Here is a 144,179-nt window from a genome sequence, read left to right on the forward strand (position 1 = left end):
AGATTGTGAAAGAAACACACAAAACACTTTTATTGAATGTTAAATTGGCCGAATTTTATTCCAAATCTCATTATTATTATTTCTTTCAGTGTCTGAAATTTAGAATCAGCCAATTACTATGAAAGAGACACTGAAAATGGCACAACCTCCGACTCATGAAGAATCGTCCTTCAGCACTCAGGAGAGGAAAAACCCCATGGTGGAAACCTCTAGGGAACGATGGCTGGAGGACTGCCCTTCCCTTGGGCTTAGAAGGTTAATGCCGACACATAACAGCAAATTGTACCAGAATTTGTACATTGTGTAATATTTGGTATGGAGAAGCCTAATGCGACCTCTCCAGGCCGTACACATAAAGGTGAGGGTGGCGAGTACCGGACGTGAGGGAGATCTGGCTGCAACATCTGTCACCCCATTGATCGCTAGGGTTAGTTTGATCTGGCTGGCTAGGCCGTAATGGCTGATCTGGCTGGGTAGGCGGTATGGCTGATCTGGCTGGGTAGGCAGTATGGCTGATCTGGCTGGCTAGGCGGTATGGCTGATCTGGCTGGCTAGGCGGTATTGCTGATCTGGCTGGCTAGGCGGTATGGCTGATCTGGCTGGCCAGGCGGTGTCCCCTTCCTCCCATTGTGGAGTGATGAAGCTCCAGGTCTCCAGACACATCAAGTACGGCTCCTCATACGGCTGAATGACTGGTGGTTCCAGAATCTTCTCCTGTATCACAGATGTATGTGTTTATGACATCAGCACAGTTGCCATAGTTACCACGTGTTTATTACTGATGCTTCATTGGCTAAAAAGTCCCTCTCAGTGTTCCAAATAATTAACCCTTGAATACCTGGCATTGTGCCTTTCTCCAGAAGTCTATAAAATAAACTTATCAGTAGTCAGGACCATTAGAATTATTATATTTTAAAGTTGCTCCAACCAAAGTCTGATTAGTGAGCTCTTCTACAGATTTGATGTGTAACGATCACAATAATTCCCTTAAAGGGGTGGCCCAAAGGCAAAGCATTTTTCCATATTTAGTCCCATAATTTAAGCTATTTTCTAATGTACTTGTTTTGAACACTTCTTACTGTTCCCTATCTACAATATTTAACTGCTTTTGTATTTTTTTCTCTACTTCCTGTCTGATGACGATTGGTTTGAGTAACCCAAGTGCATGCTGGGAGGCTCAAACAAAGCGTCATCAGAGCAGGGGGCAGAGACTGCGGTCATTGTCACAGCCCCTCCCTGAAAAAAAAGTGTCATCAGTGCTGCTCGTTTCGGTGGTTGGTCCCTGAGCGTCTCCCTTTTGCAGTGTCTTCCCCAGTGCCTGTGCGATGTATATGAACTTCTATTTACCTCCTGCTACACTTTCTTGTGGGGTTTAGTGTCATCTTGTGGTTTCCCACTTTTTTACTAGTTTTAATGGTTTGTACTTTGCATTGAAATAATAAACTTTCACTCTTTTCTTATACAGTATATGGTTCTCATGTACATTTTTTGTACGATCTTATATCTTGTGCTGAAACAAGGGACAGACTGGTACTGAAATTCAGCCCTGGCATTTGAAATCACTCAAGGTGTCTTCACTCCCAGGCATCAGATAGGGAAAGCCCTCCATACCGCATAATGGCCCTTAAGTCCCTCCACACAGTAGGATGTCGCCCACACACAGTATGATGGCCTGGGCACAGCCTTCCATATAGACTAACGGCCCTTATAAATAATCCTTATTTTTATATAGCGCCAACATATTCCGCAGCGCTTTACAGTTTGCACACATTATCATCACTGTCCCCGATGGGGCTCACAATCTAAATTCCCTATCAGTATGTCTTTGGAATGTGGGAGGAAACCGGAGTACCCAGAGGAAACCCACGCAAACACAGAGAGAACACACAAACTCTTTGCAGATGTTGTACTGGGTGGGATTAGAACCCAGGACTCCAGCGCTGCAAGGCTGCAGTGCTAACCACGGAGCCACCGTGCTGCCCTGTGTGGAGGCCCTTACGTCCCTCCACACAGTGGATGTCACCCACACACAGTATGATGGCCCCGGAACAGCCCTCCATATAGACTAATGGCCTTTACACCCCTCCACACAGTAGGATGTTGCCAACACACAGTATGATGGCCCCAGCACAGCCCTCCATATAGACTAATGGCCCTTACGCCCCTCCACACAGTAGGATGTCGCCCACACACAGTATGATGGCCCTGAGACAGCCTTCCATATAGACTAATGGCCCTTACGCCCCTCCACACAGTAGGATGTTGCCCACAGAAGGTATGATGGCCCCGGCACAGCCCTCCATATAGACTAATGGCCCTTACGCTCCTCCACACAGTAGGATGTCGCCCACACACAGTATTATGGCCCCGGCACAGCCCTCTATATAGACTAATGGCCCTTACGCCCCTCCACACAGTAGGATGTTGCCCACAGAAGGTATGATGGCCCCGGCACAGCCCTCCATATAGACTAATGGCCCTTACGCCCCTCCACACAGTAGGATGTTGCCCACAGAAGGTATGATGGCCCCGGCACAGCCCTCCATATAGACTAATGGCCCTTACGCTCCTCCACACAGTAGGATGTCGCCCACACACAGTATTATGGCCCCGGCACAGCCCTCTATATAGACTAATGGCCCTTACGCCCCTCCACACAGTAGGATGTCGCCCACACACAGTATGATGGTCCCATCACAGCCCTCCATATAGACTAATGGCCCTTATGCCCCTCCACACAGTAGGATGTCGCCCACACACAGTATGATGGCCCCGGCACAACCCTCCTTATAGACTAATGGCCCCTACGCCCCTCCACACAGTATGATGGCCCCGTCACAGCCCTCCATATAGACTAATAGACCTTACTCCCCTCCACACAGTAGGATGTCGCTCACACACAGTATGATGGCCCTGGCACAGCCCTCCATATAGACTAATGGCCCTTACGTCCCTCCACACAGTAGGATGTCGCCCACACACAGTATGATGGTCCCGTCACAGCCCTCCATATAGACTAATGGACCTTATGCCCCTCCACACAGTAGGATGTCGCCCACACACAGTATTGATGGCCCCGGCACAGCCCTCCATATAGACTAATGGACCTTATGCCCCTCCACACAGTAGGATGTCGCCCACACACAGTATTGATGGCCCCGGCACAGCCCTCCATATAGACTAATGGCCCCTACGCCCCTCCACACAGTATGATGGCCCTGTCACAGCCCTCCATATAGACTAATGGACCTTACTCCCCTCCACACAGTAGGATGTTGCCCACACACAGTATGATGGCCCTGGCACAGCCCTCCATATAGACTAATAGACCTTATGCCCCTCCACACAGTATAATGGCCCTGTCACAGCCCTCCATATAGACTAATAGACCTTATGCCCCTCCACACAGTAGGATGTCGCCCACACACAGCATGATAGCAGTGTGTGTATACTGGACCCCACAAAGCCTGCAGTCTAATGGCACACGCATAGCCCTGCACACAGTATAATGGACCCCACTACCCCGCCTAATAGTACAACGTAATTACGTAACCCTGGATGAAAAAAATGAAAATGCAAAGATAACTAAAAGGTTAAAAATGTAATAATCGGCCTTCTTTGCAATAGTTTTCCGCCAGTGTGAGCCTGCTGCACCTTCTCACTGCAGTGCACGGCCCGTCCGTACACAGGCAGCACTGCCCGCTCACTGGTGGCTATCCTCAGCACCGGGAGGAGAGATCACATGTCCTCCCCATGCGTCTGCGCAGTACAATGAATTCCCTGTTGTGTCCTAGGATCTCCCTATCGCTGCTTCCTGGGCCGGGCTGCGCCTGCGCAGTGCTGTGGCATTAGTGATGGTGGTAGTGTGACGAGCTTGGCGCTCGTAGTGCGCAGACAGCCGGAATTATTTGTGCCACGTTGTGGAGGAGCGGACGGAGGCTCTAGGCGCAGAGCGGCGGGGACGGCTCGGTGCTGCGCAGCTGTGTGGTGAGTGTGGCGCCGCTGTGTGCATGCTGTGTGGGAGGCGTGTTCTCCTTGTGTAACACTTGTGCTGCTGGCTAGGACACACCCCCTGATGTATAGACAACTTTCCTGCTGCCACTGGTCGTGCCCACATGTAAGCTGGGCAGGGGTGTTATCCATATGGTAGGCCTGGGCGTGTATGACACATGGTCTGTGTGACCCCCATATGCAGCAGTGGGACGCGCCGGCCCCAGGGTGCACTATACAGGGTGAGGTGTGTGCTGTGGAGAACAGCTGTCTGCAGGGGTGCTGTGTACTGCACCTGCCGGGCCTGCATGTATTATACAGGTTCACGGGTTCTGCTGTTATTACATAGTCATGTTGTGTAATCTCCTGGCATGGTGCAGGCTGTGCCCATCATGGCCGTAGGGGGCAGTCATGTAGCCCTGTGTGGGTTGTTTGCTGCTGGCCCTGCAGATGTAATATGACTTCTATCCTCTGAAGTGGGGGGCTACACACAGTCCACATGACCCATATGCTGTTCTGGGACTCCCCAGTGTGTCTGCCCCCGCTAGGGACTTATCCCAGGGGGCGATGACAACCCGCCTGCTTTCTGTTCTGTAAGGGTAAATGCACACGACTGCGAGAAAAACAGTCCAGTTATCCTGATTAGAGTTTGATCAGTTTTTCTTGGAAGTGGAAAAAAGTTTCCCACCTTCTCAATTCTGTCATCTGTGAAAATCACACTGCACTCGGATGTAATCTGAGTGCGCTCTGATGCTTGTCACAGACTCGTAGATTAGCATTGCCGATTTTGATCTGACACTTGGATATGTCGCCGATTTTTATTACTGGGACCACATGTATGGAAATAGATCAGACGTGCACAGCCCCATGGAATATCGTAGGTGCCAGGGCTATCCCTGAAAAGCACAGATCGCATTTATAGTGATGTACCTGAGCCCTAACTCTGAATAGTACTGATGATGGGGGTTATTGTTATAGTGACATATATAGTGAGTTGTCTGCAGGATGCGTTTTTTCCCCATAGACTAACATTACCGACGTATTGCCACACGTCGCATCCGTCGTGCGACGGTTGCGTCGTGTTTTGGCGACCGCCGCCACAAAAAATGTTACATGTAATGTTTTTTTGTGCGTGGAGTCTGCCATTTTCGACCGCGCATGCTTGGCCGAAACACTGCCCCCTCCTCCCCGGACCTTGCAATGGGGCAGCGGAAGCGTCGTAAGACGGCTTCCGCTGCCCACATCGGGCATTTATTTCACAGCATGCTTCGGGCTGGCGCACTGCGACGGGCCCGTACCGACGCTAGTGTGAAAGCAGCCTTAATCCGCAGCGTGTGCACGTAGCCTAAATCTCCGAACACTAACAAATGCTCGGAGGTTACCTGAGCAATAAGTATACTCGCTCATCACTAGTGCTAATATGTGTACAATCTAAGGCTTCATCCAGACAAAAGCAGAATTTCCTTCAGTGTTTTTTGTTACGATTTTCATCAGTGCTTCAGATTTTAGAATAAGTGATTTTTCTGGTGTAAAAAAAAAAATTGCTAAAACTCTCCTTCATGTTGCAATATTATAACTGGACAGGGCACATAGATGACGATGTGTTCTGTAAGTGCTTCTACACAGACCCATCGACTTGTATGGGTAATGGCGAGCTGTGATTCAGGGAAAAAAAACACACGTTTTTTTTTTTTTTTTTTTACAGACTACTATAATGGGTTAAAGTTCCATCCGTGAAACATGTGCATGATCCATGGACCTTTGAGTGAGGCCTTGGGTCACATCCAGGAGTTATCATTTGTGTTCCTATGTAGAGGTTGGAAGCTTTCAGGATGTGACATGTTACATAAGTGTTGGTGTATTAGCATTTGTGACACAACTCTAATCCATGCAGAGGCAAATTGAAAGAAAATGTGAATATTAGAACATTTCATCCTGTCCTTATCACATCCTCATGGGCAGTGTTGTGTAGGTGCTCATTAAAATTAAGAGGAAGAATCCATGCCATCTCTGGACGCGACTCTTGACTTTAGAGGGCTCCTGATAAAGGTTTGACGTGTTGGAGTTACTGAATCTTGGTGAGGTGCTTATGGTTTACATTAAAGGGACTCTGTCAGCACAGAAAGATTGTTCCAATCAAGCACAGGCGCTCGGTGCACCATGGCGGGGCCAATCATTTATATACGCCTTCCCTCCTGCTTGTTTCCCATCTATCTCCTCCCTCCTCTGCTCTATGAAGTCAGAACTGTCAATCAGAGGGGAAACAAGCAGGTGGGAAGGTGTATATAAATGATTGGCCCCACCATGGTGCACTGAGCGTCGGGACTTAGTTTGAACAGTCTTTCTGTGCCAACAGAGTCCCTTTAAGAACAATGGTGCTGAACCCACTAATATCAATGGGTTCGGACAATGGTCTAATGTGTATGGGGGCACCAGCGACTGATGATCGGGAGAGATGTCAATCACACATGTTTGATTCTGGACTGCTGATGGTATTGTTCTCCAGGAGATAAGTCACCGGGCAACATGTCAGTCGGCGGCCTTACTATGTACCTGTGTATGGGACAGTTGGCTGAGATAGTTGTCAACCAAATGATCAGCTGAAGCATTGCCTGGCCGACAGCTATTGTGTAAGAAGGACCTTACTGTTTCGCCATTTTGGCTTCATCATGTGTCTGAAAAAAGTCTAGTACGGTCTCTTCTAATGGGTATTGTGGATGTTACTTTTTTCTACCTTTTTTTTTTTTCATTTTGTAGGCATCAACAATAAAGATTATGGGGCTGATTCATCACACAGTTTTTTCCAATTTTCTGTAGTAAAACTGTGTAAAATTTCTATTGCACCCAAATGTTGAAGCTTTTAGTGTTTTTATGCCAGTCTTTAACACCAACCCCCACTTTTTGAAACACATGAATATATATAATCGTTTACTCCACTGGCGTGAATTACAACCCAGTGTATTCCAATCCCTGACTGGAGTACATTTCTCCCTGTGACGCATGGCCGCTGAAAGATGCATCAAATTAATTCAAGGATGCCTCTTCGATGGCTTCCAAGATATCAGTCTCAATGAGAAGGACCTCTATATGTTAAGAGGATACGTCATTCTATTCATCCTACTTGTTAGTGCTCTTGCTTACACATTCTAGATTTGTTCAATACTTTACATTTGTATTTTGAGACCAACATAAGTTTGCAAGAAAGAGAAAATAACATTTTCTATTATATTTACCCTGTGCTCTGAATCCAGTCCTAAGTTTGGCATTACCAATACAGAGGCAAAATAATGGTTTAAATCAAGAGTATGACCGAGACCAGGCGGTGCCAGCCACAATCCCATGCAGAGACCAATGGACGCATGATTTGGCATGTAAATGGGGCGGCCACTCACTTCCGAATGTGGGTATTTATTATTCACCCCTTTTGTTCAATGTCTAGGAGGCAAAAACAAGGAAACTTATCTGATTTTGTTCCTAGTCTGAGATCAGACTCGGTTATTCAAGTCCGAATCTAGAAAAACTCATCCTAGTATTGTCCATTCTTCATTATGAGAAGACCTGAAAAGATCAGAAGTTAATAATGGACAAACTGGAAAAACACATTATGTTTAAAAATGGTTATAGGGGTTTTCTGGCTCAACAAAGGAGGGGGGGGAGTGAATTAACTTTAGAGGCAATATTGCTAGAAGTGCGCTAATCACATTTTTGCAAACACTGTTTATTTACTCATTTTTGTGTCTTCTCTTCCTACTGTGAGGTGTGTGGCAATTTCTTCAGTTCACTGGAAAACTACATTTCCCCCCTGATGTTCTAGGTCTTCCTCTTCTCAGTACAATCTTGGCTCCCAACTCCGTCCCTCTAGATCCCCCTTGTTTCCCCGACATTTCAACTGTAGACGAGCAGTTTACGAAGTTGGGACACCTTATTCATGTATGTGACGTCATAAAAACCGGCACCCCTGAAGGTGGATATGTTCAAAAGTGCCTTTATTTTCTGCCAAAAGAGTAGGAGAGAAAAATGAAAAATTACGGTGCGTTCACACATGGCAGACGTGCTGTTGGAACTTGAGTGTTCTATCCTCAGCATATTACAGGAGCAGCAAAGTGGAGGATGTTTTGCCAAATGTATCTACGAGCAGCGGTAACGATCTGTAGCAGGAATTGACCTGCGGCGCTCATGTTATATCCGTGGCGGGTAATTTATGCTGCGGATTTCTCTCTTTGCATGGTGTAAACTTGTACATGTGGAGGTACAGGAGAAGTGCAGGAATAGCAAACTCAGCTGAACTCAGAAGTATAATGTTGGCAGATGATAAGTTTAATATTTTACTATCCGCTTTGAAAGGAGAAAGACCTGTTATGGCAGAGGCGTGCACCCAGTGTTTACCGAGAAGTAGGAACCGGTGTAAGAGCAGTGGCGGCATACAGTGATGAAGGCTTTGTCAGTCATTTGGGCTAATGGCATTCTGAATTGTCGGGCTGTTTTAGTCCCTAATATATTAGATATACATGGAATCAAGTGATCTTATACTTAGGGCTTATTAGACAGTGATATATGTTTGTTAAGCATGGATGATTGAGCGCGGGCTGCTCCTGAAGCAGTGTCTACTATGTTTGGAAGTCGCAGGATAATTTTTCATTTTAGCTTTTGATTGACAGCAGCGGTCATGTTAAAAAGAGTATGTCTTCGTAAAAACATTTGCACTCTTTTAGTCTCCTGACCGCTGCTGCCAATCACAGGCTACAGGCGGTCCTGGGACTTCTTAATACGGCACAGACCTCCAGAGTAGCTTGTGCTGGATCTGCAACGGCTCTGGAAGGTGAGAGCCATCGCCGATGGTTTAAAATAAATAATAAAATGAGACAATTGTAGCATATGTTGCAGCTTTGAATTGGGACATGGCTTATTTTTTTTCCTTTGTGGAAAGACGATCAGCAGGATGAAGAGTATGATCTATCTATCATCCCTCCTGGATGGAATGATTTTTGCTACACACATTGGCATTATTGTAATTAACTTTGTCAACTGGATGGACCATGTGCAGGACCAGATCCACAGCAGATATTGATCAGACACTTACTTGCAATGCTTTTCTCATGTTTTAGATTCTGCAGTAATTACTAATTGCAGTATAGCCCTAATAGCTACATCTGCATCTTTTAGCTCCTCTTTTTGAGTTTTGAGCATGTGAAAATTCAGGTAGAGGAAGAATGGCAGCTAAATTGCCGAGGTGGAAGTGCACTCGCCAGCAGAAACAGCTGTCAGTTTCTTTTTAATTACTTATGAATTAGCCTGTATTGTAGGGTATCCTCCTTTGCCTCAGGGAACTCTATGTAGTTATGAGGAGTAGTTAAGAAGATTTATAGGTAAAATAAGGAACTACACTGAAGAAAAGATCATCTCACCCTTGTTGACCTTGAATAGGAATTCCTGTACCAGAACTGCTCTTGTTATAAGCAGCGCTAGTCTAATGGTGCGTAAACTGCAGAGTAACCTCTAGATTGGCTCTTTAGCAGTAACAAGGTCTTTTCTTAAACACTGCCTACCTTTTTTTTTGGAGTAAAATATAAAATTACTAGCTATGTCTCTCCTTGCTCTATAACGTACGGGCACGTCCTCTGAAGTGAATTACACTACTAATCTGGGTTGGCTCCTGACCGGTTAATAATTAAGAAATCGGAGCTGGTGGCAGCGGATTTGTCCTGTGCGCTTGAGAGGCTTTGTAGCGACTGGCGGCATTGATAATTATTGTTCCCGCCTGAGTGGGAGTAGTTATATCGCCCTCGCTGCAGCGTGCCCATTAGCCAGTACAAAGTAAGGTAGTCTTTCTGGCGACTAATTATCCTAGGTGCAGTGCCCTGTCTAACCTAAGGGTAAGGGGGGCGACAGAGAGCTGCAAGTTCCAAACCGGAACTGGGAAGTGGGATATATATAAATCCCCTTCAGAAAGACCCAGGGGCAACCAAGCAACCACAGTACATGACAAATTGGTGTGAGTGGTGGGGATGATAAAGGTATCCTCCTCGTGAACCGTGACTTATTATGCTTGTGCATGACTTGTCCACGTTTAGGAATCTGCGAGCTTCTAACACTGACTGGCGAGCACAATTTGAGAGCAGATCGGTTACCTTAAATTGATAATTGCTTGTTTACACACGCAGACCAAAGTAAGTGATGTGTGCTGAGCGACCACTTAGTGCACATAGGCTGCCATTGTTGTCAGCAGTGCGAGTCCTGATTACACAGGATGATGCACCACTGTAAAGGTTGATCTTCACACTGCATAAAAGATATTTCCAACCGATACACAAGCAAAGCGCTCATTCATTGTTTAATCAGTAGCCTGCTTACATGACAAGATAATCATACATTTTTTTATTTTTTTTTAAAACAATGCTCATTCACACTTATAAAGTGTAAATGCTTCTTAAGGGGTTATCTAGGACATTTAAAAAAGCAAAAAAAAGCAAAAATGTGCCTAAGCACTAACAGGCATGTAATTGCAACTTACCTGCCTGTTGTGCCGGCGCCGTTCATCCCCAGCACAGAGCGATTACAGACCACTCCTGCTGGGGATTCAGCTGTCTCTTCTGACACGACGGTGCGGGACTTCTGCCGTCAATTTGATTGACAGCCAGATTCCCACTGCGCAACTGGGGGATCCGGTTGTCAATCAGAATGACACCAGAAGTTCCACCCTGTCTACGGAGCAGAAAAGAAGCCTCCGCTCTGTAGATGTGACAACAGCAGAGGCAGCTGAATCCTTGGAAGGAGCGGTCTGTAACAGCTTTTGCCTGATTAAGAACATCGCAGTGCACAACAGGCAGGGTAGGTTGCAATTACGTGTTTTTTGTTTTTAATAATGTCCCGGATTATCCCTTTTAAGGTCCAGTAATCATCCTTTAGAAAGGATCCAGCAGTCGTCCATTGACAAAAGAAACAGGGCTTTGGAGTTGGTAAGCCTAACCTTTGACTCCTCAATTTCCCTGAGTCCTAACTCCACAACCCGGCCTCACTACTGAACATGTACATAAAGTGGAGCACAGATTCATCTCAGCTAAAAGCCGAGATCCTTAGATCAGGAACAGACATTTATAGGACATTTCATAACTTTCCCAAATTCTTATGAAAACATTGACAGCTCATCCTGCATTGTACTACTGGACCCAATGTATTATATATTTTAGGAGTGCGAGTCGGCCTATTTTATTCCCAAAAAAGTTGTGCAGACAACTTTTTTTTATTCTGTCCATCTGAAAAAATTTGATTTCAACTGGATTTCCTTTAAAAGGCCTTGCGCAGGCGTGTACTCCGGAGGACAGAGAATTAACTTCAATCCAATATTGCGGCCAGCATGCAGCCAGCGGGTAAAGAAAGGGTGAATCAAACACCCGAAAACCCCGCCTATATGACCCAAAACTGGTCCCGCCAAATTCAGGTGACAGGTTCCCTTTAACATTGAAGTCTATGGAAAACTGATCCATTACTGAGCCATCAGTTTTTCTCCCATTTGAAAAGGATGTTTTGTTTTTTTTGCTTACTGGAGTTGGAAAAATGAAAATTTAATGGACATGTGAACTTTCAAGTAATTATCTTTTTGAAACTCATCCAGTAAGTAAAAACCAGATCCATATGAAATGGGAGAACAATGTTTGGCTAATTAACAGATCTGTTTTCTGTAGACTTTAATGTTAAAACAATTGATCCAGTTGAAATCTGTTTTTTTGAAGCGGACAAAAATGTTGTCTGCAAAACTTTGTCAACGAAATGCTGCTGGATCCGTTCTATCTGATGATTACTGGACATGTGAACATAGCCTAAGGTTAGGTTACCACAATGAGCTTTTGGTTTTACAGTTCCAGCAAAGTGGATGGGATTTAAAGAAATCTCATGCCCTTTGTTTCATTTTACCGCATCATAAAGTCACCTGCTATGCATGTTTCAGATCCACAACGTCAATTTCTTTTGTGGGTACACTGAGTTTTCCGTGCTGAATTTCCCCATAAACTTGCATTAGGTGCAGAATTTCCACAGGTAAAATATGTACTTACGTTTTTAGTGTTTCCTGCAGCTGAAATGCATCAAAATGTATGTAATCCCCAACTAAGTATATCAATAAATGTTATCAAAGCCAAATACCGGGAAGTATAAAAAAACAAAGCAACTTTATTTATCGCATGACACACCAAAAAGAAACAAAAACCACATTGTCAAAAATATGATAAAAAAAAGCAATAAAAAATGCAAGTAACCTAATTTTAAATAATAGATGCAGAAATTCTGCAACAACAGAAACGCACCAAAACATCGTCATGGGAACATGGCCTTAGCCTTCACTGAGTCGGTCACACTTGGTGGTAAATGGAGGGAGGTGGCACCAAATCCACGACACTCGAAAGAGAAAATGTGCCATCTTTCCTCCTATGGAGACTTCACAGAAATGTTTCTGCACTCCGCTGCCACTGATTACATGACTGAATTATTTTCTGATGTTTAGCAGCAGGCTTTTTTTTATAAAGTGATACCTGACTATTTTCTGCCTTAATATTATTTGCTGCTCCATTTCCTTTTGTGCTTGACAGATCAGCTTTATTTCTGTTCCGATCATGACACATATGGCTGTGAAGGGGTAGAAGGGTCCTGGAGGAAGAGGTGAGGTGGTGAATATCCGAAGGGTTTACTTCTGTAGATCGGTGCTGCTCCTTTACATCAGGTTACTGCCCTTTTTATAGGAACCATTAGGCAGATGTTTGCTCCCCAATAGTAGGCATGGAATAAATCTGGCGCCCAATAGTCACAATTATGCCATATATTAAAAATTCATCCCAACATAACCAGTGCTTCTGATGCTGCTGTAATTGACCGACTTTTATCTAATGTGTATGGCCAGTTTTGAATTTGACCTCAGTGTATTTTTTTCGTGTCAAGGTTACTCCAGTGGAGGATTTTGCCGCCTGGTTCTGGTTACACCCAGGCCTGTTTTATTTACGAAATTTTTTTTCTTCTTTTCTTTTTTTTTTTTTAAAGGTCATAAAATAATTGGTCAATACCAGGCAATGTGATACTAAAATAAAGTACCGTATTTACTCTTTTTATCTCCTGCTGCATTATTGATGTGACCAACTGGTAACCTCACCACTGCAGTCAATCACTGGCCTCCGCCGTGAGTCTTTGGTTATGTTATCACTTTTCGGTGAACTAGACACCTGTCTTGGAAGGCTGGGATCTAGGTTACCCGAGGTATGCAGGTCAGATGTAACCAAATTTAGAAGGAAATAGTTTTGTGTTTGGCTATTTTTCAAGTATTCATGTGAGTGAAGTGTCGTATAAGAATTGTCAGGCCCGTCACCAGTTCTTGCAGTAAAAAGCGTATACCGTACATTAAATAGACCTAGTGAGCCTGTTGTGCTTACTCTGCAAATCATGGAAGAATGGTGGCATAATCCTGCTATTAAATCAGCATATTATGAATACAGCTAAACAATGAGTCAGTATATTCAGTCTTGACAACCTCACCTAGTGATTAACGCCCTCTGTAGCTCAGGCGTCCTGGGTTCAAACCCCACCAAGGAACAACATCTGCATTGAAACTGTTCTTCACATTTTTGTGTGGGTTTCCGCTTGGTGCTCCAGGTTCCTCCCATATTTACCTCCTAGCAGTCCTCCCAATCTGGCGCATGTTCTGCAACGGCGCCATTTTTTTAAGGCCGCCAGGAGATCAATTTGGGCATGTGCTGCCCGCAGGAGGCATGTCACTCACACAGCAGTGATCTGTCATACAGACACCAGAGGCCGGCAGAGGGGCCGGGGCAGAACCTAAGACCCCGCACTTAAAGCTTATTACACCAAATTTTAAATGTGGATTAAAGAACAACCGCAACGTGGATTTCTTCATTAAAGGGAACTGGTCGTGTCCTTTGTAGCATGTGAATTGTCCCCAGTGCGTGGTCAGTGATGCGATGTGCATAACATGTTTGTTTCTTTAAAAACGGTGCTGTAATCATGTGCAAAAAGCACTTTATATAGTTAGATCGTACCTCCTCATATAGTCACAGGAGTTTGCTTAATTCTATTCAAGTAGAAAGGTAGAAATTTGGCACATCCAAACAGCGATGTCTAAGGCTACTTTCACACTAGCGTTAACTGCAATCCGTCACAATGCGTCATTTTGCAGAAAAAACGCATCCTTCAAAAGTGCTTGCAGGATGCGTTTTTTCCCCATAGACTAACATTAAGCGACGTATTGCGACGGATTGACACACGTCGCAACCGTCGTGCGACGGTTGCGCCGTGCTGTGGCGGACCGTCGGCACAAAAAAAGCTACATGTAACGTTTTTTGCCGCCGACAGTCCGCTTTTTCCGACCGCGCATGCGCGGCCAGAACTCCGCCCCCACCTCCCCGCACTTCCCCGCACCTCACAATGGAGCAGCGGATGCGCTGGAAAAATGCATCCGCTGCCCCCGTTGTGCGGCGCAGAGAACGCTAGCGTCGGTAACCTCGGCCCGACGCACTGCGACGGGCCGAGCCCGACGCTAGTGTGAAAGTAGCCTTAGAGTACCGTCTCACAGTGGCACTTTGGTCGCTACGATGGCTCCGTGACGTTCCAGCGATATACTTACGATCTCGCTGTGTCTGACACGCTACTGCGATCAGGGACCCTGCTGAGAATCGTACGTCGTAGCAGATCGTTTGAAACTTTATTTCGTTGCTGGATCACCTGCTGTCAGCGCTGGATCGGTGTGTGTGTGACACCGATCCAGCGATGTGTTCGCTTGTAACCAGGGTAAACATCGGGTTACTAAGCGCAGGGCCGCGCTTAGTAACCCGATGTTTACCCTGGTTACCATTGTAAATGTAAAAAAACCAAACCACTACATACTCACCTTCTGATGTCTGTCACGTCCCTCGCCGTCAGCTTCCCGCACTGACTGTTAGCGCCGGCCGTAAAGTAAAAGCAGAGCACAGCGGTGACGTCACCACTGTGCTGTGCTTTACGGCCGGCACTGACAGTCAGTGCGGGAAGCTGACGGCGAGGGACGTGACAGACATCAGAAGGTGAGTATGTAGTGGTTTTTTTTTTTTTTTTTTACATTTACAATGGTAACCAGGGTAAACATCGGGTTACTAAGAGCGACCCTGCGCTAAGTAACCCGATGTTTACCCTGGTTACCCGGGGACTTCGGCATCGTTGGTCGCTGGAGAGCTGTCTGTGTGACAGCTCTCCAGCGACCACACAACGACTTACCAACGATCACGGCCAGGTCGTATCGCTGGTCGTGATCGTTGGTAAATCGTTTAGTGTAACGGTACCCTTAGTCTTTATTAGGATTATTAGGAGTCCCTAAAAACACGAACCAGAGCAGGTGACATGTTAAAGGGAACCTGTCACCCCCCCAGGCGTTTGTAACTAAAAGAGCCACCTTGTGCAGCACTAATGCTGCATTTGGACAAGGTGGCTCTTTTAGTTATGCTCCTTGCACACGCCGAAATAAACACTTATAAAATGTGCCCCCTCATACCGTGAAACCGCCGGGAGGCGGGTCTTTCCCCTCTAATTAGACACCGCACAGCCATCATTTATACCCCCTTGGCGCTGGGCGCCGCCTCCTCAGCGTTGTTTGAATCTGTCCCGGAGCCTGCGCTGTTATCCCTTGGGCATGCGCTGTCAGCGCTGCCCGTCTTCTGACATCATTTGATGTCAGGCTGACTGCGCCTGTGCGGCCGCGCTGCCCGAGATTCCGCCCTGCAGTGTCTTCTGATTTATTCACACTGCGGGGCTGTATGCGCAGTGCATATCTTTGCCTCTCACTCATCTCCCTCCGCCTTCTTCAGACTTTGCGGCGTCACGGCCGTGGCATGCGATTAGGGATCAGCTGACGGCGCACAGTCTGAAGAAGGCGGAGGGAGATGAGTGAGAGGCGAGGATATGCACTGCACATGCCCAGGAATCCCAGCCCCGCAGTGTGAATAAATCAGAAGACACTGCGGGGCGGGATCTCGGGCAGCGCGGCCGCACAGGTGCAGTCAGCCTGACATCAAATGATGTCAGAAGACGGGCAGCGCTGACTGCGCATGCCCAAGGGATAACATAACAGCGCAGGCTCCGGGACAGATTCAAACAACGCTGAGGAGGCGGCGCCCAGCGCCAAGGGGGTAGGAATGAAGGCTGTGCTGCGTCTGATTAGGAGGGAAAGTCCTACCACCCGGACGGTTTCACGGTATGAGGGGGCACATTTTCTAAGCGTTTATTTCGGTGTGTGCAAGGAGCATAACTGCTGCATTAGTGCTGCACAAGGTGGCTCTTTTAGTTACAAACGCCAGGGGGGGGGCTGACAGGTTCCCTTTAAAATCTGAAGCGTTTCTGGCTATGACTAAGGGCCCAGCTTCACTGATTATGCGGCTGGAGCCACTCGTCATGATGCATGTGAAAGCACGGCTTTATGATACACTGCGCAAGCGCAGGATTTTTCACAGCAGATTTGAGGGCTGTGGAGTCGGTAAGCCAAACCTCCAACGCCTCAATTTCCTTGACTCCGACTCCACCAAAATGGGCTCCGACTCCACAACCCTTGGCGCTACCTCAGGAACATCATTCAAATTGCATGGGCGGCAACAACCATGACAGAATAAAATGAAGCCCACCCCTGTGACTAAATGAGCAGGTACGATCTAACTAGTTAAAGTGCTTTTTTTCCCACACAATTCCACCACCATTTTTAATGAAAAAAGCTTGTTGGTGATGCACATTGCATCACTGACGAGGCACTGGGGACAGTTTGTTAAAAAGGACATGACAAGTCCCCTTTAAAGGTTTGGATTACCGTAATATTTATAACAGAGCCATTATGGCCGAGCCTCTTATTTCTGTTGCTAGATCATGCTGACAGATTCTTTCTAAGCGATGGCATATTCATGTCATCACTGTATAAGGCCAAAATACCTCATTAATGACCGAGCCCCATACAGCGTAATTTGCTATTAAAATGATGGATGTGTAACTATGCCCCAGCTGCAGGTGCAGTGACAATTTGAGCGCGTGTGTACATATTATCCAGGATAAGGTCTTTAAAACAAAGCAAAATATCTTAGTTTTTATTGCCTTCTTGGTGACTAGCTCTGTGACACCTGACCCATCATGGTTGTCAGGGATGGGCAGTGTTAGCGCTCCGAACAATTGTCTGCATTCATATAATGTATAAGGAATCTGAAACTATCTGAGGTTTGCCAGTCATATGATAGTATCTTATGAGCTGCTGTCTGTAAGGCCGGATTTATGAGTTATTGTTTTGTGACTTTCCAAATTGCTTATTATGAGAAGCGTTTACTCATCATGTGCACATACCCTAAAACGGAAACCGAACATCTCAATTTGCAATGGACTCTGAGCTGTTGGGGGAGAGACCACCTGCTGTGATGTTGCCCATACACATCTCAGCTACACCAAGATGGACTCCTGCTCTTCACTTCTTAGTTATCACAGAGTAGAACTATGGAGGAAATTATTGAGCTGTGTGTATGTGAATCCGTCTCTGTTGAGGGCAGATTAAAGTACAGCAGTGTGCAGGTTCAGTGTCTCTCTGACCTTTCCGGGCACCTGCGTACTGCAGTACTTGGGTTTGCCCTCAACAGGGCAAAGAAGTACGCCTGCACAGGAGCACGATGCCGGGGAGTGATGAAGCAACAGGAGGGCGGCGTCGCAAGAAGATAGGAGGCACTGTACCCGGACGTGCGATACCCATCGGACCAGACCGCCCCTGGGTGAGTATAATAAAACTTATTTTTCTTCTCTTTCAGGTCGGACTGGGGGCTTATATACAGCATTATAGAATACTGTAGATAAGCCCTGAAAGGCAGTGGCCGCATCTTATATTGGCCAAAACTGCTGACTGGTTCACTTTAATTTGTCTGGAGTGATTAGTTCATTTGAGCCCCATAGAGTTCCATCCTAATGTTGAAAATGTTTAGGATTAATCTATCTCTGGTGTGTACAACCTAAGTTTTTTGCTCTTATAATATTAATGATTTTCCCTTATAAACAAAAAAAAGTGTGCATTAATGCATATGGTCCATTGCTATGTAAAATGAATCCAGGAGACAAGTAAAGAATGCTTTGGGTGCTTTACGCTGCAGTTTTGGTTGTTTCTTCCAATCCTAATAAATGAGGGGGTTGTGGGTTTGCCAGGATGACTCACTAGTAAAGTGTTCTCCTGATACCACATCAGTCCATGCTTCATGCTCTGGCATGCTGACATACCCACCTTCGTGACTAGGTGGTTAAAGACAATTTATTTTTTTTATTTATTTTATTACGTTTTATATTTGCTGTTGTGCTTTTATTCTGGGAAGAAAAATAGAGAAATGTTTAAACTAATAAAGAAATCCGACTGTCAAATACAGACCGTTTATCTGCTACTATGGTTTATTCTGATATTTAATATTGACTAGTTATAAAAATGTTCCTGCTGCATTTTATTTTTTCTTCAATGTCCCAAAAAATGTTAAGACCATAAATTATTTTTCTTTATATATTTTACCTGTAAATGCAGCAGAAATGGCATCCTTAAAGGGCATCTGTCAGTAGGATCAACAGTCAGCTGTCTATATGGGCATATAGGTCATAGGATAAATTTATACCTTGATATGTCATCCGATGTGTTATTACAGAAAAATCGACATTTTTCTTAATATGTAAATGAGCTGTTCAGATCTATGAACAGAACATAGATGTCCCTGAGAATCTGCCTCCAGAACTTAATTTACATGAAAAGAGTGCTTTCCAGTGTGAGACACACAGATCAGGAGAGCAGACTGTCAGTCATTGCTTGTCTCACATTGGTAATGCCCCTTTTCTTTTCAAATAAGCCCTGGAGGCAGATTCTCAGGGTCTCAGATCTATGTCCAGCCCATAGATCTTAACAGCTCATTTATATGTTAAGAAAAACATGTATTACTCTGGAATAAAACATCAGATCACAGATATCAAGGTATAATTTTATTCAGCTTCCTATGATCTATATGCCCAGACTGTATAGTCTGCTTAAGAAGGGTGATCCTACTGACAAATTCCCTATAATACAGAAATAACAAGCCCTGATAAAGTGACCGTTATAATCAGTTGATGGTTCTGTCACGTGACCGCTGTCCTAACAATCAAGAGCTCCACGACCATCTACAAGTGATTCTCACTAATTTAGAATATCATCAAAAAGTTAATTTCTTTCAGTTCTTCAATACAAAGTTAAACCCATATATTATAGTCATTACAAACAGTGATCTATTTCAAGTGTTTATTTCTGTTAATGTTGATGATAATTTGGCTACAGCCAATGAAAATCCAAAAGTCATTATCTCAGTAAATTAGAATAATTAACAAAAAAAAAACACCTGCAAAGGCTTCCTAAGTGTTTAAAAAGGTTCCTCATTATGTTTCAGTAGGCTCCACAATCATGGGGAAGACTGCTGAGTTGACAGATGTCCAGAAGGCAGTCACTGACACACTCCTCAAGGAGGTCAAAAGGTCATTAATAAAGAGGCCGTCTTTTCAGACTGCTGTATCCAAGCATATTAATGGAATGTTGAGTGAGGAAAAAGTGTGGTAGAAAAAGGTGCACAAGCAAAAGTGGTAACCGCACCAATTATTGGTGTTGGTGATGGTTTTCTCTGTTAGGTCCTCCCTCTAGGGTCATTAGGGAGAGCCGACATTGAGTGGGGGTGCTATGTCGAACTTAGGGTGCCAACCTCTGCGGTAAGGCAGGGTGAGAAAGGGAGAGTTCACCCCCTCACCTAGTTTCTCGATCCTTTTTAGTATTGTTAAGATTGTGTTATTCTCCTGACCCTACTATATGGGTAATTTTACCTGAAGAACATTAAGGCTGTGTGCACACGTTCAGGATTTTTCGTGTTTTTTTTTTGCGGTTTTTCGCTTTAAAAACATGATAAAACCACGAAAAAAGCATCCTATTATTATTATTATTATTTATATAGCACTATTAATTCCATGGTGCTGTACGTGAGAAAGGCGTTACATACAGGGTTATAGATAACGTTTACTTTAAACAAGTTTACAGTGACAGACTGGTACAGAGGAGAGAACACCCTGTCCTTGTGGACTTACATTCTATTATTAAGCATCCTATTATTAGAATGCATTCCGCAATTTTTGTGCACATGTTACGTTTTTTTTCACGGCGGAATCGCATTCTGGAAAAAAGCACAGCATTTTCATTCTTTGTGTGGAATCGCGGGGATTCTGCACACAGGAATGCATTGATTCACTTACTTTCCACATGTGGCTATGCTCACCATGCGGGATGTAAGCCGATCATGTGCGGTTGGTACCCAGGGTGGAAGAGAGGAGACTCTCCTCCGGGCCCTGGGAACCATATAATTGTTAAAAAAGAATTAAAATAAAAAAATCATAATATTCTCACCCTCCGGCGTCCCTGCTCCTCGAGATGCTTCTGTTCCCAATAATGCATTGCGAAAATGACCTGTGATGACGTAGCGGGATCGGAGCATCGCGAGGAGCAGGAAGACTGCCGGGGACGCGGGAAGGTGAGAATATCACGATTTTTATTTTTTTTAAATCATTTTTAACGTTCTATCATTTTATTATTGATGCTGCATAGCATAGCATAGTTTTCCAAGCGATGCTACAAATCGCTTGGAAAATGCTAGCATTCTGCAAGCTAAAAACGCTAGTGTTTAGCGGGAATACGCATGCCAATTCTGCATGCAATATACGCGCGGCAGGAGTTGTGGAATTGCCGTGGAAATTTCCGCTGCAATTCTGCAACGTGTGCACTTAGCCTAAAAGTTATATTTTAGGAGTATTATTTTTATGTTGGTATAAATATTTGATACATGCTCCCCGGGTTTATAACATTTGGTTTAATCCATTTATATAGCGCCCAGTACCCCATAATAATTTGCCTGTTCCAGTGCCTGCACGGCTCTTGTGACTAAAGCCCCCATGCACAATTAGATAGCTGTTGGCTGAATGGTCATTCAGCTGATGGCTGTATCTCCTAAGTCCTCCATGTACACTAGCGCTTAGCTTTCACTTCCTCAATTGATCTTTCTCTCTTGTTTCACTGGTGAAATGTAAGGCCTCTTTCAGATCTCAGTGTGTCCACTACGTGTGGTAAGTTTTCACGTGTACCAGAGACACTTACACACGTAGACCCATTCAAGGTGTCTGTGTACATGTCAGTGCGTCTCCGAGGACTGTGTGACCGTTGTCAAAATACGCTGACAATTTTGCCTGGCTGGATATCAAAAATACAGGGGAAACCACGCTGTTTTTTAAAATTTATTGTGCAGGAGGCTGCTGATGAATACTCCCATCAGCCGCCGCCTGCTCTCACCGTTATTAGCGGCAGCAGGTGTAGGCTGATGGGGAGTAGTAGTCTTTTTTTTTTTTTTTTTTTTTTAATAAGGGTAATCTGTATCTGCTCACTTGTGCGTTGGGAGGTGAGAGGGGCCAGTTATGCCACGTTTATGGATATCTGCTGACTTGTGAGTGTCGGGTATCGGGTACCTATCCGGAGGCGCATTACCCCTTTAAGGACTTTTATGTCTCAGCCTGAATCTAATCCAATTGCTCTGGAGTGCTGATTATGACAGGAAGCACATTGTTTTTATTTTTTTTATTTTTTTTATTTTCTTCTCTTCTCTGCAGCAGAGCTTTGAAGGTAATTTTAGCTATAGTTGCTAGGAGAGATCTTTATCTACCTCATTTGTGAGATGGCACACTTTTTTTTTCTTAATGAGAACTTTGCCTTAGAGAAGGATGTAAAACTGACTATGCTTCTTAATACATCCAGTCAATACATACACTGCTACACTGCAACTTCTCAAGTTGTTTTATTCTGTGTGTGTGTGGGGCATTTGTTTCAGAATTTGTCTGTGAATCCATATGAATATTATTGTCTATTTAGCTTAATGTTTCTTTATTGCTGAAATGAACTGGTACTCAATGTTCTGCACAAACTGGAGTGTTCTCTTGTCAACTTTTATAGCTTCAGTTAAGGTACCTTCACACGAAGCGTCGCTGCAGCGTCGCTGTTTGATCGCTGGGGAGCTGTCACACAGACCGCTCTCCAGCGACCAACGATGCCGAGGTCCCCGGGTAACCAGGGTAAACATCGGGTTGCTAAGCGCAGGGCCGTGCTTAGTAACCCGATGTTTACCCTGGTTACCAGCGTAAAAGTAAAAAAAAACCAAACAGTACATACTCACCTGCGCGTCCCCCGGCGTCCGCTTCCTGACACTGACTGAGCTCCGGCCCTAACAGCACAGCGGTGACGTCACCACTGTGCTTTCACTTTCACTTTAGGGCCGGCGCTCAGTAAGTGTCAGGAAGCAGATGCTGGGGGACGCGCAGGTGAGTATGTACTATTTGTTTTTTTTACTTTTACGCTGGTAACCAGGGTAAACATCGGGTTACTAAGCGCGGCCCTGCGCTTGGTAACCCGATGTTTACCCTGGTTACCAGTGTAAAACATCGCTGGTATCGTTGCTTTTGCTTTCAAACACAACGATACACGCCGATCGAACGACCAAATAAAGTTCTGGACTTTATTCAGCGACCAGCGACATCACAGCAGGATCCTGATCGCTGCTGCATGTCAAACTAAACGATATCGCTAGCGAGGACACTGCAACGTCACGGATCGCTAGCGATATCGTTACAAAGTCGTTTCGTGTGAAGGTACCTTAAGTCAGTCTGTCTATTTGGGAATCTAGAGAACACCCACACAGATAAGATAAGGGAATGTCTACAATAATGGCTATTCTGACCACTGTCTTTATTAGGCCGGTTCCAAGTGTGTGACCAACAGTTGAATCCAGAAGTTTTCATACACTATATAAAAAGACTCATGCATGTTTTTGTCAATATCTGACGTAAAATCAGAATAAACCTTTCCTGTTTTAGGCCAATTAGGATTACCATAATTATTAATATTTTCCAAATGCCAGAATAATGAGAGCGAGGATGTTTTAAGGCATTTGCATTACTTATTGTAAAGTCAAAAGTTTACATACATCTCATTAGTATTTGGTACCATTTCCCTTAAACTGAATTACTTGGGTCAAACATTTTGGATATCCTTCCGCAAGCTTCTCACAATAGTTGGTCGGAATTTGGGCCCATTGCTTCTGTCAAAACTGGTGTAACTGATCCAGGTTTGTAGGTCGCCTTGCTCGCACTTGACTTTTCAGCTTTCCCATACATTTTCAATATAAATGACAAAAGACTGACTGGCACTTCCAATCTAGTGTGAACAGGTGCATAATAGGAGCAGCCATCTCCATATACAATAAACAAAAAAAGTTGCACTCTGTTGTGCTAAAGCATTTCAATATGAAATATGAATAGCATTACTGCTTCTGGATACTAGGAAAAAACTGAGACGCTTAGCACATAATTTGGCCAATTCATGCATGCCCAGCAGCTAATGACAGCACAGTCTCAGAACTGCTGGGAACCTACGTGTCTACTGTGAATACCTCTCTAAAACTGAACAGGATTGAGATCAGGACTTTGTTATTGCCATGCCCAAACATTGACATTGTTATCCTTAAGCCACTTTACTATTTTGGCAGCATGCTTCAGGTCATTGTGAAATTGGAAAACCCCTTTGCTCCCAAGCTTTAACTTCTTGGCTGATGTCTTGAGATGTTGCTTCAGTATTGCCACATAATCTTATTTTCTCATGATGCCATCTACTTTGTGAAGTGCACCAGTCCCTCCTGCAGCAAATCAACCTCACAACATGATGCTGCCACCCCGTGTTTCACAGTTGGGATGGTGTTCTTAGGCTTCCAAGCTTCTCCCTTTTTCCTCCAAATAGGACGATGGTCATTATGCCCAAAAAGTGCAATTTTAGTTTCATCAGACCACAGGACATGTCTCCAAAAATTAAAGTCTTTGTTTCTGTGTATTTGCAAACATTAATCTGGCTTTTTTATGTTTCTTTTGGAGTAATAGCTTCTTCCTGGCACAGTGGCCTTTCAGCCCATGTTGATACAGTACTCGTTTCACTGTGGATATTGACACAATCTTACCAGCTTCCGCCATCATCTTCACAAGGTCTCTTGCTTTTGTCCTTGGGTTGATATGCACATGTCGGACCAACGCACATTAATGTCTGGGACACAGAACCCGTCTCCTTCCTGAGCGGTATGATGGCTGGACATTGCCATCTTGTTTGTACTTGTATAATTGTTTGTACAGATGAACAAGGCACCTTCAGGTATCTTGAAATTGTACTCAAGGATGAACCAGACTTGGGCAAGTCCACAGTTCTCTTCTTGGCTGATTTCTTTAGACTTTCCCATGATGCTACACAAAGAAGCAGTGTGTTTCAGGTTTGCATTGAAATACATCCACAGGTGTGTCTCTAATTAATTAACTCAGATGTTACCAAAAAACAGAAGCTTCCAAACACATGACATCATCATATGGGCAGCCCAGAATAGTTTAAAGGCATAGTAATCTTCATGTATGTAAACTTTTGACTTTGCAGTAAGTAATAAAAATGCGCTAAACATTCTCTCTCATTATTCTGGCATTTGGTAAATATTAATAATTATGGTAATCCTAATTGCCCTAAAGCTGGAAAGGTTTATTCTGATTTCATGTCAGATATTGAGAAAAACATGCAGATGTGTCTTTTTATATAGTGTATGTAAAATTCTAGTTTCAACTGTAGGCATATGTGAGGTTGTTGAGTTTGGATCAGAAGACCTGTGTCAAGTCTGGACATCATGGTCCATACTCTGATTGTGAAACCAACTTTAAAGAGTACACCAAAAAAAATACGCATAGACCGCACCTCCAAAAATTCATATGTTGATCTAATACCGCTAGGCAAAAATATATATAACTAAACATGAAGTCCATAGTTTAAAGGGCACCTGTCACCCCGTTTTTTGAAGATGAGCTAAAAATAGCGTTAAATAGGGGCAGAGCTGGGCGTTACATTAGTGTCTTTTGTGTGCCTTTATAACCTACCTAAGCTGCCGAAATACCTTTGTAAAGTCGCCGTTTTCTGCTGTCACTCACGCTGGTCATATGGGCGTGGTGACAGCGCTGTTTCTCCCCCAGAATCCTGCTCATCATTACGTTGGTGGCGTAGTGGTGTGCGCATGTCCACTGCCCAGGAGATTCAAAACAGCGCGGTCTTTGCTATTCGACGTTTACCGGTGGGCGCGGCCATCTTTCCTGTGGCCGCGCGTGCGCAGATGGAGCGCTCTGCTGCCTGGGGCTTCAGGAAAATGGCCGCGGGATTCCACGTGTGCGCAGATGGAGATCGCGGCGGCCATTTTCCTGAAGCCCCAGGCAGCAGAGCGCTCCATCTGCGCACACGCGGCCACAGGAAAGATGGCCGCGCCCACCGGTAAACTGCGAATAGCGAAGACCGCGCTGTTTTGAATCTCCTGGGCAGTGGATCTTCGCTTTGGACATGCGCACACCACTACGCCACCAACGTAATGATGAGCAGGTTTCTGGGGGAGAAACAGCGCTGTCACCACGCCCATATGACCAGACCAGCGTGAGTGACAGCAGAAAACGGCGACTTTACAAAGGTATTTCGGCAGCTTAGGTAGGTTATAAAGGCACACAAAAGACACTAATGTAACGCCCAGCTCTGCCCCTATTTAACGCTATTTTTAGCTCATCTTCAAAAAACGGGGTGACAGGTTCCCTTAAACATTCTGATCAGACTGTATGAAGCCCAGTGCCACGTCACCGCAAACCTCTGTGTGTCACCATCCCCTTAAAGGTGTGGTTTTGTGCGCTAAACACCGCTGCAGCGACATTACACCAGCAGTACCCGCGGGCTGCTTCCTCACAGCGCCCATGCTGCAAGACTGAGTCACCATGACTCCAGACCGCACCGCCCCACCAGCACAAAACCACAGCAACAATGGCCACCACACAGCACCAATATCAAATGAAAAGATCCATGAAACTCGCCTTCCTCAAACTCTCAAGTAAGAGCAAAAATAGGCAAGACCCCTTTCTTTGCAGTCTCCTACTAATTTAAAATCACCTGTGCCAAGTGGGAGCAGTGCTGGTCCAAGAAAGGGGAAACCTGCAATACACCAAAAAAAAGAGCATGGACAGCAGCCTATTGTTTACTCTCACTGGAGAGCTTGAGGAAGGCGAGTTTCAATGCTCCCTTCTTTTGATGTTGGTGCTGTGTGACGGCCATTGTTGCTGTGGTTTTGTGCTGGTGGGGTGATGCGGTCTGGAGTCATGGGGATTGTCTTGCAGCATGGGCGCTGTGAGGCACCAGGCCGTCTGCCTGCTGGTACGTTGTTGCTGCCATGGTGGCTAGCGCACGACGCTGCTCCTTTTAAGGCGATAAGGACCCACTGAGAGGTTCGCCATGACGTGGCAGTGGGCTTCGTACAGTCTGATCAGAATGTGGGCGCTGAACCCACATCTTTCCCTGCACGCCAGCTGTTTTGAACAGCTGACGTGCCTCTAACAGCAGCGGGTGGAGTCTCTGTTAACCTGTTAAATGCCACTGTCAATCTCTTTCCAGAAGCGTGCTTGAAATGCCCCCCATCGGTGACCCCGTCACGTGATTGTGGGTCACCGATGGGTTGGCATGACAAGCAGAGGTCTCCAGCAGACCTCTGGTTGCCATAGCCGGATTGCTATGAACGCTGCCCGGTGGTCGGCACTCATGTCAAGTGAGCATTTCTGCTACTTACAGGCGATCTGATCATCGCCTATATGTAGCAGAGGCGATCAAAGTACTGCAGCTGCTAGCCTCCCATGGAGACTATTGAAGCATGCAAAAAGTTAAAAAAAAAAAAAAAAAAAAAAGTTTTTTAAATATTAAAAAATAGAAAAATCTAAAAGTTCAAATCACACCCATTTCGCCCCATTCAAAATAATAAAAAAATCAAATATACACCTGTGGTATCGCCGCGTTTCCACAAAAAACAAGCCCTCACATGGCCATTTTGACCAAAAAGTAAAAAAGTTATGGCTCTGGGAAGAAGGCGAGCAAAAAAATGAAAACGCAAAAACGAAAATACCTCTGGTCGTTAAGGGGTTAAAGCGTAACTGTCATTTTCAGTTTTATTTCATAAATCAGTAGTAGACTTGAAAGAAACTTAGATTAAAGAAATCTGCTTCTTCCTTCTCTTGGAATGATCATTCGTACTCAAAATTCTCATTTCACTGGTAAAATCTGTCTTCAGTGAATACTATACAGACCTGAGCAATATCTTGATCCCAGGCCCCAGTAGAAATAGGTTGGAGAAACCCCAATATAGAGGATACCGCCTTTTTATGAAGAAGGTTCAAAAGCCTTCTTCTCTAGTAACTGGTAGGGTGGGCATTTCAGTAAGCCAGGGGCCAGCATCATGGCGTCCCAACAATGAGGAGAACGCAGACAAGTTACAGGAGGCAAAAAGTGACGCAGTAGACTTATAAGGAATTCACTGAGAAAGTGAGAAACCTTGCTTGCAAGTTACACGTGTAGTGAAGCTCGAACAGTCAGTCACCAGGGATCCAAATATCAATATCCAAGGTCAAGTCAAGGTGACAACTGTTAGTGAGCCAGGCATACCATAAGTGCAGTAGAGAACGCTGAGCCGAAAAGTAATAATTAGATTAGTGTATTCCATCTCCGCCATGATCGGCACCATATTGGCATTCATGGAACAAGGCAGCATAATGTGGATGAGAAGATTGAATGCCAGTACAAAAGCAAGTGATGATCGACCAGCTCTGCTCACTGTGATTGACTCAGATGATGAAGTGTTGCCCAGAGAAAGGAGCTGAGGCACCATTTGTACAACCGATGTATGGCAGCAGTGCGTGGCAACCATGGGAAAGGTACACATAATGAAACGCGTCCTGGTGACTGCCACCTATAGGGAGAACTAAGAGGATGTTGCTAGGAAGCCTTATTGTTTCATGTTCACACCACATTTTTGCCTTATAGTTCAGACATACATTTTCTTTTATATTAGGATCCTGCTGCCATTGACTTTTATTGTTAAAAATAAAAATGATTATACTCCTGGATACTGTTTTTTATGAAATGACTCACACTGAGAAACCTGCTCTAAGCTTTAGTGGGGGGGTGTTCTCCCCCTCCCCCTGTGTGTTGTTGCCTGCCTATGATTGGTCAACCTCATGTAGGGGAAGAAGTACACACCCCAAGAAACAAATCTTTGCTCCCTTCATATTGGAGTGTTGAGGACCAGGAGCGCAACACTTGGCTATTTCCAGTGGCTCCATCAAAAATAAATGGATCATTAGTGAGCATGAGCGCGCTCCCCAGTGAAGGGAGCAGTGGTTAATCATGTACATTGCTGTTCCTTTCTTCTTATGGGAGTGCAGATAGCCAAGCACTATCTCTGGTATCCAATAGAGAATTACCCCCCTTCACGACCTTGGACGTACCCAGCACGTCCTGGTTGGGAATGACTTGCCAACCTTGGACATAGTAGGTACGTCCTGGTGATTTTGTGCATACATGAGCTGTGCGTGCACGATCGCTGCCGGGTATTCGGCTAATATCATAGCTGACACTCTGCTCTCGCTGCCAGGAGTGATGCCTGCACCTCTTCCGGCAGTTTAACCTCCTAAATGCTACAATCGATATCTGACCTCTGAATGTCACCCCCCCCCCCCCCCCCCCCGCCACATTGTGCCATGGTGACCCGGTGTTGCCATGGTGACCCGATGTTATGACTACATCTGAAACACCAGGCTCTAGCAAGCTTGCTAGGCTATTCTAAGAGCATGGTATTGCATGGCGCCTTTTAATAGAATTGAACTGTTAAATTGACTAGAGCTACAGCATCACATTAGATACTTAATGTTCGGACAACAAAGTTTTGCACCAGTCCGACGAAAGAATCTTCTGAAGAATTGTGCCGGTAGTTACCGTAATTGTAAATTATAATCGTTAAAATGTAGAGTACAGTGTGTTTTTTTTTATTTTGAGAAACTGTGCCAATCTCATCCATTTGCTCTACTTCATATTCTAGCACATCCCAATTCCAGCTGTTCATTGGTATACAGTGCTTTTAGGGCTAATGCCCACGAGCTCTCGCCCATACCCTGCTGGCTGATGCCTCTGATTTTATGCATGTTGCAGTGAACATGAACACATACCAACCATGTTGCAGATTTTCGGAACAGCTGACCCAAAAATCCTTTTTTCATCCTATTTTAATGTTTTTTATCTTGTTTTCTAGCATTGACCTACATTTTTTTTTTTTTTTTTTTAACTGAAGTGATGTCATATTGCTGGGATTCCCCTTCATGTTAATGGAGTTGTGCTGTATTTACCCTGGGAAAGCTTATGACAGAGCCTGCAGGATCAGCAGTGTCATACCTGTCCGTACTTGTCCGTCAGACACCCCAGGCGCACAACTTACTTTCCCTTTTAATGTTGAATGTTACCTTCGTCCTTGTCCTCAGGCAAACTCCATGACCTCATTGACCTGCATGTTTAGTAATGTTCTATTACTGCTGATAACAATTGATATTCTTCAGCACATTTTACAAGATAACCAAAATCACCGCAAAAGCTGTAATGTTAGGGCCCCTTCACACTGTGCAATCAAAGTCTGAACGAGCGTTCGATTTGTGACGTTTATCCGTCCTCGTTCCGAGGTTGCAAAGTGTGACATGGCGTTACGATTTGCCACGCAGCCCAGCATCGTACGATGTGAAAGAAAGAGCAGAACTTTCTTTCGTCGTAAATGTCCCGCTGTGGCGGTCGAAATCGTAGTATGTGACGGCGGTCATACGAGCTCGTAATGCGACTACGTGGGTTGGGCTTCCGCATACCTGTCTCCTGATTGGGCGTGACGTTTTAGCACGCCCATGCTGGTAATACGTCACGCTCGGAGTCGTAGGACTATGGCGGTGTGAAGGGTAGCGTACGATTGCGACGCGTGACGTTCACATCGCAACTACGTCAGAAAAAGCGTTAACATCGTAGAGTGTGACCGCTGGCTACGAGCTCGTACTGCGATGTCGAATATGACGCAAATGCGTCGTAATCGTAGCAGAATCGACCAGTGTGAAGGTACCCTTAGAACTGAAATGTAGCATTACAATATTGTTACATTGTGTACATATATAATACCGCACTCTGCAATTAATGAATACCGGGCTACATACCGTAGTTTACACTTTTGATTGTATGAGCCAACTGTCAGCGACAGGGTGACCATGTCAGATGGACCCTGAATTCGGCAGACACCCCTCTCCTTGTGCTTAGTAAATAATGCTTTGTTAGGTTTTTGAATAAAAAGAAAAAAATAACATTACACGTGTAAAACGTTTTTGAGCAAAAAAAGTAAATTGACTTTTAAACTTGCAAGTACTAAAAAAAAAGTAAAACTGTCTGATCATTAACAGTGAAGAGCGGCCGGGTCTGGTTAAACATTTTTTCTTTCTTTCTGTTCATAAATAAAACCTGAAGCTATGTGAGCATGTGTAGAGGAAAGTAGGTAACTGGGCCAGCAGGTTACTAGGACACTGGAGAATAAGTGAGTTCATTGACTGCTCTTTTACAGCCTGCGCCAGATAAATCCCTTCAGGTCTGTTTACACAGCGCAGTGTTACGATGATATTCCCACAGTATCTAGTAAAGGAGGCTTTCTTCGCTTGTGTCAATGAGATCAGCACTTTTTTATAGAATGGCTGTCGCTTCCTCAGTCTCCATTACTGCCATCTTTAATCATGCCATTAAAGGAGAGGAGGTTAGTGTGTTTAATCTCGACTGTAGCACGAGTTTTGCAAAGGTCCATCAGCACCCGAACGATCACTTGTATAACAGTCATTCACATCGCTGTTACTGTATGAAAGTGAGAAAAAGAATGTGATTTCCACAAACAACTATGGTATATGCCCCAATACACATTACAGTAAAGTTGGCCATACCTGTTGATGATGTTTATTGATTTTGTGTACAGCTAATGTCAGGGAAAAAAAAGGTAGACACGTTGGATTTGCGACAGCTGATTCTTTCGTTCTCTGGGAGAAATGTTGCTGCCGAGTATGACGGTGATTTTATCATAAGACACTCGGCTTAGCTGAGCCTTCCCGTTTGCTCTGTGCATGTCCGAATGTTCAACTGGCAATGATCTAATGTGTATGGGGGAGGTTTTTTTTTGTGCAGCATATAAATTTACTTGCTATATCATTTTTTTTTTTTTATCTGTATTCCTCTTACCGGATTTTATCCAGTCCATCCTAAATGCAGCAGTCAAGGATGAATTTCTGTCCAACTGCTACACCGATGCCTCCACCCTGTGCCAGTCATTGCACTGGTTACCCATTTGCTACTGATTACAATGTAATTCTTCTCTCACTCGCTAAACTATCCTCAGTTCTGCACCACCGTACATCTCTTCCCTTATCTCTATCACCCTACCCGTACTCTCCGTTCTGCATCTGATGTAAGACATCATTCACAATCCAAACCTTGTACTTCCATCTCCAAAACTTCTCTCGTGCTATGACAGTTAAGTGGAATTCACTACCCTAGATAAATACCCAGTCCTCTCATTTTTAAGCATGTTTTAAAGACACATCTCTTTAGACAGAATTATCCCCTCACTTCAGTAATCTAACTCTTCCCTGTTCCAACTTTCTAAATTTTCCCCACAATCTGCTCCCTCCTGTTCATCTGTCTCCACGTCCTACATGTACCCAATAGCACTTGGCAACTGTACTGATACTGGCTGATGACCTGATCATGGCCCGTGTTTATTATGATGGATGGACCACACACACACACACACACACACACACACACACACACACACACACACACACACACACACACACACACACACACACACACACACACACACACACACGTAATTTGTACCTATTATGTCTCCTATTTGTACCTATTATGTCCTATTATTGCGAGCAGGGCCCTCACTCCTCTGGTAACTGTTGAACTATGTGTTACTTTGAAATGTCTGGTGTCTGTACATGTCTCCGCTTAATTATATAGTACTGCAAAATATGGCTCTATAGAAATAAAATTATATTTATATTTTTCTCGCTTATACAGCTCCATCATATTCCACTGCACTTTGCAGACATCGTCATTACTGTCCCCATTAGGGCTCACAATTTAACCCCTCTTAATGACCGCAGATATGCCTTTTAACTGCGGCAGTTAAGGATACTTATTCCTCAGTGCCGCTTTTTAACAGCACTGAAAAATAAGGGTATAGCGCCCCCCAGATTCGGAATTTCTCCGGGGTCTCGGCTAACGGGGGTAGCTGAGATCCCAAAGAACATGATTCACGTCGGTTTTTACTGACCCCATTGTTGCGATTGCTATTATTAACGGAATAAGGCGACCGCAAAAAACAAAAAAAGTCCGATTTCCCATGTAATTTCTCTCCACTGATGTGATTGCACATCAGAGAAGAGAGAAATGGGGTACCCTGATTTCCCCACCCTTCAGTACCTCCGGTGTCCCTGCATCCCCCCTGTGAAGTCCCCCAGCCGGCAGCGTCTTCTACCCGGACGGCACCTGGCAACAATAGGACATTTTTCCTATTGGTTAATTAATTACGATAATTAATAGACCCTATCACAGTGGTAAAAAAAAAGGTAAATCAAACCCCCCTTTATCACCCCCTTAGGTAGGTAAAAATAATTAAAAAAAAATGTATTTATTTCCATTTTTCCGTTAGGGTTGGGCTAGAGTTAGGGTTGCGATTATGGTTGGGCTAAAGGTAGGGTTAGGGGTGTGTTGGGGTTAGGGGGGTTTGAGGATAGGAGTGTGTTTGGATTAGGGTTGGAGTTAGGCTGGGTTCACATTGCGTTAATGTGTGCACGCTAACGGACAGCGTTGCACGGCGAAAATGTCGCAATTAACGCCGTGCAACGGGTCCGTTAGCGTGCCCATTGACAGCAATGTAAATGTCTCCTGCAGCGCATCACTAGCGCGTGCCTTTTTCGGCTCGCGCTAGTGATGTGCCGTTCTTCTGTGACGCGCCTCGGACGCTGCTTGCAGCGTCCGCGGCGCGCCCGAGGTCCGTTCCCCGCTCTCGCAGATCGGGGATCTGCGAGAGTGGGGACGTTAACGCGACCCCAAACACGGCCCCTAAATAAACATTGCGTTAGCGCAATCCGCTAGCGCTAGCGCTAAACGGATTGCCCTAACGCAATGTGAACCCAGCCTTAGAATTGGGAGGTTCCACTGTTTAGGTAGATCGGGGGCTCTCCAAACGCAACATGGCGCCACCATTAATTCCAGCCAATTTTGAGTTCAAAAAGTCAACTGGTGCTTCCTCCCTTCTGAGCCCTGTCATGCGCACAAACAGTGGCTTTCACCCACATACGGGGTATCGGCATACTTAGGAGAAATTGCAAAACAAATTTTGTAGTCCATTTTCTCCTGATACCCCTGTGAAAATAAAAAAAATTGGTTCCAAAGTAAATTTTCAAAATTTTTCCCAAATTTCCGTTTTTTTTTTTTTTCATAAACGCAAGTTATATCAAATAAATTTTACCACTAACATGAAGTTGGCATGGTCATTAAGTATCAATTGGCTCTGTCACTAAGGAGTTAAATTCCCTGTCAGAGCGTCTTTGCAGTGTGTGAGGAAAACCGTTATCAAGAGGAAAACAAGCAAACATGGGAAGAATATACAAACTCATTACTGATGTCCTTTGTGGGGTTTTGAACCCAGGACCCCAGTGCTGCAAAGCAACAGTGTTAATCACCGAGTCATTGTGCTGCCATCAATATGTGCTCACTTTAGTCAGTATAGCTGCCCGCCGAAAGGGTCCTAATGGGAAGCTGACAGCTGGTGTGTCCTGCCTGATCCAGAGCCGGCATGTATCAGACGCTGGCTGTATGATTGAAGCCATGTATGCCTAACTCTAAAATGCTGTATTGTTTCAGAGAAAAGCAGAGTTTAAAAGCTGCTCAGCATCGAGCCGTACAAGTGCCTAGTATGCTTCTCCCCGCCCTTTGCAAGTGACTGACAGGTCTGACTGTGCGCTTGTAGGGAGAGACCTGTCACTCCAAGGCAGTGGGCAGGGAAAAGGCAGCGGAGGACGCACCTGTCCGACTAGTCTGCCGTGCAGCTCGGTCCCCAGCAGTTTAAATAGTTTTTCTCTGAAACACTGTAGCGTTCCAGAGTTGACCATACATAGAGTTAATTATACAGCCAGTGTCTGAGACATGCTGCATGATCCACGAGCACCATGTATCAGCTGGCCGGTTATTTTTAAGGCTCTGAGTTCATACTTGTGTGCTTTTTACATCACGTATTCTGGATGACAATAATGGCAGTCTTTGGCACTAATATTTGTATCTGATATTGAGAACATGCAATCCCAATCCAGAGCTTCCTCTCAAGACTGTATAGCGTAAAAACAATTATTCTAAAAGTCATGGAACTGTCCTGTCATGTCTCCGGTACAATCCGACACATACATATAATTGTAATGGCCTGCTCTGTTAATGAGGCTGCATTTGTATTTCTGTAGATCCATGTGTCCTGCTTTGCTCTGCGGGCTGCATGACTATCCAACCACACACCAGATCCTTCTATGCTACAAAAAATGTCTTAACATCTGTTGATTTTGCAGACTTGTTGATGTTAAGAATATTGTGGAATAAGTACAAATGGCTAGTAGGTGAGAAGGATGCTGAGCTTCTGTAAGAAGGCTTGTAGCCAGAGTTACAGCATTAGTATGTTCAGGAAGTTTTCTGTGATCAGGTGAATTTTGTCCAAGGCAAGAAAATGGGGAAAAATAATAGAAGACCGAGCTCTTACCTAGTAAATCCCCTTACATTTGGGGTTAGTGCAGATGACCTTTTTCTCCGCATTTGAGATAATAGGTCCGATTCTAATCGCATTCTATTCAGTTTGATCCGATCTCAAGGCCATGAAAATTAGACTTCACTTGGATGTCATCCGAGTGTGGTCCGACGTTTTTCCGCAGACCCATGGAGTTGAATGGGTGAGCTCTATCCCAATTCTCAGATGCAAATTGTGCATGCTGCAATTTTTTTTTCCCTTAATATTATCTGCCATTTTCACCCTGCCCTCCTTATCTTTTTCTTTTTTATTTTCGTTATTGACCTTGTGGTATCTTATCCTTACCACAAAATGAAGTCCAAAGGCTTTTACTTTTTGGCCCCTGGACGGGGCCAGCTCCAGGTTTTTATGGATCCCGGGCAAAACAGTCTCAGTGGGCCCAGCCTGCCCTCCTCATCCTTCACATACAGTGCCTTGCGAAAGTATTCGGCCCCCTGGAACTTTTCAACCTTTTCCCATATCATGCTTCAAACCTAAAGATACCAAACGTAAATTTTTGGTGAAGAATCAACAACAAATGGAACACAATTGTGAAGTTGAACAAAATTTATTGGTTGTTTTAAAAAAAAAAATTTGGAAATTCAAAACCTGAAAAGTGGGGCGTGCAATATTATTCGGCCCCTTTACTTTCAGAGTAGCAAACTCACTCCAGAAGTTCATTGTGGATCTCTGAATGATCCAATGTTGTCCTAAATGCCTAATGATGATAAATATAATCCACCTGTGTGTAATCAAGTCTCCATATAAATGCACCTGCTCTGTGATAGTCTCAGGGTTCTGTTTGACACACAGAGAGCATCATGAAGACCAAGGAACAAAACAGGCAGGTCCGTGATACTGTTGTGGAGAAGTTTAAAGTCGGATTTGGATACAAAATAATTTCCAAAACGTTAAACATCCCAAGGAGCACTGTGCAAGCGATCATATTGAAATGGAAGGCGTATCATACCACTGCAAATCTACCAAGACCCGGCCATCCCTTTAAACTTTCATCTCAAACAAGGAGAAGACTGATTAGAGATGCACTCAAGAGGCCCATGATTACTCTGGATGAACTGCAGACATCTACAGCTGAGGTGGGACAGTTTGTGCATAGGACAACAATCAGTTGTACACTGCACAAATCTGGTCTTTATGGAAGACCGGCAAGAAGAAAGCCATTTCTCAAAGTTATCCATAAAAAGTGTTGTTTAAAGTTTGCAACAAGCCACCTGGGAGACACACCAAATATGTGGAAGAAGGTGCTCTGGTCAGATGAAACCAAAATCGAACTTTTCCAGGTCACCACCTGACAGCATCATGGAGGACGTCCTTCTTATCCACAGTGGGACAGGAAACCACGAGAGTTTAAAAGGACCCTACTCAAGCCTCTTCTCGATGAAACAAACGTGGGGAATCCAGAACGATAATAAACCTCAAACCCTTAAACAGATGGTTAAAATACAAAAGGTTCAAGATGGAATCTATAACATCCACGTTTCCCCTCTTAGGAAAAGGGGTGGTAATGTGCACTCTAGACCTAAAGAGTGCATATTACCACGTACCAATTTACTCAGGCCACCAAAAGTACCTCAGATTTGCAGGAGGGCAGGATCTAACACTATCAGTTTCGCTGCCTCCCCTTTAGCCTAGCATCAGCCCCCAGAGTTTTCACAAAGCTAATGGTGGAAGTGGTTGCCTATCTAAGAAATCAGAGCATATCAGTTGTCCCTTACCTAGATGATTTTTTGGTAGTGGCAGACTCTGTGGGTTAGCTCAGGATTGACTGTCATTCATTGATCTCCACACTGCAGAAATTGGGGTGGATTGTGAAGTGGACAAAGTCAGATCTAGTACCCAAACCAAGAATAAAGTTTTTGGGAGTTATGCTAGACTCGTGGGTAAGATTGTCCTATTTACCAGAAGAAAAACTAACTGGCATGGTGAAGAGGATTCGTCAATTTGCAAGGAGCCGGGTCTCCATCAGGGATGCAGTGAAGATCCTGTGACTAATGACTGCCTGTGTGAACTGGAGCCAGTTTCATTCTCAATGGTTACAGCATGCAGTCCTCGCATCCTGGGACAGGAAGCAGAGCTCGCTGGACAGAGAGATACAGCTATCCCCTCGAGTCAAAAGATCCCTGTATTGGTGGACCATACCCAGGAAACTCCGGGCCAGTGTTTCATGGATTCAATCTCTGGAAGTCACAGTCGTCACGGATGCAAGCCAGCAAGGATGGAGAGGACATGTCCAAGGAAGATATTACCAGGGACAGTGGATCTTCAGGTGGGCAGAGAAGTCAGTTCTCTCGATCTTGGCAGTACACCTGTAGGGTACCAGATACCAGGTTGCAGGAACAGGAAGAAGGTAATCGCAACAGAATGGGAATTGAACACCGAAGTGTTCAACGAGCTATGCCAGCGCTGGGGAAGACCAGATGTAGACCTATTTGCGGTCAGACAGAACGCAAAGGTCAGAATCTTCTACTCCCTGAACTCTCTGGGAGGCCCAGCGTGGATCGACGCCCTTTCACAGTCATGGAGCAGGGGTCTGTTGTGTTGTACGCATTCCCTCCTCTCGCTCTGATACCAAGGACTCTCAGAAAGATATATGAAGACAGAGCCTGGGTCATTCTCGTGGTACCTTTTGGCCGAAGTGGAGTTGGTTCCCCTTACTGAAGAAGTTGTCAGAAGAAGAACCCATCCATTCGTCTACTAAGAAGAAAAGACTGCTCCACCAGGGACCGGTTCTGCACCGGAACCCAGAAACCTTCCAGTTATCAGCCTGGATCCTGACCATCAGGTCCTAAAAGCTAAGGGTCTGTCAGACGAGGTTATCTCTACCCTACAAGCAAGTAGGAAGCCAGTGACTTCTGCAATTTATAGGAAAATATGGAAGAGATTCTGCAGTTACTGTTACAGGTGGCAGCCCTCGGTGTATTCTATGACTGTCCCCTATCGTCACACCATTGGACAGGCCGATTCTCCAGGGCGGTTCAGAGGTTAATACCCTTAATAAGGAAAACTGTCCTGCCTTGGGACCTTAATCTAGTCTTAACGAGCTATGCAGTCATCCGTACGATCTAGCGGAGGACCTGGAGATTAGTAGACTTTCGCACAAAACTGCATTTCTAGTGGCCATTACATCAGCAAAGAGGCTAGGAGAGCTTCAAGCCCTATCTATTCAGAACCCTTATTTGCAAGTGTTCGACGACAGGCTGGTCTTGAGACTTGATCCAGCTTTTCTCCCAAAGGTTGTCTCGGATGCAGATATGAATCAGGAGGTGGTACTTCCCTCATTTTGCCAGCTCCCTAAAAACCAAAAGGATGTTAGGGAGACAGTACTCGGATACTTAGAGGCAACTAGGGCCTGGAGACAGGATAATAACTTATTTGTTCAGTACAGGGGTCCAAATAAGGGTAGAAAAGCATCAAGGTCAACTATTGCGAGATGGATCAGATCCACAATTAGCTTGGCCTAATGAGGAACAGGGAAAGAGTCCTCCAGAGAGTCTTAAAGCACATTCATCTAGGGCCATGGCTGCTTCATGGGCAGAGAAAGGGGGGCTTCGGCAGAACAGATCTGCAGGGCCGCATCCTGGTCCAGTCTCAGTACATTCTCTAGGCATTATAAACTAGATGTGGTGTCGACACATTTAACATTCGGCAGGAAGGTACTTCAGGTAGTAGTCCCACCCTAGGACCAATTTCCTTTGGTACTTCTCCATGGTGCTGTCAGGTGGTGACCTGGAAAATGGTAATTGGGCCTACCGGTAATTGTATTTCCAGGAATCCATCCTGACAGCACTATCAGCTCCCTCCCTATTGTAATCACTCCATATTAATGTGATGCAACATTTGTATGACGAATTCTTGTTAGAATAAAATTCTCTTTTTTGCATCCATCCAGATGTGTTACTTTGGAAAATCACTGAAGGGTGGTAGGGGGAGGGTCCTTTTAAACTCTCGTGGTTTCCTGTCCCACTGTGGATAAGAAGGACGTCCTACATGGTGCTGTCAGGATGGATTCCTGGAAATACAATTACCGGTAGGTCTAATTACTGTTTTTGGCAACAATGCTAAACGATATGTTTGGCGTAAAGGCAACACAGCTCATCACCCTGAAGACACCATCCCCACTGTCAAACATGGTGGTAGCAGCATCATGGTTTTGGCCTGCTTTTCTTCAGCAGGGACAGGGAAGATGGTTAAAATTGATTGGAAGATGGATGGAGCCAAATACAGGACCATTCTTGAAGAAAACCTGTTGGAGTCTGCAAAACAGCTGAGACTGGGACGGAGATTTGTTTTCCAACAAGACAAGGATTCCAAACATAAAGCAAAATCTACAATGGAATGGTTCACAAATAAACGTTTCCAGGTGTTAGAATGGCCAAACTAAAGTCCAGACCTCAATCCAATCTAGAATCTGTGGAAAGAGCTGAAAACTGCTGTTCAAAAACTATCCCCGTGATGAGCTAGTGTACTCGTTGCTCGGGTTTTCCCGAGCACGCTCGGGTGACCTCCGAGTATTTGTTATTGCTCGGAGATATAGTTTTCATCGCCTCAGTTGCATGATTTACGGCTTCCAGATACGCTGAATACATGTGAGGAATGCCTGTTTGTTAGGGAATTCCCACATGTATTCAGCTTATCTGGAAGCCGTAAATCATGCAACTGAGGCTATGAAAACTATATGTCCGAGCAATAACAAATACTCGGGGGGTCACCCGAGTGTGCTCGGGAAAACCCGAGCAACGAGTATACTCGCTCATCACTAATTTCCATCAAACCTCACTGAGCTCGAGCTGCTTGCCAAGGAAGAATGGGCAAGAATTTGTCTCTCGATGTACAAAACTGATAGAGACATACCCCAAGCGACTTGCAGCTGTAATCGCAGCAAAAGGTGGTGCAACAAAGTATTAAGTTAAAGGGGCCGAATAATATTGCACACCCCACTTTTCAGTTTTTGATTTTCCACAAAAATTTAAAATAACCAATAAATTTCGTTCAACTTCACAATTGTGATCAACTTGTTGTTGATTCTTCACCAAAAATGTACATTTGGTATCTTTATGTTTGAAACATATGTGGGAAAAGGTTGAAAAGTTCCAGGGGTCTGAATACTTTCGCAAGGCACTGTATATTACACCCCCACCCCCATCCAGGGCCTAGCCTGCCTCCTCCTTCACATATCCTCCTCCCACTTCACCCTTTTGCTTACAACACTGTATGGGAGGGCAACTTATAGCTACTAGGAGCCCAGGCCGCCGCTCTGCTGCCTGAGATGAGGCGTGAGGGTGTCCTCCCTGCTTCTTTCTTCTTGGAATCGCATAGCTCGGGCCCCACTGCTGCCGCACATTCGTAAGGAGCAAGGATGGAGCAGGATGGGGCCACCCCTAAAAGCAGGATCAGACCCAGCCGAAATGGATGTCGGTAAGCGACGCTGGCTGTGTCCATGACGGCGAGTGGACTCCCACACCCTGTTTGTCCAGGGTCCCGGCACTTGCCTGGGTGTGTCAGGTGGTGATGCTGGCCCTGCCCCTGGATGTTGATTACTGAGGAGGTTTACTCTGCAGGGTTTTGAAGGGTTTTTCCATAATGGTCACTCATTATCTATTCCTAGGATACATACGTTTCTGATGCCTGGGTGTGTCATCTCCTGTGGTTGAACATGTGTGTAGTTGCTCAACCCAAAGTTTATGGGACTTAGCTAGCCTAGCCCTGCTGTGGATGGATCATAAGTGTCTGTTCTGGGGAGAACCCCGTTACATGGTTGGTAGATGTCCAAGATATGTATGGTGTTAGCATGTGGTACTAAAGGGGTCTTCCACTTTCAGACACACCCTTGCTCCTGTGCCAACGTCCATGTCAGCGCAGTAGAGCATACCGGACAATGGAAGCTGTGGCGGAGCTAGAACCATTGAGGATGAAAAAAAAGCGCAGGGGATTTCTGAAACTGGAAAACACCAGATGAATTTGGTCTTTAACCCAGCAATGCAGATAAATTGATCCTTAGCCTTGTTATACCAATATCACAGATTTATTGTGTCCGTATACACACTGGAAATTCTGTTATAACTGTCTAAATTATCATTTTTGTAAATCCATGTGGTGAATATAAAATGTAAGACATTTTACCAAACGAATGTACATTAATGACAGCGTTTTGCCTATATGATCAATGGAGGAAATATGAGAATGGGGCTAAGAATAGGGCAGTAACGTATAGTATCACTAGATTACATTTTTTAAGGTTTTCAAATTGTATTCTGTTCACAGTACCTAAAATAAGATTATAGTGAAAGGTATCAGCCATACACCCAGTACATAACATGGGCTCCGTCATTCACAATAGGAGATGGTCGCAGTAAAGGTCCATGAACTTATCACCTAAAGAAGCCGGAGTCCTTTCCAAACAAGTGCTTCTGATTTACAGCAGCCACAAGAGCCGTATCTCTAAATGCTGTGAACAGCAACTCAGGCAAGATGACCCCTTACCCGACTAATCATGTACAGGAAAGATTTGATGGCTCTGTTCGGTTTTGCGTGTCAAATCCATAAATTATAAAGATATGGAAAGTCCGAGTAGTCCATAAATTGCTGTATGCAAACATTGTGGTCTTCACTTTCAATTGGATGAATTGATCAATGCAGTTGGCTGACAATCCCCAAACCCCTTAGATTAAAGTTGGCCAACCATCCAATGAGAGGTGAATCAGGAGCCTCCCGAGGAGGATCGAGCATTTTGAATGATAATTCCCAAGACTTCTATTTTTGACAAGAGAATGCAGTCTTCAGAAGAGGCGGTCGGTGGCTTAGGCTACTTAAACACTAGCGTTTTTTGCAATACGTCGCAATGCTTCGTTTTGGCGAAAAAACGCATCCTGCAAAGTTGTCTGCAGGATTCGTTTTTTCCCCATTGACTAACATTAGCGACGCATTGCGACGCATTGACACGTCGCAACCGTCGTGCGACGGATGCGTTGTGCTTTGGCAGACCGTCGGCACAAAAAAAGCTACATGTAACGTTTTTTTGTGCGACGTGTCCGCTTTTTCCGACCGCGCATTCGCGGCCGGAACTCCGCCCCCACCTCCCCGCACCTCACAATGGGGCGGCGGATGCACTGGAAAAATGCATCCGCTGCCCCCGTTGTGCGGCGTATACAACGCTAGCGTCGGTAACCTCGGCCCGACGCACTGCGACGGGCCGAGCCCGACGCTAGTGTGAAAGAAGCCTAACTCTGCTCATGCCATGAAAATCGCGTGAACATTAGGCCTCACTGTAATTATTGCATATAAGGCAATCCTTCTAAAGAATCTTTTCTTTGTGTGCTTGGTGCCTTACCCTCCTGGTTGCCAGAGGAGAGCAACGCCATATCCATGCCCCTGTAGCCCGAGCAGGAGCCATTAAGCCACATGCTGTCAGTACCCTTACCATCTGTATTTCGGATATGTTTTTCTGCAGTAAAGATATATATATATATACTATATAATTGTCTAAGGGTCACTTCCGTCTGTCCTTCTGTCTGTCTGTCACGGATATTCATTGGTCACGGCCTCTGTCTGTCATGGAAATCCAAGTCGCTGATTGGTCGAGGCAAAACGCCCACGACCAATCAGCGACGGCTATAGTCTGGCAGCAAAATGGCCGCTGCTTTATTGCCCTGCAGTCAACGCTGAGCGCTCACACAGGGTTAATGCCAGCGTTAATGGACCGTGGTGTAACGCACTCCGTTAACGCAGCTATTAACCCTGTGTGATCAACTTTTTGCATATGCAGCATCAATAGTAAAAATGTTACAAATAATAATAATTAAAAAAAAAAAAAAGGTTATTCTCACCTTCGGACGACGCGCACTGTCCTCGGCAGTGCAAGCGGCAGGTTCCGGTGCCAAGGATGCTATGCGAGAAGGACCTGCCATGACGTCGCGGTCACAGGACATCACATCACAGGTCCTGCGCTCATACCAACCCTGGGACCGGAAGCTGCCGCGTGCACCGCACACAGGCGCCAGGACTTCAAGGGGCCTTCGGAAGGTGAGTATATGTTTATTTTTTATTTTAAGTATTTTTTAACCACGCATATAGTACCCACATTGCTAAATACTACATGGCCTGTGTTACATACTGCGTGGGCTCTGTTATATACTACATCTCTGTGCTATATACTATGTAGCTGGGCAATATACAACGTGACTGTCCAATATACTACGTGGCTGTGCAATATACTACGTGCTCTGTGTTATATACTACGTAGCTGTGCGATATACTATGTGGCTGTGTCGGTTCTGTTATATACTACATCGACTGCAATATACTACGTGTCTGTTATATACTACGTGGCTCTGTTATATGCTACGTGGCTGTGCAATATACTACGTAGCTGTGCAGTATACTACGTGCCTCTACAATATACTACGTGCCTCTACAATATACTACGTGGCTATGTTGTATACTACGTGGCTCTGCTATATACTACGTCGTTGACCAATATACTACGTAGCTGTGCAATACACTAAGTGACTGTTATATACTACGTGGCTCTGCTATATACTACGTGGCTGACCAATATACTACATACCTGTGCAATACACTACGTGGCTATGTTGTATACTATGTAGCTCTGCTATATACTACGTACGCTGTGTTACATACTACGTTGCTCCGTTACATACTACGTCGGTTGTGTTATATACTAAGTCACTGTGCAATATAGTACGTAGCCTGTGCTATACACTACCTACACATTCTAGAATACCCGATACGTTAGAATCGGGCCACCATTTAGCATGTATATGTATGTGTGTGTGTGTGTGTGTGTGTATATATATATATACACATATATATATATATATATATATATATATATATATATATATATATATATATATATATATATATATATATATATATATATATATATATATATATATATATATATATATATATATATATATACATATATATATATACACATACACTCATACACTCACTGGCCACTTTATTAGGTACACCTGTCCAACTTCTTGTTAACACTTAATTTCTAATCAGCCAATCACATGGCGGCAACTCAGTGCATTTAGGCATGTAGACATGGTCAAGACAATCTCCTGCAGTTCAAACCGAGCATCAGTATGGGGAAGAAAGGTGATTTGAGTGCCTTTGAACGTGGCATGGTTGTTGGTGCCAGAAGGGCTGGTCTGAGTATTTCAGAAACTGCTGATCTACTGGGATTTTCACGCACAACCATCTCTAGGGTTTACAGAGAATGGTCCGAAAAAGAAAAAAAATCCAGTGAGTGGCAGTTCTGTGGGCGGAAATGCCTTGTTGATGCCAGAGGTCAGAGGAGAATGGGCAGACTGGTTCGAGCTGATAGAAAGGCAACAGTGACTCAAATCGCCACCCGTTACAACCAAGGTAGGCCTAAGAGCATCTCTGAATGCACAGTGCGTCGAACTTTGAGGCAGATGGGCTACAGCAGCAGAAGACCACACCGGGTACCACTCCTTTCAGCTAAGAACAGGAAACTGAGGCTACAATTTGCACAAGCTCATCGAAATTGGACAGTAGAAGATTGGAAAAACGTTGCTTGGTCTGATGAGTCTCGATTTCTGCTGCGACATTCGGATGGTAGGGTCAGAATTTGGCGTAAACAACATGAAAGCATGGATCCATCCTGCCTTGTATCAACGGTTCAGGCTGGTGGTGGTGATGTGCAGCCGACAAATCTGCGGCAACTGTGTGATGCCATCATGTCAATATGGACCAAAATCTCTGAGGAATGCTTCCAGCACCTTGTTGAATCTATGCCACGAAGAATTGAGGCAGTTCTGAAGGCAAAAGGGGGTCCAACCCGTTACTAGCATGGTGTACCTAATAAAGTGGCCAGTGAGTGTATGTGTATATATGTATATATATATATATATATATATATATATATATATATATATATATATATATATATATATATATATATATATATATATATATATATATATATAATCTCTATATCTATCTCTGATTGCCGTACAGCAGAGCTCTTTGAGTTAGAACTCTTCGTGACAGATTCTCCCGTTTCGCCCTGCCTCTCTGGAGATATTGCAATGTTGGCACAGAACTATGTAAGTGCGTGCCACGTTCAGCAGTGAATCATCAATTAATTTCTAACTATTTACAAGTTTTCTGTCGATGCTGCATGTTGGATTTAATAACATATAGGAGGATACTTGATTTCTGTAAATTTTTTGGAAGTATAATGGGAGTAATGGAAAATGAAGGCGACGTTCCCTTGCATACAGACATATCCTCATGTTTGGATGGCTGTAACACGCATATGTGTAGCATGTAGAGCTCCGCACTGAAGAGAACATAATTGTATTCACATCTTGTCTTTCTTCCAGAATTTAATCTAAAGATGCTGAGGATCAGAGGATTGTGAAGATTTACCTCTCCTGGTAACGACCTGCACTGCAGGGCAGATCCTTCACTCCGACCGCACAGAGAAGGTAACCACAGATGCTGGCTGTAAGATTGGTGGGGAAGGAAATGGCCACAGATGTCAATATTAATAGTCACCTGTAATAAAAAGAGCGCTACAATGCTGTAGCATGGATCCTGGTGAGGATAGCTGCACTCTGTAGATAGGCGAGATGTTCACATGGATTCATATTTTCCCAAAATATGGTCCCTTATTAAGTTCTTGTCAACCAACATGTAACAAGGGCAATTACACAGAAGCAGTACTAGAGTTGGCACCTCTCATGCACGGGGCCGTGAGCCATCAGGCCTCATTTACATGTGCAGTTTAATTAGAATTTTGTAACTGGCTCCATAAAGTGTTTATATTGATTCCATATTCAGGACCTATTTTGTGTCACACACTAAAAAAGAGAATGTCTACGCTATCAGCCTGACAAACACTTCTGAGTCCTGATGACCTATTCTCAGTCCTGATGACCTATTCTCAGTCCTGATGACCTATTCTCAGTCCTGATGACCTATTCTCAGTCCTAATGACCTATTCTCAGTCCTGATGACCTATTCTCAGTCCATATCTGGGGTATATAAAGTTTACAAATGGGAGCAGTGCTAATGCGACTGGCCCGGCTGTAAACTACTGACAGATAGATAGATACCGTATATACTCGAGTATAAGCCGGGATTTTCAGCCCATTTTTTTAGGCTGAAAGTACCCCTCTCGGCTTATACTCGAGTCATTGTTCCAGGGGTCGGCGGGGGGGGGGTGGAGCGGTGGCTCTTACATACTCACCTGCTCCCGACGCGGTCCCTGCATCTCCGATGGTCTCCAGGCGCCGGCAGCTCTTCCTGTGTTCAGCGGTCAGGTGGTACCGCTCATTAAAGTAATGAATATGGACGTGACTCCACTCCCATAGGGGTTGAGCACATATTCATTACTTTAATGAGTGGTACCAGTGACCGCTGAACACAGGAACAAGCTGCCGGCGCCAGAGAGACCATCGCATCGGAGAAGCTGCCAGGTACTGCGCCGGGAGGGTGAGTATGACGGGGGAGTGTGAGCATTGTGATATTTACCTGTCCCCATTCCACCGCCGGGCGCCTCTCCGTCTTCTGCATGCTCTGGCTGTGACGTTCAGGTCAGAGGGCGCGATGACGTGGTTAGTGCGCACCCTCTGCCTGAACAGTCACTGCAGAGAGCCGGAAGATGGAGCGGCGTCCGGCGGTGGAACGGGTACAGGTGAATATTGCAAGTGCTGGTGTCCCCACCTGCTCGGGACAAGAGGCGAGTATGTCTTTTTTTTTTTTTTTTTATCGCAGCAGCATATGGGGCATAATATTCTATGGAGCATCTAATGGGGCCATAGTCAACCTTTATGCAGCATTGTATGGGGCAAATGTTTCTATGGAGCTTCTTATGGGGCCATAATCAACCTTTATGCAGCATTATATGGGGCAAATGTTTCTATGGAGCATCTTATGGGGCACATCATAAACTTTATGGAGTATTATATGGGGTGTATTTTGTTCGGAGCATTATATGGGGCTCCTGATTCAATATGGATATTCAAAAACACTTAAAGGGAACCTGTCACTTGAATTTGGCGGGTTCTTTTTTGGGTCATGTGGGCGGTGTTTTCGGGACTTTTATTAACCCCTTTTTTTCCCGCTGGTCGCATGCTGGTAGCGAAATTGACTTGCCGTTGATTCGCTTTCCTCCCTAGTTAACGCGTGCGCAAAGCAATCTTGCCCTGCGCACGCGCAGTATGCTTTGCCCAACTGCGGGCAAAGCCGAAAACCATTAGTGCGCATGCACTGGCGCACTATGTCCGGGAACACAGCAAAATACTTCCGGGACATAGTGCGCCGGCGCATGCGCACTAATGGTTTTCGGCTTTGCCCACAGTTGGGCAAAGCATACTGCGCGTGCGCAAGGCAAGATTGATTTGCGCACGCGTTAACTAAGGAGGAAAGCGAATCAACGGCAAGTCAATTTCGCGACCAGCGTGCGGCCAGCGGGAAAAAAAGGGGTTAATAAAAGACCCGAAAATACCGCCCATATGACCCAAAAAATAACCCGCCAAATTCAGGTGACAGGTTCCCTTTAACCTACTGATGTCTCAATTAATTTTACTTTTATTGGTACCTATTTTTATTTTTGACATTTACCACCCTAGGCCTATACTCGAGTCAATAAGTTTTCCCAGTTTTTTGTGGAAAAAGGTAGGGGTCTCTGCTTATACTCGTGTCGGCTTATACTCGAGTATATACGGTAGTTATATCTCAGCAATGAATTAGGGCCTGGCGGAAGGAGAAAAGTGGCCAGATAATTTTATGGCGTTGCTCATAGGATCCTCTGGGGTGTGTTTTTAGACTGCTCTGAATAATTACCCTGTGAGTGCCCCCTTGTTTGGTTAAGACCATGAAGATAAGCACTAAATAAAAAGGCCCATAGCTCTTTAACCGTGTGATGGCTTTAGTTAAAAAAAAAAAAAAAAAAAGATGCTCAGTGGAGCTTCAGAAATAATAATAATAATAAAAAAGAGCAACAACTGGCTATTATTTGCCCTGGTGATAAGTCCTCTTTAGTGGAGTGCACATTTTTCATACTTGTCTTTACTTGGATGGGTGTTTTTGTTGGTTCTCTTGTTTCATTGAAGTGTGTGTTAGTGATTTTCCTCTGACTGCTCGGAGCCGTGTCAGGTCTTGTTTTTCTCCTCGTGCATCTAGTGAACTTTGTTTGCTTTCGACTGTTGTTTGCTTAAATTGGCAACTTGGCAGCTGCCCGGTCATGATTACACCAGTATGAAGTAAATACGGAGGAGAATCAGCCGGCGCGGAGGAGTCTGGGAGCAGCGCACCGAGCAGCAGGTTAATCATTAGGAATCCTATTATAGGCAGTAAATTAGAGATGATAGAATTGGTCATATACCGAATTTCCTTCCTGATTTGTGTCAGGACTCGCTCTTAATCACTTCTCATCTTTTCACAGACCACACCAGCTTACAAATGTCTCCTACAAGGTTAAAGTGTGGGGTTTTGTGTTCTCTTCCATAAGAAGCCATAAGATGAGCTCCATTGCAGACAGGTACGTTTATTATTATAGCGCCATTTATTCCATATCGCTTTACATGTGAGGAAGGGTATACATAATAAAAGACAAGTACAGTAATCTTAATCAATACAAGTCACGACTGGTACAGGAGGAGAGAGGACCCTGCCCGCGAGGGCTGATGTAAACGTACAATTCTGCTATATAATCCATGATATTGGTGCCACTAGACTTTCCATAACTCCACATTTGCTGATTTTTATTTTTTTGGCACTTAAGGCTCTTTATTTGCTTGTGTCGCTTCTGTGTATGAGTTGGGGAAAACTTCTGGTACATACATCTAGCCCATCCATAGACCTCCATTTGCCTAACGCTGTCCTTTTTCAGGCTCTCCGTTGCATGACGAGGCACAATATCCTGAATTCTTCCATACAGATTCATTCCACACAAAAAACCCACACCGCATGTGAATTTGTGAATTACGTGTCCCTCACACTTCAGTGTGAACTGACCCTTACATATACTGGCTGATTACGATTGGCAGCCATCACGATGCAAATGGGTGTCATCCAGATGTTCACAGACCCAATGTAGTGCTTAAAGCTGCATTGTACTAGAGTCAGTGAAATGGAGGATAGATTAATGTGTTAAAATGTATGACATTTAGTGAATGGTGGTGCTTTGTATATTGACGAGCAGAAGGCTTTCCGATCGCACACGTACTGTGGAGCTGTTGGTATTCCTATGGGTGCCATATAAATTTTGTCCATGTTCGTAAGGACCTCAGTAGTGTAGAAGTCTACAAAAGATAAGCCAGAAAACTATGCAAAACCTAGAAATAAAAAGGAATCTAGGAGGGTTTCTGCTATCTACCTTGCAGCCAAAAGACAGAAATCCTAGGACCCATCTTTTTGTATATTTTGCAAAGGAAAGAAGGACCGAGTTCGGGCTCGTGCACACGACCCAGTGTTATTCAGTGGAGATGTGCAGATGAATGATATTTTTTTTACAGACCAATGCCACGTGTGAAAAAAAAATGTCCACATGCCTGATTTTCATCCAGAAATCGGATGAGACTCGCTCAATTCAAGTCTATGGATGTGAGAAAAAAATTGGATGCCATATGGAGACACAATATGGCATCCTGTCTTTACAGAGACGTTACAATTCTGTAACATAGGAAACTGGTCCTGTAAATGAATAATGGCGGCTGCTGTAAAAAGCAAACAAAAAATAGGTAATGGGACGGACCTATGCATTTTGGCTGTAAGCCTCATTTATGGGCCTCCTGAATAAGCTCACCGCCGAAACTCGTAGGTGAAATAGAAATCAAGTTTTATACATTTTTCTGTAATGATATCTCACCGTTGGATTCCTTTTCCTTTTGTATATACTGTGTGCAGAATTATTAGGCAAGTTGTATTTTAGAGGATTATTTTTATTATTGATCAACAACTTTCTTCTCAATAAACCCAAAAGGCTCATAAATATCAAAACGTAATATTTTTGGAAGTTGGAGTGGGGTTTATTTAGATTTGGCTATCTTAGGAGGATATCTGTTTGTGCAGGTAACTATCACTGTGCAGAATTATTAGGCAACTTAATAAAAAACCAAAAATGTTCCCATCTCACTTGTTTATTTTCACTGTGCCAGTCACACACACATGCACTCCTCCCCGTCTGGATGGTGCGCATGCGCCGGTCTCGCATCTCTTAATAAAAACCAAATATATTCCCATCTCACTTGTTTATTTTCACCAGGTAAACCAATATCAAAAAATTTCTGACATGCAAAAACAAAACCCCCCAAAATTAGTGCCCAATATAGCGACCTTTCTTTATGATGACACTCAACAGCCTTCCATCCATAGATTCTGTCAGTTGCTTGATCTGTTTACGATGAACATTGCGTGCAGCAGCCACCACAGCCTCCCAGACACTGTTCCGAGAGGTGTTCTGTTTTCCCTCCCTGTAGATCTCACATTTTATGAGGGACCACAGGTTCTCTATGGGGTTCAGATCAGGTGAACAAGGGGGTTATGTCATTATTTTTTCTTCTTTGAGACCTTTACTGGCCAGCCACGCTGTGGAGTAGTTGGAGGCATGTGATGGAGCATTGTCCTGCATGAAAATCATGTTTTTCTTGAACGATACCGACTTCTTCCTCTACCACTGCTTGAAGAAGTTGTCTTCCAGAAACTGGCAGTAGGTCTGGGAGTTGAGCTTCACTCCATCCTCAACCCGAAAAGGTCCCACAAGTTCATCTTTGATGATACCAGCCCATACCAGTACCCCACCTCCACCTTGCTGGCGTCTGAGTCGGAGTGGAGCTCTCAGCCCTTTACTGATCCAGCCTCTGGCCCATCCATCTGGCCCATCAAGAGTCACTCTCATTTCATCAGTCCATAAAACCTTTGAAAAGTCAGTCTCAAGATATTTCTTGGCCCAGTCTTGACGTTTTATCTTATGTTTCTGTTCAAAGGTGGTTGTTTTTCAGTCTTCCTTACCTTGGTTATGTCCCTGAGTATCGCACACCTTGTGCTTTTTCTTACTCCAGTAACGTTGCAGCTCTGAAATATGGCAAAACTGGTGGCAAATGGCATCGTGGCAGCTTTACGCTTGATTTTCCTCAATTCATGGGCAGTTACTTTGCTTTTTTTGCCCAACACGCTTCTTGCGACCCTGTTGGCTATTTGCCATGAAACGCTTGATTGTTCGGTGATCACGCTTCAAAAGTTTGGCAATTATAACACTGCTGCACCCATCTGCAAGACATCTCACAATTTTGGACTTTTCAGAGCCCGACAAATCTCTCTTCTGGCCCATTTTGCCAAAGGAAAAGAAGTTGCCTAATAATTAAGCACACCTTGTAGAGGGTTTGATGTCATTAGACAACACCCCTCCTCATTACAGAGATGCACATCACCTGATTTACTTAATTGGTAGTTGGCTCTTAAGCCTGAACAGCTTGGAGTAGGACAACATGTATAAAAAGTCTCAAAATACATCTTGTCTAATAATTCTGCACACATTGTATGTTGTTTAAAGTATTACTTTCTTACATTCTGTAATAGTATATTGCGTACATTTACATCGCCACACTCATTTTGCTGCAGGAGCCATGTTTGGGTGTATGCATGTAGATTATAAAAAAAAAAAATTATGCCTGTAGATTATGCTGTTAATAATTTTTCATCTTTGTCCGGTAACAAAGTTTTTTTCTTTCTAGAGATGACGGGAGTAATTTTGATGGACTTTTGGAAGAAGATGACAGGGATAAAGCCAAACGGTATTTTGTGTTTTCATTCAACCATATTGAATTCTCATAGGCGAGCTGCTGCATGTGCTGGAAAGAGGGATTTAGTTTGTGTGAAAACATGTGAAAGGGGTAAATAAACTGATATTCCAATAATCTCTTATACCGAGGACTACAGACATGGATTACAGGAAATTTCAAACTATAGAAAAATTGTATATAATGTCTGCACATTGATGCCATGAGCATGTGTAAAGCCGGCCACACACATTTGATGGATGTTGGCTGGATGATACTTTAGCACAGGAGTGCTCCTTGGGCCGAGTGCTCCTTGGGCCGAGTGCTCCTTGGGCCGAGTGCTCCTTGGGCCGAGTGCTCCTTGGGCCGAGTGCTCCTTGGGCCGAGTGCTCCTTGGGCCGAGTGCTCCTTGGGCCGAGTGCTCCTTGGGCCGAGTGCTCCTTGGGCCGAGTGCTCCTTGGGCCGAGTGCTCCTTGGGCCGAGTGCTCCTTGGGCCGAGTGCTCCTTGGGCCGAGTGCTCCTTGGTTCGCTATGAGAAAGCTGCTGAGTGATACGTCAGCGGACGGCTTGTCTCTGAAGAACAGAGTCTGAAATTGGACATGTGCACTCGACATCTCCCCTGACCTTCAAGTTAGTCTTCGCCCCCATACACATTAGACCGTCGGTTGAACCCGTTGATATTGGTGAGCTTGTATATGAGGGCCATCAGTCTTTGTTGAGCTGCTTTTGGTATATTCGGTATATATGGGTATATTTCCCATTAATCCAGAAAGATACAATATCTGTTGCTTTAAGAGTTAGATTAGATAGGACGAATCTTGTTCTGAAACCTGTTTCACATGTGAAGTTCAGGTCTTTATTCCTATGCAGATTGCAATGCAGGCACCGGTATATAACCATGTATTCATGAATGCCCATGATTGGCTGTATTTATCTTTATCTATAGGGTGTCTCGGAATAGGTCGGAGAAGAAGCGCAGAGACCAGTTCAATGTGCTCATTAAGGAGCTTGGATCTATGCTGCCCGGAAATGCTCGCAAGATGGACAAATCCACAGTGTTGCAAAAGAGTATTGACTATCTGCGGAAACACAAAGGTGTGAATGAACATTGTCCAGTTGTTTTTCATCTTCAGTCACATTATGTCATCTAGTTTGTGTTTATAGAATTAGAAACTCTATCTCCCGCCCTGGTTTTCCTTATGATTGCACTTACCCTGCACAATTATCATCTACGAGCACACCTAGAAAGACTCGGTTCCCGATAATCGATCAGCGAGAACAGGCCGACAGTCACTCGACAAATAAGTAAAATATTTGTCAGAGAAAATGATTTTTAAGCCTCACTAAAAATCTGTGTTCTCTGCATCACATTGTGTGTAAACAGGACCTTTGCTGCGGAGAACAATGGCTGCCTATGTGCCCAGAACGATCGGTTACCCATTCTGTGTATAATGTCGCACATTCAGCCTGGCTAAAGTGGAGAACTCTTTAAGGACTGGGCAATTTCTTGCTTTCGCACTCTCCTTTTTCTTTCCTCGTTTTCGTCCAAGAACCACTATTTTTCTGCCCACTTAGCCGTAAGAGGGTTTTTTCTTTTGAATGACACTATTAATTTTACCATCTCATCATGTACTAGAAAACTCCAAGTGAGGTGAAATTGCCCCCAAAAATTACAATTCCACATTTATTTTTATGATTTTGCTTTTATGGCGTCCATTGTTCAGTAAGAATGACCTGTAAATATGATTCTCAAGATCAGTAAGATTACGAGAACACCGAAGTTGCATAGTTATATACGGTATGTAGTGAAAAAAATTTAAGAAATGAATTTTTAAAAATCTGCTTGTATCGCCCTTTCCGAGGCTCGGAACATTTTAATATTTTGGCAACAAAGCTGTTTGAGGGCCTGTTTTTTTTTTTTTGTATCAAATGTAAAATATCAATAAAAAAAGCAATGCTTTGATCTTATTGCTATTTTATCTTTTTTTTTATGGTGACCAAAAAGACAGTTTTGCCATTTCCATTTTATTTCTCTAAAATTTACAGTGTTTTGCAAATTATTTTTTTATTTTGATTAATAGTTTGATCGCCTGTACTAAATAGAGCAGTACTTCAGTATTCAGTTCATAGGAGCGCAATCATTTCAGGCACGGGAGTTTTCAGCAGGTCCTCGACTCGACAGCACTCATTTAACACGTTAATAGCTGCAAGCAGAGCTCGGTTCTTCTTGTGGCTGTTACAAGCAGATGATGGCTGAATAACATAGCTATCATCTGCCGAGCTACTGAGCCCACTCCATTCATCCACTCCCACGAGCGCCATGTATGTAGCTGGGTAGTGTACGCTTTCAGATGCCAGTTTTGCTAGTGTAAATGAGACCTTAGACTCAGGGATAACTTCATGTTTTTTATGTTTTTACTTTTTATTTACTTATCCCCTCTCCCATCAAAACAGTGGAAGTCTCAGAGAGCCCCATAGCTTTCAATAGGGGCTTTGAACTGGTTGTCAGCTGGGTCTGGACATAAAGATTATCTTTGTGACATTATTGCAGAGAAGTAACCAGGGCTGTGGAGTCTGTAAGCCAAACCTCCGACGACTCAATTTCCATGACACCGACTCCACCAAAATGGGCTCCGACAAAATGGGACTGGTGCCAGCCTTTTCCCTACACCTTTTGCTAGTAATAAAAGAACATCTTGGTTGGACTTTGTTCACTTGTTGCTGCCATCTTTACCCTGTTAATGATAGTGAATACTCCTATGTGGCAGATTATGAGCCTGTGTGAAGGGAATGTAACACTGACCAGCCCCAACAATGGGTCTTCCTACGTGGGACTGCCAAGCTCACAGCCTGTTCATCATTTTACATTATCAGCTCTCACTGATATAAAGGTTCAGGCACAGTCTCATTCATTCTGTTTTTTTCTGGTCACTATAAATGATGCTGAATATATAATTTCTCACCCACAGAAATTAGTGCACAGTCAGACGCCAGTGAAATTAGACAAGACTGGAAGCCCGCTTTCCTTAGCAATGAGGAGTTTACACAGCTCATGTTGGAGGTAAGTGCCATTGTCTCTGCCATTTTAGTCACCAGTGCACCCTAATAAAACCACTGGAGTAGTTTACTGATGGCAACTTTTGCATTCAGCATCAGGCCACATTATTCTGTGCATTTGGTTTCTGATTGTCTGCAATGTCACACAGTATGTGGCATGTGCGCAGAATAGTCAGAGTTGGTCTTAGTCTATGTTTTAATACTAGTAATGAGTGAAAGTGCTGGGATAAGGGGTTATCTGAGCATGCTTGGGTGCTATCCGAGTGTCTTCGGCGTGCTCGAATAATATGTTTGAGTTCCCGCGTGTTTCGCGGCTGTTCAACCTCCGCAACATATGCAGGGATTGCCCGTTTGCTAGACAATCCCCACAGCCGGGAGACATGCAGGTGCCGGGACTCATATTATTTGAGCACACCGAAGAGACTCGGTTAGCACAGGAGCATGCTCAGATAACACCTTACCCCAGCACATTCCTTCATCACTAATAATTACACTAATTTATGTTTCCACAGGAGACGTTTATGTAGTCTTTACTTAGGATTGCTGTAGCTTGTATTACTAAATACAGAAAGGTCTGGTAATCATTTACCTTTGCATTATGGGATTGTCTTCTGACAACAGCACTTGAAACAAATGGAATAAAAAAATGTGTCACTGATCACTGGGGCCGAGCTTCTCTAATCCCATGGAAAAGCATGGAAATCTGTTTAAATTAATGACAGATTGTGAAAAACATCGACCACTCAAGACCACCATATCTGATGTTTGCGGGGGACTTTCTGCTGTGCCAATTAAGACCTGCTCCAAGTGGAGATGCTCATATCTATATGCTCTGTTTAGGCACATCAGCTTGGATTGTTTTTATGAAACTTCTTTAAAAGAAACCTGGAACCACGCACACTATGACTCAAACATTGGCTGTTTTTGCAGCCATACATGCTTCACTCTGAAACATTTCAGCGTTTCCAAGAAAACATTATATAGAAATCCATAGAGGGAAGATGACTAGGCAGAGGCTTGTCTCTGTCCCTCTCCCCTTGACTGACAGGTCTCTCCCTACCTGTGTGTATGATGTCAGTCTAGATGAGCAGGGTGCGGTGACGCCGCCATGTACCTGCCTCTTGGACTAGTCATCCTATTTGTATCCTTCCCGGCAGGCATTCAAAAGCATTTCAGTGAAAACATACCCGGCTGCCATAACCGAGCTGGTCTCAGATTCATGGTGCCCATGGTTCTGACACCTGGCATGAATCAGTTCTCCGGTGTCCTTCAGCATTTCGCATGACTAGATTTTCTTTGAGTTCCTGTTGGTAACTATATACAGAATGCGTCTCCCTTAGGCGTGCTTATTTTGGCATCTGTAAATGTATTTATAAGTTGTTTGTATTAGGATTGGTGGCCAGAATGTGACGGCTGCATTGCAGAACCCAGCCAGTATGTAGTAGGGATAGTTCAGCGAGACATTTATCGCCTTGCCACAGAATAGGCAATACTTGTGTGGTCCCCAAATCCATCATTGGCTCCTTTCAGATGCCCCCACACTGCGCAAACCCCCATTCTGTGCTCGGGAGAGAGATCTCTTCTGTTGGCCAATGTAGAAGCTGTAGATTCATGGACTCGATGCGTCTCAATCACTTGGAAGTTATTTTTAATGCAGTTTTTAATTAATTAATTCTACTTTATGGTCCAGGCCCTGGACGGATTCTTCCTGGCTGTTATGACTGATGGAAATATCATCTATGTATCAGAAAGTGTTACACCGTTACTTGAACACTTACCTGTAAGTATCGATGGCTGATCAATATTTTTGGAAACTGTTGTGGATGCGATCGGTGTCATTTTCTACGGTGTCGCCATGCAGCGAGGCCCCTGCAGTAAATATCACGGCCTCATTGCTGCACTGGCCTTATGCTTCTATGGTGAAAGTGAGAGTGTAACCTACCCCACCACATCCATGAATGACTCACACCCTGCCCAGGACCCCGTGACTGGCACTGCTGCATGCAGCTCTCAGTAAGGGCAGCACCATATTTCACTACATAGCCTTCATACATGATCAAATGAATATCTTGGACCTGATGAGGCTGGTGTACATACTTTGAAAATCCACATCAGAATGTTTGTGAAATCCTCTGAACGTCATCAAGCCTGATATTAAAATGATCATTTCTGAGTCTAGCTAGAGCAGGAGTCCTACTGTCAGGATAGTACAGCTTTTCAGCGTAAGTACACCATTCTATTCAGGTGTCAGTGAATTTTTTTTTTAATATTGTATGCAGTTAATAATGTGAAGTCTGACAGATCTGCACTAAGCAGCCTTTTAAATGAAATTTCTTGAAGCCATGCATTGACAACCTCTGTTTTTCCTTTTCTCTCCCACGCTTCCTTCAGATTAGCATAGGAGGCATGACAACACCATGATATTGACTTCATTTTCTGTAGCGTCTCCTTAAAGATCTTCCCAACTTTAAAAAGTGTCCTCCATTCATCAGTAGTAATCTGTGGTGTTACCTGAGGAAGCCAGGCTGAGGCTTTATTAGTTCAGGGTTCTCTAATGGGGCATGTGGCAGCATTTTCAGTAATCTGCACAGCCCCAATATAGGGGACTGATCGGCTGAAGGAAGAGTATACATTACCGCAATGTTCTGTGAAACCTTCTATTCAATCCAGTTACATTTTTGATGCCTTCAATTGTTTTACCTGGTAGCGCAACAGGAATGATCTGATATATGCATACCTTATAGTTGAATACCACCTTAAATATTCTTTAAAGGGGTATTCTCAAGTTTTGTATTTATCACAAAGCAACTCACTGAAAAACATGAAATTCAAAAACCATCAAAGAAAAAATGAAAAGCAGCCATAATACTAATGCACTGCAGACCACCATAATAAAGGTGCAAAATACTGATGATCAACCACTCACACACCGACCATTCATGGAGGGGGGTGTACTATAAATGCACACCGATAAGGCTTGTAGAGGGCGCCCGTCACACAGATTCATGTGGTGCGCCCTGCCAGCTTACAGCCTCTTAGTGACAGCCATACTGTTAGATCAGGCAGCCGCCCAGCACTGTAGTAGTGCACCCCACAAGGACAGACACCCCAAATTTCCCAGCCAAGAATAAAAAGCCTGTGTAATGGGCCCCCTATACAAGCTTTATCTATGTGCATTTATAATATTGGCCAGCCCCCTCCTCCATGAATGGTCGGTGTGTTATTGATTTGATTCAATATCTGTCTCTATCATCAGGGTCTGCTGCATCCTGTAGTGCATTAATATTGTATAACAATGATAAAAAATCCAGCTCGCAACCATTGAATTCCCTGGTAGGTCGGAGCATGGAGGGCGTCTATGTCTGGACGCAATAAGTAGCAGGAAGAGGTAGATCCAGCTTCTCCAATTTTTTTTTTTTTTTTAAAGTATATATTTACTTTATTGGTGAATAATTCAGGGAAACAAATGGTCAAAATTCCAAATTTATAGCATGGTTACAGGATCCATGGAGAAGCATAGATCTACGCGTTTCAGGTGTATGACACCCTTGCTCATGAACGTGACATGAATTGGTATTGTGTTCTGATGTTGGTATATACTGCTGCCATTTTTCTGATGTTCTCGGACGTTATGTCCTATCCATTGGCTACGTATCAATTTCCTGACTGTTGAAGGTCCAACCACTGGAACCACCACAGATGGCAAGAAGTGGGGCTCTGAAGATCTCCTTGTAAATGTAGCGGAGGTTGATCGTGGCCACTGCTGCGCCATTGATTCTGATGTGAGTGCTGATGGACAGGCAGCACAGCTCCTATGGAGGATACATTGAGCTGCAGTGTCCGTGATTCACCACCCCTGCATCACATGGAGATCTTCAGAGCCCCAGTTCCTGGGATCAGTGGGGGTCCCAGTGATCGGTAAGTTATCCCCTTTTAATAGGAAAGGGGATAACTTCCAAACTTGAGAATGCCCCTTTAACACAAAATAATATTTAACTCAAAATTGAACCTGGCAGCTGCTACATGCTGCCTGATATGACCGGTCTCTCCCTGCGTGCGTATATAGGGAGAGACCAATACCCCGGACTGGCACTGACTGCGAGAAATTGGGGCACAATTAAAAGCAAGTGTACATGAGAGGGTTCTATATCGTTTATGTTGCATCTAGTGTGGTTTTTTTTAATACATCCATCAGTTCTGTGAAAAGTTTGATTCTTTATCGCCATCTACTTTTCAAGTCAGACACTGCAGCTTTATCTCCTTTTTGCGCCGCAGAGTTACCAAACTGCAGCAGGAAATGGCTGTATCTGTACGTTCCAGAAAATGGTTATGATATTAATAAATTCCAAGTCAGACTTACAGTGGGGGAAAATAAGTATTTGATACACTAACGATTTGCAAGCTTTCCCACCTACATTGAATGGAGAGGTCTGTAATTTTTATCTTAGGTACACCTCAACTGTGAGAGACAGAATCTAAAAATAAAAATCAGAATATCACATTGTATGATTTTTACATAATTACATTGCATTTTTTTTTTGCATGAAATAAGTATTTGATCACCTACCAACCAGCAAGAATTCTGGCTCTCACAGACCAAAACAATTAGCAACATAGTAACATGGAACTACAAGTGCAATGGGACATAGAAACAGAAAACTAAAACAGCAGGTGCCTACCCCACTGGATATCTAGACAGTCAGTACATACAGTAGCTTATTACAGAAGTATAAATTGGTAATCTGTCCAGACATAGCTGAGTTAGACAAGTGTAAAATGACAGTATGTCCAGACATGAGATAATACCAGTACTGAATATCTACCTAAATAGATGGTACTGTGGTAGGGTATGTGCACACGTCTGGATTTCTTGCAGAAATTTCCTGAAGAAAACCGGAAATTTTCTGCAAGAAATCCGCATTTTTTTTTTTGTGTTTTTTTCGCGTTTTTTTTAGCATTCTGCAAGCGTAATTAGCACACGGGAGAACCTGGTCAATGACCTAGAGAGAGCTGGGACCACAGTATAAAACCTTACCATTAGTAACACACTACGCTGTCATGGATAAAAATCCTGCAGGGCCTGCAAGGTCCCCCTGCTCATGTCAGCACATGTCCAGGCCCTTTTTGAAGTTTGAGAATGACCATCTGGATGATCCAGAGGAAGCATGGGAGAAGGTCATATGGTCAGATGAGACCCAAATAGAACTCTTTGGTATCGACTCCACTCGCCATGTTTGGAAGACGAAGGGTGAGTACAAGACCAAGAACACCGTCCCAACTGTGAAGCATGGTGGGGGAAGTATCATACTTTGGGGATGCTTTTCTGCAAAGGGAACAGCACGACTACAATGTGTTGAAGGGATGGATGGGGTCATGTATCGTGAGATTTTGGCCAATAACCTCCTTCCCTCAGTAAGAATTGAAGGTGGGTCATGGCTAGGTCTTCCAGCATGACAATGACCTGAAGCACACAACCAGAGCAACTAAGGAATGGCTCCATAAGAAGCATTTCTAGGTCCTGGAGTGGCCTTGTCGGTCTCCAGACCTGAACCCAATAGCAAATATTTGGAGGGGGCAAAAACTCAATGTTGCCCAGTGACAGCCCTGAAAGATCTGGAGAAGATCTGTAATTGTAAACAAAGTTATCTGTACCAAATATTAAGTTCTGTTTTTCTATTGTATCAAATACTTATTTCATGCAATAAAATGCAAATTAATTATGTAAAAATCATACAATGCGATAATCTGGGTTTTTCTTTTTAAGATTCTTTCTCTCACAGGTGAAGTGTACCTGCGATAAACATTACAGACCTCTCCATTTTTTGTAGGTGGGAAAACTTGTAAAATTGGCAGTGTTTCACATACTTATTTTCTCCCACTGTCTGTTTCTAGGTCAGACCTATATGTTGTGGCCTATTACACCTTGTGTATTATTTTTTTTTTAACTTTGACTATCTTCTCTTTCAGTCTGATCTTGTTGATCAGAGTATATTTAATTTTATCCCCGAGGGGGAACATTCAGAAATATATAAAATCCTGTCTACGCACATGATGGAAAGTGCTTCTTTGGGTTCAGATTATCTGAAAAGTAAGTATCTTTACATTCTTATTAATCGTAAATGTCTTATTTCATTGTAGATCGCCAGGATTTTGCTCCTTCTTGTTATGACTACTGTCCTTTGTTTTAGTTTTTTCCTCCCCTTATTCTAAGAACCATAACTTTTTTTTATTTTTTCATCGACACAGCCATACGAGTGCTTGTTTTTTTGCAGTACAAGTATTAATCGCTTCTTATCAATTCTGGGGTTTTGATTCTTTTGTCATTACAAAGTTTACAGATCAGGTTAATTTAGTAATTTTATAGATTGTGCTTTAAAGGATGTAATGATATGCATTTTTATATTTTTCTTATATTTAATGGGGGGAAAGGAGGGTGAATTGAACTTTTTATATATTTTTTTTTTCATATTTTTAAAAACATTTTATTTCACATGATCATCATCATGGTTTTCTATGAACAGAGTCAAGAATCTGGTGTTCACAGAACCATCATGATAGACATGGGAATTTTCAGCAGACCACTGGTCATCATTGCAACCCATCGATGCCCTGTGATCGCTTCACATGTGCATCAACTGGCTGTCAGAGCAGCGTGTCCTCTTACCAGAGATTGATAGTGGCAATTAACAGGTTAACAGACACCCTCCTGTGATGTCCCATTTGAGACTACCCTGAAATAAAACACAGCCACAGGACAGAAAGAAGAAAAATATTGGGATCAGCTGTTTTGGGAGAATAATAGGGAATATTAAAATAGAGGAAATTACAAAGTGGTCAATCAGCTCTGGGGGTGTGGCTGGACCAGGAGGCACGGGGGCAGCTTGTCCTGTAGTGATAATCTCCTGCTGATAAAACACAGCCCAGTAAGTGACACATCACTTGAATCGAGGTCTCTGCTACTCCATTATAGTGCTCTCAGATTACATAGCAAAACCCTGCTGACAGATCACGATAATGAATCAACCCTTAATGTAGATGCATGCTTTTGTACCATACCACATTAAAATCCGAGTAACTATGACTCATGCTGTTAGAAGAGGGCCCCAGATGGTGAGCAAAATGGTTACTGAAGCTACCATGAATTTACAAATGGCAATAAGAATTTTTAGTCTCGTCACCATTTACAACTAGTCCTGCTGTGTAGTGCTGTAGTTTATGGAAAAAAAAAAAATCAATTCTCTTCTGCACCTACCTGATGTGCCACATGCAATGCAGGCCGCTAGAAGAGCCGAGACTGCGGCACATACTGCCTGTCCGAGGAGCCGGAAAGCTACTCCCCAGTGAAAGAAGCACTCCTCCTCCTCCCATCAAAACATTTATCCCCTTAATATATTATATAGCACTGTGTACTTACAATTGCTCATTTGCCCTTCTGCTTTGCTAATTTAAAAAGATAAAAACTTTTGATTGGAGTCCTGCAAGGAACAAAAGGATTTATATGTATGTCTTGAATTTGTGTAAGTTCCCGATTGTGTGGAATCACTGTTGCCTTCACCTTCCACATCTTCTCCAGTTCTCCTTTGAGGCCCTGGTATTTCTCCAGCTTCTCATATTCCTTCTTTGTGATGTTGCTGTCACTTGGCACTGCCACATCTATTATCATGGCCGACTTCTGATCCTTGTCTACTATCACAATGTCTGGTTGGTTAGCCAACACCTGCTTATCCGTTAGTTATTTGATCCAATAAATGTAATTTATGCCTATATTTTTCCCACTTCACCAACTTAGACTATTTAGTGCTGATGCATCACACACAAATCGGATTACAAAAATATGTAAATACAAGTTCTAATGTAACAAAATAGGTAAAAAGTCAAAGGGGTGAATACTTTCCTAAGCCACTATATCTCTAATGTAGAAGACGTTCATAGTGGCCCTGTGCCTTTTTGACCTTGCAGTCGTGTTGGAAGTTGACATTATGTAATCCAGGGAGATATCAGGGGCCCACATTAAGCTTCCGAGCTGATGTAATTTTGCATTCTGATAAATTACGGACTGAAAAGGGCCTATATACTGTTTTTGCACAGGGGCCCTCTTCTGTCTGTGTCCGCCAGTGATGTAATCTGTATATGTATGTAACTTGCCAGGACGGGGGGATTTAGAAGAAAATCTTGGTATGATGATAAGATGTACTTTTTAGGCAGTCTTATGTTTATTTTCTTTCAGCGAAAAATGAACTTGAATTCTGTTGTCACATGCTGCGGGGAACTGTGGACCCAAAAGAACCAGCCACATACGAATTTGTAAAATGCATTGGAAATTTCAAGTCCTTAAACAATGGTAAGTTGTTAGTCTGCCCCATAAACACTGAGTAAGTACACTGGATAGCTCCAGCCTGTATGCAATGGGGACTGCTATTACTGTGATCAACTGTTCCCTTTATTCCAGAAAGTCCCGTTAAAGTGTTTGGTCACTCAGCGGAGAGACTATATGTTAAGAGAGTAACGTGGCACAGCCTTTTGTTAGCTGGTGCTCAAGTAGGGTCCCAGACCTTAGTAAGTTGAGTGAAGCCTTGACACACAAATGAGTATTGGGTGAATAGTTTTAATGTTCATCCAAAATTTAGTACAACGGTATAAACGCATGCTTCCCGATCTCCAAGGGGATGGCACGCATACATCGCAACACTCACTGCGCAGTGGGACGCGTCACATCCGCCACGTCACATCCCACCACCGGCACTTTACCACTTGATTTAGACACAGCGCTTTACCGGCCACAGCAAGGACCAGAGAGAGCACATTTGGCAAGCTCTTGTAAAAAGCAATCTTTTGGTTTTGATTTTGCATATTGGAATTTACATGTTTATACATACTTTTGATAAATATGATATATTTAATTACTCTGTCGCCTCATTGGGGGACACAGGACCATGGGTGTTATGCTGCTGTCCACTAGGAGGCGACACTATGCATAATCTGAAAAAGATTAACTGTGGCTCCTCCTGTGCAGTATACACCCCTGGGCGGCATCAGCCTTCTCCAGTTTTTGCTTAGTGTCGCAAAGGAGGCACACCTAAAGATTTTTACTCCGTTTTTCCGAAGGAATTACAGATGAAGAAAAGAGGGTCTCCTGTGAGACTCCCGGCATGGCTCCTTCCTCGGCCCCCTATTATGGGGTGCCCAGTTGAAGTTGAGATGGCTATTCCCCATGCTGCTCCTTCCCCAGCCCCTCGGGTGCTGGTTCGAAGTCGAGACCCCCCCTCCTTCCCCAATTCCTTTTGGTTTCTGGGTTGAGGTCGAGACGAGGATAAAGGCCCCTGAAGGTGTGACAACAGCACCCTCCCTATCCCCCTCTGGGGGTATTAGGTTGAGACACCTCAGGTAGGGCCTGTACAGGCAGCATCCTACAGCTCCCAGCAATGGGCCAGCACACTGCGCCTGCATCCAGGGACCCCAGCCCAGCTGCGGGCTCCTGTTGGGGCCGGGGGGAGTGCAGGCAGGCATGGCACATACAGACACAGGGCTCCCTGCGTCCCTGTCTCTGCGGCAGCACCAGCTCTATACTGCCTCAGGGGGACCCCAGCCGGGCTCCCCCTTCCGCTTATAGCCCCACCGCCATCCTGCCTTTAAATCCGGAGGGGTCCGGTTCAGATCCGACCCCCTCCCGGACTTTCGCGCCGGCCTGGAGCCCTTCTGGGCCTCAGGCATCTACTTTAGGCCCCGGCTTCGGCCTAGCTGAAGCCACAGCCTCCTCTCCACCCCCCGGCCCGCCCCCCGGATGACAAATATGACACACTACCGTGTCATACAAGGGGCGGATCGAGACAGAAAGGGCGCGTTTTTACACAGCCTTGCCGCCTTTTTACAGCTCTCCGCCCCCTTCTCCTCCTCTCTTCTCTGTCTCTGCAGCCATTTTCGGCTGCAGATTAACCCTGCATCTCCCGGTCTGCTGGACCAGGACCAGGCAGCCAGTCTCCGGGGGGCACAGGACTGTGGATTTTCGGCACTGGACCTAGGGGTACACTGGTGGGATAAGATCACAGCTGGGTTATTTTTACTCAGCTGTGAATCCATATTACCTATAAGGCTCCCCTGTAGGTTCTCTACCCCTGTAAGGTCCATCTGCTGGCAGCACTTCTGCACTCTGTGCACTATGCCGGGCTCAAGGTCTAAGAGAACCAGGCAGAACTGCTATTATGCATTCTGCACAGCCTGCGGGACTGCTCTCCCCAGTAGTAGCACGTACCCGCATTGTCAGAACTGTATACAAACTAATGTGTCACAGCCTCAAGAAGCCCCTGCCAATGCCTCGGTGTCTAATGCCACGCCGGAATGGGCTACTCAGATATCGCAATCTATGACGCAGTCTATAGATAACCTAACTTCCACATTGCTTCAGGCTCTGCAGGGTCATGCCCCGGCTATGACCGTTACCCAGCAAAGGGAGAGCTTGACTCAGGAACAAGATGACCCTGGCACATCCACGTCTAGGTCAGGACGCAAGCGGATCCATAGATCAAGTCCATCTGCGTCATCCCATAGCACACGGTCATCCCCCTCTAGGGAGAGACACCGTTGCTCCAGGTCATCTAGACCGTCCCATTCCAGGGACAGACAATGCAGATCTCCGCAATCCCCAACCAGAGAAGGCCTCCTCCCCAGGTCACCCAGCAGGGGACGCCTCAGTGATACACAGGATTCGGAAGGCATCTGCGACTCTGACTCAGACAGAGAAACGGAGGGGTCCCTGATCCCAATCCCTCCTAGCAATACAGCGCTAGTTGAGGACATAATATCGTCCATCCATCGGGTGCTGGACATTTCTGATCCGCCACCAGAGGCCCCAGAACATCAGATTTCCTTTGAAGGACCTCTGAAGCCGCCTAAGGTTTTCTCTAACCACCCAGAGTTTAAGGCGATCCTTAAAAAACAGCTCTCACAGCCTGAGAAAAAATTCGCTAATCGCAAATATCTGGAGGCGAGGTACCCCTTCCCACAGAAGGACACCAAGGAATGGACAGATCCACCTGAAGTGGATCCCCCAGTCTCCAGGCTAGCAGCACAGACCCTCCTTTCACTGCCAGATGGCTCAACCCTAAGGGACGCAGCAGACCGGCAGGTAGAACGCATGGCTCGTTCAATTTTCGAGGCAGCAGGGGCATCCCTGGCTCCCGCGTTTGCCTCAGTTTGGGCTGCCAAGGCCATCCTGGCCTGGGCAAACAATTTACAAGCCTTCCAAGCATCCGCTCCTGAACTGTCGGACCAAGCGGTTCAAATTGCTGTTGTAGCAGATTACATGCTCCATGCAGCTCTGGATTCAGCAAGGGGAGTCGCAGGGATAGCATCAAACGCCATCACGATTCGGCGTATCCTCTGGCTGCGGGAATGGAAAGCGGACGCAGCCTCAAAGAAGTCCCTCACGCACCTCCCCTACCTCAGTGGGAGACTTTTCGGTGAACAGTTGGACACTATGATATCCAACGCCACAGGGGGTAAGAGTACTTCTCTTCCCCAACTGAAACCTAAACGCACTTACAAGAAGCGTAACCAAACTCGATTCCGATCCTTTCGGAATTCCTCCAGCTGGTCCGTCTCACGACCAGTACAAAATCGTAACCGTTCCCCACGCAGGGACAACTCACGATCGACGCAAAGGTCGGACAAGACCTGGCAGTCAAAAGCAGGCCAGTCTAAGCCCAGAGGAGGAAAATCGCAGACTTTCTCCTCCTCATGACTCACGGACTCCGGAAGACACCACACCAGTAGGCGGCCGACTTTTGCTCTTTCATCAAGTCTGGCTGCCTATTACAGAAGACAGGTGGGTCATGGAACTAGTGTCTTCCGGATACAAAATAGACTTCACCTCCAACCCACCGGACCGGTTTTTCCTCTCTGTCCCCCCAAAACCGCCAGCCAAGGCTTGAGCCTACCACCAAGCGGTCTCCTCGCTTTGTCAATCAGGAGTCATAGTACCGGTACCCACGACCGACCGCTTCCGAGGGTTCTACTCCAATCTGTTCGTAGTTCCCAAGAAAGGAGGCAGCGTACGGCCCATACTAGACCTAAAACAGCTCAACAAACATGTACGGGTCCGTCACTTCCGCATGGAGTCCCTCCGGTCCATCATTGCGTCCATGGAGAAGGGAGAATATCTCGCCTCCATAGACATACAAGACGCATACCTGCACATACCCATTGCACCTGCTCATCAGAGGTTTCTCAGGTTCGCAACAGGCCAGGACCACTACCAATTCGTGGCTCTCCCCTTTGGACTCGCCACGGCTCCCAGAGTGTTCACCAAGGTCATGGCAGCAACCATGGACGTCCTGCATTCCAGAGGCATAGTAGTCGTTCCATACCTGGACGATCTACTCATCAAGGCTCCCACTTTCAAGGACTGCGAGTTCAGCGTCTCAATCACAACCGATACTCTCAGTCGCATGGGCTGGTTAATCAACCTACAAAAGTCATCACCAACCCCGAGTCAGTCCCTGACCTTCCTGGGAATGTTATTCAACACCTCCAGGGGTCTAGTGCTCCTTCCCAAGGACAAGGCACTGGCCCTCCGACTAGCACTTCGCACTCTCCTCCGCAAACCCCCTCAATCTCTCCGGTTTGCCATGAGAGTCCTCGGCAAGATGGCAGCAGCAATAGAAGCCGTCCCATTTGCCCAGTTTCAACTCAGACCTCTCCAACTAGCCATTCTCAAGTCCTGGGACAGGAATCCATTCTCTCTCGACAGGGAGTTCCAGCTAACGTTGTCAACCAGGAGGTCCCTGCACTGGTGGCTCAAGCCAACCTCGCTAGCAAAGGGGAAATCCTTTCTCTCAGGTCAATGGAAGGTTCTGACCACCGACGCGAGTCTGACGGGTTGGGGTGCGGTGCACCTACACCACAGGGCACAGGGCAAGTGGTCCCCAGCGGAAGCGACCATGCCCATCAACATCCTGGAAATTCGTGCCATCCTTCTGGCATTGAGGGCCTTCCATCACTTACTGGCAGCCTCTCACATCTGGATACAGTCGGACAATGCCACGGCTGTGGCATATGTGAATCATCAAGGGGGGACCCGCAGTACCCAGGCGATGCGGGAAGTGTCACATATCCTCCGCTGGGCGGAGGACACAGGGTCGGTTCTTTCGGCGGTCCACATTCCGGGTGTGGACAACTGGGAAGCAGACTTCCTCAGCCGACAAGGAATAGACTCGGGAGAGTGGTCTCTCCATCCCGAAATTTTTCAACAGATCTGTCTCCGCTGGGGGACCCCGGATGTGGACCTAATGGCATCCCATTTCAATGCCAAGGTCTCCAACTTCATTGCCAGAACACACGATCCGCGGTCGCTCGGAGCAGACGCTCTGGTTCAGGACTGGACCCAGTTCCAGCTTCTCTATATTTTTCCACCTCTCCCCCTGATATCCAGAGTGGTGAGGAAGATCAAACAAGAGGGAGTTCCAACCATCCTCATTGCACCGGACTGGCCCAGACGCACATGGTACGCCGACATCGTACAACTCACAGCAGACGCCCCCTGGCGTCTCCCCGACCGCCACGATCTTCTATCACAAGGGCCGTTCTACCACCAGAACTCAGGGGCTCTCAATTTGACGGCGTGGCCCTTGAGACCTGGGTTCTAAACCAGGCAGGGCTCTCGGCAGATGTCATTGGAACCATGATCAGAGCACGGAAACCAGCCTCTGCCAAGATTTATTACCGTACCTGGAAAGCTTTCTTTACCTGGTGCGAATCTCGTGGCCAGATCCCACTCCCTTATTCCATACCCAAAGTACTTGGTTTTCTCCAATCGGGTCTGGAGGCCAGGCTGTCATTGGGCTCGCTTAAGAGCCAGGTGTCAGCCCTCTCAGTGCTTTTCCAAAAGCGCATTGCTACCAAGCCGCAAGTAAGGACTTTCCTTCAGGGGGTTTCCCGATTGGTTCCCCCCTACAGACGACCACTAGAAACGTGGGACCTCAACCTGGTCCTGACAGCATTGCAGGAACCACCCTTCGAACCCCTTAAGGAGGTCCCACTCCGCCTTCTTTCCCAGAAGGTGGTTTTCCTGGTGGCAATCACCTCGCTACGCAGGGTGTCTGAACTGACAGCACTCTCCTGCAGACGGCCTTTCCTGGCATTTCACCAGGACAAGGTAGTTCTTCGTACGGTCCCATCCTTCCTCCCGAAGGTTGTGTCCGACTTCCACCTCAATGAGGAAATTTCACTACCATCCCTTTGTCCGGTTCCGGTTCATAGAGTGGAGAAGGCTCTGCATACGCTTGACCTTGTCAGGGCTTTGCGTATATACGTGTCTAGGACTGCGTCCTTCCGGAGGTCTGATTCCCTTTTCCTCCTTCCGGAAGGCGGCCACAAGGGTATGCCAGCTTCCAAAGCTACTCTTGCCAGGTGGATCAAATCCACCATACAAGAGGCGTACCGCCTTAAGAATTCTCCTCTTCCAGCCGGTATTACGGCACACTCTACACGGGCGGTAGGGGCCTCCTGGGCCATTCGGCACCAGGCTTCGGCACAACAAGTGTGTAAGGCGGCCACTTGGACTAGCTTACACACGTTTACTAAACACTACAGGGTTCATACCCAGTCCTCAGCGGACGCGAGCCTGGGTAGACGTGTCCTGCAGGCGGCGGTGCCCTAAGTGTACGGGCCTGTCTGCACAATATTCGTCCATTGCTTCCCACCCAGGGACTGCTTTAGGACGTCCCATGGTCCTGTGTCCCCCAATGAGGCGACAGAGTAAAGGAGATTTTTGTGTACTCACCGTAAAATCTTTCTCTTAGCCTCTAATTGGGGGACACAGCTCCCACCCTGTTGCCCTTTCCGGGCTGTTGTAACTGTTGAGTTCTCATATTGTTTCTTGAGCTCGTACATAGTTGCCTTCTTACAGGCATAATTATGTTATTTATGTTACGTTCCTCCTACTGCTTTTGCACAAAACTGGAGAAGGCTGATGCCGCCCAGGGGTGTATACTGCACAGGAGAAGCCACAGTTAATCTTTTTCCGATTATGCATAGTGTTGCCTCCTAGTGGACAGCAGCATAACACCCATGGTCCTGTGTCCCCCAATTAGAGGCTAAGAGAAAGAGATTTTACGGTGAGTACACAAAAATCTCCTTTTTCTTCTGTAGTACACTGAGGAAGGTCAGAATAATATGACCGAAACGTTTATACTGTTGTACTAAATTTTGGATGAACATTAAAACTATTCAGCCAATACTCATTTGTGTGCCAAGGCTTCACTCAACTCAGCGGAGAGAGTGGTGCTAAGTATTCCATAGTTTATTTTATTTATTTTACTCACTTATATAGCACCATTTAATTCCACAGCGCTTTACAGACATCATCATCGCTGTCCCCATTGGGGCTCACAATCTAGATTCCCTATCGGTATGTCTTTGGAATGTGGGAGGAATCCGGAGACCCCGGAGGAAACCCACGCAAACACGGGGAGAACATACAAATTCCTTGCAGATGTTGTCCTTGGTGGGATTTGAAACCAGGACCCCAGCGCGGTAGTGCTAACCACTGAGCCACCGTCCTAGTTGCAAGTGAGATCCCAAGCACAGGACCACCGTTTTTGATGGTCATTTGAAAGATTGGGGCCCCCACAATACCTTGTAGAAGATATGAGCTTATATACAGATCTTACAGTAATTCTTTACTTTATTTTAGTACCAAACTCCACACACAATGGAGCATTACAGAGGTCGCTCAGGCCCACGTATGAAGAGCGAGTGTGTTTTGTAGCTACTGTACGGCTAGCTACACCTCAGTTTATTAAGGTATGTCTTCTCTAAGGTTTGCAGTGATCACTTTCAGGACATAAATATCTGCTGCCCTTCTTTTGCTTCCTTAAAAAAGTTCCTACTTGCTGGAGCTGGTTGTGTTATACATCTTACACATCCATCTACCTGCGACATGAGACACAGACAACGTAAAGGGAACCTGTCAGCAGGATTGTGCACAGTAACCTACACACAGTGTCAGGTTGACTCCGTTATACTGATTACAATGATACCTTGGTTAATGAAATCCGTCTTGTGGTTGTTGTCAGCAGTCTACATTATGAATGCCTAATCGGAGCACCACATGAAGACCCCCCACAGGCCGCCCTGGAGCACGAGCATATCATTAACTCAAAGCTGAAAATAAAGATTAAACAACAACCGCAAGACAAATTTCATCAACCAAGGTATCATTGTAATCCGTATAACGGCACCGACCTGACACTGTGTGTAGGTTACTGAGCACAATCCTGCTGACAGGTTCACTTTAAATGGCACCATCCATAGTGACCTCAGCATCTACCGTATTTTTCGGACTATAAGACGCACTTTTGTTCCCCAAAATTTTTGGGGAAAGTGGGGGGTGCGTCTTATAGTCCGAATCTGTGTGCTGCAGATGAGGGGGAGCAGCTCTGGAGTGTAGTCAGTGGGCTGGGGTGGGCTGCCTGCAGGCTGCTGAGACAGCAGGAGGTTCTGTGCTCCCGCTCATTAGCCTCATGTAATATTCACTGCACCTGCTGTCCATCACCACTGTGCTGAACCTGTGCCAAGTTGATTCACAGGAGAGCAGCGAATATTACATGTGCCCGCATCTCCCCCCCACTCCCATCATGGATATTGCCCCCGGTCACTCTTATATGCCCCCCCGTGCTGCTGGCAGGCACATGTTTCCCCCTCCCTGTGCTGCTGGCTGGCATATGATAAAATAACAAACACTTAACTCACCTTCCCCTGATGGCTCCCTGCTCACAGCTCCTCGGTTGCTTCCTGTGTCTGTGCTGACATCCGATCATGTGATCGGCAAAGCAGAGTGATGACATCACTGTGTGCCCAGGTCACATGATCCGATGCCTGGGAAACAGGAAGCGCAACCGAGGAGCTGTGAGCAAGGAGCCATCAGGGAAAGGTGAGTTAAGTGTTTGTTATGTTATCATGTGCCTGCCAGCAGCACAGGAGGGGGGGGGGAAACGTGCCTGCCAGCAGCACGGGGGGGGGCATGTGTCAGCCAGCAGTACAGGGGGGGCATATGCCTGCCAGCAGTACAGGGGGGGCATGTGCCTGCCAGCAGTACAGGGGGGGCATGTGCCTGCCAGCAGCACAGGGGGGGCATGTGTTTGCCAGCAGTACAGGGGGGGGCATATGCCTGCCAGCAGCGGGGAGATGGCATGTGACTGCCAGCAGCACAGGGGGGGTGGAGCAGGTGTCTGCCAGCAGCACGGGGGGAAGGCATGTATCTGCCAGCAGTACGGGGGGGGCATGTGCCTGCCAGCAGCAGGGGGGGTGGCATGTGTCTGCCAGCAGCACGGGGGGGTGGCATGTGTCTGCCAGCAGCACAGGGGGTGGCATGTGTCTGCCAGCAGCACAGGGGGGGGCATGTGTCTGCCAGCAGGACAGGGGGGGCATGTGTCTGCCAGCAGCACAGGGGGGACATGTGTCTGCCAGCAGCACAGGGGGGGGCATGTGTCTGCCAGCAGCATAGGGGGGCATGTGTCTGCCAGCAGCATAGGGGGGCATGTGTCTGCCAGCAGTACAGGGGGGGCATGTCTGCCAGCAGCACAGGGGGGGCATGTGTCTGCCAGCAGCACGGGGGGGCATGTGTCTGCCAGCAGCATAGGGGGGCATGTGTCTGCCAGCAGTACAGGGGGGGCATGTCTGCCAGCAGCACAGGGGGGGCATGTGTCTGCCAGCAGCACGGGGGGGCATGTGTCTGCCAGCAGCACAGGGGGGGGCATCTGTCTGCCAGCAGCACAGGGGGGGCATGTGTCTGCCAGCAGCACAGGGGGCATATTGTGACCGGGGGTCATGTGCCTGCCAGCAGCAAAGGGGGGCATATAGTGACCGGGGGGGGGGGCATATAGTGACCCCGGGGGGGGGGGGGGGGGGCATGTGTCTGCCAGCATTACAGGGGGGCATATAGTGACCAGGGGGGCATGTGCCTGACAGCAGCACAGGAAGGCATGTGCAAGCACAAGGATGGGGGTTATATAGATACCAGGATGAGGGACATATGATTTGTAAGATGGACACTGGCATTATAAGACAGACCCCCAATTTAACAAAAAAAATTATTTTTTTTCTTTTTCTTCACCAAATTTGGGGGTGCGTCTTATAATCAGGGGCGTCTTATAGTCTGAAAAGTACAGTAAGTTGTTTTACAGAGTGGGTGGGCTATCTTACTGTAAGCCCCATCACTACCTCATGCCCCTATTACAGGGGTGTGAATTGGCTGCCCTGGAAGTGCCCTAATAGTTGTACTATATTAGATTAATATATCTTGAAAAGCATTTATCTAAATAATCTATGTAAGAAAATATGTAAAATAAAAAAACAGTATAAACCTGGAATTTATTGTAATTGCAATGATGCATATAAAGAAAAAACATAATCATCGTGGAGTAAGATGTCGAAGTCTGAATGTACTCAGTCACTGTTGTGGCCTAAATTAGTTCATCTGTCGCATCACTATGCAAATCCGTCCCGCTAAGGCCGGTGTCACACTTGCATGTGCAATGCGAGAAACTCTCATCAATACCCGGCACTGCCGCTGGCACTCGGGACCGGCGTGTGCAGCTGCATGTATTTCTATACAGCAGAACGCTCTGGTCCGAACCGCTGGCGGCAGTGCCCGGGACTTCATGCGAGAGACTCCCTCGAGTTTCTCGCATTGCACACGCAAGTGTGACCCCGGCCTTATATTGCTTCATTTCAAGTTGGCAAAATAGGTGTAAAAAAAAAAATTACAAAACGGACAAAATGAAGCATTGTGCAAAAAATGTGACTTTTTTTTTATTGTTTTCTTGCCAAAAATTGTCCTTATTAACAGGAGACACAATATACTAACCCAATCCTGCAGACATATTGTCTTCCATCCATCCTCAACTTATTTCTAATCTACCATGTATGAAGCAGGGGACAGATGGAAGACAGAATAGCTGCAGAATCAGGCTAATTTACTTTGCAGCCTGGTACCATGGTGATTCATTGCTCACAAATACATGTAGAAGCCAAAGCTGTGTGATTTGGAAAGTTGTTTCGTGTTCAGTTAATTGAAACAATAAGTACAGCATGTCCTGTGTTTATTGATGCAGATTGTTACAGTGCTGTTTTCTGTCCCTGACACCAGGAAATGTGCACTGTGGAGGAGCCTAATGAGGAGTTCACATCTAGGCACAGCTTGGAATGGAAGTTCCTCTTCTTAGACCACAGGTAGGTAGATCACGGAGCCTGTGAGTGGAATTTGTGTAGGATGAATATTTCTTCTTGGTTTACGGCTAGGCAGCTCTCCATAATTAAAGTAAACCTGACAGTTGATACATGCTTCCCGGTCCACAGGCCCCATGCATCGGACGCTGACTGCATGGGTTCAACCATGACGTTCTTCTTGTATCATACGCTGGCTGCATGGGTTAAGCCATGATGTTGTTTTTGTATCAGAGGCTGGCTGCATGGTTTCAACCATGACGTTCTTCTTGTATCAGAGGCTGACTGCATGGGTTCAGCCATGACGTTCTTCTTGTATCAGACGCTGGCTGCATGGGTTAAGCCATGATGTTCTTCTTGTATCATACGCTGGCTGCATGGGTTAAGCCATGATGTTCTTCTTGTATCAGAAGCTGGCTGCATGGTTTCAACCATGACGTTCTTCTTGTATCAGACGCTGGCTGCATGGGTTAAGCCATGATGTTCTTCTTGTATCAGAGGCTGGCTGCATGGGTTAAGCCATGATGTTCTTCTTGTATCAGAGGCTGGCTGCATGGTTTCAGACATAACGTTCTTCTTGTAGCAGACTCTGGCTGCATGGGTTCAGCCATGACTTTCTTCTTGTATCAGACGCTGGCTGCATTGGTTCAACCATGATGTTCTTCTTTATCAGACGCTGGCTGCATAGATTCAGACATGACGTTCTTCTTGTATCAGGTGCTGGCTGCATTGGTTCAACCATGACGTTCTTGTATCAGGCGCTAGCTGCATGGGTTCAACCATGATGTTGTTCTTTGAAAAGATGTGTTGTTTCAGAGAAAAATGTACTTTATAACCTGCCAGGGACTGAACCTCATGGGAGGCTAGTCTAGTCCCCTGCATCTTCTCCTCACCCACTATGGAGTGACAGATCTTTGCCTACGTGCATGAGTGTACGGCAAGAGACCTGTCAGTCATTGGCAAACATATCTGGCTGAAATCATGCTGCCAGTGTCTGATACTTGCCGTTCGTGGCTCGGCTATCCCTCCCACTCAGAAAGTCATTTTATTTAATTGCACAACCTTTCTGCAAATTTCCATATTTAGATCCTTAGTCTTTTGTGTTCTGTGCTTTTTATTATTCATGAATGTTATACGTAATCCAACTCCCACTGCCATTTCTAAGCTGATGTTCGATATAAGGTGTAATTTGATTTTTTTTAATCACACTTTTTTTCTTTTTAAATTGTTTTGCCGTGTGACTGAGCCATTCAATATCTATGAATGGTAAATGTCAGATGCAATTGAAAAATTTTTAAAATTATTTTTTTATAGGGCATACCATGTAAATAATAAAGAGTAATGGCTATAATTTAATTATTTTTGAATAATTAGTTACCTCCGTTAAGGTGCTTGAAAACATCTTAAGAGTATAATATACAATATGTTTTTAGAATTGAGTCCTCTGTGCTGCTTATTAGCTTCAGTCACCTTTCAGCTGCAAAATGTATTCTGTACAGTATGGGGCAGAAAGCAGACTTGAATTAGTGAAGTCCTTTTACTTATTCCCTGCTGGAAGAATAACTTGAACATCTTGTGCATACACAATTTACAAGTTGTCTGCCCAAGTAACTTGTATATTGTATGCTATACATTCCTATATGTGTGTGTTTGTATATATATGTATGTATGTGTGTATATGTATTTTTTTTTGTTTTAATATATATATTTTGTCATCTCGGTACACTTAGCTGATGTCAGCTTTCTTTGTAATCTAGGGCTCCTCCAATAATCGGATATTTGCCGTTTGAGGTTCTCGGCACTTCAGGCTATGATTACTACCACGTGGACGACTTAGAGAATCTTGCAAAATGCCACGAACATTGTAAGTAGTTTAGTACTATTTTTATGATTATTGTAGGAGTTAATGACCTTGTTTAAAAGGGTTTTCTTATTTCCACACTTCATGGATATGTGTGCATCAGCTGCAAGAGGGGATTACTCTGGGCAAGCAAGTTTTTGTTACTCGGGACTTGTGCAAGTACCGTAAACCACTGTGCTATGCGGTATATATTTCTATGGGAATGACAAAGCATTGGTCTTTAGGTTGCTTCTGTAACCATGGCCCCTTTTAGCCAGTGCATACGCACAGCAATCCCGGTCTCCATAATGAATGGATGAAATGGGAAATACCCTTTAACTCCTTAACGAGCTGTCACATTCATGTTCGTCACAGGTGAAATGCAGGGTTGTTTGGACCAGAGTCAGGAGCTGAGCCCCTACATAGCGAGGAGATGTCGGCTGTATCATACAGCCGGCAGCTACCTGTAAGCGCAATGACCAGATCTAGATCGCTTTAGTCACCTGTTTTAACCATATAAATGCTGCTTAGACGTGAACGCAGAAAGCCAGTGGTTTTCCAGGGCAGCTGGGGGCCTGCTGAACACCCCCATGATTGCTGTCATAGTCCTTTTATGAAGACTAACCTCTGGCTGGGCTTCATATGGGAAGATCAATTACACTACATACTGTAGTACTGGGAATCTTGTATCCAGGTCATTTTAACAGCAAAATAATCACTGTGAAAACCAAAATCCCAAAAATAAGTGCAGAATTATGTTTTTTTTTGTTTGTTTTTGTTTTTTTACTATTTCACTCAGCTTGTTCTTTTTTCTTACCACTTTACAGTACACTGTATGGTAAACTGAATTGTGTTATTCAAAGCTATAACTTTGTCCCTCAAAAATGAAGCCTCATACATCTATGTTCACGGGTAAATATAAACTGTATGGCTCTTGGCGGAGGAGTAAAAAATGAAAGCGCAAAACTGAAGAAATCACCATGCCTGGGAAAGGGTTAATGAGCAAGGCTCAATGCACACTGCATCTCAGCCATAGATTTACCGTATGTGGCAGGAATATTTCCCAGCATATATGTTATGGCTAGTTGTCATACAGCAACATTCACTGGACAGAAGGCAAGAATGTCCTTTTTACCTTTATTGGGGCAGTGTGTGTGATTGCAGATTTTCTCTTTTGGCCTCATAGGAAAGAGCACCAGATCTCACTGTCCTATATGGAGAGCTGTTAAAAAACCTTATTGCCATAAGATGTGTTCTTTATCCGTATAGGCAATGCCCCTGTCTGTACCTACAAACTTTTGCACCTTCCTCATTAATTGTAGTTTTACATTATAGTTGGTCAGTAAAAACTGATCGCTATCTCTGGTCTTATATTGTTTTTTCCCCCTTTTCATTATAGTAATGCAGTATGGGAAAGGCAAGTCTTGTTACTATAGATTCTTGACAAAGGGGCAACAGTGGATTTGGTTGCAAACTCGCTACTATATCACCTACCATCAGTGGAACTCCAGACCCGAGTTCATAGTGTGCACACACACCGTCGTAAGGTAAGATCTGCAAGTGAACTATTTAGGAACATATAGAAATGACGGCATAATTTACATACCGTATATACTCGAGTATAAGCTGACCCGAGTATAACACGAGGCCCCTAATTTTACCACAAAAAAACTAGGAAAACTTATTGACTCGAGTATAAGCTGAGTATGCATTGTCCCCTCATCCCTATCCTGGTCTGCATGGCTCCTCATCCCCATCCTGGTCTGCATGGCCCCCTCATCCCCATCCTGGTATACATGGCCCCCTCATCCCTATCCTGGTATGCATGGGTCCTCATCCCTATCCTGGTATGCCTGGCTCCTCATCCCTATCCTGGTCTGCATGGCTCCTCATCCCCATCCTGGTCTGCATGGCCCCCTCATCCCCATCCTGGTATACATGGCCCCCTCATCCCTATCCTGGTATGCATGGGTCCTCATCCCTATCCTGGTATGCCTGGCTCCTCATCCCTATCCTGGTCTGCGTGTCTCCTCATCCCTACCCTGGTATGCCTGGCTCCTCATCCCTATCCTGGTATGTGTGGCTCCTCATCCCTATCCTGGTATGCCTGGCTCCTCATCCCTATCCTGGTATGCATGGCCCCCTCATCCGTATCCTGGTATGCGTGTGCTCCTCATCCTTATCCTGGTATGCCTGGCTCCTCATCCCTATCCTGGTATGCCTGGCTCCTCATCCCTATCCTGGTATGCCTGGCTCCTTATCCCTATCCTGGTATGCATGGCTCCTCATCCCTATCCTGGTATGCATGGCTCCTCATCCCTATCCTGGTATGCCTGGCTCCTCATCCCTACCCTGGTATGCCTGGCTCCTCAGCCCTATCCTGGTCTGCATGGCCTCATCATCCCTATCCTGGTATACTGTACATAGTCTCCTCATCCCTATCCTGGTATGCATGGCTCCTCATCCCTATCCTGGTATACATGGCCCCTCATCCCTATCCTGGTATGCATGGCCACCTCATCCCTATCCTGGTATGCATGGCTCCTCATCCCTATCCTGGTATACATGGCTCCTCATCCCTATCCTGGTATGCCTGGCTCCTCATCCCTATCCTGGTATGCCTGGCTCCTCATCCTTATCCTGGTATGCCTGGCTCCTCATCCCTATCCTGGTATACATGGCCCCTCATCTCTATCCTGGTATGCCTGGCTCCTCATCCCTATCCTGGTATGCATGACCCCTCATCCCTACACTGGTATGCCTGGCTACTCATCCCTATCCTGGTATGCCTGGCTCCTCATCCCTATCCTGGTATGCCTGGCTCCTCATCCCTATCCTGGTATGCCTGGCTCCTCATCCCTATCCTGGTATGCATGGCTCCTCATCCCTATCCTGGTATACATGGCCCCTCATCCCTATCCTGGTATACATGGCTCCTCATCCCTATCCTGGTATACATGGCTCCTCATCCCTATCCTGGTATGCATGGCCCCCCTCATCCGTATCCTGGTATGCGTGTGCTCCTCATCCTTATCCTGGTATGCCTGGCTCCTCATCCCTATCCTGGTATGCCTGGCTCCTCATCCCTATCCTGGTATGCCTGGCTCCTCATCCCTATCCTGGTATGCATGGCTCCTCATCCCTATCCTGGTATGCCTGGCTCCTTATCCCTATCCTGGTATGCATGGCTCCTCATCCCTATCCTGGTATGCCTGGCTCCTCATCCCTATCCTGGTATACATGGCTCCTCATCCCTATCCTGGTATCCATGGTCTCCTCATCCCTATCCTGGTATACATGGCCCCCTCATCCCTATCCTGGTATACATGGCTCCTCATCCCTATCCTGGTATGCCTGGCTCCTCATCCCTATCCTGGTATGCCTGGCTCCTTATCCCTATCCTGGTATGCATGGCTCCTCATCCCTATCCTGGTATGCATGGCTCCTCATCCCTATCCTGGTATGCCTGGCTCCTCATCCCTACCCTGGTATGCCTGGCTCCTCAGCCCTATCCTGGTCTGCATGGCCTCATCATCCCTATCCTGGTATACTGTACATAGTCTCCTCATCCCTATCCTGGTATGCATGGCTCCTCATCCCTATCCTGGTATACATGGCCCCTCATCCCTATCCTGGTATGCATGGCCACCTCATCCCTATCCTGGTATGCATGGCTCCTCATCCCTATCCTGGTATACATGGCTCCTCATCCCTATCCTGGTATGCCTGGCTCCTCATCCTTATCCTGGTATGCCTGGCTCCTCATCCCTATCCTGGTATACATGGCCCCTCATCTCTATCCTGGTATGCCTGGCTCCTCATCCCTATCCTGGTATGCATGACCCCTCATCCCTACACTGGTATGCCTGGCTACTCATCCCTATCCTGGTATGCCTGGCTCCTCATCCCTATCCTGGTATGCCTGGCTCCTCATCCCTATCCTGGTATGCCTGGCTCCTCATCCCTATCCTGGTATGCATGGCTCCTCATCCCTATCCTGGTATACATGGCCCCTCATCCCTATCCTGGTATACATGGCTCCTCATCCCTATCCTGGTATACATGGCTCCTCATCCCTATCCTGGTATGCATGGCCCCCCTCATCCGTATCCTGGTATGCGTGTGCTCCTCATCCTTATCCTGGTATGCCTGGCTCCTCATCCCTATCCTGGTATGCCTGGCTCCTCATCCCTATCCTGGTATGCCTGGCTCCTCATCCCTATCCTGGTATGCATGGCTCCTCATCCCTATCCTGGTATGCATGGCTCCTCATCCCTATCCTGGTATGCCTGGCTCCTTATCCCTATCCTGGTATGCATGGCTCCTCATCCCTATCCTGGTATGCCTGGCTCCTCATCCCTATCCTGGTATACATGGCTCCTCATCCCTATCCTGGTATCCATGGTCTCCTCATCCCTATCCTGGTATACATGGCCCCCTCATCCCTATCCTGGTATACATGGCTCCTCATCCCTATCCTGGTATGCCTGGCTCCTCATCCCTATCCTGGTATGCATGGCTCCTCAGCCCTATCCTGGTATACATGGCCCCCTCATCCCTATCCTGGTATACATGGCTCCTCATCCCTATCCTGGTATGCGTGTCTCCTCATCCCTATCCTGGTATGCATGGCTCCTCATCCCTATCCTGGTATACATGGCTCCTCATCCCTATCCTGGTATGCCTGGCTCCTCATCCCTATCCTGGTATGCATGGCTCCTCATCCCTATCCTGGTATACATGGCTCCTCATCCCTATCCTGGTATACATGGCTCCTCATCCCTATCCTGGTATGCGTGACTCCTCAAATTCATGATCGAGATGTTGGGAAATAGTGTTTATTTTACTGCATTTCAATAGTTTGACTAATCCATCTCCTTTTTCCATTTAGTAAATGTGCCCTTTTGTGTATGTAAGTATGTGTGTACACGTGTGTGTATGAAGAATAACATAACATTTTACAGGATGAAATTAATTATCAAAACGTTGTAGTAAATACATTAAAGAGCCACTCCAGCAGTTTTGTTTCTTTTAATTGCTGGAGTGGTGTTTTGAACGTAAGCCTCCTCTCCAGCCCTAGTCATATAGTCGCCCTCCGGCGTCTTCACCGTTGTTCGGAGTCTCTCCAGTCACACGGCGCTGTCTTGTGAGCGCAGCTTCTGACTGGCCGTAAGTCATAAATTACATCGCAGGCTCTCTGTGCAAGTCTATGGGAGGCAGAACGAGAATCTCATAGACTTACACTGATTAGTGACCTTCGGCAAGAGACGGACAAGAGCAGAAATGCATGAAAACACCGGAATGTTGGAATATAGACGTCATCCTCAAATAGAAAGACATTTTCATGCAGGACTATATTCCTACATTCAATATGTCGAGGCAAAATTGGGTTGAGTCTGTTCTGAAGTTTGATTTGGTTAGGAGAGAAGATGTGGCTTCAAGGCCCCTGTTCATTGGGTCATTGATGTGTACGGGTCACTGACATTTAGTGTGAATATTAATCTCTCTGGAGTAAAGGTACCTTCACACTAAGCGACTTTACAACGATATCGCTAGCGATCCGTGACGTTGCAGCGTCCTGGATAGCGATATCGTTGTGTTTGACACGCAGCAGCGATCAGGATCCCGCTGTGAGATCGCTGGTCGTTGCTGAAAGTCCAGAACTTTATTTCGTCGCTGGATCTCCCGCTGACATCGCTGAATCGGTGTGTGTGACACTGATCCAGCGATGTCTTCACTGGTAACCAGGGTAAACATCGGGTTACTAAGCGCAGGGCCGCGCTTAGTAACCCGATGTTTACCCTGGTTACCATTGTAAAAGTAAAAAAAAAAAACCCCACATACTCACATTCCGGTGCCCGGCGTCCGCTTCCCTGCACTCCTCCTGCATCCTGTGTAAGTGCCGGCCGTAAAGCAGAGCGGTGACGTCACCGCTCTGCTCTGTGGGAGATGCCGGAGATGTTCGGCGCTGACACAGGATGCAGGAGGAGTGCAGGGAAGCGGACGCCGGGCACCGGAATGTGAGTATGTGTTTTTTTTTTTTTTTACTTTTACAATGGTAACCAGGGTAAACATCGGGTTACTAAGTGCGGCCCTGCGCTTAGTAACCCGATGTTTACCCTGGTTACCAGGGGACTTTGGCATCGTTGGTCGCTGGAGAGCCGTCTGTGTGACAGCTCTCCAGCGACCACACAACGACTAAACAGCGACGCTGCAGCGATCTTCATCGTTGTCTGTATCGCTGCAGCGTCGCTTAGTGTGAAGGTACCTTAACCGACTTGAGGTTATTAATGTCTTGGAGAAAGTGGCCTGTGTCTAGTAAGTAGGAGCAGGAGTTTTTTGGTTTTTTTGGTAAGACGTTGAGTATTTTTTCCAGATGGCTCGACAATTGAGTCTGTGGATGCCACTATGGGGCGTCCAGGGGGATTTGTCAGTTATTTGTGTATTTTTTGGTAGAATATAGAAAACCAGTGTAATTGGGTGTGGATTGGGGAGGAATGAAACTGTCTTTTGATCTATGATGTTCTTTTGGAAGTAAACTATTATGGTCTGTTGGATTTTGTCCCTGATTGTAGCGGTGGGGTCCCTAGCGACCTTCATTTAGGTCCTACAGGACCAGGTGTCCTATAAACCACTGCAGATCGTACTTGTAACTGTTGCATATTCATGACAATCAAATGAAAGGCTTATGTAAATAATTTAGTAAATATGTATTTGCACCATGGTATTTATGGATTTTTGTCCTTTTTCTCCACTATGACATTATGAATAAGACCCTGGCAGGGTCGAAACGTTAAATTATTTATGTCACAAATCCCTGCAGCTTTTCATGTCAGTGCTTATGTCTAAAGCACTACCTGTATAAGCCTGTTTGCATACATAAAGGAGTGTGCTGTGAGTCTCTACTTACAGTATGTATGTGCAAACGAGGAATGGCATCATTGTTTGTGTGTTAACTAATTTCTCTCTTTGGTATTGCAGCTATGCTGAGGTCGGCTCGGAGAGGAGGCGCGAGCTTGGGATTGAAGATTCCCCACCAGCAATCATCTCGGATAAAGTGAGTGCTTGTCATTTGTCTTCTTTGCTTACAGGATCTTTGCTTCTTGAATAACTTTGTTAAAATGTCTATTTCTAACTTAACAAATATGTATATCTGCAATATTCTATGTGGTTTGTATATACAGCACACATGATTTTTGTCAGAAATGAGTCTGGTTCCTGATGTAAAGCATTAATAATATCCAGTATCATTGGTGCCACGTATTCCTGACAGATACACCCCACTGGCCCATAGTTAATGTCAGGGCATTGCACAGTCCAGTTTGTGAGAAGAACATGGCATTGATTGTGTCTTCTCAGAGTCAGGACAGTGCCTCAGACAATCATATAAATAAGGACAGCCTGAAGGACGCCTTGGAAAGGTGTGACAGCAGGACACCATCTCCATCATCCAAGAGTTCCATCAAGTCATCTTCTCACACAGCAGTGTCTGATCCATCATGTGAGTATTGAGAAGCCATAAAGCACTTCTATAGTCATCTGATTTCTTCTCTAGACTGAGCAGACATTGTTGTATTGCGTCCTTAATAAACCTTCTGTCCTGCTTCCTCTGTGCGTGTCTCCAGCTACACCTACCAAGATTCCCACAGATACCGGTACACCTCCACGACAAGCTCTATCGGGCATGGACAAGAGGCGCTCCTCCATCAGCAGCCAGGTGAGAAGGCTTCGTCATGTGCCAGAATGATTAAGTAGCCTAATATATAGTCTTCTGTCGTATTTATGTGCTTATTATTTGTCCTTGCAGTCAATAAGCTCGCAGTCTCTGAACCAGTCCCTATCCCAGCCAGTACAGAAGCAGCCCGCTCCTGCCATCCACCTGCAGACGGGGATAAGTCAGGTGAGCCGCAGTGTTGTCCCACATGCTATGTATAGCTTTGTATGTGTCTCTGGGGTGGAGACGTTCTCAGTTTCTTCTTTTTACAACCCTATTAAGTGTATTTTGGAAGGGTTTGAGCTGTTGCCATTTTCTTAATGATTTTCAGCCCATATTTCAGTTTACGGCACAGTTCGGAGCCATGAAGCACCTTAAGGATCAGTTGGAGCAAAGGACGCGCATCATAGAAGAGAACATCCACCGGCAGCAGGAGGAATTGCGGAAGATTCAGGAGCAGCTGCAGATGGTGCACGGTCAGGGTTTCCAGGTACTGGCCTGTGGTTCTACCTTATGTACATTTGCATTAGAAATGATTTTCCCATTCTAACGACAAGATTTTATATTGCATACTGTTTAATGACAACGGTATCCCCACTGAAATAACAGCAATTAACCTGTAGTAATGAGGAGTTGATTGAGGCAAGGTTTATTTTTCAATTATCCAGCTCCATCGCTTATTACTGGAGAATAAATGTGGAATCTTATTCAGACTGGGCAAAATGATGGAAAGTAGATGCATGATGCACATACATATAATAACACATTCACCCTCTAATTCGGGCCTTATACCAAATGTACTAAACTACTGCCCAAATACACTCTGAGAAGGAAATTTATGAATGCTTGTTATATATTTATGTCCACCCTTAAAGGGAATCTGTCATTAGGTTTTTACTGCTTCATCTAAGAGCAGCATAATGTAGAGACAGAGCCTAATTTCAGCGATGTATCACTTACTGGGCTGCTAGCTGTAGTTTTGACAAAATCCCTGTTTTATCTGCTGTAGATCTAGCAGTTCTCTAAATACTGAGCGCTCTAACACTGCCCCCACCACTGATTGGCAGCTTTCTGTATGAACTGTGCATAGGCAGAAAGCTGCCAATCGGTGATATGGGTGGGGTTGTACAGAGCCCATGAATATGGAGAACTACCTGGCAGCAGGTTTACTAGTCCTCTAGTAATAATCTCCTGCTGCTAAAACTGTGATTTTTGTCAAAATTGCAGTAAGCGGCCCAGTAAGTGACACATCACTGGAATCTGGGTCAATCTCAAAAACCTGCCCTCAAATTACCTTTAATTATTCAATTTTGCAGTTTTCATCTTTCAACTTTCTATCTAAAATCCATGTCCCTTTATTAAAAATAATAAATGCACCTTTTACTCGACCCTCCCCAGGTCCAACGCTGCATGTCCGCCTCTGTTTTGATGATTGATTACAGGCTGCAGTGGTAACGATACATCTACACAGCAGAGCATCTGACCACAGCTTGTAAACAGTCACCGGAGCACAGACACTGCACTGTGCCTGGGGAGGGCGAGTAACTAGTTGGATTATTTTTACTATGTGGATGAGTATTTTGGATAGAAGGTTGGAAATGGAAACCCCCTTTAAGTCAGAAAATTTGTGCAATCTATCTTGCAGCATACAGTAAAAAAATCTCGAGCTTACTTTTTAGATAGGAGCCTATGGCTGGCATCTGTCAATCATCCAGAAAAAAATAAAAGGTGTTCTTTAATGTGATGGATCACTGACAGATGACATTCACCGGACCTATACAATCCGTTTTTTATTTTTTCACTTTGTATTGGGGTTTGCCAGGTTTAAGAACAAGTGAGGTGAGCACATTTCTGCATATACAGTTATGTAGGAACAAGCAGGCAATCTCTTCCCATACGGAACAATCCTGATTTGTATTTATTTTTTTGAACACATTCTATAATATATCCTTTTTTCATGCCCTATTTGATGTCCTATTTTGTATATTGCTTCTTATATAGAATAATTTTTGTCTTGGAGATGTTTCTGCAGCAGCCCACCCCTGGCGTAAACTTTGGACCTGTGCAGGTTTCATCTGGAAACGGCTCCAACATGCAGCAACTTCCGCAGCTGACAATGCAGGGCCAAGTGGTGCAGACCAACCAGCTGCAGGGGGCCATGAACCCCGGCCACATGGGAGCTCCGCACATGCTCCAGCAGCAGTCCATGCAAAACAGCAGCCAGGTACCATGCGTAGTCACTGGAGGAATGGCAGGGATTTACTGTGCTCTGTTCTCTAAGCTGACCTTCTCCTATCACAGGGCCAGCAGAACCTCCATGGAGGACATTCCCAGCAGACATCGATGTCCAGCCAGGCACCGCTGTACAACACTATGGTCATCTCTCAGCCATCCTCTGCCAGTATGGTGCAGATGCCATCCAGCATGCAGCAGAATAACCAGGGAGCCATTACCACATTTCCTCAAGACCGACAGATAAGGCAAGTAATAAGAAAGCCGCCATTAGTGACGAGTGAAAAAGTGATCGCTCGTCTGTAAATGGAGAAGTGTATGAAGGCCTTGTCGGGATACAAGGCAGGAAGGGAAAACCATGGCTGTCTTTGTAGACTTGAAGGATTCCTGTGTATTGTAGGCTGGACTCTTGACCTTTCGTTACAGCAAATATGGAATTTACATACAATCCTAAATTTATTACAGGTTTTCACAAGCGCAACAGATAGTAACCAAACTTGTGACTACACCAGTGGCTTGTGGGGCAGTCATGGTTCCTAGCACAATGTTCATGGGGCCGGTGGTGACTGCGTATCCAACGTTCGCCACTCAGCAGCAACAGCCGCAGACCATTTCCATTACCCAGCAGCAGAGCCAGCAAGAGCAACCGCAGCAGCTGCAGTCTATGCAGCAACAGCAAGCACAGCTAGGCCAGCAGCCGCAGCAGTTCTTACAGGTAATGTCCTCCTCCAAGGCTACACTCGTAGTTTTACTGGATGTCATGAAGGTTGTGTTTGGAGGGTTGGTATTTTAGGAACTTTAACCTAGAAGTGTCAGTGATTTTTCCTGTTTCTGCTGTTTCTTCAGGCCTCCAGGCTAGTTCACGGAAACCAGTCTGCTCAGCTCATCCTCTCTTCTTTTCCTGTACAACAAGGCACTTTTGCTCCATCCCACCAGCAGCAGTTATCTCGGCATAGGACTGACAGCATGAGCGATTCCTCTAAAGTCCAGCAGTTGTAGGATTGACTTATGGTGGACTCTCCAGAGGTCCTGGATGGAAGTATTAAGGGACAGTATTGCGGTTGATGATCACTACTAAAGCAGCGTGATGAATGTTTGGTACGAGATGGTGGAGCTGATTCGCTGGCAGCCAACACTTTGCATTGTTGGTCCTGCTATAACACAGACATGACCTGTGTTCAGCGCCGGGGTGAATTATTATATTTTAGGGGATCTTCTGATCCTAGAGATGCCTGCAAAGCCTCACCTTCCTGTGGTAATAGTGTCTTGTGTGCTGGTTTTAATGCAAAGCTAATCTTTTTCCAATGTTAGCATTTCAGATGCTATGCCAGTTTTTAGTACTTTTTACCACTTTGTATATACACCATGTGGTGTATAACCCCCGTGTGCTTACGTGTCTTTCACTGGATGCAGAGAGGGTGTTTGCTATTGAACAAGTTCATAGGCATTAAGTATGCTTCATGCCTTTTTTCTTTTATCTTCTTGAAATTTAAAACAAAAAAATAACTACCTGTTGTCCCATTTAAAGGGGTTGTCTATGATTTGGAAAAAAAATCTGCTTTATGTTACAAAAGCTAATACACTATTTAGCCTTGGGATGAGCTGCAATACCTGACACAGCCCATGGACTAGAGTGGCGCTGTTTCAGGAGCAAAAATAAAAGTTTTGTCTAATCCTTGACAATCCCTCTAATGGGATTTTCCAATTAAAGACATTTATAGTACATTGAGTGTCACCTCTGGGACCCAAAAGATCCCCAGTTCCTGTTCTTTAATCTGAGGGATTTTTATTAGACTATAGTTTACTCTACGTCTACAAAGGATTCAGTTCTCTTGAGCCCCTCAGTAAGATCAGTAGTCCCGTGAGGATCTATTTCCATGTCATTAAATTGGAAGTACACTTTACATGAGTGTCAAATTAACGGTTGGCCCTTATGTATATGTACGCACAAGTTCAGGCTTTTTTCAGTTTTTTTTCCCATGTAATTATCTGGATAGCCCCTTGCTATCATTGTGTTTTATATGTTTTGGGGGGGCAGTGATGATGTTTGCACTTTTCAGAAAGTGGTAATGTTTGAGCGGCATACTTAGCAGTGCAGAGACATCGATCAGATTTTCTTAGTGCATCAGAGAAGCCGTGAAGAGCCAAAGCATATGCTGGGTATCACAGCTTATTTAAGTCGAAGACTTTCTACAAAAGTTACCCTTAGAGTGGGTCATAAATGACTGACACTGTCCTATACCCACATAGCGGATTGGATATCAAATTTACTGTTCTTTTTGCATACTTACTGTTTGGTCTTTGGCAAGCTTGAGTGTCAGATGAGCAAATGGAATGTTATGTGCAATTGTCTTACTAACCATTCTATTCACCTGCCACCTCTTCCTCACCACTGTAGTAGTGGGCTAAGCAGTTTAAGGTGCCCATCCAGGTTCCATAACTGACAGCATAATGCTTATTCGGCCAACAGCTATGCCTTCCGACACCCTTATGCTCTCCACATCGACAGCGGGCCCGTAGAGAATGAATTACTGAAGTGGAGGAATACATGACTGACCACCCCTCCATTCACACAGGGCTCTTCAAAGCCTGAGCCTAAGTTCTAGGAATTAGTGGGGGTCCAATGGTTAGACCCCCAGCGATGGGAGAGAGGAGGCCCCAAAACACAAAGGAGAGTCTGTGTATGGTCACCTTCAGTTCACTTTGACTTCTGAGCTGCATTACATAAAATAAAGCCATGTCACAGGAGGTGTTGGGTACAGGTATGGGTGTTGAGAGGGAGGGATAAGAGCGGCTTCACAGGAACATCACTGAGCTTCATATGCAAGCGGGTGTTAAAAAATTGATCCAAAAACCTTTGTTTAAGGAGTGTTCTCAAGTTCTTAAATAGCTTTAATTAGTTAGGCAGCATGAAAATATGCAATTTTGCAATGAACTGGCTATCTGCTGTCATTCTTCTACAGTGAGAAATTTTGGCCCCAATTTATCAAGACTGGCTTTGGTCTTTGGCTTTGTGCTGGATTACTGAGTCAGGAGTGTAGGATGAGTCACGTGTGTGAGCGCACCTCACCATACCCCTGTCATGCCTCAGCTCCATCCACTTTGACATAGCTAGGCAGAAATAGTGTGAGAACGTAACAAGTCACAAAATTTAACACCAGAGTTCTGACGTAAAATCTTTGATGAATCAAAACCATTTGTCATTCATGGTGTACAGCTGGTTTCCATGGAGTTCTGCCTTTAGTGTCTGGCTGAGCGTGCACGGTAGTTACTTTCCAAAAAAGGAGTTAACTCTTAACATCCCATTCAGCTCTCTCCAGTCCATTGATTTCTGTGTGCTTGGTTCAAATGCCGTGTTATTTGTATGTGTAAATACAAGGATAACACTGCAGACAAACCATTTATGGCTAAATGTGCTAGCAGAACTTGTGCTGAGCTTTATAGTTCTACTAATAATACAGTTCTGGTCATTCGAGCTGTCACACCAGGAGGAGATCCCGCCCTGCTAGAAATCTGTAGGTAAAGAAACTGTAAGGAGACTGCATTGCCCTGAACTGCTCAATAGACAACTTGAGAATTCCCCCTTTTAAAGATTTATTCCAATGCCATTCATTTTCACATTTAGAGATGAAGTCACGTCTACAGATACCGGCTAAGATATGCACTCGTCATGCTTGTTAGGATAGGACATGCGCATGATACCCTTTATTATCGTGAAGAGGGTCAGAAAGCATAGCAAACAAGCAGTAAGCTGACAACTATTGAAGATGTATGGGCACCTTCACCTGCTCTGTAGAAGTGAGAGGTGGCAGGAGTGAGGAACATATACAGGTCGAAAATGTACTTATTAAAAATTTGATTAATCCTTTTTAAAAACCGATAAAGTTCAAAAATGTACTTATTGGAAAAAAAAAAGAATCATCCTTTTTAAAAAACAATCAAAACTTTTATTCTGCACTTTCGGTTTTCTGTGACTAAGGGGTTTGCAAGTCCTACCCTGTGCATTGTATTATTCCTGAATTTTGTGTTTTAAGCTTTAAAAACCTTCTCTCCAAATTCCCCGTCATTTACATTTGACGTTTTTTTAACCAGGTCTTTGCAGGAATCTCTAGAACCAAAGGTCGATCATGCGTGTAAGAAAATAAGAAGGTGTAATCAGTGCTATTTTTTGTAAACCACATAACACTATTTTCAGGATGTTTTGAAGATTTATTGTTGTATAGATGGTGTAAAATATTCTGTAAATATCTACATATATATATGGATAATATAAAAATAACCGAATTTTATATGCTGCATGGCCGTAGGCTTTATGTCCTTCTGAGTTTTGTCATGCCTCCTCACTGTCCTAATTGTTTTTGGTTATTTCTGTGTATTATAATTTTGTCCCGTGTTGTACTGTTCATCATCTGTTTGTGCGATGTTGTGGGATTAGTATGCTTGTGCAGTGTGTGTGGGTTTTTGTTTTGTTTTGTTTTTCCCTTTTTTTTTTCCTTCTTTTGGGGGTAATTTATAAATATATCAAAATGACAGAATAATTTGACAACCATCCCCATTTTGACTATTTCTCATGCTACTTTCCCCATACCTGTTCATATGTTGAAATTTGCACTTTTTTCCTCTCGGAAGCTATTTTTATGTATTGGGAGAGATATTTTGATCAGAGATTTTAAGAAACTACATATTGAAAGTTCCGTTCTAGGAGTAATTTGCACAAAAAAAAAAAAATATAAATATATCTATACATGTACAATATATTTTTTCCAGCCCTGCGTTATTATTACTGTCTATAGAGGGCTATGATCTAAACCGTGGCCAGCGGAGATTCTTCTATACAGTGCCTTGTACTTATATTCAGGGTAGAACACGGAAGAGGACGGAGCACTTTCTGCATCCACCTTTTATGCTCTGCAGCAGCATATATTTCATGTGTAACCCAAGTAGATAAATGTATAAAGTGTATACAGACATTTTGGCCTGGGACTACAGCATGAAACATGTTACATAGATGTGACTTTTGTAGAAATGTTTGTGCACAGCGTAAGGTGCATGATCCCTGCTAATCGCACGCACGTTCCCGGCAGGTCATCGGTAGATGTGGTGTCACCAGGCCCGCTCACCTCTCGATGTGGAAGTGAGCCGAGCACAACTAACCCTTTTTAAGTATTTTGTTTACTATTGTGATTTTTTTTTAGAAAATTTCTACTATATAATTTTTATAAACTTTACATCACTTAAAGTGGTTTTTCAACGTACCGTAATAAAAATTTGGTCAGTGGCAGGAAACGGTATAAAATGGTATGCACACTAGCTACAGTATATTCCCCACTGCTCTGCTGCTCATTGCCAGTCTTTGTGTACTTGACTGCAAAGATGGCGTCCGTGTACACATATGACCGCTGCAGCCAATAACTGACATTAATGGTGTATGGCACAAGATAACCGATGGTAATAACTGGCTGCAGTGGTCAAGAGATGACCTTTTAGGCAAAGGTGAGACTATAGCATTAATTGCCGACAAGTTGAGCTTCTGACATTAGATGATGCAGCTATTTATTTTGTGTAGCTTTTTCCTATTCATTTCTATTAGACCTGGTTTAGTGATCATGGGTCTCCTGCCCTGAATTTACAGTCTCAAAGACACATCAGGCAGTAGGTTTTGGTAATGAGACCCACAGTCAGTCCTGGCTTTTCTTTTCCGTATACACAACATGAATTACACCAGTTTGAACTTGACCCAAGGGAAGTGTCAGACGGCTGTATAACTAGGATGAGGATCGTAATGCAATGCTCGGACTGGCGGGTGGCTCTCCCGACCCAAGCGTAACAGCTTCTTAGAAATACATACTGTCACACACTGGTCGGGAGCGCCGCCAGCAGCCTGAGCATTGCATCCTTGTCAAAGTTATACAGCTACCTGTCTCAGCCTTAGGGAAGAGTCCTTCTGAGTGGCGACTGCATGCCAGAAGAGCGCACCGTCGTCCATGCAATTTTACAACCTTCACAACCTGTGGCGTATAGGTACATCATAGGTACAGGATCCGGCTCTGAGCTCACATCTTTTCCGGCACACGACATCTGATCTGGTTAGCAGTCATGTGCCACTAACAGCCGCGGGTTGAATCGTGATCCGCCCGCGGCTGTTAACATGTTAAATGCTGCTGTCAATCTCTGACAGCGGCATTTAACATGATTACATTAAAAGCGCATCACAAACCACGCCCATCGGTGCCCCTGTCACATGATTGCAGGGCGCCAATGGGTTGGCAACCGGGGTCTGCAAAAGACCTCCTTTCTCGTCATTGCTGATCTGTTATGAACGCTGGCCCTTGGCCGGCACTAATAGAAGATGATGAGTTTTGGTACACACAGGAGGGCTTCAGCCCAGCTATGTGTAGCACATGGCGAGCGGATGATTGCAGCTACTAGTCTCCCATGCAGATTATTGCTCTGGAATTGTGGCAAAATGCTGCAGTTTTCTCCAGTCTTGGCATTGCAGGGCATAAGGCTCCATACACACAAGCTTAAGTGCGGATGGCCTTAATACAGTGGGCAAATGTAACCATATTTCGGACCCCTTAGTAATTTCCATTTTACAGATTTTGTAGAATTACGGAATTAAGTAAAAATTCTAGAACCAGTATAAGGCGTGCAGTGGGGCATACCTGTGTGTATTATACATGTTCTCTGCATTTACTATTGTATTTATATACATATTTTAACTGAAATGCAGCGATGCTGATTTCAAATAATCTCATGTGCTCGAGTTTTTAATCTGAATAAGTATTTTTCCAGTTTTATAAGAGATTTGCTAAAGGTTTTTCTATAGTAAATCTGCTCCATGTGAACTTAGCCTTATCACGTATTCCCTGGTTTGGGGTACGACACTAGAGCACAAAATTGTATTAGGCAGTTAAATGGTCATGTATCAATGCAGCCCAAAGTTAGGACCCTCCTTCTCATTAGGGTGGGTTTACTCTCTGCACAATTGTATGCCACAAGCCAATCCTCAGACTTTGATGGGGATTTCATCTTTCTGCAAAAAGCTGGAAGCTGCAGCAAGTCCACAACAACTCCCCTTAAAAATCTGCATGTACGAAATGCAATTTTTTGGTTGATTTTCTTGTGGTGTAAAATTATGCTACACTCGTTTAGCTGTGACTTCCATGTATCGGACATTTATGGTGTATGCTCAGAAAATAATGTGCAAGATGGAAATACCCCTTTAAGTAACTGATAATCATCAGCAACAGATTAAAGTGAACCTGTCACCATGGATAATGCAGTCCACTCTACAGGCACAATGTTACAGAGCAGGAGGAGCTGAGCGGATTGTTATATATTGTGAGAAAGCATTCTGTATAACCTGTGTTTCTCCTTCGCCGCTGTGTCCCCCAATGATTGGCTCGGAGAAAAGGATTTTACGGTGAGTACACAAAAATCCCTCTTTTCATTATTTGATTTTCGGTCCAGTGGACGGTCCTATAAGTGATTGATAGCCTTCTCTGTATGCATTCTTGTATAAGGAAACCTATTAGTCACTGATAGGACCGCCATCTGGAACGAAATCCCAGAAAGAGCAGAGGTGTAAATGATTAATACACAAGTTATACGGAATGATATATACTACATTTTTCTGAGAAAACAATCTACTTCGCTCCCCCTGCTTTCTAACATTGTGCCTGCAGAGTGGACTGCATTTTCATGGTGACAGGTTCCCTTTTATCACAGAGCTAAGTATATGCCCTGTTAAAATTTATTAAACTCCATATACAAGGAGAGGGGTCCAAGTCACTGAGTATAATAATTTTATGCTTTTTATTTTTTAAATGGAGGATGGGTCACATGCTGCTTTGCTGGGTTACCCCATTACATTAACCTTGTTTATCTAACTTTTTTTGGCCTTTGATCCATCCCATTCCCCATCCTGTTTTCTTGCAGAATCTGCTTTGTGGTTTGGTTTCATCTCACCAGTTTATTTCTTTTTAATCATCTAAATTCTGACTTCATTTTATATTACGCACAACGTATTTTATATTACGAAAAAGTCTTTTCCTTGAATAGTTTACTGCTTTGTTTACAGTGGGAGACGCTGGTTCTTCGTTTTCCCATCCTCCCCACACCAGGATACGTTCACAGGACTGTATTTTCAGCCTGAGTTCTGTCTATGGAAGAAAACTGACACACACAGACAGCACTAAGACCAATGTTGTTCAATGGGGCTGTTCAGATGACCTTTTCCGTCATGTCCGTGTGAAAAAAATCACAGCACGCTCTATTCTTTCATATGACATAAACCTATTCTAGTCTATGGGCATGCAAAAAAAAATGGAATTCCATAGGGATCAAGCGTATAGCATCTGTTTATTTTTACAGGTACATTGTCTTTAATAATATAGGAAACTGTTTTTGGTCTTGTAAATTGCATTCAATGCCGCTTTGTATAAAAATGATGCCATATACAACCCCTGGCAAAAATTATGTAATCACCGGCCTTGGAGGATGTTCATTCAGTTGTTTAATTTTGTAGAAAAAAAGCAGATCACAGACATGGCACAAAACTAAATTATTTTCAAATAGCAACTTTCTGGCTTTAAGAAACCGTAAAAGAAATCAAGAACAAAAAATGTGTTAGTCAGTAATGGTTACTTTTTGTAACCAAGCTTAGGGAAAAAATTATGGAATCACCCTGTAAATTTTCATTACCAAAACTAACACCTGCATCAAATTGGATCTGCTCGTTAGTCTGCATCTAAAAAGGAGTGATCACACCGTGGAGAGCTGTTGCACCAAGTGGACTGACATGAATCATGGCTCCAACACGAGAGATGTCAATTGAAACAAAGGAGAGGATTATCAAACTCTTAAGAGGGTAAATCATCACGCAATGTTGCAAAAGATGTTGGTTGTTCACAGTCAGCTGTGTCTAAAATCTGGACCAAATGCAAACAACATGGGAAGGTTGTTAAAGGCAAACATACTGGTAGACCAATGAAGACATAAAAGTGTCAAGACCGGAAACTTAAAGCAATATGTCTCCAAAACAGGAAATGCACAACAAAACAAATGAGGAACGAATGGGTGGAAACTGGAGTCAACGTCTGTGACCGAACTGTAAGAAACCACCTAAAGGAAATGGGATTTACATACAGAAAAGCTAAACGAAAGCCATCATTAACACCTAAACAGAAAAAAACAAGGTTACAATGGGCTAAGGAAAAGCAATCGTGGACTGTGGATGACTGGATGAAAGTCTTGTTCAGTGATGAATCATGAATCTGCATTCGGCAAGGTGATGATGCTGGAACTTTTGTTTGGTAACGTTCCAATGAGATTTATAAAGATGACTGCCTGAAGAGAACATGCAAATTTCCAGTCATTGATGATATGGGGCTGCATGTCAGGTAAAGGCACTGGGGAGATGGCTGTCATTACATCTTCAATAAATGCACAAGTTTATGTTGATACTTTGGACACTTTTCTTATCCCATCAATTGAAAGGATGTTTAGGGATGATGAAATCATTTTCAAGATGATAATGCCATAGAGCAAAAACTGTGAAAACCATTCCTTGAAATAAGACACAAGAGGTCAATGTCATGGCCTGCAAATAGTCCGGATCTCAATCCAATTGAAAATCTTTGGTGGAAGTTGAAGAAAATGGTCCATGACAAGGCTCCAACCTGCAAAGCTGCTCTGGCAACAGCAATCAGAGAAAGTTGGAGCCAAATTGATGAAGAGTACGGTTTGACTCTCATTAAGTCCAGGCCTCAGAGACTGCAAGCTGTTATAAAAGCTAGAGGTGGCGCAACAAAATACTAGTGATGTGTTGGAGTGTTTTATGTTTGTTTTTCGTGATTCCATAATTTTTTCCCTCATAATTGAGTGACTCCATAATTTTTACCCTGTGCTTGGTTACAAAAAGTAATCATTACTGACTACCACATTTTTTTATCTTGATTTTTTTACTGTTTCTTAAAGCCAGAAAGTTGCCATTTGAAATGACTTTAGTTTTGTGCCATGTCTGTGATCTGCTTTTTTTTCTACAAAATTAACCCCTTCCCGACCTTTGACGCCACGTAGGCGTCATGAAAACCCGTGCCAATCCGACCCATGACGCCTATGTGGCGTCATGGAATGACCGCGTCGCTGCAGAGCGGGTGAAAGGGTTAACTCCGATTTCACCCGTTCTGCAGGGACAGGGGGAGTGGTACTTCAGCCCAGGGGGGGTGGCTTCACCCCCCCGTGGCTACGATCGCTCTGATTGGCTGTTGAAAGTGAAACTGCCAATCAGAGCGATTTGTAATATTTCACCTAAAAAACTGGTGAAATATTACAATTCAGCCATGGCCGATGCTGCAATATCATCGGCCATGGCTGGAAATACTGAAGTGACCCCCCCCCCCACCCCACCGATCGCCCCCCCAAGCCACCGATCTGTCCCGTAGTCCCCTCCGTCCTGTGCTCCGCTCCCCCGTCCTCCTGTCCGCTCCCCCCGTGCTCCTATGTCACCCCCCCGTGCTCCGACGCCCCCCCCGTGCCCCGATCTCCCCCCCTTATACTTACCGAGGCTCCCGGTGCCCGTCCGCCTCCTCCATGGGCGCCGCCATCTTCCAAAATGGCGGGCGCATGCTCAGTGCGCCCGCCGAATCTGACGGCCGGCAGATTCATTACAAAGTACATTTTGATCGCTGTGGTAGGTTCTATCACAGCGATCAAAATAAAAAAAGTAATAAATAAACCCCCCCTTTATCACCCCCATAGGTAGGGACAATAATAAAATAAAGAAAATATTTTTTTTTCTTTTTCCACTAGGGTTAGGGTTAGAACTAGGGTTAGAATTAGGGTTAGGGGTAGGGTTAGGGTTACGGGTAGGGTTAGGGTTAGGGGTAGGGTTAGGGTTATGGCATGTGCACACAGTGCGGATTTGGCTGCGGATCCGCAGCGGATTGGCCGCGGATCTGCAGCGGATTGGCCGCGGATCTGCAGCGGATTGGCCGCGGATCCGCAGCGGATTGGCCGCTGCGAATTTGTACCAGTTTTCCATCAGGTTTCGCTGTGCCCATGGTGCGGAAAATTCCGTGCAGAAACGCTGCGTTGTATTTTCCGCAGCATGTCAATTCTTTGTGCGGATTCCGCAGCGTTTTACACCTGTTCCTCAATAGGAATCCGCAGGTGAAATCCGCACAAAAAAACACTGGAAATCTGCTGTAAATCCGCAGGTAAAACGCAGTGCCTTTTACCTGCAGATTTTTCAAAAATCGTGCGGAAAAATCTCACGAATCCGCAACGTGGGCACATAGCCTTAGGGTTAGGGTTGGAATTAGAGTTAGGGTTGGAATTAGGGCTAGGGTTGGAAATAGAGTTAAGATTAGGCTTGTGGTTAGGGTTACGGATAGGGTTAGGGGTGCGTTGGGGTTACAGTTGTGGTTAGGGTTGGGATTAGGGTTAGGGTTGGGATTAGGGTTAGGATTAGGGTTGGAATTAGGGTTACGGGTGTGTTGCGGTTAGGGTTGTGGTTAGGGGTGTGTTGGGGTTAGGGTTGTGATTAGGGTTATGGCTACAGTTGGGATTAGGATTAGGGGTGTGTTGGGGTTAGTGTTGAAGTTAGAATTGAGGGGTTTCCACTGTTTAGGCACATCAGGGGTCTCCAAACGCAACATGGCGCCACCATTGATTCCAGCCAATCTTGCGTTCAAAAAGTCAAATGGTGCTCCCTCCCTTCCAAGCCCCGACGTGCGCCCAAACAGTGGTTTACCCCCACATTTGGGGTACCAGCGTACTCAGGACAAACTGGGCAACAACTGTTGGGGTCCAATTTCTCCTGTTACCCTTGCAAAAATAAAAAATTACTTGCTAAAACATAATTTTTGAGGAAAGAACAATTATTTTTTATTTTCACGGCTCTGCGTTATAAACTTCTGTGAAGCACTTGGGGGTTGAAAGTGCTCACCACACATCTAGATAAGTTCCTTCGGGGGTCTAGTTTCCAAAATGGGGTCACTTGTGGGGTGTTTCTACTGTTTAGTCACATCAGGGGCTCTGCAAATGCAACGTGATGCCGGCAGACCATTCCATCAAAGTCTGCATTTCAAATGTCACTACTTCCCTTCCGAGCCCTGACGTGTGCCCAAACAGTGGTTTACCCCCACATATGGGGTACCAGCACACTCACAACAAACTGGGCAACAAATATTGGGGCCCAATTTCTCCTGTTACCCTTGTGAAAATAAAAAATTGCTTGCTAAAACATCTTTTTTGAGGAAAGAAAAATGATTTTTTATTTTCACGGCTCTGCGTTGTAAACTTCTGTGAAGCACTTGGGGGTTGAACGTGCTCATCACACATCTAGATAAGTTCCTTCGGGGGTCTAGTTTCCAAAATGGGGTCACTTGTGGGGTGTTTCTACTGTTTAGGCACATCAGGGGCTCTGCAAATGCAATGTGACGCCCGCAGACCATTCCATCAAAGTCTGCATTTCAAATGTCACTACTTCCCTTCCGAGCCCTGACGTGTGCCCAAACAGTGGTTTACCCCCACATATGGGGTACCAGCACACTCACAACAAACTGGGCAACAAATATTGGGGCCCAATTTCTCCTGTTACCCTTGTGAAAATAAAAAATTGCTTGCTAAAACATCTTTTTTGAGGAAAGAAAAATGATTTTTTATTTTCACGGCTCTTCGTTGTAAACTTCTGTGAAGCACTTGGGGGTTGAACGTGCTCATCACACATCTAGATAAGTTCCTTGGGGGGGTCTAGTTTCCAAAATGGGGTCACTTGTGGGGGGTTTCTACTGTTTAGGCATATCAGGGGCTCTGCAAACGTAACATGATGCCCGCAGACCATTCCATCAAAGTCTGCATTCCAAAACGTCACTACTTCCCTTCCGAGCCCCGGCATGTGCCCAAACAGTGGTTTACCCCCATATATGGGGTATCAGCGTACTCAGAAACTGGACAACAACTTTTGGGTCCAATTTCTCCTGTTACTCTTGCAAAAATAAAAAATTCTGGGCTAAAAAAATATTTTTGAGGAAAGGAAACACATTTATTATTTTCACGGCTCTGTGTTGTAAACTTCTGTGAAGCACTTGGGGGTTCAAAGTGCTCACCACACATCTAGATAAGTTCCCTTGGGGGTCTAGTATCCAAAATGGAGTCACTTGTGGGGAGTTCCTACTGTTTAGGCACATCAGGGGCTCTGCAAAAGCAACCTGACGCCCGCAGAGCATTCCATCAAAGTCTGCATTTCAAAACGTCACTACTTCCCTTCCGAACCCCGACGTGTGCCAAAACAGTGGTTTACCCCCACATATGGGGTATTAGCGTACTCAGGAGAAACTGGACAACAACTTTTGGGGTCCAATTTCTCCTGTTACCCTTGGGAAAATAAAAAATTGTGGGCTAAAAAAATCATTTTTGAGAAAAGAAAAATTATTTTTTATTTTCATGGCTCTGCGTTATAAACTTCTGTGAAGCACTTGGGGGTTCAAAGTGCTCACCACACATCTAGGTTAGTTCCTTGGGAGGTCTAGTTTCCAAAATGGGGTCACTTGTGCGGGAGCTCCAATGTTTAGGCACACAGGGGCTCTCCAAACGCGACATGGTGTCCGCTAATGATTGGAGCTAATTTTCCATTCAAAAAGCCAAATGGCGTGCCTTCCCTTCCGAGCCCTGCCGTGCGCCCAAACAGTGGTTTACCCCCACATATGGGGTATCATCGTACTCAGGACAAACTGGACAACAACATTTGGGGTCCAATTTCTCCTATTACCCTTGGGAAAATAAAAAATTCTGGGCTAAAAATCATTTTTGAGGAAAGAAAAATTATTTTTTATTTTCACGGCTCTGCGTTATAAACTTCTGTGAAGCACCTGGGGGTTATAAGTGCTCACTATGCATCTAGATAAGTTCATTGGGGGGTCTAGTTTCCAAAATGGGGTCACTTGTAGGGGATCTCCAATGTTTAGGCACACAGGGGCTCTCCAAACGCGACATGGTGTCCGCTAACGATTGGAGCTAATTTTCCATTCAAAAAGTCAAATGGCACGCCTCCCCTTCCGAGCCTTGCCGTGCACCCAAACAGTGGTTTACCCCCACATATGAGGTATCGGTGTACTCAGGAGAAATTGCCCAACAAAATTTAGGATCCATTTTATCCTGTTGCCCATGTGAAAATGAAAAAATTGAGGCTAAAATAATTTTTTGGGGAAAAAAAAGTACTTTTTCATTTTTACGGATCAATTTGTGAAGCACCTGGGGGTTTAAAGTGCTCACTATGCTTCTAGATAAGTTCCTTGGGGGGTCTAGTTTCCAAAATGGGGTCACTTGTGGGGGAGCTCCAATGTTTAGGCACACGGGGGCTCTCCAAACGCGACATGGTGTCCGCTAAAGATTGGAGCCAATTTTTCATTCAAAAAGTCAAATGGCACTCCTTCCCTTCCGAGCCCTGCCGTGCGCCCAAACAGTGGTTTACCCCCACATGTGAGGTATCAGCGTACTCAGGACAAATTGGACAACAACGTCCGTGGTCCAGTTTCTCCTCTTACCCTTGGGAAAATAAAAAAATTGTTGCTAAAAGATCATTTTTGTGACTAAAAAGTTAAATGTTCATTTTTTACTTCCATGTTGCTTCTGCTGCTGTGAAACACCTGAAGGGTTAATAAACTTCTTGAATGTGGTTTTGAGCACCTTGAGGGGTGCAGTTTTTAGAATGGTGTCACTTTTGGGTATTTTCAGCCATATAGAACCCTCAAAATGACTTCAAATGTGAGGTGGTCCCTAAAAAAAAATGGTTTTGTAAATTTTGTTGTAAAAATGAGAAATCACTGGTCAAATTTTAACCCTTATAACTTCCTAGCAAAAAAAAAATTTGTTTCCAAAATTGTGCTGATGTAAAGTAGACATGTGGGAAACGTTATTTATTAACTATTTTGTGTCACATAACTCTCTGGTTTAACAGAATAAAAATTCAAAATGTGAAAATTGTGAAATTTTCAAAATTTTCGCCAAATTTCCGTTTTTTTCACAAATAAACTCAGAAATTATCGACCTAAATTTACCACTAACATGAAGCCCAATATGTCACGAAAAAACAATCTCAGAATCACTAGGATCCGTTGAAGCGTTCCTGAGTTATTACCTCATAATTGGACACTGGTCAGAATTGCAAAAAACGGCAAGGTCATTAAGGCCAAAATAGGCTGGGTCATGAAGGGGTTAAACAACCGAATGAATATCCTCCAAGGCCGGTGATTCCATAATTTTGCCAGGGGTTGTAGATAACAACACAGAGGAAAAATCTTCCATTTGTTTTCTGGATGGAATTTTTACTTTTTTTTTTTTTCTTTTCTTTTCTTCTTTTTTTACACTTGTATGAACGTAGCCTCATAGTGTGACTGACAAACCAGAACATCCTAATTATTCCCCTAATAAAACCTGGTGTTGGTTCAATGGAGCACAAACTAGATACTGGGTGCACTACAATTATCCTTACACATTAGATTAATATCAGCAGAACCTGCCTTATTGCTATCTAATGTGTGTAGGAAGCCCCCAGATGATGATGGAGGAGGGTGGGGATCGAATTTTGAGTTCTAAACGTCCGATCTGTTGTTCCCATAAGAAGTTGCAACCAGCGGCGTTTTACACTATTGAAAACAGATGCATGTGCGGCGGGTACGGATGTGACGTTTGGCTCTATGAGGGGCGTTTGACAGCTGATGACTGACCTAAAGCCCATCTCCTGTTATCTCTCCGGCTGAACCGTCTTATTGCTCCTTATCGGTTACTTCAGGCCACTGACTAATGTTCTGGGTCTAGTGTTACTTTGGCTGAATTCAGTTCTCCATGTTTCACAGTTCGTATACGAGCCTGGACTAACTACAGAAGTATTGACCTGAACGAGCAGCCTCCTAGGCGTATATATATATGGACATTGCATAGTGATACATATATAGACTCAAACACGGACATTCAAATTTAGCCTTGCAGTGGTTATTTTTTTTTTGTCAGTTTCGGAAGATCCCTGTACCCCAGCTGCAGTTTGTTTTGAAAAAAACAAACCGTGCTTTACTCAACCTCTCCTGGTCCAGAGCACTCTACCACTGCTCCTGAGGTCTGGGGCTTTAACTGCATCCCCGACATCATTTCGACAACACGGAGATCAGCAGTGGAGACTACGCGCTGCAGCCTGGGTGGGTGAGCGCAGTAATACACAATTTTAAAAAAATGCAACCGGAGGACTGGTGTTTTCTGAAACTGAAAAACCCCTTTGCAGAAAGCCCAGAAGCATATCTGCCCCATGATGATTTGTATTTTCTATAAAAATGTTGCCAGTACATAATCCCTTCTCGTCATTACATCGGTAAATTGACTTAAAGATGTTGTCCATGGCTTTATCATTGAGGACCTGAGGATAGGTCATTAATGTCTGATCGATGAGGGCACGATGCGAAGTGCTTAGTTAAGGGGCTGCTCCGTCTAATAGTAAGTAGGGTACATCCGCGCCCTAATGATTAAAGTAGGGAGGGAATGTGCCGTACCCGGCCGTGGCCACTATCAGTAGACTGACCAGCTCCGTAACTGAGCAGTTTGCTGCCACCTGCATCAGGAACAGCTGATCGTCTGGAGTACCGGTGTCACACCCCCACCGATCAGACATTCATGACTTATCCTAAAGATATTTCTGCCTTGTGTTCTCATGAATCATTAGAATAAGACATTTTTATTTGTTGTAATTAGTGATGAGCGAGTATACTTGTTGCTCGGGTTTTCCCGAGCACTCTCGGGATGTCTCCAAGTATTTGTTAGTGTTGGAGATTTTATGTTCATCACGGCAGTTGAATGATTTACAGCTATAAGCCAGGCTGAGTACATGTGGGGGTTGCCTGGTTGCTAGGGAATCCCCACATGTAATCAAGCTGGCTAATAGCTTTAAATCCTTCAGCTGCAGCAATGAAAGCTAAATCTCCGAGCACTAACAAATACTCAGAGACCACCCGAGCGTACTTGGAAAAACCCGAGCAACGAGTATTCTCGCTAATCACTAGTTGTAATGTATTTGGAAAAATGAAGAATGTGTGCACAGAATAGAATGCCCAAGTATTTTACCAGGTCTTGTTAGAGAAAAAGGTGTGAGCTCGGAGCAAGTTCCCCGCCATTATTAAAAAAAAATTACAGAAGTTAGTGATGGGGACTAGCCCCTTTGCTCCCCACACACGTTTATTTTCATATACCACCCTTGATCATTGCTATATAGTATATATGAATTTATTTCACTGTTTGCCATGAATTCTCTTACAGAAAAAAAATCTGTCTTTATTAAACGGTCAAGATGCAGAACCAAAGAAGTGTTCTGGGAACTCCACTTAATGTTGAGCAAATGTTTCCAAACTGTTCAATTCACTTTGCTTGTCTGTAGAAACCGTGTATGTTGTATTGTTTTTCCTAGGACATTAAATGTTTTAATTTTGTAAAGAAAAAAACAAACAACGGTGGTTATATTTGTTTTAACTTTCGTGGTGGATGTATTTTTTTGTTTTGTGTTTTTTGGTTTTTTTTCAGCTTGGAATCCAGAGAGGTCAAACACTAAATAATTAAAAGACTATCATTGTTTGGATTGAAAAATGGTGCCATCAGTTGTCCAAATTTTGTTTAGATTTTTTATTTACACAGTTGGACAGCCTAACATCATTGCTATAAGCATAGGCAACTTTCCTCGTGTCAAGGAGCATGTGGGTTGGATGTCGACCCAATCATTTTTGCCCTGACTAAACTTAGGTGCAGTATTCAAAGCAGCGACTATACCGTTTTTCCAAATTATGCAAATGCTTTTTCTTTTCTCTAATTTTCTTAAATGGTTGATACAAATGAGTCAGTCATCAGCCGTTGGAGGATAAATCACATTTTATTTGACAAAATTCCAAATGATAATAACAGTGTATTTTTCAAAACTAAAATAACTCAAATGGCACTGTTCCAAATTATTAGGCACAACAGAAAAATGGTCATTTGTTGAATTTGTAGCATTAAGAGGTCACATCTACTGAGGTTTTTCAATCAAAAACATCTTAATAGGCTTAAAGGGAATCTGTCACCCCTTGGAAGTATATAACCTAGTAATATGGGCATACGGGTGATAGAATAGTCCTACCTGTATGCCTCATATCTGCGGTCTTGTTAAAAAATAGTCTCATTTCTATATGCTAATAATTTCTTCTGTGCTCCAGGGAGCACTGTGAAAGGAAGAAATTCCAGCCTCCTATCTTCATTATTATACCATCTCCCCCTCATCAGCATCACAGTGCCCTGTGACGTGTAATGGTGGCCCCAGTTGTACAACTGTATGAAGCGAGGCCGCACCCACTGGCCGGGGGTATGTATAACTAATACATATTCTCTGTTCCCACATCTGAAACAATATGTGCGCTGGGGGAATTCATAAGTCTGCAGTCACACAGAGTGATTGCAGTCTTTTCGGTTTTGACCAGACAGTCTCTTTAAGCAGGTCCGTCTCTCACAGGTGAAGTGTACCTACGATAAAAATTACAGACCTCTCCATTCTTTGTAGGTGGGAAAACTTGCAACATCTACAGTGAATCAAATACTTGTTCCACCACTGTTTGTCCTGGAGGCAGAAGGTCTTTTGGTGAAGTGGAAAAGTCGAGCAAAAAGTATCAGGATTACCTAGAACTACGGTTATATGACGAAAAAAAGAGGCAGACAACTTACCAGTAAGGTATCCTTTTACTGGGGAGACTGGAAAATCTGCCTTACTATGTTTACGGGGGGGGGGGGGGGGGGTTTGGGGGGAGAATGTGTTGGACGCCGTCACGATGATAAGGTGTAGAAAAACCACGAACATTTATTAACGCCATTCTGACATCAGACGTACTATTCCGTCCATGTGACCCGGGCCAATTTGACCATGAAGGGAATAATACATCTGGGCGATTGGCCACGATCACAGGGGGAGCACGATCGCAGCATTCCGGAAGCCGGCGCAGGGGCTGACAGCCCCTCTGCCTTTGCATCAGAGACCCCGCAGCATGACGCGGGGTCCTGATGTTGCCATGGTGACCCGATGTCGTCATGACGACATCCGGGTCACCAGATCTAGGAAACGCGGTGATTTTGCGCAGTGCATAATCACTAGTGATGAGCGAATATACTCGTTACTCGAGATTTCCCGAGCATGCTCGGGTGTCCGAGTATTTTTTAGTGCTCGGAGATTACGTTTTTTTTGCCCCAGCTGAATGATTTACATCGGTTAGCCAGAATAAGTACATGTGGGGGTTATCTGGTTGCTGCGGCAAGAAAAACTAAAACTCCGAGCACTAAAAAATACTCGGAGGTCACCTGAGCGTGCTCGAGAAATCTCAAGTAACGAGTATATTCGCTCATCACTAATAATCACCAAGTCTCCCTGTCAGTGCAGTTCTGACAGCTTATATGGCATGCAGATCAAACTGCAATCAAACTGCAAAAAATGATTGTTCCATGACAGCCGGCCTGGGAATCCTATGCACCCAAGATGACGATCTGTAGGCATCCTGTCCTCCAGGAATAGGAAACCAACTGATGCGTAGGAGAGGTGCCGCCCTTTTGTATCTGTAGGTTTCCTGTTCCTGAAGGGAAGATCCCCTCTATCAGCTGGTGCTGTCATGGACGTTCGAATAAAGATGGATTACATACAGTGACAAATACAATTAGTACAGTGTGCAGCTTACTATACATGTATTTAACCCCCGGAGGTATTTTCGTTTTTGCGTTTTCGTTTTTTGCTCCACTTTTTCCCAGAGCCATAACTTTTTTTATTTTTCAGTCAAAATGGTCATGTGAGGGCTTGTATTTTGCGGGACGAGTTGTACTTTTGAATGACACCGTTGGTTTGAACATGTCTTGTCCTGGAAAAATGAGAAGAAAATTCCAAGTGCGGTGAAATTGCAAAAAAAAGTGCAATCCCACAGTTTTTTTTTTAACCATGTTCACTAAATGATAAATCTAGGTTCTAACTAAGTGGTGAAAAAAAAATTCCAAAGTTTGTTAAAAAAATAAATATATTGTGCCTTTTCCGATACCCGTAGCGTCTCCATTTTTTGTGATCTCGGGTTGAGTGAGGGCTTATTTTATGTGTGCCGAGCTGACGTTTTTAATGATACAATTTTGGTGCAGATATGATCTTATGATCGCCTATTGCATTTTAGTGCAATGTTGCAGCAACCAAAAAAAGTAATCGGATGATCAGATCACCTGTGTGTAGCAGAAATGTTCACTTGCTATGAGCGTCGTCCACCGGATGGCGCTCATAACAATCCGTCTATGACAACCATAGAGGTCTGCTGAAGACCTCTGGTTGTCATGCCACAACCCATCAACCTGGGGTCACCGATGGGCGGGATTTCCGGCGCACTTGCTGGAAGGTCGAGTTAAATGCCGCTGTCAGAGCTTGACAGCGGCATTTAACGGGTTACCACCCACGGCTGTTGCAGGCACATGTCAGCTGTATAGATCAGCTGACATATGCCTGGAAAGGTGCGGGCTCAGTGCCAGAGCCCACACCAAATGGGGAGTCTGACATTGGTGCATTATTACGCCTGATTTCGGAAAGGGGTTATTTAATAAAAGATTTTTATGAAAAAAATGGCGTGGGTTCCAGTGTAATTTTCTTAACCATCAGAGGGAAAGCTGATGGCTTGGGCCAATGTTTATAGCCTGGGAAGGGGGTAATGCCCATGGAGCTTCCCAGGTTATCAGTTCACAGCTGTCTACTTAGCCTTTACTGGCTATTAAAATGAGGGACCCTAAGAAAAAAGAATGTAGGTTCCCCCTATAATTAATAACCTGCAAAGGCTATGCAGTCAGCTTCGAGCTGATATTAATAGCCAAGGAAGGGGCCATGGAATACTGCCCACCAGCCTAAAAACATCAGCTCTCCGCTGCTGCAGAAAAGGCGTATCTCCAAGATGTTCCAATTAGTTGGGTGGGGTTGATGTCAATAAGACATAAACCCCCCCCCCCCAGAAAAAGTCCTTTAATTGAAAGCATGACAGACTCGTTTTATAAATCTTAATTAAACCACACTTATGACCTCGCCCATTCCACTGACGCCTCTGTCTTCTGCAAAAGAGTTATGGCTGGTCCGAACAACGAAAGCAATTGTTATCATCCACCTCTCGTGTCTCCCCTTCCTCATAGTTTGTAAGCTTGCGAGCAGGGCCCTCACTCCTCTTGGTATCTGTTTTGAACTGTGATTTTTGCTATGCTGTAATGTCTATTGACTGTACAAATCTCCTCTATAATTTGTAAAGCGCTGCGGAATATGTTGGCGCTATATAAATAAAACTATTATTATTATTAAAAAGAGAAAAAAAAACATTCCTCACCTTTCCGTAGAGATGATGATAATCCATTTGTCCCACGACAGGTCTAGCTCTGCTACATCTACAGTCATGGCCAAAATTTTTGAGAATGACACCAAAATTATATTTTCACATGATCTGCTGCCCTCTGGTTTTTATTAGTGTTTGTCTGATGTTTATATCACATACAGAAATATAATTGCAATCATATTATGAGTACCAATAGGTTATATTGACAGAATGAGTTAATGCAGCAAGTCAATATTTGCAGTGTTGACCCTTCTTCTTCAAGACCTCTGCAATTCTCCCTGGCATGCTCGCAATCAACTTCTGGACCAAATCCTGACTGATAGCTGTCCATTCTTGCATAATCAATGCTTGCATTTTGCGTGAATTTGTTGGTTTTTGTTAGTCCACCCGTCTCTTGATGATTGACCACAAGTTCTCAATGGGATTAAGATCTGGGGAGTTTCCAGGCCATGGACCCAAAATCTCTATGTTTTGTTCCATGAGCCATTTAGTTATCACCTTTGCTTTATGGCAAGGTGCTCCATCATGCTGGAAAAGGCATTGTTGGGCGTCAAACTGCTCTTGGACGGTTGGGAGAAGTTGCTCTTGGAGGACATTCTGGTACCATTCTTTATTCATGGCTGTGTTTTTAGGCAAGACTGTGAGTGAGCCGATTCCCTTGGCTGAGAAGCAACCCCACACATGAATGGTTTCAGGATGCTTTACAGTTGGCATGAGACAAGACTGGTGGTAGCGCTCACCTCTTCTTCTCCGAATAAGCTGTTTTCCAGTTGTCCCAAACAATCGAAAAGGGGATTCATCAGAGAAAATGACTTTGCCCCAGTCCTCAGCAGTCCACTCCCTGTACCTTTTGCAGAATATCAGTCGGTCCCTGATGTTTTTTCTGGAGAGAAGTGGCTTCTTTGCTGCCCTCCTTGAAACCAGGCCTTGCTCAAAGAGTCTCCGCCTCACAGTGCGTGCAGAAGCACTCACACCAGCCTGCTGCCATTCCTGAGCAAGCTCGGCACTGCTGGTAGTCCTATCCCGCAGCGGATACAGTTTTAAGATACGGTCCTGGCGCTTGCTGGTCTTTCTTGGGCGCCCTGGAGCCTTTTTGACAACAATGGAAGCTCTCTCCTTGAAGTTCTTGATGATGCGATAGATTGTTGACTGAGGTGCAATCTTTGTAGCTGCGATACTCTTCCCTGTTAGGCCATTTTTGTGCAGTGCAATGATGGCTGCACGTGTTTCTTTAGAGATAACCATGGTTAACTGAAGAGAAACAATGATACCAAGCACCAGCCTCCTTTTAAAGTGTCCAGTGATGTCATTCTTACTTAATCATGACTGATTGATCGCCAGCCCTGTCCTCATCAACACCCACACCTGTGTTAATGGATCAATCACTAAAACGATGTTAGCTGCTCCTTTTAAGGCAGGACTGCAATGATGTTGAAATGTGTTTTGGGGGTTAAAGTTCATTTTCTCGGCAAATATTGACTTTGCAAGTACAGTAATTGCTGTTAAGCTGATCACTCTGACATTCAGGAGTATATGCAAATTGCCATTAGAAAAAATGAAGCAGTAGACTTTGGAAAAATTAATATGTCTCATTCTCAAAATTTTTGGCCATGACTGTAGATGGCAGGCTGCATGGTTGCATGATGCGACCATACAGACTATCATCTAGCAGAGTGTCTCCCTGTGAACTCCTATTCCCTGTCTGACAGCACCGCGAGTGTGAGAAAGATCTCCTGCTCGCGGTGCTGTCAGACAGGTCCTGTGAGTTCACAGCCAATGAACTCACTGACACTATCTATTCTATGTGTATTTACTGTATATAATCCATCTATTCTATCCCGTCAGCTCCTGCTGTGATTTTACACTATGCGGCTGCTGAATTGCTTTTCTTCTATATATCTATGTAAAATATATATATATATATATAATGTGTGTTTTGATGTGCAAATTGCCTCTTCTGAGAAAAAGAGGACTTAAACTCTATAGCGCCACCTGTTGGAAGTAGCGATCCTGCAAGTCTCAATCAACCCTTTAACGAGTCATTTAATATGACTTAGGATAAAAGCCAAATCAGTATCTCAATTCGCAACATTTCCTTTGAAAATGATGTGTAAATGGCAGAGTAATTCTCTATGTAAAAGTTCATGTTAAAATCGCACTTTCGGATGTAAATTGGATGCTAAGTGTGAAAATCTGATTGACTTGCATGACACTCATTTTGGTCCTGATATCGGAACGTTTTTTCACACATATGGGTATGAGCCCTTAGGCTAAGTTCCCCCGGTGAGTTTTTGATGTTGCAGATTTTCTGCTCCCATTAAGTAAATTAGATTACTTGCATATTTTCAAAAATATACAGCGTCAACAATTCATTGTGGGAATTTAGCCTTAGGGCTCTTTTCCACTTGAGAGAAAAAAAACGGTTCGATTTACGTACCGAAAAAAACGGATGAAAACTATGCGTTTGTCATGTGAGTGTCATGCGATTTTAATGCGTTTTTTTTTCTAACCTGTCAGTGTGATTTTACTGTACACCGCGCTGAATTGCCGGCTTTTCAAAGGACACCGGTGCGTAAAAATTGGACGGAACTCGTATGGCCCGAGTGCTGTGCGTTTTTTTTTTTTTCCTCGCACCCATTGACTTACATTGGCGAGTCTCGTCCGAGAATCGCAGCAATACGCAGCATGCTGCGATTTTTTTCTCAGTTCGATTTCAGCTGAGAAAAAAATTGCAGATGAGATGTCACCCATTGAATAACATTGGTCCGAGTGCAATCCAATTTTTATCTGATTGCACTCGTCTGTTTTTCTCGCAAGTGGAAAAGAGCCCTTAGACTTACAATCTGCATTCCAGGCTTTGATTTAGATGGCTCTTGTACCAGCTGAGGAAAGAGCCATAGATCTGACTCGTAGCTTGGTTTGAATAACAGCAGCATCAGAAAAAAATAATCCACAGCCATAATATACTGTACTTGAATGCTGACCCTTGGACTCCAGTTCCTCCTGGTCACGATGGATTCACTGCCTAAGCGCTTCAAATTGTAGAACAAAACTGATCTTGGCCTGGAATGCGGTGGCATCTGAGCATGCAGTCAGATCTCCTGAACCAGATAGGTTCCTTAATGTTAGGGTTCTCTGAAGGAACCAGAATTCATCTAGGCAGTATGGCTTCAGCTATGTCCACCTAGAAGGGCATCAGCAAGTCAAGAATCTGTTAACCTTCACTGAGGAACATGAGCTTGACTTTTTTTTTTTGCTAACCTAAAAGCGGCTTTATCTGTAATTTTCCAACTTGGTGAGCATAAGTACTGTGAGGGAGTCTTCCACTTTGAAGACCCCCTAAAGGAGTAGACTTGCTTATCCCTGAAGACTGCTGAGAGAGGTGACCATTGTGGCCTCTGACCAGATTACTTGGATAAGTTTGGGAGTGTTTTTCTGATTCACATTCAGATTCTGTGTCTGCGTTTTCAAAGGAAAAATTGACAACATCCAGAACTCTCATCTCTGTATCCTCAAATTGGGAGGAGACATGTTGTCTTCTCAGCCCCTGAGCAAGTTGTTCAAGGAAAGATGTTATTTCATTTTTAAGCTCCAAAATGTTAGAGTGGACATAATCCTTCTCCCAAATCACCGGGTCCCTGTTTCAGGGTGGACTTCAGGACAGGTTTGGTAACATACAGTCCTGACTATAGGACAACTCACTGCCATCAGGCAGATGTGTTGCATTCCTTATAAGCAAGATGTCTTTTTTTTTTTTTCCCTGGACTCTTCTTAGGGGCAGGTTTCATAGACATGTGAATAAACAATATTATTAGCAAAATGGCAATAAGTTGAGAGACACTGGAAAAAATTGTGTAATACATGCATATGGCCACAAGATGGCAGCAGAGCAGTCGTGAATCACTACAACACTCAGGCATCCAAATATTAATAATAATAATAATTTTTATTTCTATAACGCCAACATACTCCGCAGCACTTTACATTTTAGAGGGGACTTGTACAGACAATAAGACATCACAGAATATCAATAATCACATAAACAAGATATCAAGAGGAATGAGGGCCCTGCTCCCAAGCTTACAATCTAGGAGGAAAAGGGGGGACACGAAAGGTGGATCGTAACAATTGCTTGTATTGTACGGACCAGCCATAATGTAAGAAATCGGGTGTTCATGTAAAGCTGCATGAACTGGTTATCAGCCAGAATATGTAAAAGTACAGACACAGAGGGCTATTAAATGCATAAGGCATGTGAGAAAATGATACGAGGAACCTGGTATGGTGAAAATTTTGAATAGGCAACACACGGATAGTTAAATAAGGGTTGAGGCGGTAGGCCAGTCTGAAGAAATGCGTTTTTTAAAACTGTAGATATTGTAGATTAATCGAATTATCCTGGGTAGTGCATTCCAAAGAATTGGCGCAGCACGTGAAAGTCTTGTAGACAGGAGAGGGAGGTTCTGATTATTGAAGATGTTAATCTCAGGTCATTAGCAGAGTGGAGAGCACGGGTACTGTGGTAGGCTGAGACGAGGGAGGAGATGAAGGGTGGTGCTGAGCCATGGAGCGCTTTGTGGGTGAGAGTGATAAGTTTATATTGAATTCTGGAGTGGATGGGTAACCAGTGTAATGACTGGCACAGGGTAGAGGCATCGGTGTAACGATTGGTGAGGAATATAATCCTGGTTGCAGCATTCAGGACAGATAGGAGAGGGGAAAGTTTGGTAAAAGGGAGATTGATTAGTAGTGAGTTACAATAGTCCAGACGAGAATGATTAACCCCTTCACGACATGCGCTGTACTATTACTGCACATATCGTGTCTCCCCCTTTGATGTGGGCTCCGGCGGTGAGCCCACATCAAAGTCGCGACATGTCAGCTGTTTTGTACAGCTGACATGTGCGCGCAATAGCGGCGGGTGAAATCACGATTCACCCGCCGCTATTAACCTGTTAAATGCCGCTGTCAAACGCTGACAGCAGCATTGAACTACTGCTTCCGGCCGCGCGATGTGTCAGGACAGTAACCATAAAGGTCCTTGAGACCTCTATGGTTACTGATGCCGGCCTGCTGTGAGCGCCCCCCTGTGGTCGGCGCTCATAGCAAGCCTGCATTTCAGCTACCTAGCAGCGATCTGATGATCGCTGCTATGTAGCTGAGCCGATCGAGTTGTGCCAGCTTCTAGCCTCCCATGGAGGCTATTGAAGCATGGCACAAGTAAAAAAAAATGTTTTTAAAAATATGAAAAAAAATATAAAAGTTTAAAACACCCCCCTTTCGCCCCATCCTAAATAAAACAATAAAAAAATTCAAACCTACACGTATTTGGTATCGCCGCGTTCAGAATCGCCCGATCTATCAATAAAAAAAAGCATTAACCTGATCGCCAAACAGCGTAGTGAGAAAAAAATTTGAAGCTCCAGAATTACGTTTTTTTGGTCGCCACGACATTGCATTAAAATGCAATAACGGGCGATCAAAAGACCGTATCTGCACAAAAGTGGTATAATTAAAAACATCAGCTTGGCACGCAAAAAATAAGCCCTCAATCGACCCCAGGTCACGAAAAATGGAGACGCTTCGGGTATCGGAAAATTGCGCTTTTTTTTTTTTTTAAGCAAAGTTTTTAATTTTTGCTTCACCACTTAGATAAAAAAAATAACCTAGACATGTTAGGTGTCTATAAACTCATAATGACCTAGAGAATCACAATGGCAGGTCAGTTTTACCATTTAATGAACCTAGCAAAAAAGCCAAACAAAAAAACAGTGTGGGATTGCACTTTTTTTGCAATTTCACCACACTTGGAAATTTTTCCCCGTTTTCTAGTACATATTAAAACCAATGGTGTCATTCAAAAGTACAACCCGTTCCGCAAAAAATAAGCCCTCACATGACCATATTGATGGAAAAATAAAAAAGTTATGGCTCTGGGAAGGAGGGAAGTGAAAAACGAAAACGCAAAAATGAAAAAGGGCCGCGACTTGAAGGGGTTAAGAGCAACAGTAAGTTTTTGGAGAGTCTAAGGTAAGAAAAGGTTGAATTCTAGAAATGTTTTTGAGGTGCAGATAACAAGAGCGAGCCAATGATCGGATGTGGTGGGTGAATGAAATGGCAATTTCGTGCACAGGTAGGTCAGTAGAGGGAGGAAACACAAGGAGTTCAGTTTTTGACAGGTTCAGTTTCAGATAGGGGGGGACATGATACTGGGGAGAGACACCGGTAAGACATTCACTTGTGGTTTGTAATAATGCAGGCATGATGTCAAGAGTAGAGGTGTATAATTAGGTGTCATCAGCATAGAGATGGTACTGGAAACCAAATCTACTGATTATTTGTCCAATAGGGGCAGTATAGAAGGAGAAGAGGAGGGGGCCTAGGACTGATCCTTGAGGAACCCCAACAGTAAGGGGAAGGTGAGAGGAGGAACCAGCAAAACATACAGTGAAGGATCAGTCAGAGAGATAGGAGGAGAACCAGGAGAGAACAGTGTCCTTGAGGCTGATGGAGTGTAGTATAGTGAGGAGGAGCTGATGATCCACAGTGTCGAATGCTGCGGAGAGATCCAAGAGAATTAGCATGGAGTAGTGACCATTAGATTTAGCTGTTAGTAGGTCATTAGAGACTTTAGTGAGGGCAGTTTCAGTAGAGTGTAAAGAGCGGAAATCAGATTGAAGAGGATCGAGAAGAGTTATCTGAGAGATAGCGGATTAGACAGGTGGACCAAGGGTTCGAGGAGTTTAGAGATGAAGGGAAGATTAGAGACAGGTCTATAGTTAGCAGCACAGTTTTGGTCGAGATGTTTTTTTAAGTAATGGATGTATGATGGCATTCTTAAATGAAGAGGGAAAGATTCCGGAAGAGAGAGGTTGAATATTTTTGTTATGAGTGGTGACAGCAGGGGAAATGGACCGGAGGAGATGTGACGGAAAGGGGTCACTGGTGCGAGTAGGGTGAGAAGATGCAAGGAGCCTGATCACTTCTGTGACTGGTTCAAAGTCAGAGAGTGAGCTAGATGCAGTGGGGGATGGAGGACACTGCATAGTATGAGGGGTTTGGGAGAAAATGTCCTGTCTGATATGGTCAATTTTTTCTTTGAAATAATTGGCCAGATCATCAGCTCAGAGATCCGTGGTTGGGGCTGTAGGAAATGAAAAGTGTCAGAGATGTTTAGGATTATTGGATAGTGAGGTGATGAGGGTGTTGAAATAGGTTTGTTAAGAGAATTGAAGGGCAGAGTTGTATGTTTTAAGCATAAACTTATAATGGATGAAATCTTTAGGCTGATTGGATCTTCTCCACAGCGGTTCGGCGCCCCTGGAGCACCGCTGTAGGAAACTTGTTTGCAGTATGTGCCAGGGTTGTCGCCATCTGTGGTGTTCTATGTATAGGAGGTGCAGCTTCATCCACGGCACATTGAAGTGCTTAATTATAACACAGGTCAACAAAAAAAAATTTTTTTTCTGGTGTCCAAAATATTTTAATGAATTTGGGGTATTTTTGGGGTGCTGATTCTGAATATGCTATCAGTTTTGCCAGATTGGCTCAAGTTTTTGACATTTTTGGTATCTTATTTATAGCACTTGTTGGTAAATGCGACGCATCATCTCATTAATTTCTTTGGATTAGTACTTGAACTGAGCAGTTCTCAATATAGTTTTGTGTTAATTAGTGTTCTAAAAGTTTGTTCATAGCTTGATTTTTGCACTAACTTTATGTTGTTGTCTGTTTTCCAGTGAAAAGCATGAACTCATCAAGAAGAAGTTGTCTTAACGATCCAGACTCATTCTGTTACATTTGTGGTGAATACACACTGCCAAAACATAGAAGAAACATAACAGACTTCGTAAAAAAAGTGTATTTTGCCTATTTTGGGGTTATGCTTGGGGACCAAGACAAGTTTTGGGCACCACACATAGTGTGCAAAGCATGTATCGAATTATTACGAAAATGGAGCAAAGGACAAAGAAAAAGCTTCAAATTTGGTGTTCCAATGATGTGGAGAGAGCCAAAAAATCATCATGATGACTGTTATTTCTGTGCAGTGCAAGTGCAAGGATTCAATAAGCATAAGAAACGAAAATGGGAGTAACATGGAATCTGCAAGAAGGCCTGTCCCTCATTGTGAAGATGTGCCTGTACCTGTGTTTACCATAAATAACAGTCATCATGATGATTTTTTGGCTCTCTCCACACCATTGGAACACCAAATTTGAAGCTTTTTCTTTGTCCTTTGCTCCATTTTTGTAATAATTCGATACATGCTTTGCACACTGTGTGGTGCCCAAAACTTGTCTTGGTCCCCAAGCATAACCCCAAAATAGGCAAAATACACTTTTTTTTACGAAGTCTGTTATGTTTCTTCTATGTTTTGGCAGTGTGTATTCACCACAAATGTAACAGAATGAGTCTGGATCGTTAAGACAACTTCTTCTTGATGAGTTCATGCTTTTCACTGGAAAACAGACAACAACATAAAGTTAGTGCAAAAATCAAGCTATGAACAAACTTTTAGAACACTAATTAACACAAAACTATATTGAGAACTGCTCAGTTCAAGTACTAATCCAAAGAAATTAATGAGATGATGCATCGCATTTACCAACAAGTGCTATAAATAAGATACCAAAAATCTCAAAAACTTGAGCCAATCTGGCAAAACTGATGACATATTCAGAATCAGCACCCCAAAAATACCCTAAATTCGATGAAATATCTTTGGCACCAAAAATGCTGTTGACCAGTGTAATGTTTCAGTGCAGAGTGGGGACATGAGGGAGGATATTGGGGCCAATGAGGACTGCAAATTCTTCATGAGTTTCTGGGTGTTAATGGCTCGTATATTTCTATAAGTGTGGAATGTGAGGGTGTCCTGAGCGGGACGACAGTTCATGACAGAGAATGAAAGAAGGTTATGGTCAGAGAGCGGGAGACAGGAGTTGGTAAGATCATACACTGAGCAAAGCCAGGAGAAGACCAGGTCGAGGGAGTTTCCATCTTCATGCGTAGAAGAGTTAGTAAGCTGTGAAAGGCAGAAGGAGGAGGTTAGAGATAAAAGGTGAGTGGCAGATGGGGAGAGGGGAAAAGCAATGGGGATGTTAAAGTCTCCCATGATGAAGGTGGGGATGTCACAGGAGAGAAAATGTGGAAGTGATCCAGGAACTGATGGGAGGGGCCCGGAGGACAATACACAACCACTAGTGATGAGCGAGTATGCTCGTTACTCGAGATTTCTGAGCATGCTCAGGTGTTCACCGAGTATTTTGGGCGTGCTCGGAGATTTAGCTGCATGATTTGTGGCTGCTAGACAGCCTGAATACATGTGGGGATTTCCTAACAAACAGGCAATCTGCACATTCATTCAGGCTGTCTAACAGCCGCAAATCATGCAGCTGCGGCGACACAAACTATATCTCCGAGCACGCACAAAATACTCAGAGAATTCCCGATCATGCTCGGAAATCTCGAGTAACGAGCATACTCGCTCATCACTAACAACCGCCACTCGCATGGAGAAGGGGAGGTAGAGTCTGACAGCATGGACCTCAAAAGAAGGGAAGATAAGTGAGGGTACTTGGGGGATAACCTGAAAGATACATTTTGGTGATAGGAGCAGACCAACGCCTCCACCTGGTCTGTTGTCTGATCTTGGGTTATGAGAGAAGTATAGATCACCGTATGAAAGAGCAGCAGCAGCGGTGGTGTCTGACTGCTGGGTCCAGGTTTCCGTAAGAGCCATAAGGTTAACCCCTCTGTGACCTTAGACGTACTATCCCGTCGAGGTGACCTGGGCCTATCTGACCCTCGACGGGATAGTACGTCATAGCCGATCGGCCGCGCTCACGGGGGGAGCGCGGCCGATCGTGGCCGGGTGTCAGCTGACTATCGCAGCTGACATCCGGCACTATGTGCCAGGAGCGGTCACGGACCGCCCCCGGCACATTAACCCCCGGCACACCGCGATCAAACATGATCGCGATGTGCCGGCGGTGCAGGGAAGCATCGCGCAAGGAGAGGGCTCCCTGCGGGCTTCCCTGAGCCCCCCGCAGCAACGCGATGTGATCGCGTTGCTGCGAGGGTCTTACCTCCCTCCCTGCCTGCTCCAGACCCGGATCCAAGATGGCCGCGGATCCGGGTCCTGCAGGGAGGGAGGTGGCTTCACAGAAGCCTGCTCAGAGCAGGCACTGTGAAGCAGCCTGCACTTCTCTCAGATCGGTGATCTGTCAGAGTGCTATGCAAACTGGCAGATCACCGATCTGTATTGTCCCCCCCTGGGGCAAAGTAAAAAAGTAAAAAAAAATTTTTCCAAATGTGTAAAAAAAAATATTCCAAAATAATGAAAAAAAATATATATATTATTCCCATAAATACATTTCTTTACCTAAATAAAAACAAACAAACAATAAAAGTACACATATTTAGTATCGCCGCGTCCGTATCGACCCGACCTATAAAACTGGCCCACTAGTTAACCCCTTCAGTAAACACCGTAAGAAAAAAAAATAAAAAAAACGAGGCAAAAAACAACGCTTTATTATCATACCGCCGAACAAAAAGTGGAATAACACGCGATCAAAAAGACAGATATAAATAACCATGGTACCGCTGAAAGCGTCATCTTGTCCCGCAAATAACGAGCCACCATACAGCATGATCAGCAAAAAAATAAAAAAGTTATAGTCCTGAGAATAAAGCGATGCAAAAATAATTATTTTTTCCATAAAATAGTTTTTATCGTATAAAAGCGCCAAAACATAAAAAAATAATATAAATGAGATATCGCTGTAATCGTACTGACCCGAAGAATAAAACTGCTTTATCAATTTTACCAAACGCGGAACGGTATAAACGCCTCCCCCAAAAGAAATTCATGAATAGCTGGTTTTTGGTCATTCTGCCTCACAAAAATCGGAATAAAAAGCGATCAAAAAATGTGACGTGCCCAAAAATGTTACCAATAAAAACGTCAACTCGTCCCGCAAAAAACAAGACCTCACATGACTCTGTGGACCAAAATATGGAAAATTTATAGCTCTCAAAATGTGGTAACGCAAAAAATATTTTTTGCAATAAAAAGCGTCTTTCAGTGTGTGACAGCTGCCAATCATAAAAATCCGCTAAAAAACTCGCTATAAAAGTAAATCAAACCCCCCTTCATCACCCCCTTAGTTAGGGAAAAATAAAAAAAATGTATTTATTTCCATTTTCCCATTAGGGTTAGGGCTAGGGTTGGGGCTAGGGTTAAGGCTACAGTTAGGGTTGGGGCTAAAGTTAGGGTTGGGGCTAAAGTTACGGTTAGGGTTTAGATTACATTTACGGTTGGGAATAGGGTTGGGATTAGGGTTAGGGGTGTGTCAGGGTTAGAGGTGTGGTTAGGGTTACTGTTGGGATTAGGGTTAGGGGTGTGTTTGGATTAGGGTTTCAGTTATAATTGGGGGGTTTCCACTGTTTCGGCACATCAGGGGCTCTCCAAACGCGACATGGCGTCCGATCTCAATTCCAGCCAATTCTGCGTTGAAAAAGTAAAACAGTGCTCCTTCCCTTCCAAGCTCTCCCGTGTGCCCAAACAGGGGTTTACCCCAACATATGGGGTATCAGCGTACTCAGGACAAATAGGACAACAAACTTTGGGGTCCAATTTCTCCTGTTACCCCTGGGAAAATACAAAACTGGGGGCTAAAAAATAATTTTTGTGGGAAAAAAAAAGATTTTTTATTTTCACGGCTCTGCGTTATAAACTGTAGTGAAACACTTGGGGGTTCAAAGTTCTTACAACACATCTAGATAAGTTCCTTGGGGGGTCTAGTTTCCAAAATGGGGTCACTTGTGCGGGGCTTCTGTTTAGGTACATTAGGGGCTCTGCAAACGCAATGTGACGCCTGCAGACGATTCCATCTAAGTCTGCATTCCAAATGGCGCTCCTTCCCTTCCGAGCCCTCCCATGCATCCAAACGGTGGTTCCCCCCACATATGGGGTATCAGCGCACTCAGGACAAATTGGACAACAACTTTTGGGGTCCAATTTCTCCTGTTACCCTCGGGAAAATACAAAACTGGGGGCTGAAAAATAATTTTTGTGGGAAAAAATTTTTGTTTTATTTTTACGGCTCTGCATTATAAACTTCTGTGAAGCCCATGGTGGGTCAAAGCGCTCACCACACATCTAGATAAGTTCCTTAGGGGGTCTACTTTCCAACATGGTGTCACTTGTGGGGGGTTTCTACTGTTTAGGTACATTAGGGGCTCTGCAAACGCAATGTGACGCCTGCAGACCATTCCATCTAAGTCTGCATTCCAAATGGCGCTCCTTCACTTCCGAGCCCTTCCATGCGTCCAAACGGTGGTTTCCCCCCACATATGGGGTATCAGCGCACTCAGGACAAATTGGACAACAACTTTTGGGGTCCAATTTCTCCTGTTACCCTCGGGAAAATACAAAACTGGGGGCTGAAAAATAATTTTTGTGGGAAAAAATTTTTGTTTTATTTTTACGGCTCTGCATTATAAACTTCTTTGAAGCCCTTGGTGGGTCAAAGCGCTCACCACACATCTAGATAAGTTCCTTAGGGGGTCTACTTTCCAACATGGTGTCACTTGTGGGGGGTTTCTACTGTTTAGGTACATTAGGGGCTCTGCAAACGCAATGTGACGCCTGCAGACCATTCCATCTAAGTCTGCATTCCAAATGGCGCTCCTTCCTTTCCGAGCCCTCCCATGCACCCAAACAGTGGTTCTCCCCACATATGGTATATCATCGCACTCAGGACAACTTGGACAACAGATTTTGGCATCCAATTTCTCCTGCTACCCTCGAGAAAATACAAAACTGGGGGCTTAAAAAATAATTTTTGTGGGAAAAAATTTTTGTTTTATTTTTACGGCTCTGCATTATTAACTTCTGTGAAGCCCTTGGTGGGTCAAAGCGCTCAAAACACATCTAGATAAGTTCCTTAGGGGGTCTACTTTCCAAAATGGTGTCACTTGTGGGGGGTTTCAATGTTTAGGCACATCAGTGGCTCTCCAAACGCAACATGGCGTCCCATCCTGTAAATTTTGCATTGAAAAGTCAAACGGTGCTACTTCCCTTCCGAGCTCTCCCATGCGCCCAAACAGTGGTTTATCGCCACATATGGGGTATCAGCGTACTCAGGACAAATTGTACAACACCTTTTGGTGTCCAATTTCTTCTCTTACCCTTGGGAAAATAAAAAATTGGGGGTGAAAAATAATTTTTGTGAAATATGATTTTTTATTTTTACGGTTCTGCATTATAAACGTCTGTGAAGTACTTGGTGGGTCAAAGTGCTCACCACACCTCTAGATAAGTTCCTTAGGGGGTCTACTTTCCAAAATGGTGTCACTTGTGGGGGGTTTCAATGTTTAGGCACATCAGGGGCTCCCCAAACGCAACATGGCGTCCCATTTCAATTCCAGTCAATTTTGCATTGAAAAGTCAAACGGTGCTACTTCCCTTCCGAGCTCTCCCATGCGCCCAAACAGTGGTTTATCGCCACATATGGGGTATCAGCGTACTCAGGACAAATTGTACAACAACTTTTGGGGTCCAATTTCTTCTCTTACCCTTGGGAAAATAAAAAATTGGGGGCGAAAAATAATTTTTGTGAAAAAATATGATTTTTTATTTTTACGGTTCTGCATTATAAACTTCTGTGAAGTACTTGGTGGGTCAAAGTGCTCACCACACCTCTAGATAAGTTCCTTAGGGTGTCTACTTTCCAAAATGGTGTCACTTGTGGGGGGTTTCAATGTTTAGGCACATCAGGGGCTCCCCAAACGCAACATGGCGTCCCATCTCAATTCCAGTCAATTTTGCATTGAAAAGTCAAATGGCGCTCCTTCGCTTCCGAGCTCTGTCATGCACCCAAACAGTGGTTTACCCCCACATATGGGGTATCGGCGTACTCAGGACAAATTGTACAACAACTTTTGGGGTCCATTTTCTCCTGTTACCCTTGGTAAAATAAAACAAATTGGAGCTGAAGTAAATTTTTTGTGAAAAAAAGTTAAATGTTCATTTTTATTTAAACATTCCAAGAATTCCTGTGAAGCACCAGAAGGGTTAATAAACTTCTTGAATATGGTTTTGAGCACCTTGAGGGGTGCAGTTTTTAGAATGATGTCACACATGGGTATTTTCTATCATATAGACCCCTCAAAATGACTTCAAATGAGATGTGGTCCCTAAAAAAAAATGGTGTTGTAAAAATGAGAAATTGCTGGTCAACTTTTAACCCTTATAACTCCCTAACAAAAAAAAATTTTGGTTCCAAAATTGTGCTGATGTAAAGTAGACATGTGGGAAATGTTACTTATTAAGTATTTTGTGTGACATATCTCTGTGATTTAAGGGCATAAAAATTCAAAGTTGGAAAATTGCAAAATTTTCAAAATTTTCGCCAAATTTACATTTTTTTTGCAAATAAACGCAGGTAATATCAAAGAAATTTTACCACTATCATGAAGTACAATATGTCACGAGAAAACAATGTCAGAATCGCCAAGATCCGTTGAAGCGTTCCAGAGTTATAACCTCATAAAGGGACAGTGGTCAGAATTGTAAAAATTGGCCCGGTCATTAACGTGCAAACCACCCTTGGGGGTGAAGGGGTTAAGAGAATCAAAGGAAGAAGTCATGAATGAAGGCGTTTTTTACATACTGAGCGAGAATTGCAAAGGTCACAATTAAGAGACAGAAGGCTTGCAGGGAATATTAATGAGATTTGAGGGGTTTCTGAGTGTAGTAGCAAACCAGAACTCAAAGCAGCAAGGGCACAATGAAGAGTGAACAGAAGCCTTATGCCATGTTGAGTATTTGGTCAGTATTTTACATCTGTATTTATCACCCACTCCTGGTTTTGACTTACAAATACTGAAGTGGTGACGTGTTTCTATTATACTTTTCCTCTGTCTGTTCCTCTCCTGATTTTGGCTTACAAATACTGATGTGAAATACTGAACATGTGAACATGGCCTTAAAGGGGTTGTCCAATTCTTTTATATTGATGGCCATGCTAAGGAATAGATCATCAATATCAGAGCAGTTGAGGATAAGACACTTGGCACACCTGCCAATTCGCTGTTGCCGACCGTATGTGATTACCATATTTTGCAGATTACAAGACGCACTGGATAATAAGACGCACCCTAAATTTTTAGGAGAAAAATAGGAAAGAAAACTTTTTTAATAAAATGGTGATGCGTCTTATAATCCATGTGTCTTATTGCTTACCGGGGGTGGTGGCTGCGGGAAAGCGGGTAGAGATGAGCGAATTTGCTCTGGTTCCCTCTTATTCGGCAAGCTATAGCGCTTGCCGAATAAGCTGCAAAGGGAACCCGGCTTCCTTGATCAAGCCGGTGATCAGGTGATCGGCGCCGCAGCTGCATGTGTCGCGGCTGTGTCACAGTAACAACACATGCATGGAGGGCCTGTTTGTTTGTCAAGTGTGTGTGTGTGTGTGTACCTAGAGTTTCTGCTAAAAAAAACTGTGCATACACTATGATAAATACACAGCTAACAAACTTAAGGAGAGAGAGAAAACTGCTACTCAAAGATTTCCACCTTATTATTAGTGATGAGCGAATGTGCTTGAATAAGGTGTTATCTGAGCATGCTCGTGTGCTAACTGAGTGTCTTTGGCGTGCTCTTAAAATATGTTCCTGCGACTGCATGTCTCGTGGATGTACAATAGCCGCAACACTTGCAGGGATTGCGTAACACAGGCAATCCCTGCATGTGTTGCGGCTGTCGAACAGCCGGGAGACATGCAGCCACGTGGACTTCAACATATTTTTCACACACGGTAAAGACATTCTGCTAGCACATGAGCATGCTCAGATAACACCTCATCCGAGCACATTCGCTCATCACTAGTTGTTCGGCCTTAGGGTACAAGTCTGCAGTCACTCCTGCTGTGCGAGTTGTATTTTCTAGTGCCAGGAGTGAGTGCATACTTGCATACTTCTGGCCACATTCCAACTAGACGTGTCCGGCCTCGCACATCACACTTGCCTTGAGTGAGGTCATGCAAGTCTAGTTGGCATGTGTTTGCATGTATGTAAATCACATACTTGTGGTCACTCGCTCACCGCTGATGGCACTGGAGAATACTCACCTTGCGTGTGATGTGATTCACAAGTCTGCAGTCACAGAGTGACTGCAAACTTGTACCCTAAGGCTGGACTATCCCTTTAATTAAAAGCTCTACCTACCTTATCTGCTTACAAAACAAGAAAATTACCCAATTGTTATGCTGCTGAAAGGGATGTAAAGGAGCACTCCTTCTCAAAGGTAAACTACCCTAAGCAAAAATCCACCTAGACAGCCTCGAGGTCATCGCCACAGATGCCTCTTGAGAGTGTAAAGGGCTTACTTCTGCAAGAAACTAAGGGTATGTTTCCACAGTCGGTAAACGCTGCGTACAGCCGCAGCATCCAATCCGCAGCGGCCAGATATTACAGCATAGTAGATGGGATTTTATGAAATCCCATCACCATTATGTGTGCAGGGATGCCACAGGCTTCCCTGCATATACTCACATGCGGCGCATCTTTCTAGACCACAGCATGTCAATTTATCTTGCGGAGAAGCTCAGATAAATACCACAATCCAATGTATAGGATGCGGTGATTCCGCATGGTTCAATGAACACATGCGGAATCACTGAGCGTACAAAAGATGACAGCGCTTTGGACGGAGTGGACATGTGCTGCCAGTTTGTGCCCGTGGAAACATACCCTTATTCTATTCTCCACAACTGTTTTGTGCCCTCGGCTGTTGTTGAGCTCGACATTACTTTTTTTTCTAAAGAATGTACCAATACAGGTACAAGCATGTACTTGCTGCTGGTTTTATTATTGCTCTGATGCAGCCTCTGCACCTAAACCAGTGTTTCTCAACTCCCGTCCTCAAGACCCCACAACAGGTCATGTTTTCAGGATTTCCTTAGTATTGCATAGGCGATTAAATTAATGCTTGAGCAGGTGATGAAATTGTCACCTGTGCAATACTAAGGAAATCCTGAAAACATGACCTGTTGTGGGGTCTTGAGGACTGAAGTTGAGAAACACTGACCTAAACCTACAGTTATGTGCAAGATAACAGCAGTGTATTTAAAAGAGCTGAGAAAAATCTCAATCCTCATAATAGCATTTATTTCCACATTCAACTCCAAATGAAAACATGAACACAATATCAATTTTAAAACTGAAAATGAAGAAAAGGGAATAATCAGCTGCTCAAAAAAGTAGTGTCTGAATTTTCATTACCAAACTCAAATATTTACCTTATAAGCTGAAATGTGTTTCTAGATTTAGCTTTCTCGTTAATCACTGAACTAATATTTAGTTGTGTAACCTTTAATTCTAATAACTGCTTTACAGCTGTGCGGCATGGAGTCAACTAACATCTGACATTCCAGCCCAAACTGACTGAACCACTTTCCACAGGTTTTTTTTTTTTTTTGCATTTTTAGGTTTTGTATTAAAAAAAAAAAAAAAAAAGCATTTTCTATGTCACTCCACAAATTCTCAATCGGATTGAGGTCTGGGGATTGGGCTGGCCATTTCACAACATCAATCTTGTTGGTCTGGAAACAGGATGTTGTCCCCTTCCTGATGTGTTTGGGGTTGTTGTCTTTCTGAAACACCCATTTCAAGGCTATTTCTTCTTTAGCATAAGGAAACATCACTGTTTCTAGTATTTTTGTGGTATCCCTGTTCCAGTTCTATTGCTGCTGAATGAGGCAGTTGTCATGTGCAGAACTCAAAAATAAACTAATACCTTAAAACTAATTCTTTATTAGTACCAACTAGTAAAAACTTTTTGGACAATTGTCGCAAACCCACAAACATGAAATCACCCGAAAACTCCTAGATTACCCTATCACTCCCTAGTGTACCCTTCCTAACAGCGGAGGTTGGCACCCTAGCTTGTACGCAATGTGGCGCCCCCACTCACCGGCGGCTCACCCTAGTAAATTCTATTGAGCCCTAATATAACATGACTGTGTAACAGTCCATGAGAAAATAACCGGTTCCAACAACAGCATGCCGCACAGAGGAATTGGAAATAGGGGGTGATGCAGTGAAGTATACAAACACTGTTGAAAGCAAGATAATATAATATAACTTGCCTCATAACCAAGGAGCCTTCGGAAACATATATATTGACTAAAAATAGGAGTGCAGATATGTGGCTATGACCAAAGGGTGAAGACAATGTGGGAAAGCCTACGCTAGCTGACCCTTCTAACACCCTAATGTACTGTCCCTGCCTGACTGCGGAGGTTGGCACCCCTAATAAAAACACGCCAGTGGCGCCCCCGCTCCCGTCGACTACCCATTTATCACCCTATATGTATACCCTCCAGCCTCTCTCTGATAGATGTAGAAGCAATGGAGAAATGGCATAAATGGATATGTGCAAGGGGAGGGGATCTTGTTTGTTAAATCATGCTATTTGACAGTTGATTACTCTACCTTTATATACGGGATATCCAGCCATTTAGCACATGCCTATGAGAAGGCATGTGCATGTTCCCTGGGGGGATAGGTATTGAATGCCCCCTTTTTTATCTTATTGTACTATCCAGACAAATTTTGTTATATTAGTTTAAAACTGGGGATATTGGTAAATATTGAACTTTACCTGGATCATTACAACCAGTCTGTGATCCAGGGTTATCTGACACGTACATTTAATGAGGTACTCTCTCACAGAATTGGTCTGGTGATTAGATACGGTTTATATCTTTAAAATGTGTCAGTGCGCAGGCGCCGAGCTGAGTGCCGCTTAGTACATTATAGCCCGCTGTGATGGCACGCAGGCGCAACTGTGGACGGGACTATTCTTGTGCTCCTCCTCCCGGCGGTATAATCGAGATGTTTGGAGTCTTGACGCGGAGGGAGGACCAGCGCATGCGCTATCTATGCTATCAGTATGGCACAGATGCAAACAGCACTTTATGTGCGCCTGCGTGTGTCCATACACAGGGTAGGCACTGCGCATGTCAGTACAGCAGTTCTCGCGATATGTGAGCGCTAACAAGTGAGGAAGAGAATGTACCTCTAGTGTCGGTAATGTGCGGGGCATGCGCCGCTCGGATATGAAGACAAGGTAACAGTGTCTTATTTGACCAGATGCTTCCCCTTGCACCCTTTACATAACAAGTGGGCGGTTCTGTAAATCCCACATGTTACTTAACCCCAGTTATTGAACCGCACCGCACACAACCAGGATGTCATTACTGCCGAATGCTGCATCTTGAGACATCGGTATATCCATTAGCCTCCTGACGAACTGTCATCATGGAAGGGAAACGCGTTGAGGCGTCTGCTGTTCATATGGAGTCCAGATAAGAGCATTTTGTTTACATGTGGCTTTGTTTACATGCCGGGTATAGTGCAATAGGGGTGATAATTTGGGTGTCAGTTGACACAATTGATAGAAGGGTTGCCCAGTGGTGGTGTCTATTATATTATTTGAGCAGATAAACTCTGTTGGCACATCATCAGCATTTATTCAGGTGACGTACCAATCAACTAAAGGTCTGTTCCCTTCTTGGTCCGACTACATTAGTTTAACAACCAGTTTTGGTGGCCCTTTAACTATCTGGTACCTACCTATGTGTAAAACATTTTTTCTACATTTATAGTTGGGCTATTTTTCTTCTCCCCGGTTTACCCGGTAACTGTTTTTCAATCTGTTATACTGTCCTTGGCACTCCTGTCAAATCCCCTCCCCTTGCACATATCCATTTATGCCATTTCTCCATTGCTTCTACATCTATCAGAGAGAGGCTGGAGTGTTAGAAGGGTCAGCTAGCGTAGGCTTTCCCACATTGTCTTCACCCTTTGGTCATAGCCACATATCTGCACTCCTATTTTTAGTCAACATATATGTTTCCGAAGGCTCCTTGGTTATGAGGCAAGTTATATTATATTATCTTGCTTTCAACAGTGTTTGTATACTTCACTGCATCACCCCCTATTTCCAATTCCTCTCTGTGCGGCATGCTGTTGTTGGAACCGGTTATTTTCTCATGGACTGTTACACAGTCATGTTATATTAGGGCTCAATAGAATTTACTAGGGTGAGCCGCCGGTGAGTGGGGGCGCCACATTGCGTACAAGCTAGGGTGCCAACCTCCGCTGTTAGGAAGGGTACACTAGGGAGTGATAGGGTAATCTAGGAGTTTTCGGGTGATTTCATGTTTGTGGGTTTGCGACAATTGTCCAAAAAGTTTTTACTAGTTGGTACTAATAAAGAATTAGTTTTAAGGTATTAGTTTATTTTTGAGTTCTGCGTTGGATGACTATACCAATTTATCATTACAATAAATATTTTGATTTGATTTGATATGGCTGGATTTCTGTCAGGACCAATTAACTGTGAGTCCTGGGTAAACGAGGCAAGCAAGGTTTTTTCGGAAGAGGCAGACTATACTGGTATTGACCCTAATCCATCAATCCACTCGCTTTTTAAAGAACTGACGGGTAGTTATAAAAAACATCTTAAATCCTGGTGGGAGACTAAGGCCCTCGAGAATTATATCAAGAATAATATTGTACCCAAGGGCCTTCGCATCAATATCTCTCCTTCACCACGATTGAGCAGTCCAACTCTCCTGAAAGCGTGGAGGGAAGAGTCAATTGCATCCTCCGTGAGACTTATAAAACTTCTATTAGAGGAGGAGAAAATCATTCTAGAATCCTCCTCCAAGAAATTAAACGAGTTGATAGAAAAAACTCTGAAATTTAAATCAGACCCAAACTTCAACAGGAAAGAGAGTGAATTGCAAGTGTCGATTGAGAGATATCAAACACAAATAAAGAATCGCAAACACTCCCAGTTTCTGAGGGACTCTGCTGAGTTTAAAGATAATATAGCATACGATTTCAAGTGTGTAGAAATTACTGGCTCAGAGATTTCGTTCGTCAGAAGCAGAAACATCAGATACGGAGAGGGCCCCTGGAATAACTAATTGGAGACGTAAAGGGAGGGGCAATACATCTCAACAAGGGGGGAGATGGAGGAATCAGAGGGGAAACTCAGGAAGGTTCTATGGGGGAAGAGGCCGCAATCAGGGTACCCAAGGCAATACATCGATGGGCCAATCCTCCAACTTTCTAAGACCCCCCAGTAACCTTATCAGGAGCATCCTCAGCCTCTTCATCATCCTCAGCTGCTTTTTTAGACCAGAGAGCACCGATAGGCTACGATCTCAGAAAGCGTCCCTAACTCAGGTACAGACAGATAATCAAATTATTAATCTGAGCCAGTACAATCTCTCGGCAGTTCAACTAGAAGTATTGAGAAAGGGGCTAACATTTGTTCCGACAACACGATTTGATACATTTACCTGGGTCAAGGACATTAATTTGTTCTGCCGCAAGTTAAAGTGGAAGAAGTTCTTCAAACTAAATGATCAAGATAGATGTCGTGAACTCGGTATTGTAGAAGAGGATTTAAGTGATATGAATACTCTAGTGCACCTCTTGGAGGAGAGTGAACAGGAGAGGGGTTTGGGCCCATGTACAGATCTCAAATTAAAAAGTAACAGGATGCCCCCGATCGGTGATTACGCCAACATTGACATATTTCTAAAAGTAGTGGAGGATGATTTGAAACGGTTGGGAGGCCATAACTATCAAACCTCATCCAATTTGAGCTCTGAGGAATCGGATGCCCTGTATGTGCTAGAAATAAATAAAGACATCATCATAAAACCCTCGGATAAGGGGGGGAATTTAGTTATTCTAGATCATACAGCATATGTAAAAATGTGTAAACTCATCCTTGATGATAGAGAAACATATAGGCCACTCGATTCCAACCCCACTGTGGAATTCACGAGGGTGCTCATGACAATATTGGATAGAGGTCTGGAGGATAAACTCATTTCGGCTACTGAGCATAAATTTTTGGCACCTCGGAACCCCACTATCCCCACCTTCTATGCCATACCCAAAATCCACAAGGGACTCACTCCACTTAAGGGACGTCCCATTGTATCGGGAGTGGGTTCCTTGAGTCAAAACGCTGGGATCTATGTAGATCGTATCCTTCGCCCCTTTGTAACCTCTCTCCCCTCGTACGTGAAAGACACGTCGGATTTACTGAGCAAAATTGATGGCATTTGTATAGATAGAGGTACACTACTCTGCTCCATAGACGTCGAAGCTCTATATAGCAGCATTCCACATCAGTTTGGCCTGAGAGTTATGGAATTCTATCTTAGAACCAGGGCAGTCTATTTTAATAGACACAATGAGTTTACACTGTCACTAATGGAATACATCTTAACTCATAATTTTTTTCTTTTTGATGGCAAGTACTTCCACCAGCGCAGGGGGACTGCGATGGGGTGCTCCTGTGCACCCTCGTACGCAAATCTCCTCCTGGGCTGGTGGGAGGAAATGACCATTTTTCCTGATGTGGATGTCTGGTGGGCTGAGAAAATTGTGGCATGGTACCGCTATATAGACGACGTGCTCGTCTTTTGGAGGGGTACAGAGGGGGAATTTGAGAACCTCATACGGGAACTTAACATTAATGATATTGGTCTCCACTTCACTTCTGAATGTCATCATAACGATTTGGCCTTTTTGGATGTGATGATCAGCAAAAATGAGTCCGGATGTCTGGATACCAAGGTATATCGTAAACCAACGGCTACAAATGCCCTTCTGAGGTGGGACAGCCACCATCCTGTCCCCCTCAAGAAGGGCATTCCCCGTGGACAGTATCTGCATCTAAGGAGAAATTGTTCCCGGGTCGAAACATTTAGGGCACAAGCGTTCGATCTGAGGAATCGGTTTAGGGAACGCGGTTATCCAGACGATGTGCTAAATCCGGCATTCAGGAATGCCTTAGAGAGAGAAAGAGGTACACTCCTCCAGCCCCGTGAACAACAAGGGGAGGAGAATGTGTGCAGAGTGATTGGGACATTTGATTCCCAATCAGATAATATATACAGGATCTTGAAAAAACACTGGCAAATCCTACAGGCAGACCACACTTTAGGGGATTTTATTCCTTCCCGGCCACAGATTACCTTTCGTAGAGGGAGATCCCTCAAGGACCGCTTGGTGCACAGTCATTATGTTAGACAGAGACCTGAAGGCACCTGGTTGGATCGAAGGATCTGTGGCATGTTTAAATGTGGCAGCTGTTCCTTCTGTAGAGTCATCTTACCAGGCAAAAGCTTTGTGAGTGCGTCGACTAATCGGAGATATTTCCTAAATGAATTTGCTAACTGTAAAAGCATGGGAGTTATTTACATGGTAACATGCCCCTGCCCCTTGAACTATATAGGGAAGACCAAAAGAGAATTTAGGAAACGGATAGGCGAGCATCAGGGTGATGTGAGAAATAGGAGGGACACCCCTGTAGCCAGACATATGTGGGATCACCATCAAGGTCTTGCTGACACTCTGAGGTTCTGTGTTTTGGAGGTGGTTAGACCAAATGGCAGACAGGGCGATTGGGACAGATTACTTCTACAGAAAGAATCCCAGTGGATTTTTAGAATGGACACAGTAACCCCTAGAGGGTTAAATGAACAACTTACATTTAGTTGCTTCATCTGATGAAACTTCTTGTTTGTTAAATCATGCTATTTGACAGTTGATTACTCTACCTTTATATACGGGATATCCAGCCATTTAGCACATGCCTATGAGAAGGCATGTGCATGTTCCCTGGGGGGATAGGTATTGAATGCCCCCTTTTTTATCTTATTGTACTATCCAGACAAATTTTGTTATATTAGTTTAAAACTGGGGATATTGGTAAATATTGAACTTTACCTGGATCATTACAACCAGTCTGTGATCCAGGGTTATCTGACACGTACATTTAATGAGGTACTCTCTCACAGAATTGGTCTGGTGATTAGATACGGTTTATATCTTTAAAATGTGTCAGTGCGCAGGCGCCGAGCTGAGTGCCGCTTAGTACATTATAGCCCGCTGTGATGGCACGCAGGCGCAACTGTGGACGGGACTATTCTTGTGCTCCTCCTCCCGGCGGTATAATCGAGATGTTTGGAGTCTTGACGCGGAGGGAGGACCAGCGCATGCGCTATCTATGCTATCAGTATGGCACAGATGCAAACAGCACTTTATGTGCGCCTGCGTGTGTCCATACACAGGGTAGGCACTGCGCATGTCAGTACAGCAGTTCTCGCGATATGTGAGCGCTAACAAGTGAGGAAGAGAATGTACCTCTAGTGTCGGTAATGTGCGGGGCATGCGCCGCTCGGATATGAAGACAAGGTAACAGTGTCTTATTTGACCAGATGCTTCCCCTTGCACCCTTTACATAACAAGTGGGCGGTTCTGTAAATCCCACATGTTACTTAACCCCAGTTATTGAACCGCACCGCACACAACCAGGATGTCATTACTGCCGAATGCTGCATCTTGAGACATCGGTATATCCATTAGCCTCCTGACGAACTGTCATCATGGAAGGGAAACGCGTTGAGGCGTCTGCTGTTCATATGGAGTCCAGATAAGAGCATTTTGTTTACATGTGGCTTTGTTTACATGCCGGGTATAGTGCAATAGGGGTGATAATTTGGGTGTCAGTTGACACAATTGATAGAAGGGTTGCCCAGTGGTGGTGTCTATTATATTATTTGAGCAGATAAACTCTGTTGGCACATCATCAGCATTTATTCAGGTGACGTACCAATCAACTAAAGGTCTGTTCCCTTCTTGGTCCGACTACATTAGTTTAACAACCAGTTTTGGTGGCCCTTTAACTATCTGGTACCTACCTATGTGTAAAACATTTTTTCTACATTTATAGTTGGGCTATTTTTCTTCTCCCCGGTTTACCCGGTAACTGTTTTTCAATCTGTTATACTGTCCTTGGCACTCCTGTCAAATCCCCTCCCCTTGCACATATCCATTTATGCCATTTCTCCATTGCTTCTACATCTATCAGAGAGAGGCTGGAGTGTTAGAAGGGTCAGCTAGCGTAGGCTTTCCCACATTGTCTTCACCCTTTGGTCATAGCCACATATCTGCACTCCTATTTTTAGTCAACATATATGTTTCCGAAGGCTCCTTGGTTATGAGGCAAGTTATATTATATTATCTTGCTTTCAACAGTGTTTGTATACTTCACTGCATCACCCCCTATTTCCAATTCCTCTCTGTGCGGCATGCTGTTGTTGGAACCGGTTATTTTCTCATGGACTGTTACACAGTCATGTTATATTAGGGCTCAATAGAATTTACTAGGGTGAGCCGCCGGTGAGTGGGGGCGCCACATTGCATACAAGCTAGGGTGCCAACCTCCGCTGTTAGGAAGGGTACACTAGGGAGTGATAGGGTAATCTAGGAGTTTTCGGGTGATTTCATGTTTGTGGGTTTGCGACAATTGTCCAAAAAGTTTTTACTAGTTGGTACATTAGTTTTAAGGTATTAGTTTATTTTTGAGTTCTGCGTTGGATGACTATACCAATTTATCATTACAATAAATATTTTGCAGTTGTCATGTGGCAGTAGATTTGTTCCAGTGTGTCAGGATTAGTTTGATATGCAAATTGCCTCTTCAGAGTAAAAGAGGACTTGAACTCTATAGCGCCACCTATTGGAAGTAGCGATCCTACAAGTCATAATCAACCCTTTAACGAGTCTTGCAATATGACTTAGGATAAGAATTAGTTTTGGAAACTGTGAGTTAGAAAATGTAATACATTGCATTGTTTACCGACGACTCATAGATGTGCTTTGCTGCCATCTACTGGCCAATGTGTATATGATAGTTAAGTGATTATTCTCCTCACAACAAGCTGCCATAGAAATGGCTAGGAGGAGCCTCCCAAATCCCAGCTCAAGACACACAGACTTCCTGAGGTAACTTCCAGCTCATGACTTTCACTTCTTCCTGAGGTAACTTCCAGTTGTGGACAGTTCAAGCTGCCTGAGGGAGCAAACGCTACTGCTCTCATCATAGTTTTCTATGCGAGTCCACGCTGAGGGGACATCTTTCTCTACATAATCTCCTTCACAAAGGAGTGAAGTCTTCTATTCAGGAGAAATAACGCTGCACATGTGCTCTCCTGCATGCTTGTTATCCTGTTTGCTTCTAGCCAGGACCAGACCCATGAGGCTGCCATGCCACTGACTTTGTTTAACCTACCCCTTTGAAAGGGAACGGTAGGATCAAAACTGTGAGTACTTCCACACTTTGGCTCTCCGTGGAAACACCAATCTGTGAAGTCCACCCATCAGTGTAATATTTCTTGGACTGCGCATAACACTTCCTCTAATAGCAAGTAAAGAGAACTCTGCTCCAGCCGCCCTGAGAGGCCATAACCTCACTTGTCTCCTGACTCACTTGTCTACTTTAACATGCACAATATACTGTGAACTGTGCCTTTAAGAGAGAGACTATACCCTGTTACCTCTTTCAGTAAAATTGTTTACAAGTTCACCTGTGTGGCTGCTTGAGATTGTACAAACACCACGGGCGCTCCAAAACTTGCACCCTGACACCACCGCTACAGGAGTGCCCCAGGGGGTCCTACACCATCCACAAGTGCCACCTCCTGCTATTGACAATTGTTGTGGACACAAGGGAAGTGTCGAGGGGTCCAGTGACCCACTTCAGCTACCGTGACATCATTTTCTGCTGCCAGTGGGACTATATGCCCCAGCTGGCCCTTCTGCAATATCTGGCGCCTCCCCAGTGGCCCACCACATTTTGATATTTTCAAACTGGTCCATGGTGTCTCCATAGTCATCATCAAACTATTATGCTTGCACCTCCATGTTTTGCAGTCTTCAGTGTACTGTGGCTTGAATTTAGTGTTTATGGGTCCTGTCATGAACTGTCTGCAGCCTTTAGACCCAATAAGAAGACTCTTGCGCTCATCTGTCCATAGAATGTTGCGCCACTTCTCTTTAAGCCAGTCAATGTGTTCTTTGGCAAATTAACAATTTCAACACGTCTTTTTTTCAGGAATGATATTTTGAGGGTTTCTTGCAAATAGTTTGGCTTCATGTAGGCATCTTCTGCTGGTTCCAGTAACTGGAGATCTTTTTTTTTTTTTAATCTCCCTCGAGCTGATCAATAGATGCTTCTTTGCCATTCTGGTTATTCTATGATTTATGTGGATGGTAGTATTTCTATTCCTACCACATTTGTAAGGTTCTGTTTGACATTTTAACCCCTTTCTACCATTGGACGTACTATTCCGTCCATGTGACCCGGGCCTTAATTCCAATGGACGGAATAGTACGTCCAACGCGATCAGCCGCGCTCATGGGCGGAGCGCGGCCGAGTGTCAGCTGATTATCACAGGTGACATCCGGCACTATGTGTCAGGTGCGGTCACGGACCGCTCCCGGCACATTAACCCCCGGAACACTGCAATCAAACAAGATTGCAGCGTCTCGGCGGCATAGGGAAGCATCGCACAGGGAGTGGGCTCCATGTGTGCTTCCCTGAGACCCTCAGAACAATGCGATGTGATCACGTTGCTCCGAGGGTCTCCTGCTTAGCGCAGGTGCCGGCAAGCCTCCTGCACTGCCTGTTAGATCGCTGATCTGACACACTGCTCTGCAAAGTGTCAGATCAGCGATCTAACACTATACAGTGATGTCCCACCTTGGGGCAAAGTAAAAAAAAAATTGCACTGTATAAAAATATTTTAAAAAAACCTCCTAAATAAAGAAAAATAAAAATAAATAAATATTGTTCCAATAAATACATTTCTTTATGTAAATAAAGAAAACAATAAAAGTACACATATTTAATATCACCGTGTCCACAAGGACCCGACCTATAAAAATGTCCCACTAGCTAACCCCTTCAGTGAACACCGTAAAGAAAATAAATAAAAAACAAGGCAAGAAACAATTCTTTATCATCATACTGCCGAACAAAAAGTGGAATAACACGCTATCAAAAAGACGGATGTAAATAAAAATTGTACTGCTGAAAACGTCATCTTGTCCCACAAAAACGAGCCACCATACAGTGTCAACAAAAAAATAAAAAGTTATAGCTCTGAGTAAAGCGATGCAAAAAATATTTTTTATATAAAATAGTTTTTATTGTATAAAAGCGCCAAAACATAAAAAAAAGATAAAAATGAGGTATCACTGTAATCGTACTGACCTGAAGAATAAAACTGCTTTATCAATTTTACCAAACGCGGAACGGTATAAACGCCCCCCCAAAAGAAATTCACGAATTGCTGGTTTTTGTTCATTCTGCCTAACAAAAATCAGAATAAAAAGCGATCAAAAAATGTCATGTGCACGAAAACAGTACCAATAAAAACGTTAACTCGTCCCACAAAAAACAAGACCTCACATGACTCTGGGGACCAAAATATGGAAAAATTATAGCTCTCAAAATGTAGTGATGCAAAAACTATTTTTTGCAATAAAACGATTCTTTTAGTGTGTGACAGCTGCCAAACAAAAACCCGCTGTAAATAGTAAGTCAAACCCCCCTTTATCTCCGCCTTAGTTAGGGAAAAATAGTTAAATAAAGTAAAGTATTTCCATTTTCCCATTAGGGTTGGGGCTAAAGTTAAGGTTTGGGCTAGGGTTTGGATTACATTTACGGTTGGGTTAGGGGTCTCAATTCCATCCAATTCTGCGTTGAAAAAGTCAAACGGTGCACCTTCCCTTCCGAGCTTTGCGGTGCACCCAAACAGTGGTTTACCCCCACATATGGGGTATCAGCGTACTCGGGACAAATTGGACGAGAATTTTTCCGGTCCAACTTCTCCTGTTACCCTTGGGAAAATTAAAAATCTAGGGGCTAAAAATTCATTTTTGTGGGATTTTTTATTTTATTTTCACAGCTTATAAGTTGTAAGTATAGATAAGTTCCTTGGGGGGTCTAATTTCCCTTATGGGGTCACTTGGGGGTTTCTACTGTTTAGGTACAGCCAGGGCCGTATTTAGAGTTTCTGCTGCCCTAGGCACTTTTAGTGCTGCCTCCCCCTTTGGTGAGTATGACACTATCTTCAGTGACTTTGGCAAAAATCGCTGATGTGAAAGGAGCCTTTTTCAGCAGATCCGGCAGTTTTTCCGCATCTGCCGCGTAACGGATCACTTACGGCAACACTGCGTTCGGCCTCATTCATTCCCTATAGGACTTGCGGACAAGTGCGGCACTTGCGGTTTTGCCGCGATCCGGTAAATGCGGTACTTGCATCAATGGGAAAAAAACACTGCTAGCAGTGTTTTTTTTTTTGTCTCACCGCAAGTGCAGCATATATCCACAAGTAGCCATCACTACCTGTCCCTGCACCTTGCTAGCTCATCCCTCCCTGACCTAAAACTATACTATAAAGCTTTAGAAAAACAATTTATTAACTGACATATGCCTATGATAATGAGGGCTCCAGGCTTCGGCGAAGACAGGGACAGGCAGTCTCCGGGTCTCCATTCTCTCTCTGTGCACACCCTCAGTCCCTGCCTCACTGCCTGTGCTGCACTGTGCACAGACATCCCTCCACCGGACCCGGTAATCGCTGCTCACAGTAGCATACCGGCAGATGTGAATCTAGGGTTTCTAGCACCCGGGACATACGCGATTTGCACACTAAGTCATTTGCCCGTGAGCTCCTCTCCCTAATGCTCTCATTGTTCAGTGAAAAACAGAGAAGCAAAAAGAGAAGCTCGTAACAGGACCACAAGTATAAAAGTCGCATTTGAGTGAAGTGTCCATGTGACGACTACTGGAACCTGCAGAGCTGAATCCTGACATCGCAGGCTTCTGAATTCTCACAACTCAGGCACTGCACACTTTTAGGATTCTCCCTTGCCGGTGGACAGTCATGTCAGCACAAGCATGCTATTTGTATACTTCTGACCATATTCCGACTAAACGTGCCTGGCCTCGCTCAGTTCATTTTCATTGGCTGAGGCTACACATGTCTAGTCAGCACGTGACCGCATGTATGTAAATCGCCGGCACGAGAGAATCCTGACAGCGTGCAGTGCGCACTATGAGAATTCAGAAGTCTGCAGTCACATAGAATGACTGCAGACTCATTACAAACCTGGACATAATAATAATAATTAATAATAATTTTATTTATATAGCACCAACATATTCCGCAGCGCTTTTCAAATTATAGAGGGGACTTGTACAGACAATAGACATTACAGCATAACAGAAATCACAGTTCAAAATAGATACCAGGAGGAGTGAGGGCCCTGCTCGCAAGCTTACAAACTATGAGGAAAAGGAGAGACTTGAGAGGTGGATGGTAACAATTGCTTTAGTTAGCCATAGTGTAAGGCTCGGGTGTTCATGTAAAGCTGCATGAACCAGTTAACTGCCTAAGTATGTAGCAGTACAGACACAGAGGCTATTAACTGCATGAAGTGTATGAGAACATGATGCGAGGAACCTGATTATGATTTTTTTTTTTTTTTTTTTTTGAATGGGCCACACAGGGATAGTTAGGTTAATGCATTGAGGCGGTAGGCCAATCTGAACAAATGAGTTTTTAGGGCACACTTAAAACTGTGGGGATTGGGGATTTAATCGTATTAACCTAGGTAGTGCATTCCAAAGAGTCGGTGCAGCACGTGTAAAGTCTTGGAGATTGGAGTGGGAGGTTCTGATTATTGAGGATGCTAACCTGAGGTCATTTGCGGAGCGGAGGGCACGGGTAGGTTGGTAGACTGAGACCAGAGAGGAAATGTAGGGTGGTGCTGAGCCATGGAGTGCTTTGTGGATGAGGGTGGTAGTTTTGTACTGGATTCTGGATTGGATGGGTAGCCAGTGTAATGACTGGCACAAGGTAGAGGCATCGGTGTAACGGTGAGGAATATGATCCTGGCTGCAGCATTCAGTACAGATTGGAGAGGGGAGAGTTTGGTAAGAGGGAGGCCGATTAGTAGAGAGTTATAATAGTCCAGATGAGAATGAATAAGTGAAACAGTAAGAGTTTTTGCAGAGTCGAAAGTAAGGAAAGGGCGAATTCTAGAAATGTTTTTGAGATGCAGATAAGAAGAGCGAGCCAGTGATCGGATGTGGGGGGTGAATGAAAGCTCGGAATCAAGTATGACCCCAAGGCAGCGGGCATGTTGCTTTGGAGTAATGATGGAACCGCACACGGAGATGGTAATGTCAGGCAAAGATAGGTTAATAGAGGGAGAAAACATGAGGAGTTCAGTTTTTGACAGGTTCAGTTTCAAATAGAGGGAGGACATGATGTTAGAAACAGCGGTAAGACAATCACTGGTGTTTTCTAAAAAGGCAGGCGTGATATCAGGAGAAGAAGTGTATAATTGGGTGTCATCAGCATAGAGATGGTACTGAAAACCAAATCTACTGATTGTTTGTCCAATAGGGGCCGTATACAAAGAGAAGAGGAGGGGGCCTAGGACTGATCCTTGGGGAACCCCAACAGTAAGGGGAAGGTGAGAGGAGGAACCAGCAAAAGATACAGTGAAGGAGCGGCCAGAGAGATAGGAGGAGAACCAAGAGAGAACGGTGTCCTTGAGGCCGATGGAGCGGAGCATAGTGAGGAGGAGCTGATGATCCACAGTGTCGAATGCTGCGGAGAGATCCAAGAGAATTAGCATCGAGTAGTGATCACTAGATTTAGTTGTTAGTAGGTCATTAGAGACTTTAGTGAGGGCAGTTTCAGTAGAGTGTAAAGAGCGGAAACCAGATTGAAGAGGGTCGAGAAGAGAGGTATCTGAGAGATAGCGGGTAAGACGGGAGTTGACCAGGTGTTCGAGGAGTTTGGAGATGAAGGGAAGGTTAGAGACAGGTCTATAATTAGCGCCACAGTTATGATTGAGGGATGTTTTTTAAGTAATGGATGTATGATGGCATGCTTAAATGAGGATGGAAAAATAGAGGAAGTGAGAGAAAGGTTGAATATTTTTGTTAGGTGAGAGGTGTCAGCTGGGGAAAGGGACTGGAGGAGATGTGACGGAATGGGGTCACTGGTGCAAGTGGTAGGGCGAGAAGATGCAAGGAGCCTGATTACTTCTTCTGTAACTGGTTCAAAGTCAGAGAGTGAACTAGATGCAGTGGGGGAGGGAGGACAGTGCATGGTATGAAGAGATTGGGAGATGATTTCCTGTCGAATGTGGTCAATTTTTTCTTTGAAGTAATTGGCCAGATCGTCAGCGCGGAGATCCGTTGTTGGGGCCTGCACTCTTGGGTTGAGTAGGGACTGGAAAGTGTCAAAGAGACGTTTAGGATTATTGGACAGCGAGGTGATGAGGGTGTTGAAATAGGTTTGTTTAGAGAGGTGAAGGGCAGAGTTGTATGTTTTTAGCATGAACTTATAATGGATGAAATCTTCGGGTAGATTAGATTTTCTCCACAGACGTTCGGCGCACTTGGAGCACCGCTGCAGGAAACGTTTTTGCAGCGTGTGCCACTGTTGTCGCCGTCTGTGCCGAGTTGTTCGATGTATAGGAGGTGCAGCTTCATCCAGGGCACTTTGCAGGGTTTCATTGTAATGCTTCAGAGCAGAATCCGGACATGAGATGGAGAAGATTGGGGCCAATGAGGACTGCAAGTTCTTCATAAGTTTCTGGGTGTTAATGGCCTGTATGTTTCTATAAGTGTGGAAAGTGGGGGTGACCTGAGCGGGATGGCAGTTCTTGATAGAGAATGAAAGAAGGTTGTGGTCAGAGAGCAGGAGAGGGGAGTTTGTGAAATCATCCACTGAGCAAAGCCAGGAGAAGACCAAGTCGAGGGAGTTTCCATCTTCATGAGTTGGAGAGTTAGTATGCTCCGAGAGGCCGAAAGAGGAGGTTAGAGATAAAAGGTGAGAAGCAGATGGGGAGAAGCAATGGGGATAATGAAATCACCCATGATGAGGGTGTGGGTGTCACAGGAGAGAAAGTGTGGAAGCCAGATGGCAAAGTGATCCAGGAACTGATGAGAGGGGCCGGGAGGACAATACACCACCGCCACTCGCATGGAGAAGGCGATGTAGAGTCTGACAGCATGGACCTCAAACGAAGGGAAGACAAGTGAGGGTACTTGGGGGATAACTTGGAAGGTGCATTTGGGTGAAAGGAGCAGAACAACACCTCCACCTGCTCTGTTGTCTGATCTTGGGGTATGAGAAAAGTGTAGTCCACCACATGAAAGAGCAGCAGCAGCGGTGGTGTCTGACTGCTGGATCCAGGTTTCAGTAAGAGCCAGGAGGTTAAGAGAATTAGAAAGGAAGAAGTCATGGATGAAGGAGAGTTTATTACACACGGAGCGAGAATTCCAAAGGGCACAATTCAAAGAGACAGAAGGCATGCAGGGGATATTAATAAGGTTAGAGGGGTTTTTGAGTGTAGCAGTTGGGAGGTTTGACTGGCTATAATATGGGGGGCCGGGGTTGGGAGAGATGTCTCCAGCGACTAGGAGAAGAAGGATAGAAAGAGTAAGCAGATGGTTAAGTGATTTGTGAGAGCGTCTCTTGTGTTGGATGGTGGGACTGAATGGATCTGCTCTGTTAAGCAATGTGAACAGAGCATGAGTGCTGTACATAGGAGAGGCAAGGACAGAGGGGCCGATATGGATGGAGTGTAGAGAGTTTATGCAAGGGCGGTGAAAGTGTGTGAATGGACATGCCCTTTAATGCTCCTAACATAAATAAAAACATGAGTTAGTCAGTATCACAAATAACATTTACATCCAGGTACCTTATAGATGACGTTTCCTCTGGAGTCATTCTCCTTTTCTTCATCTTGTCCAGACCCCATGATGAGTTTTCTGATCCACAGCCATCGCTGCAGACTTCCATCTTCTCCACTCTTTTGCAGAAAATCTTCACATGACGCCCTTAAAAATACAAGTGTCATTATAATGCTCCTGAATAAAAAATTGCCCCTCACTATATTGTCTGCACAAATTATGACCCCCATACTGTCCCTCTTATGGTACATGCTCTTCACACTGACCTCTCCTTTCCATACCGGCCACCCTCTTCACACTGTCCTCTCACACTGTGTCCCCCTATAGGGCCCAGTATGTATACTGTACTCTCTCATCACACTCCCCCTCCTTGGTATACTGTTCCCTCCTGGCTGTGCCCTTACACTGTCCCCCATGCTATGAACCCACTACTCAGTTTCTATTCTGTGCCCACTAACTTTTTCTCCCCCATACTGTCTCCTCACACTATTCCCCTCCCTCCTCATACTGTCTCCTCACATCCCTCCTGTTCACCATACTGTCTCCTCATATATTTACCCCCTCACTTTCTATACTGCCTGCTCACCTGACTCCCCATACTGTCTGCACACATCCCATCACCCTCACTCCCCGTACTCTGTCCACATCCATTTTTCTCTAGTTACCTTCCACGACTGCATATGGAGGTTGTCTCTTTGCCCTAATGGGGAACAGGAAACACAGAGAGGTTAAAAGGACCTCCCACTTGCCAGTGTCTTTCCTGTTCCCCTTTGGGACAGGGAGAGGTTTTTTTCATATGCTGTAGTGGCCGGCGGCTACAGTGTGTTTTTTTCTTTATGCGGGTTTTACCTGCTTAGCCGGGCAGCTGGCGTCGCTCTGTGCCTCCCCTTACGCTGCTCCCGTCGTCCTGTATGCCAGGTACCTCGGGACCCCCTCCAGGCCTTCCTGCGCCCCCGCGAGGGTAAAGCAGGCCTGGATCCCCAGCCGGGATCCTCCTGAGCTTCCCGGCTTCTTCCCCTCCATGCGGCTCGGCGTTCCGGAAGTGACGTCAGCGGTCGCGCGCGTCACTTCCGGTTTTTTTCATATGCTCCCTGAAGCCGGTACTTCCGGGTTTCGCCGGCCGGCGTGTTCGGAGCAATGGCGTCCCACACATGGATACCGGAGGGGGAGATTCGGCCGCTGGAGGCAGGTGCTGGGAGCGCTCTCCATAAAAACCTGCTGAACCACCACTGAGGTAAGACCAAAAATTCTTCAGTATGGACGGTTCCTTATGCCCTGCATCTGCAGAGCCCAGCGCTGCCCCTGCTACTGTGAGTATGCAGGGACGGGATCCGGGAGGTAGTTCCATTAGGGGGTTTAGCTCCTCACTCCTCTCTCCCTCTTTTATTTCAGGGAGAAAGGTCTACCCCCAAAGCTAACTATAGGAAGAAGTGCCCGGTCTGTGCTGCTAAATTCCCTCCTAACTGGGATAAAAAACTCTGTCAGCCTTGCACTGACAAGATAAATTAAAGCGGAGCAACCATCACTACTAGATGAAATTCGCTCTCTTGTTAAACAGGAGGTACAATCTTCCTTGGCAGCTTTCACACCTCCACCTCTGCCACCACACTCCCCAGCTAAGAAGAGGAAGATACAGGTCATTGAATCAGACTCTGATTCAGACCACTCTCAAACTTCATCTGTTGGCTGGGAAGATCCTGCATCCCCTAAGGCTGAGGTCAGGAAATACCTCTTTTCCTCAGAATATATCGAGGACCTAGTCTCTGCTGTACGTAACACGATGGGACTTGAAGAGGAACCTGTACCACAGTCCATACAGGATCATATGTTTGGTGGGCTCAGATCAGAGAAAAAGACAGGGTTCCCCGTTCATGCTAATGTGATTAACATGATTGAGCAGGAATGGGAACTCCCTGAAAAGCGCCTTAGCATGTCTTCAGAGATGAAACATAGATTTCCTCTAGAGGGTGATTTTGTCAAACTAGACATTCCCAAAGTTGATGTGCAGGTTGCCAGAGTCGCCAAAAAAACGGCACTCCCCTTTGAGGACTCTTCGCAATTGAGAGATCCTATGGACAGGAAGATTGAGAGTCTCCTGAAGAAGTCTTGGGAATCCTCTACATCTGTCCTGAAGGCTAATATCGCCTCTACCTGCGTAGCCAGAGCCCTCTCCTGCTGGCTAGAAAAACTTGAGTCTCACATATCGCAGGGTACCCCTAGAGGTGAAATGTTGGATTCACTTCCTATACTGCTTAGAGCTACTGGGTTCCTGGCGGACGCTTCTCTGGAATCCGTTAGAGTCGCTGCCAGGTCTCTAGTACTCTCCAACTCTGCCAGACGGGCTCTCTGGCTCAAGCTATGGAGTGGCGATATCACCTCTAAAGCTAAATTGTGCGCCATTCCATTTAAAGGAGACTATGTGTTTGGCCCAGCATTAGACGACATTCTTGACAAAGCAACTGACAAGAAAAAAGCGCTCCCGGAGCAAAAACAACCGAAAAAACGTTTTTTTCGTGCCCCAATGTCGCAGCCCTCTCAACCGAGGGGTAAAGGCACAACCGGCAGGTGGAGCTATGCAAAAGGGAGAGGGAAAAATATTTTCGTCCCTCAACAGCAGCAGCAGCAGCAGTCATCCCAACAAGATAAACAATGACTCCGGCCCGGTGGGGGGAAGACTCTCAAAATATGTGGATCAGTGGGAAAACATCACCAATTCCCACTGGGTCCTCAATGTTATCAAGCAGGGCCTTTTGATCGAGTTAATTTCTCCCCCCCTCAGGGTCTAAAAATTACTTCCCTTCCGGCAAGACATCACAATTTGTTAACATTGGGTCTCAGAAATCTTCTGAGATCAAACGTGATCTCCCCGGTTCCTCAGTCAGAACAGGGTCTAGGACATTATTCCCGTTTATTTCTGGTTCCCAAACCATCAGGGGAAGTTCAGATTATTATAAATTTAAAGGGTCTGAATCAGTACGTGAAATATCGAAGATTCAAGATGGAGTCTGTAAAATCAGCCATCCCTTTAATAAATCAACACTCCTTTATGGCAACTATAGATCTAAAGGATGCATATTTCCACATTCCTATCCACCCGAGACACAGAAAATACCTCAGGTTTGCGATACAGGGAAATCACCAGGTGGAGCACTATCAGTTCGGAGTCCTCACGTTCGGCATTTCATCAGCCCCGAGGGTGTTCTCCAAAGTAATGGCAGAGGCAGTGTCCTTTATCCGGAGACAAGGGGTTTGTGTAGTGCCCTATCTGGACGATCTGCTGATAGTAGCTCCCACCGAGGCAACCCTAATATCCCATGTGTCAACTACATTGGAGATATTGAAGTCTCTGGGTTGGATTCCGAATATGAAGAAATCTCAGCTTCAACCCTCAAAAACCAGGAAGTTTTTAGGAG

At 44.6% G+C, this 144,179-nt stretch overlaps 1 protein-coding gene across 2 annotated transcripts; it reads left to right on the forward strand.

The window, feature by feature from the left end:
- The first annotated feature begins 3,816 nt into the window (after positions 1-3,816).
- CLOCK (clock circadian regulator) lies at positions 3,817-89,985 on the forward strand. 2 transcript variants are annotated; one of them, XM_077279740.1, is made up of 22 exons: positions 3,817-3,987; positions 45,233-45,337; positions 48,301-48,396; positions 51,590-51,649; positions 52,581-52,729; positions 54,604-54,695; positions 56,382-56,471; positions 60,659-60,779; positions 62,919-63,032; positions 70,380-70,489; positions 73,836-73,918; positions 75,670-75,776; positions 77,152-77,299; positions 82,734-82,809; positions 83,112-83,253; positions 83,378-83,469; positions 83,560-83,652; positions 83,798-83,956; positions 85,487-85,690; positions 85,768-85,946; positions 86,164-86,413; positions 86,545-89,985. In XM_077279740.1, the coding sequence occupies exons 3-22, from the start codon at positions 48,377-48,379 to the stop codon at positions 86,695-86,697; spliced, it is 2,442 nt and encodes an 813-aa protein (XP_077135855.1). In that variant the 5' UTR covers positions 3,817-3,987; positions 45,233-45,337; positions 48,301-48,376; the 3' UTR covers positions 86,698-89,985. The 2 variants fall into 2 exon arrangements, with proteins under 2 accessions (XP_077135855.1, XP_077135856.1); XM_077279741.1 differs by having other exon boundaries at positions 3,837-3,987; positions 83,810-83,956; positions 86,545-86,848.
- Positions 89,986-144,179: the final 54,194 nt, after the last annotated feature.

The sequence above is a fragment of the Ranitomeya variabilis genome, chromosome 1 (assembly GCF_051348905.1).
Source record: "Ranitomeya variabilis isolate aRanVar5 chromosome 1, aRanVar5.hap1, whole genome shotgun sequence".
Classification (NCBI taxonomy): Eukaryota; Metazoa; Chordata; class Amphibia; order Anura; family Dendrobatidae; genus Ranitomeya; species Ranitomeya variabilis.

Excerpts from the sequence above, each read along its gene's own strand:
- CLOCK (XM_077279740.1), top strand. The coding sequence starts at position 48,377 with ATGAGCTCCATTGCAGACAG. Across the intron at positions 73,919-75,669 it reads TTCCTCTTCTTAGACCACAG|GGCTCCTCCAATAATCGGAT; the intron begins GTAGGTAGATCA and ends TTTGTAATCTAG. Across the intron at positions 83,653-83,797 it reads TGCAGACGGGGATAAGTCAG|CCCATATTTCAGTTTACGGC; the intron begins GTGAGCCGCAGT and ends AATGATTTTCAG.